General features: G+C 43.3%; 2 protein-coding genes across 4 annotated transcripts; both read right to left on the bottom strand.

The window, feature by feature from the left end:
* Positions 1–40,856: 40,856 nt before the first annotated feature.
* Positions 40,857–48,217, bottom strand: INHBB (inhibin subunit beta B). The gene is made up of 2 exons (XM_065413718.1): positions 47,818–48,217; positions 40,857–41,632 (listed from the first exon to the last, which is right to left on the bottom strand). The coding sequence occupies exons 1-2, from the start codon at positions 48,215–48,217 to the stop codon at positions 40,857–40,859; spliced, it is 1,176 nt and encodes a 391-aa protein (XP_065269790.1).
* Positions 48,218–75,075: 26,858 nt separating this feature from the next.
* Positions 75,076–139,959, bottom strand: RALB (RAS like proto-oncogene B). 3 transcript variants are annotated; one of them, XM_065413171.1, is made up of 6 exons: positions 116,970–117,057; positions 89,096–89,244; positions 87,355–87,563; positions 78,424–78,601; positions 75,769–75,792; positions 75,464–75,545 (listed from the first exon to the last, which is right to left on the bottom strand). In XM_065413171.1, the coding sequence occupies exons 2-5, from the start codon at positions 89,207–89,209 to the stop codon at positions 75,781–75,783; spliced, it is 513 nt and encodes a 170-aa protein (XP_065269243.1). In that variant the 5' UTR covers positions 89,210–89,244; positions 116,970–117,057; the 3' UTR covers positions 75,464–75,545; positions 75,769–75,780. The 3 variants fall into 3 exon arrangements, with proteins under 3 accessions (XP_065269242.1, XP_065269241.1, XP_065269243.1); XM_065413170.1 differs by lacking the exons at positions 75,769–75,792; positions 116,970–117,057 and adding an exon at positions 139,824–139,959 and having other exon boundaries at positions 75,076–75,545; XM_065413169.1 differs by lacking the exon at positions 75,769–75,792 and having other exon boundaries at positions 75,076–75,545.
* Between the last annotated feature and the right edge of the window lie 4,220 nt (positions 139,960–144,179).

Genomic DNA, 144,179 nt, shown 5'->3' with positions numbered 1-144,179 from the left:
AACTTCTGCAGGACTAGATGACCTCCTGAGGTCCCTTCCAACCCTGATATTCTATGATTCTCCAAGCTCATCATCAGATGCAAGCTCCCCACAGATCAGGACACACCAACTCAAAGTGGCACCAGATCTTGTCATAACAACAGATGCAAAACCTACAGACATATCTCCATGGCTACAATGTTCAACACTCCCCACAACACACCTTTCACAGAATCATAGAAGATTAGGGTTGGAAGAGACCTCAGGGGTCATCTAGTCCAACCCCCTGCTCAAAGCAGGACCAACCCCAACTAAATCATCCAAGCCAGCGAAATAGTTTTTCCTAATATCCAACCTAGACCTCCCATACTGCAACTTGAGACCATTGCACCTTGTTCTGTCATCTGCCACCACTGAGAACAGTCTAGCTCCATCCGCTTTGGAACCCCCCTGCAGATAGTTGAAGGCTGCTTTCAAATCCCCCTCACTCTTCTCTTCCGCAGACTAAATAAGCCCAGTTCCCTCAGCCTCTTCTCATAAGTCATGTGCCCCAGCTCCCAAATAATTTTCGTTGCCCTCTGCTGGACTCTCTCCAATTTGTCCATATCCTTTCTGTAGTGGGGGGACCAAAACTGGATGCAGTACTCCAGATGTGGCCTTACCAGTGCCAAATAGAGGGGAATAATCACTTCCCTTGATCTGCTGGCAATGCTCCTATTAATGCAGCCCAATATGCCATTAGCCTTCTTGGTAACAAGAGCACACTGTTGATTCATATCCAGCTTCTCATCCACTGTAATCCCCAAGTCCTTTTCTGCAGAACTGCTGCTTAGCCAGTCGGTCCCCAGCCTGTAGCAGTGCATGGGATTCTTCCGTCCTAAGTGCAGGACTCCGCACTTGTCCTTATTGAACCTCATCAGATTTCTTTTGGTCCAATCCTTCAATTTGTCTAGGTCACTCTGGACCCCATCCCTACCCTCCAGCATATCTACCTTTCCCCCCAGCTTAGAGTCATCCGTGAACTTGCTGAGGGTACAATCCATCCCATCATCCAGATCATTAATAAAGATGTTGAACAGGACCGACCCCTGGGGCACTCCGCTTGATACCGGCTGCCAACTAGACATCAAGCCGTGGATCACTACCTGTTGAGCCCAACAATCTAGCCAGCTTTCTATCCATCTTGTAGTCCATTCATCCAATCCATACTTCTTTAACTTGCTGGCAAGAATACCGTGGGACACCGTATCAAAAGCTTTGCTAAAGTCAAGATATATCACGTCCACCGCTTTCCCAATATCCACAGAACCACTTATCTCATCATAGAAGGCAATCAGGTTGGTCAGGCATGACTTGCCCTTGGTGAATCCATGTTGACTGATCACCTTCCTCTCCTCCAAGTGCTTCAAAATGGGTTCCTTGAGGACCTGCTCCATGATTTTTCCAGGGACTGAGCTGATCCATGGATCCTACCCATGCCTATCACAACATGTTGTGTACCTCATCCAGTGCACTAAATGCCCCAACAACAACAACAACTATGTGGGTGAAACCAAATAATCACTACACTCTTGAATGAATTGACATGGGACAATGATAAAACACCATATCACCTGTGGGTGAACACTGTTCACAAAGTGGTTACTCTATATCTGACCTATCAGCCCTCATCCTCAAAGGCACGGGTGCCCAACCTACAGCCTATGAGCCATACATGGCCCACCACAGCATCTCATAAGACCCACAGCCTGCTTCAACACAATATATTAACAGCCAATTCATTCGCATTTTGTCATCACGTTTACATCATTTTAGTTTACACTAGTGTGTAAATACACACTATTGTACATAGAAACAAGTGAACTTAAAACATAAATCAATATGGGTGACTTAAAATCTTATTAATATATGCAGAATCTGTTTGGCCCACACAAGGTTGCGCTTAGGTTTATGTGGCCCTCCTGTGTAATAAGTTGGGCACCTCAAAGGAATCCTGCACAAAACTTTCAAAAGACAAACCTGTAATTTGTTACTCTGCTCGACACTAAAAGTCATGGACCGAACAGAGACACTGGATTTTGGTTTATTATTATAAAAATCTGTAATCCACTAAGCCCCTCTTTTTGTCTTATGGCTGCAGAGGTGTTAAAGGGCCACTCTACCTTGAATGGTCCCTTAAAATATGTGCTACCTGTTTATGCTAAACAATCTCTTGCACTTTGCTGTGATGCTGGGAGTACCTTCCCCCAACCCGAAGAAGAGCTCTGCGTGGCTCGAAAGCTTCTCTCTCTCACCAATAGAAGTTGGTCCAATAAAAGATATTACCTCACCCATCTTGTCTCTCTAATATCCTGGCACCGACAGGGGCTCCAACTACAATGCATACTAATCGGGCAGTAAGGCAATTAGCATGAAAGATGTGTTTTCAGGGCAAGTGAAACTTTTCTCTAGGATTACCCCTACATCTATCGGAGCACCCAACTGTCTTGTAAACAGTTGGGTTGCCAGCTTAATTAAATCTTGCTTCATGCACAAATTGTGAATGAGAAACTTTCCACTGGTAACTAGCTAAATGATGCACACAGACACAGAGAAGGGAAAATACATATGTTTCCAATAATGACGAATGTGAACCAACATCCCAGATCCAAAAACTCCCAGAACTTTGGCACAGCAGTTCAAAATCTGATCTGAATGTTTCTATTAACATTTTAGATTGAAGACACACACGCACACACACTCTAAGTCCCCATCCTTATCACTGTTTAGTGCAACAGATAAGCTTGAAAAGACAACATTTAGTGTTTTCTCAAGAGAAGAACGTGGTGTTGTGTTAGAGAAGATTATACTGTTATGTCTGCAAACTAGTAACCAGACACTGGCACAGACTTAGTTAGCAACGTCCCCCAGTCTTTTGCCTCGGATTTTGAGGGGCATTTTAACATATTTCTGCAATTGATATCTGATCAGCTGCAGCCTATGTGGATTCTTGGCAGCAACAGTACCAGCTGACCCATGTGGGAGCCTGTCTATTGCCCAGTCAGTAGGAGCCATGCTAAACTTGTCTCAGCTGAAAATCTCTCCCTGTATGTAACATATGCATTTATTATATGCCAATTTCTAAAGTACCCTGATGCTATAGAGAGAGGTGCAGACCGACAGGCAGGTTTAAATGGCATTTGCCATCTATGGATCTCAAAGCACTTTTCAAACATCAAGTCTCACAGCCTCCCTGTGAGGAAAGCCCTAGATTCTACTGTTTGTAGTTACATTTTTCACAGACTTCTTTAATTCCTCAGGGAGTCTTTTACTGGAATAAATGTGAGAACTGGTCTTCTGGAATTTCAGTCTCTGGATGGTGAAAATGCCATACGGCCCAATCTCCTGTTCTCTTTGGCCCCACGCAGGGTTCCCCAAGGCACTAAAAAAGCACCAACCCAAATGTCTACCAAGATTTAGGCTTTATATGGGTTTGCTCTGAATACCCTATTTCAGCTTTATTTAAGTTCCCCCAGGAGCCAATATTGCATTGCCAAGCTAGTTTTACAAATGGGGAAACTTAAGCACAGAGCAGTTAATGGATTTGCCCAAGGTCACAAAGGTGATCTGAGGCAGAGGCTGGTATCAAATCCAGTCCCCCACCATCACTCTGCTCTGTCACTGACACCAGCCTCAGTGCCCCCTTCATTTCTGTATCTCGCAAACATCTCTGTGCCATCTCCCATGATTTCCCTTATTCTTGGAACACCCTTCTAAAATCTAGTGACCAAGCATCACTCGTCACCTCAGACAAACCACTCCCGAGAAATCCCTTCGCCAGCAAATATTGAGGGCCAGATCCTCACATAGTATAAATAGGTGTAGCTCTACCCACTTCATTTGAGCTACACTGATTCACACCAGCTGAGGATCTGGCCCCCCTGCATTTACACAAACACAGACACCATCCAAGATCTACATATATACCTGTGTCTAAACTCAGTGAGTATGTCTACAATGGTGTGGGGGAGGTCTGAATTCCAGCTAGCGGAGACATACCCACACTAGCTCTGATTGAGCTAGCAAGCTAAAAATACAAGTGTAGCCAAGGCAGTGCAAGTAGTGGGAGAGGCTAGCTGCCTTGAGTACATACCTATGGTCTCAGACAGGATCATACTCCAGGCAGCTAGCCCCTCCTAATACTCACACCACCGTGGCTTACACTTCAACTTTTAGCATGCTAGCTTGATCAATGCTTATGTAGGTATGTTGCCTTGAGTTGAATTAACCTTCCAGCCCTCATGTAGACATAACCTAGACACCTCCTTGGCCTTTAACCCATGATCTGGATCCCTCCTTTGCCCTTCCCAACCCTAGTGTCTATTATATCCTCCCTGTCTCAAGTCCATTATTTAGAAAGTAAGCAATCTGGGACAGGGACTCAATCTCTGAGTGTATCCTGTGACATACCAAGAACAAACACAGGCATTATGCAATAACACATCAGTAATCCCAGTGGCCAGCTCAGAAAGCACAGTAACAGTTTCAGACGGAGATTGACTAAAATGCTGCGAAGGCAAGAAAGCAAATGGAAACATTCTGTTTTGAAAATATGATGTCTAGGCATTTTCCCATGGTTGAACTTATTTTTCTAAAGGGTGTTTGTCTCAAAAGAAGTTAAGCTTTCTGAACTTTTCCCAAGACTAAAGAAAGCATATCAGTGCAGAATTCCAGACGCCAGTTGTCCCAGCGAAACTTGTATTTTTTAATTCTATCCCTAGCCTGTCTGACCTCTTCCCTCAACTAAGCCAGTTTGTCCCGAGCTGAATCCTCTCTAGCACTCCAGTCTGTAGAGATCAGAGGTACTCCATGGTCAAAGCTACTGTCATAAACACTGCACTGGATTTTTAAACACACCAAGAAATAAAGGATGGATTCTTCGTACTGGAAAAGTTAATACAAGGAATAATACAAAGTACTCTTCTCAGACTTTTCACTGTCCTTGGAAGAAGCATACAATCACATAATGTAGCAGTTCGCCTTCATTCTCAGCTAACCAGATGGAAGGCCTCAGCACTTCTCTTTGTCTAGCACAAAGAAAACCAGAGAAAATGGGTCAAATTCATCCCAGGTGTAACTTCACTGAAGTGTGCTGCTGGAACAGAAATAATAATGAATGAGTAACTCACTAGAAATACAACAGGCTGACAATAACTCTTTTACCTTCAATTCAAATACTATTTATTTTTTGCATTATTGCCTTGAGTTCCTAACAGAGTTCAGAACCCTATGGTGCTCTGTGCTGTACAAATACAGAGAGGAAGGGACAGTCCTTACTTTGAAGAACTTACAATCTAAAGAAACAAGAGAGACAAAGGGTGGGAGATAGGAAGTATTATTATCCCCTTGCCATATACAGTAGAACCTCAGAATTACGAACACCAGAGTTACAAACTGACCAGTCAACCATACACCTCATTTGGAACTGGAAGTATGCAATCATGCAGTAGTAGAAACCAAAAAAAAAAAAGCAAAGCAAATACAGTACAGTACTGTATTAAACATAAACTACTACAAAAATAAATGGAAAGTTTAAAAAAAAAGATTTGCCAAAGTAAGGAAACCGTTTCTGTGCTTGTTTCATTTACATTAAGATAGTTAAAAGCCGCATTTGCTTCTGCATAGTAAAGTTTCAAAGCTGTATTAAGTCAATGTTCAGTTGTAAACTTTTGAAAGAACAACCATAACATTTTGTTCAGTGTTACAAACAACCTCCATTCACAAGGCGTTCTACTGTATGTGGAAGTGAGGCAAAGAAAGACTACAGGTATGTCTACACAGCCAGTGGCAGCAAGCCTCCAAGTTCAGGTCGACATACTCGGCCTCACACTACAGCCCTAAAAATAGCTGTTTAGTGTTTAGACATAGTGGCTTGCCCAATACACAATGTCTGCGCAGCTATTTTTAGCCCTGTAGCACAAGTCCCATGAGCCTGACTCTGTCAGGCCACAGGCTGTGTAGTAGACAGACCTTAAGTGACTTGCCCCAGGTCACACAGGAAATGTTTGAGGCAAGTATTTGCACCATACGATTGGACCTGAAACTTTATTTCTGTGCTGTGATTGAATGACCTAATGATCCCCCCAAACTAAATTTGGTTTCGTCATGAAATGAATGCAAGTTTGATCAGAAGAAACAGACAGACACATGATTGCAGCATTGCTATTGACAAGAGTTTGAATCTGAGCCTCGAAGAAAAACACATTGTTATGCAGGACCGCATAAACTTCACCAGAGATCTTAGAAACACTGACACTTAGCCAGGACTTGGCTAATCATTTAACCAGCACCTCTCTCAAGATACTAACTTTGGTCTCCAGAATCTCAACTTTCTTTTTTTTTTTTTTAAAGAGTTTATGGAAAAATTCTAAAAACCATGAACGGAGTGTACACAAATGCAGAGATGCCTAAGTGAGTCTGTAGAATCTGGAACCATAGTTCCTAGAGGTGTGATCTATCCCATTTAAGTCAGAGACACGTTAAGTCAGATGCCCAGTAGTAATTAAATTTAAATGTCAACACTGATAATTTCATTACGCATGTAGAAAGGAGTGGTAGGCTTGCAGATCTGCGCAATTGGCAAGTGCATTTGGGTGGTGTTTGGGAGCTACCACCATTTATTTCCCCCCCAATATAAAAGGAGCCACACCCAAGGAGGCTTGAAGAGCCCATAGGCATATTCAATCCAGACAGCCGACCTCAGGTGAGGTCAGAGAGTGCACACAACCAGGCAATGAGAACTTGTATTGAACAAGTACACACTTTTATTTAAAGACCACCACAGAAACCAGAACCTGCAGCTCATTCTCCATCTATGCAGTCCGGGGCCGGCCTTCCAATAAGGAGGGTGACCCTTCTGACCTCCGTAGCCATGTCTCCAGCCTTACACAAAACAGCTACTCCCTTACTAATGTACTGTGAGCTGCAGCTCATTTTTGCAACTCCTGTAGACTGAGCTTATTTTGGAGTTGGAACTAGAGTAAGAGTAACACCACCTTTCTTTCCCCAAGTCTGACCCCTTCATTTAGTAGGTGATACACCATTACAATTCCTATTGCAAATGATGGCTAGTTCAGTAATTTCAGACCCATCCTGCTCTCTGCTGGACAACGGTCTTTGCTTCTGAGATCTAGGCTGGCAAGAGACCCTTGCTGCACTAAACACTATTTGTAAACCAGTTTCCCAACACAGGTCCACGACCATTTCCACAATGATTGATGATCCTCAGGTATTTGCCTTGACCGTGGGCTCCTTGAGGCTATGTATATAAACGACCCAGGGCTGGCCTGGGCCAGCTAACTGAGGCTCATGGGGCTTGGGCTGCAGGGCTATAAACAGATAGACTTTCGGGCCCAGGCTAGAAGCCAGGCTCTGAGACCCTGCGTGGGGGCAGGGTCCAAGAGCCCAGGCTCCCCCCCAAGCAATTTTATAGCCCCTCAGCCCAAGCCCCGCAAGCCTGAGTCAGCTGCCCCAGGCCCACTGTGGCCATGCCCCAGGTCTTTTATCGCAGTGTAGATGTACCCTAAGAATGAGCAACATAAGGCTGATGCTTGCTGACTCCTCCTGAAAGAATGTGCAAATCAAAGCAGAGTACAGCAGCCTGCAGAATGTAGTAGTGGCAGGGCTGCTGCAGCTGAAAGTGGACACCTGGCCTCCCCAAGCACGTGCACCAAAAGGTGGCAGATGGTTTCAGGGAAGGGAGGTAGGTGATCATGCAAGTTGTAAGAGCTAAAACCATAAAATAGCTTCTCTATGAATTAGCATGAAGTGTCCAGTGACCTTGCTAGGGACAGACTTCCAGGGAAGTCAGCAAAGTTTGGATGGTTATATGAGGAGCAAACTTGGTGACCTTTGCAAGTCTTTGTTCTGCTCCTCTAGAGTATGATTTGATTGCTTCCAGAGATGGGCCTGAGTCACAAATTTCAGATCCCGAATCAAGTCTCAATCTGAACATCACTAGTAGTGAGAAGTGTGCTGATTCGGTATTCTGACTCAGTCCATGACAGACAGAGGTCTGAGTCATCATGTTTAGATGTGGATGGGAACCTTCCCCGAAGCTCTAGCAGGAGAGTCAGAACTGGTGTTCCAGACTGAGCCCATTTCTAATTTCCTCAAGAAAAAGTAACAGCTCCAGTACAACCCAGTTAAGCCTGTGCTGCCCGATACGCTGTGCCCAATGCCAGCTTTCTATAGCATGATTTGCAAACAATGCCTAATTCAAATGAACCTAGTTTAGTGCAGGAAGCCATAGCTTGTGCTGACGTGTCAGCATGCCGAGGTGAAGGGCCCTGACTTACAGGATGGAGAAGTAGATACTCATAAATGCTATGAATATTATACCAGCACACCCAGAATGCATCTAAGAATCTGAAGCTCTGTTTAACACATGTCTGGGTGATTCTCCAATATCATCTCTATAAAGCATGTGAGAGCTTCTGACAAAGGAATGTCAAGTCACCCAAAGAACAGTACACACACAAAAACAAAAAAGCCTACAACCATTGCTGATAATCTCTACTAATTCCATCATGTTTTTTCATTTCAAAGGCTCTTACATTTCCATTACATGCAAAAAACCATAAGTTGCAAAGCCAAGCACTCAAAAGCTAGGAAATGCCAAAATTAAGGCTGCCTGTACAACCTTAATTTAGCCCGGTTATGCATGCTGCTTTGTGATACAGTTTTTAATAAATCTCATTATTCATCACTACAGCTGGGTGAAATTTTTCAGCAAATAGTAAATTCACTGAAAAATGCAGTTTCAGTACAATCAAAACTGTTCATGAATTTGGAAGAAATTTGGCGAATAGTTTCAGCCAAATACAAAATTAGGAATTTTTTTTTCAAAAAAATCAGAACGGTTTATTTACAAAGTGATGTTTTGTAGTGAAATTTCATTTAGAAAGTGTTGATTAGCTCGACCCAAACAAAATCTTTCAGGTTTTTGTTTCAGCGAGAAAAAAAGAAAAAATCAGTTTCAGTTCCAACAGAACTGTTGCACCCCCATCCACCTTGGCCACCTAACTGAAAAAACAAATCAATTATTCGCTCAGTTCTATTCATAACTGAGATGCAACTACCTCTGGGTTGGAATGCAAACACTATTTAACAGTGCACAGCAGGACTAAATGAGAGTTTACAGAGGAAGAGAAGAAAACTGTATGCAACTGAAAATATAGAGGGAGTTTATAGCACATAGGCAGTATACAGCTACCTAAACTGCAATATGAATGGAAGCTGGAGATTGAAAATACAGTTTCAGCAGTGTCTGACACACACACACACTTTGTAGGGGGGGAATCTGAAAGATGTAGAGATAAACCAAACTTCTCTGGACTCTCCTAGCAGAGATCTAGTGTCTTTGACTATGATTTTGAATAGTCACAGCTTTGCTAACCCAGAGCAATCAACTATCATAAGTCAGGCACTAAAAAATCATGAGATTGGCTTTAAATCATCATACTTCAAAAATAATTAATAGTGGGATCTTCTTCTTTGCTTTCTGGTATACGAGCCTCTAGGTGAACTCTGGTCACATTTTCAAGCTTCTCTCCACAACTATGAGAGCTAGAAACTTACTTTTTTTAAATGAAAGCTGAGATTCTCATGTAATAACATCATGTCAGGAGCTGACCCTTTGCGGGGAAAAAACCAAAATGTTGTGAGACTAATAATTAATATAATGGGAGTTGACAACACTGTAAAGTAACCTCACCAGAAAAAGTTGTTATATTTTCTGGTATGTTGCCCTATCTGGTTTATATGCCTGCAGAGAAGGGACTTCTCCAACTTCCCTCAAGAGACTCTGTCACAGTTATGTTGATTTCACTTTCAGGAAGTTTTTACTCTGGTTCTGGTTCTTCCCTATAGGACTGGTGCTAAAATTTCTGGAGCTTAAAATCAACACCCTTTTTTGTTTACTTCCTTGTTTGTGCACCAACATCACTGAGGATACCTAGCTGCTGAGAGAGCGGTTCTTAATTAACTTATACTCCCTCTGCTGGCTATTCAGTGGTGTAGCAAAAAACATTTAAATGTGGTCTGTATAAATTGTTGTGGGTTCTTTTAAGTCTCTTGGCAAGTAAGTGGGGGGAGGTGGTTCTGAGTAATAGTTCGGGTGATGGGTTTTTTGTTTTGTTTTGTTCTCCCCCTACCTCTCTAAGCAGAAAATTAGAATCCAGATGAGCTTCCTCATCAGATTTTAACAAGTTCAAGTAAGGTCAAATTTTTAGACTGAAGCAACTGGACAGTGTCACTGATGTACCTCTGTGTTTAATTATGTGTCCTGAACAAACCAAAGATAATTCATGGTTCTTGTAGTATCAGCATAATGTATAACAGCAGACAGCTGCTCATTCTTCCCAGAGACCTTGATATCAGCAGCAGCTATGGATTGCACATATTCCAGCATTGTTATATATACACAGTGTTGCACATTGCCTGATCTGGTATTATACAGATGAGTTCACTCTGTACCTAGGAGATGTTGTGGGGGAGGGGAGTTAAGGCTGTGCCTGAAACATTTGAGAAATTGTGAGGCATGAGGATTTCAGAGCCTTCTAGAACTCAGGTATGGAAAACACCCATTGGGTCACCTGCTCCATACTTCTTTGCATGATTTTTCACTGCAGCACATTTCCTAGTGTGTTTCTAGCTTGGCTTCAACATCCCACTTCTCCTGCGAGGCTATTCCTGAGTCTTAGACTGATTCCACAATTGACAAGCTTTCCCTGATAGTCAGCTTGAATTTCTCTCTATTTCATCACATTTCCCCAAGATACACCTTCTCGTACCACACTGACCAGTTCCTCCCCACTAGATGTTCATGTGGAGAAGTGTTTGTCCCGCACTAGACAATGTTCAGCCACATATTACCTAATTTTGCTCATTTCTATGCCTTCTCCTCTCCCTGTAAGCCTTCTGATTTTATGAATTCTTCTTGGTTCCCTCCTCTTTCTCCATTTAATTATAATCTGATATCCTACCGTGAGATGCTGTGATTCTCTAGAATTCCAATTAACAAATGAGACATGCGTGGCCCATTCCTAGTACAACACACTTGTGATTCAGCTAGTGCTTTCAGGACATTTTGAATGAAACTGAGTGAACTGGGAAGAAAAAGGTTTCTATGGATATTTGTTTGAGTTTGAAGGTGAATTTCTGGTTCATCATGTTCCTGACTTCTCATTCATTTTCTGTGAATATCTGAGCACTCACGCTTCATCCTTGTGAATATTCTTATGTTCGGAGCTTGAATGTACAAATGTTTGCCCAAAGTGAATTCCAGATTGTTTTTAATGTGCAGTGTTGGTTAGTTACATAAATCACATGGTATTGTTTCTGTTCCCTCACTGGATACCACAATTAATTAATACAACATAAATTGCCAACTGCAAAAATTACAAATGTACAATTTGAAATTTATGTTGAAATTTATGTGGGTTAGTTGATTACAATAGTTATGTAACTTATCACAAAGATTGCCTATGGCAATTGATTTACAGATCAAGAAATTATTCACTGAAGAAATTAGTGAATAATTTTAAATGACAAACACTAGAATTTCACAATTTGCCCCTGGACAATTCACAAATAGATAAAAGGCAAAATATTAATTTAGCAAATTAATTATTCATTGTGAATTAGCCACTTTGAGCTGTGGGTCTTCATCACCTCTGAAAATCAAACTGTGTGTGTCTAAAAGAAACACCTCTCCCCCAGGCAAAGTGGGTCTACCTCAAACATCAGATGTTTCTATTAGTTAGAAGGGTTGAGAATATAATTAAAGAAAAGGGAGTAACAGAGCATGCTGGATGGGCTTTAGACAAGCGGTGTCCACAGCTTGGTTTTGGAGGCTCTATTAAGCATGTAAAAATAACACAACTGAAGGCTTGTAGAGCCAAAGAGTTCACATATAGAACCTCTGCACACAGACTAAGTCAATAACAAATGCAACTTCTCATCTTTAACCATAGCATTCTCAGGCCCCAGTCCTGCAAAGACTACTTACACTGGTAAAATGACACACATGCTTAAGTCTTTGCAGGATCCGGGCCAGGACCATGTCTTTGTATAGCACCTAGAACAGTGGGGCCTTGATTCTGTTGGTGCCTCTGGGTGCAACTGTAATCACTATTATTACTAAAGCCATGAGACAAAACAAATAAATGGAACTAACAAGGCTTATGCATATCACTGCCCCAACCACTTCCTTTCCCCCACCCTTCAGCTGTATTTTGATTTAATAGACTGCAAGCTCGTCTGCTCAGAGACCATGTATTCCTTTAGGAATAGCACCTAGCACATTTTGGGTGCTATCTAACACACATAACAGACCACTCACCATAAGAGCCTTGAGGTTTTCTGTACTGCACTACACAATTATGACCACAGCAACGGGTAGCCTTTGAACAGTGTCACATATCTAATGACATGTACCCAGCTATGTGTCACGCAGCTGTATTTTTATCAGGAGGATTTGATGACATTATAAAGCACAAGAGAGTTAATACAGTGGCTTGTTTGCTCATGTCAACAGAGCCCCAAGATAAGAAGCTGCCAGGGCCTGACAATGTACACTTTGGGTGGTGTCCAGAACATGTGGACAAAAAAAGGCTAGCTGCTTCCTCCTACTGAAGTGGCATTCCCTGGTTTCTCACCAGCACTATGATACAAATTGACTGTACAGTAACTACAATTCACTTGATGACAATACTCGTTTTCTAATATTTCCAGATATGCCATTACTATTGGGACAACACAAAGGTTATGAAGTCATCATTCTTCAGGGGATAGGCCAGTTGCTAACTGTCTGGAGTTGGAAATAAACTTCTCTATGCCCATTATCAGATTTCTTGGACTTTCCTCAGAGATGTTTAGTGCTGGGCACTGTTGGAGATAGGATGTTGCACTGAATGGTTTCAGCTAGTTTGGCAGTTCCTGTTTTCTTATGGTCTGTGTTATTCTATTTAGAAAATGGTGAGTAGCTTGTGTGAAAAGGAAGATTAAAGAATTTAAAATAATGTAATTTAGAGATGAAATCAAATCCCAGGAATCCAGCTAGTGCAGGATTGTTACAGCATATCTGAGTAATTCTAACCACATGGTTATTGTCGCCGAATTGCAAAGGTTGGAAATTTAACTAGATAATCAGATGCGTGCCTTCAGGCCAGCCTATTTTCTTATCCTGCATTATCTAAGCCAGGGGTAGGCAACCTATGACACGCGTGCCAAAGGCAGAACGCGAGCTGATTTTCAGTGGCACTCATACTGCACGGGTCCTGGCCACCAGTCTGGGGGGCTCTGCATTTTAATTTAATTTTAAATGAAGCTTCTTAAACATTTTAAAAATCTTATTTACTTTACATACAACAATAGTTTAGTTATATATTATAGACTTATAGAAAGAGACCTTCTAAAAACGTTAATGTATGACTGGCACGCAAAACCTTAACTTAAAGTGAATAAATGAAGACTCGGCACACCACTTCTGAAAGGTTGCTGACCCCTGATCTAAGCAATGGGAGCAGCAATGTACAAGGCAGTGATTTACTTTGGATAGCATCATGTTCCCTTATCTTGTTTCTAGATTAATTTCCTGACCACAGCATGTAAAACCAAGCTGGTTAGACAACATGTGGCAGGAGCCATGTGCCCAGTTCAGACTTGAAAAGGAAAAAAGCCAAACTGACCTGGAGACTAGCTTGTTTTCTTTTGTTTTGTTCCTACTTCTCTGGCTTCCCACCTTCAACAATGCCTGGATTAATGCATAGCCATAATAAACCTGTGCCTAGGGCCCCAGCTCCTGGAGTCATATCACATCAGACTCTCAGTTTTCTTTTTTTTTAAATGCTTCTAGCCCTCATGGATGCAGAGAATGGCTTGAAAATGCAACCCAAGTGTATCTGACACCTATCTGAATGTGCGGATAGCCTGAAACAATAGCTCCAATAGGTGTGAACTTACCTTAACTCTGAAACCTGTTGCCATCCCAAGGAGGGGCAGGGTCAAGGAATGAGGGAAAAGCCATGAGGACACCATGGGGGGGGGGTTGCAAATGGCCCCAGGTTGCCTCCATCTCCAATTCCCTTAGGAATGTTAACACGTTTTGGTGTGTGTGAAGGCAAAGGGAAAAAAGCAAAAATCTATCCCTGAGCCAGTTCTAGAAGGTACATCAAGGAGAGACAAGAATTGAGATCACTGAAGGACTAGAACCAGAAAGAATAGTGTGACATAAACCAAACTAAAATGGCAGTTGAGTATCCAGAAATGTCTCCTAATGGCTTGATAGTCTAGAGAGTAACATCTCATGGTTAAGGCCTGGACTGGGACTCAGGAGATCTGAGTTTTACCGCCATCTCTACCACAGACTTTCTGCATTGATCTCGAGCAAGCCACACGCTCTCTGTGCCTCAATTTACCTCTGTAAAATGGGGCTAATAGTACTTAAGCCTGACTCTCCGCTGCCCTGTACTTTGTGTTGTATTTACACCTGTGCAAAGTGAGGGCAAAGTGTTGCCATATCAGAAGGGTGCTAATGATTTACACAGACTTTGCACAGGAGTAAATGACAACACAAGGCAGCGGAATATCAGGCCCCGTGTTCTCACCCGCAAGCCTGTGCACAGCTCTGTTTCACCTAGATCTCTTTACTACTCCACTCTGCCTACTTCTCCTTCTTTGCAGATCCCTACTTCTCCCGCACCACACAACTCCACTTTTCCCATGTTACTCTCTACATGGGGAGCAGCCTCCTTTTTCTAAGCAGCCAGGGGTAGCCCGACTCCTTCCTTCCAATCCCACCTCAGAACCCACTTTGCTTGGCTAGCTTTCCACTCCTGCTCTGTTCTGCTCTCTCCCAGGGCCTGACTTTCCTAAAGGAAGTCCAATTATACCATTTAATATAATGTTTAAAAGCCTCAGTGCCATGATCTGGAATTCAACAAATAGAACAGCTACAGATCGCTAGACCTTAGCCCCGTGCATTAGGATCTCCCTGTGACATTGTTCTCTGATGTTCTCATTATGTTTAGGTTCTGAACAACTTGGGACAAGGATCATGGGCGAAATCTTGGCCCCATTGAAGCTGATGGGAGGTTTGCCACTGACTTCAGTGAGGCCAGGGTTTCACCCTATATCTTCTTGCTTGCGAATATGGTACCATGCACTCCGATTACTCTTAACCATATATAACAACAATGAGCAGGGGGCTAGCAAGAGAGCAAGCTACAGCAGAGAATCTCTTGGCAATGGCTGAGAAGGTGGACAGACAGTCACTGAGCTGAGCCACATCAGAAGAAATGCAATACATGAACTGCACTAAACACAAAATGGAGAAAACCAATGGCTGGGACAGCCAGTGAAAGGAAAAAGCAAACTGCAAGCCTTTCCCAGGCCTATACAATTACATCTGACCTAGCACAGAGAGCCTTACAGATCCCACAGTAGGACCTTCACCCAGCAATAGACTGATTGAGGCTATGCTTGAAATAAGTTCTATCATGGCCAACACCTGTTTACTGAAGAATATGGTGAGGTGTACTGAACAAAACCCTGGCTCTGTATGGAATCAGAACAGCTCCAATGTGCATCATAAACCTCATACACTTAAAACTCAAATAGCAGAGTTTTGAAACCTGAGGATCTGAGTTCTATCCCTGCTGTGATCATGAATGTTCTGAGCTGCTATGGTGTGTAGCACAATGACAGCAACGGAGCCCTAGGCAGCCATACATTTGTTACAATATTTGCCAGTGTCTAGAGCAGGGGTGGCCAACCTGTGGCTCTGGAGCCACATGCGGCTCTTCAGAAGTTAATATGCAGCTCCTCGTATAGGCACCGACTCCGGGGCTGGAGCTACAGGCGCCAACTTTCCAATGTGCCGGGGGGTGCTCACTGCTCAACCCCTGGCTCTGCCACAGGCTCTGCCCTCACTCCACCCCTTCCTGCCCCCTCCCTTGAGCCTGCAGTGCCCTCGCTCCTCCCCCCTCCCTCCCAAAGCCTCCTGCACGCCACAAAACAGCTGATCGAGAGGTGCGGGGAGGGAGGGGGAGGTGCTGACCGGCGGGGCTGCAGGAGACGCTGGGAGCAGGGTGGAGGAGCTGATGGGGGGCTACTGACATATTACTGTGGCTCTTTGGCAATGTACATTAGTAAATTCTGGCTCCTTCTCAGGCTCAGGTTGGCCACCCCTGGCCTAGAGACATATATAAAGAAACCAATAATGTTTTTGTTCTTCTCAATAGCACCTCTATGTTCAGTACTGAATCAAAAGCCACATGATGGAGGTGCCCCCTGAGAATTAGGAAAAAACATACCATCTAATCTTGCTCCTTGTGAAAATTCCTTTGAATTCTGCACCTATCTAATTTAGTTTGATTGGTGATTTTTTCCTTCCTTTTTTTCCCTCATCTGTGCTGGCCAGAAACAGTTTGCAGGTGTTCCATTTTTTAAAAGTGCTGATTTTTCAACATTTTCAGTGCAGTTCTTTCTCATGTATCGTACTAACTTGTGATCACCTTCACTTGAAGGCTTCTCCAGTTAATATCTTACCAGGCATGCAAGCCCCCACTGTTTTGCGTTTTGCACCTTGAATGCTATAACAATCAGAGCTTAACCTTAAAACAGCATTTGGAAATACTGACAGTCGGAAACCCAGACCCAAGCAGAGCTGTAGCAGAGACATAACAAAGATAATTTTGCTGCTACCATTCTATCTAAGCAGGAATAACACTGGACAAGGGACAAAAACAGAATACCTATGTCTCAATATATCCAGGAGGACTTTTTAACCAACCCCCTATCAGATAGGGCCATTGTTCATGCCATGGAAAACATATCAAGCGAGATAGGCAAGAGCTTTGAATTTCTCCCCCAACATTCTTTATAAAACAGCAGCACCTAAGACTCCAATCAAGATTGAGCTTCCATTGCACTAGGCACCGTACAAACACATAGGCTGAGATTTTTAAAGCCACTAAGAATTTAGGCATATAACGTCCATCATTTTCATGGGAGTTGGGCATCTAAATCCTCTAGTAATCTTTGAAAATTCCAACTATATTAAGGCCTAGTCTACACTTAAAAGTTAGGTCAACATAGCTATGGTGCTCAGGGGTGTGAAAAATCCGCATCCCAGAGCACCGTAACTATGCCAACCTAACCTGCAGTGTCGATGCAGCTGGGTCAACAGAATAATGCTTCTGTCAACCCAGCTACTTGGGGAGGTGGAGTTCCTACAATTATGGATGAACCCCTTCCCATCGCTCTAAGAAGCATCTACACCAGGCGTGACCAAACCGTGGCTCGCGAGCTCTTTTACAGTTAAAGTGCAGCTCACAGAGCTCCCCACTCCCTTACTATTCTCCACTGACCAGACTTGGGGGGGAGCTCTTTGAAATTCCTTAGGCCTGGTCTACACTAGCCCCCCTATTCGAACTAAGGTACGCAACTTCAGCTACGTGAATAACGTAGCTGAAGTCGACGTACCTTAGTTCGAACTTACCGCGGTCCAGACGTGGCAGGCAGGCTCCCCCGTCGACTCCGCGTACTCCTCGCGCCGAGCAGGATTACCGGAGTCGACAGCGAGCACTTCTGGGTTCGATTTATCGCGTCCAGACAAGACGCGATAAATCGAACCCAGAAGTTCGATTGCCTGCCGCCGAACCAGCGCGGTAAGTATAGACAAGCCCTTAGAAAAGTGTCCAATTGGAGAAAATTTATAAAAAGTACTTTTTTGGTTTATTTTATTATAGTTAATTAATTAATTAATGGAGATATCCCATCTCCTAGAACTGGAAGGGACCTTGAAAGGTCATTGAGTCCAGCCCCCTTCACTAGCAGGACCAAGTACTGATTTTGCCCCAGATCCCTAAGTGGCCCCCTCAAGGATTGAACCTCACAACCCTGGTTGCTTTCTGCTCCTTGAACACTCTTTATCCAAACTCTTTGGAGTGTTCTGTGAATGCCACCCTAAATGACAAAGTGGGTGAGGTAATATCTTTAATTGGACCAACTTCTGTTTGGGAGAGAGACAAGTTTTAAAGCTACACAGAGCTCATCTTCAGGTCTGGGAAAGGTACTCTGAGGGCTTGTCTTCACTGTCGGGGTAAGTCAACCTAAGTTACGCTACTCGACATAGTTGACGTAGCTTAGGTTGACTTACCCCAGTGTCTTCACTGCACTGCATCGATGGGAGATGCTTTCCGGTCAACTTACCTTACTCTTCTCGGGGAGCTGGAGTACCGGAGTCGACCGGAGAGCGCTCTGCCGTCAATTTAGTGGGTCTTCACTAGATCCGCTAAATCAACACCTGCTGCATTGATTGCAGCAGCAGCGTCAATCTCCCCAATAGTGAAGACAAGCCCTAAGTGTGAGAGCAAAATACAATATCGGATAGTTTGCTAATTACTTATGCTACATATTCCAAAGGACCATTCAACATGAAGTGGCCCGTTAATACCCCTGTTGTCATAGGTGAAAAATGGGGGTTAGTGGGTTACAGATTGTTGTAATAAGCCATAAATCCAGTGTCTTTTACCTCATCCACCTTGTCTCTCTAATATCCTGGGACCGGCATGGCTACAACAACACCACATACCGTTGATGACATTTAGGGTCTGAAAAGACTCTGGACACACGTATGCTTCCCCTTGCTGTTATACAGAAGAGCTAGTGTGTTAAGGCTATTTGTCTTTCTCCAATTAAATCAGTTAATTAGTTTGGTGTAGTTGCACTTACTAACATGAGCACTAGAGGATGATTCATGTTGCAGTCTCTTTCAGAGGTAGAGAAGAAAAGCACTGTAAAATGTTCACTATGGGCTTGTTCCGCTTATCTCAGACTACACGCAAATGTGGTTACTTAACCTGTGACATAAAACCTTCTGTCTATTTGTATTTTGAGACTTAGGTATCTCCCAGCAGTCAAACTCATGGTTTAGCAATAAGTCTGCCACCAAGTTAAATCTTTCATTGGGACATTGTAGCTAGTAAACCCAGCTGGTAAGCCAGACGATGTTTATTCCTTCTTGAAGTCTTTGTGACAGGCCCAGTCCTGTGAACATGGGGGCTAACCTGATCATTCCGTTAGATTTAAATTTAAGCCGCCTTAGTGAGAGTAGAGGACTGGGAGTCAGGTTCCTGGGTTCTAGTCCCAGTTGGTTAAATGACTCACTGTGCAATCTTCAATGAGTCACATTCTCTCTGCAACCCACTCTCACATAGAATGGTCATAATAAGATACTGACATTTGCTGATGTGAATATCAAGATGTATTCATCCAGGTGATAAATATTGACAGAGAAAAAAATAAACATCAGTATTCACCAGAGCAGGAAGGCAGTAAAGACCATGCTATGTGAGAATTAACTCACCGAAGTTAGAGTGATGGCTCCCAATGAACACAGTACTGCTAAAAGGGAGCATTGGTCTTTCCCCCTTCCAAGCTCCCCAGAACTGAGGATAAAAGTTAAATTAAGCACAAGACAAAGATGGATATTTATCTGCGGGAACAGTACAGCTGTGCCTTTTTATTCTCATCTATGCTGGCCAGCAAGCAAAACCAGTTTTGCTTTCCAGCCCTTAACTCATATTTCCTTCAATCCAGCAGGGACTGACTCCTCATGAAAAATATACCACTGACACCGTTGTAGGCTGCACTGTCTGGGACCATTACTGTACCGCTTAGAATGGACAACATTTTCAGGGATGCAGAGTTTGTGTCTGATTAAACCTTTACAGCACAATTTATTTCCCCCTGCCGGTTTAGGTTTTTCAAACGTTCCCAGCAGTGGAGCAGCTGCTAAAGGAGGGGAAATGGACTCTCCATCTCCTGAAAACTGAGGCAACAACTGGTAAAATCAGCATTCCTGTCTTCCAGCACAGAATGAAGGGCTCCCCCCCTTTATACTAGTGGGTTCTGGGTCTGGGGATGGAAGCGCTAAAAAGCTGATCAAGGAAAAACACAAATGGAGCTAAAAGGGTTCTTTGCTCAGCCTTTTCAAGGCAGGGCCCAACCACTAGAGGCCAGGAATGGGAAGGTGGAGAGGTGGAAATTGTCCTGTTATGGGCAGAGATTTATTCTAGGAGTGAAAACACTTGCAGTGCCCTGAATTTGTGTCATGCACATCACCGAGTACACACTCTGTGGAGGTATGTGACGATATCATTTATATAACCTGAATGAAGTGGATGAGACCGATGGAGATGAGACAGACACATGACCTGGCTTCCACTTTAAAAGTTCGCTTTCCCAAAGCACAAGCTCTATGAGAATTTCAAGGCCTAGTCTATAATGCTGTACCAGCTCTCTGCATCACATTAAGCTGAACTCCTTGTTTCAAGGTTCAGTTTTAGCTCCTGCCTGCCGCTCTATTGTTGTTTCGCCCTCGACCACACGTTCTGCATATTCTATTGTAATGGTCCAAAAGGCAACCTCTTCCTATAGTTATACTATACTGTGTTCTTCTCCCACTGTTGACTCCGCCTTTACTCCCATGTTTCCACTATACAAGAAGGGCTTGTGGTTAAGATGCTGGAGTGGGACTCAGGAGAGCTGGAGCCAGTTCTCACTCATACCTCTGTTTACATGCAAAAGTTGCACTGAGTTAACTTAAATCAGTTTTTAAAACTACTGCAAGAGGCTGTGTGGGGTCTTATTTTGGTTCCAACCAGGCTTATTTTGATGTAGCTTAAACTCTTTTCCAGTTGATGTTAGCAGAACTGAAATAAATCTGATTTAAACTGAAATAAGACTGTTCACACAGTCTTTTGCACTGATTTTTTTAAGTCACACCTTCAGGTGCAACTTTCTCACAATGATAAACCCTGTGATTTTGAGAAAGTCACTTCATTTCTCTGGGCCTCAGTTCCCCATCTTGAAAATGGGGCTAATATGACTTCCTTTCTCTCACTCTTTATCTAGTCAGATTTTAAGCTTTTTCTCTGTGTAGGCGGCTGAACTAAAGGACCTCTTGAGGTCGCTTCTCACCCTACGTTTCTATGATTCTATGTGCAGGGGCCCTGACCTCAGCTGAGTCCTCTGTTGCTTTTGTTAATACAAATAAATAATCACTACCACCGCCACTCTGAACGCTTTCCCTGACTTGATTCTGCTACTTCTTCTCCACCTCCTCCTTCAAACACACTCCTTCAAAAGCACCTATAAGCCCTACCATAGCTCTGCTCTCAAAAGAGTTGACAAAATACACCAGAGGTGAGAGATGATACAATACAAACTCAAAACAAAAACTGTGTAACTAAAACTCCATGCTGGATTTTACTACTCAAATCACTTTGCTTTGGTTACATCCCATTCCCCATACTTCATCTGCATGTTGACTATTTAGACTGTAAGATCTTTGGAAGGGGGCATAGGTGAAAACCTGATTCCACTGAAGCCAGTGGGAGTTTTGCAATTGACTTCTATAGGGCCGGGATTTTCACCCTTTGTCTTTATGCTTGTCAATAAAGCATTTAACACACCTTTGGCACTGTTAATTGACTAATATTGGGATTAGGTCAACATTTTTTCAAATTTCAAAGTTTGACAAAATTTTGTAATTCAGAAAAAGGAAATTGAGAAAAAAATTGATAACATTTTAGTAATTTGATCCCCCCAACCTGCTAAATTTTTGAGTACACCTCTACCCCGATATAACGCTATCCTTGGGAGCCAAAAAATCTTACCGTGTTATAGGTGAAACCGCATTATATCGAACTTGCTTTGATCTACCAGAGCGCGCAGCCCTGCCCCCCCGGAGCACTGCTTTACCGCGTTATATCTGAATTCGTGTTATATCAGGTCGCGTTATATCGGGGTAGAGGTGTATTTAATTGTGCAACCTTAATATTCTGTTAATTCAATTTTTGCCCTATGGAATTACCAGGTTATTTGTAAAAAGGGAAAAAGATGGAATAAAGTAAAAAGTAGTTTCACTCTCCAGGACTGTGACATTGTACAGATTTGCAAAAAAGCATATGTAAATTCCTGAATCTGAAGCAATCTCGCTAGACACCACCCGTCTGATTTCTCCTACACATCATAGGAAATCTGCCAGATAGAATCCCACTCCGCTAACCTTAGGAGCTACACAGCTAAGGAAGGCATTTGGAGGGAAGCAACAGAGGGTCCTGTGGCACCTTTAAGACTAAACAGAAGTATTGGGAGCATAAGCTTTCGTGGGTAAGAACCTCACTTCTTCAGATGCAAGTAATGGAAATCTCCAGAGGCAGGTATGAGATACCTGCCTCTGGAGATTTCCATTACTTGCATCTGAAGAAGTGAGGTTCTTACCCACAAAAGCTTATGCTCCCAATACTTCTGTTAGTCTTAAAGGTGCCACAGGACCCTCTGTTGCTTTTTACAGATTCAGACTAACACGGCTACCCCTCTGATATTTGGAGGGAAGGTATTTGTTATTTGTATTACAACACCACCCAGAAGTCTGAACCAATATTGAGGCCCCATTGTACTATGTGTAGGGTTGCCAACTTTCTCATTGCTGAAAACCGAACACCCTTGCCCTGCCCCCATCCTGCCCATCCACCGAGGCCCCACTCCCCACTCAGTCCTGTCCGGCCTCCCTCTGTTGCTTGCTCTTCACCTGCCCCCTCAGACTCCCCCCTCTTCCAGGACTCACCTGCTGCCTGCAGAGCCAGGATGGGAGGAGCTGACGCGGAGCCTGCCTGCCTGCCCAATCAGGGCACAGCGGGGGTCAGTCCCCAGAGCAGGGGGCTGGGGCAGGGAGGGGTCGGTCCCCATAGTGAGGGGCCAGGGCAATCAGGGCACAGCGGGGAATCAGTACCCAGAGAAAGGGGCCAGGGCGGGGGGGGATTGGTCCCCGTAGCGAGGGACTAGGGCCGGGGCAATCAGGGCACACTGGGGGCCGGTCCACAGAGCAAGGGGCCAGGGTGGGGAGGGGTCGAATTGTTCCAAGGCCCAGAAGCTGCTCCTTGCCCGGGGTATCCCGGACTGAGCCCTGTGAACGGAGCCCATTGACTGCACGGTTTGGTCCTTGTGCCGCACAATAGCTGTCGCCATGGAGACGGGCCTAGCGGCCTAACCCAGAGCACTGGAGGTGCCTGTAGCCACTGGCCTGGCCCTGAGCGCATCTCCGCGGCCTGTCAGTGAGAAGGCAGTTTGCAGACCCCTCACCCCCGGGCTCAGAGTCTTGTCACTTCACCTGGGTGGCCGATATTGAAGTGAAAAACAGAACCCTGCAGAGGGGAGTTCTTAACTCCTAGACTGCTGGCATTCTATCAGCTGCGTAGTGACTACTGGGCTGGGGCTAGCCTTAGGATGGAGAGGGGAAGGAGGGAAGGGCCTGACAGAGAGACAGATCATTCACACACAGAGGCAGAATAGTACATTACACACACGATTTTTGGCGCAGTTGTGTGTGCAAAAAGGCACACTCACAATTATGGCAGTTGTATGTTCAAATAATCAATGTGCATGCTTGATCATGATAATTGCAGTTGAGATCATTGCAGATGCTTTATATATATATATATATATATATATAGCATATGCAGTTCTGCACTTAGCACTTGAAAGAGCAGACCTGTTGTGTGTGAGAGTAGGTGGAGAGTGTGTGTGCGCTCTCTATCCTGCAAGTAGAAAGCCACCATCCTTGCTGTTTAGCTCTGAGCATTGCTAAATCCTTCAGCAGACTGAGCGATGCAAGCTCAGGGCTGACTACTACCTGGAGCTCATAACGGCAGTCAACTGCAACCAGGAACCTTGGGTTCTTGCAGGAGGAATATCTCTGTGGTTTGAGCATTGGCCTCCTAAACCCAGGGTTGTAAATTCAATCCTTGAGGGCGCGATTTGGGGCAAAAATCTATCTGGGGATTGGTCCTGCTTTGAGCAGAGGGTTGGACTAGATGACCTCCTGAGATCCCTTCCAATGGTGATATTCTAATAAATTTCAATTGGTATTCTATTGTTTAACACTGCGATTAATCATGATTAATTTTTTTGAGTTAATCATGTGAGTTAACTGAGATTAATCAACAGCCCTACTCTGAGGTTCTACTGTAGTAGTATCCCCATTTTACTGATGGAGAACCAAGACACACAGAAATTAAGTGTCTTGCCCATCATCACGCAGGAAGTCTATGTAAGAGCAGGTACTTGAACCGAGATCTCCCAGGCCCAGTCCTTCTGAAAGCATGCTCCACACCTCGTCCCTCTCAAATTTTGGAAGGCACTTCAGGTTCTTAAACCTTGGGTTGAGTGTTGTAGCTATCTTTAGAAAGCTAGACCACACAAGACCATCCTTCCCATCAAGATACTAGGCAAGTGTTAATTATTAAGTGCTAAACATTACTGGGAATATTGTAGGGGCACATGTAATATTCCCTCCCCAAATTGAGCTTGAGAGTAACTTTCCATTCTTGTGCAATTTGTAGCCCCCTGTGTGGGCCTTAAGTAAACATTAGCGGATTTCTTTATCATTGCTGTGGTTTCTGTAAGTCTCCAATTCAGGAGCTTTATCAGGCTCTGGTGTTTGCCAGCAGGAACACGGTCAATTCTCTCATCAGTTAAACGAGGTTTGGTGTGAGGGTGTGGGTTTTTTCTTTAAGCAGTCTTCATAACTTCAAACTTTCTTCATTTTGCTCTCCTGTAGCTCCTTCAACCAAAGATCTGAAAGCAAGTGAATGAATTATACCTGCCGACACCCTTGGGAGATAAGTACATCTGATTATTCCCCTTTTAGAGATGGAAAAACTAAGGCACAGTAAGGGTTAAATGCTCAGTGTCCAAGTCCTGTTTCTTAGCCATTTCTACCACCTGATGACAGCTTTTGCAGTGTAACATGTCAGACTGCTATCTTGGAACTACACATGCAACCATCCTCCCTAATCTGTCTTCCCCGAACACCTCAAATTGATGCCAGTTTTCCTCATTCCTTCAGAAACATAAGAACAGCCGTATGCCATCAGAACAACAGACCCTCTAGCTTGGAATCCTATCTTCAACAGTGGCCTGTAGCAGATTCTTTAGAGGAAGGTATAAAACAAAACAGTAATAGCCAATTATGCAATAACATGCCTATGGGGAGAGGCTGCTCAAACACATATTGCCCTAATTTTACAGACAAAAGCTTTCATCCCATCTGAGTATTTCTTTTCCATGATACTTTGGGTTTTCACTATATTGGAAATAATCATCGTGAATTGCACTGCCTTTACCATACTCCTACTACCATCAGATTATCCACTATCAAGATAATCCCTTTCCCTCTTTTTAGACAGTCAAAGCATATAGTTTCTCTTATATGAGGCTTGGTTCTCATTACACCGGTGACAGACAGGAGTAATTCCAGTGGAATCAGAACCAGTGGAAGACAAGTGTAAATGGGATTAGAATCAGGCCCTCTCTCTTTTAGCCCCTGCATAGTCTTTTTTCCTCTGCACAAGCCCCAGTGCTTCAAGTTCATGCGGAATGGGTGTAATATTTCTACGTTATCCTGAGTGATGTAGCAAAACGGAATTACAGAGTCCAGGGAAGCTAAGTAACACTGTTGAAGCAGTGGGTGGTCTAATGGCTTGAACAGCTCCTGCGCACTTGTGTTCTGGTGGGAGTCCACCAGACCTCCACTTCGCACCCTAGGTTATTTAACTGCCCTCTACAACACTGGCCTTTTTGTCTGGGACATCTTGGCACCAGCATTGCATAGATATACCTGATTTCTTTCAGATGGTCTACAAATAAACTTGCTCTTTATGAGTTTGTCATCAGTATCCACCAGGTTTCCTCCACTCTGTTTCAGACTTGAGCTTTATGCAGAAATATATCGAAGTCTGCAGGAGGACTTTATCAAAGGCAGCTACTCCGCCTCTACAGGCTTTTGCCCAATGTAAAACTAACATGGGCTTCTCTCGAAGACCTACTTTTACAGTAAAGGAGCCATTTTCCATGTCTCATGTGGGGAAATACTTTGCCCCAGCACATCTGGTCTAGGCTAATGAGAGAAAAGAAGCACCAGTAAACAACTGTGTGATTTATTTATTTGAAGGCTTCAAGGCAGATTAAATGGGTGAATGAGAAAATTATATATGATAATATATAATACAACCCATTTATTCTTCTAGAAAACTTAGGTCCCTAGAACCATTGTATCTGAACAGCTTTAAGTACAATCTTAACTGTATTTAGAAACACCTGTGCAGGTTAGGGAGTACTACTATACTCATTTTACAGATGGGGAACTGAGGCAGAAAGAAACTAAGTGACTTGACCAAGGTCACACAGGAAATCTGTGGCAAAGCAGGAACTGAACCCAGGTCTCCTAAATCCCAGGTGAGTGCCCTAACCAATGAGCTATCCTTCTGTGTTAGATGCCCATACCCATAAAGATGACTAATATCTCTTGGACTGTCTAGTACTATGTGGATTTTTTTTCTGCTACCCCTTGGCAAACACTAGTAGGGCCCAATTCAGACCCAGTGTAAACAGACATAATTATCTCTGTTGGAGATGACAGAGTTGCATTCATTTACACCAATGCTGAAGTTAGGCCTGGATCTGTTGTCAGAACAGTAGATTTTGTGGCATTATCTACCTATGGTATCTAATCTATAAATGTATAAAGCACCTGGTCACCATGATATCTTGGCGCTAACAATGGTATATCAAAACACTAGCTCCAAGGTCCTAGCTCCAGTTTTTCTTCTTTTACATACACATGAAAAATCCTCAGTGATTCAGCTATTTTCCACAAACCGACCTTTCGTCTGCTATACGCTGGCATCAGTGTGTCAAAGTGAGCCTACAAATACTGAAGACAAGGGGCTGGATTCACTAACTTGCCAGTGGACCAAGGATCACGAACTAGAAGCAGAAAGTCCCTCAGGAACAGAGCCACAGCAGTGCAAGCCACCCACCTAGAGGAACCAGTGGTGACAGGCATAGCTCCTAGAGAAATTCAGCCCCCCTCCCACTGTGACTCTATAGACCTTCAGCCAGAATTTAAAGCTGGCCTCCACTGTCAGACCCCTCATGGGAGCTCAGCAACCACACCATAGGTACAGGCCCCCACCCTTAGGTGTGGGGCTGTATGTACAATTTTGTCAAAATAGAAATGGGAAACCTTTGAAAGGACAGGTCCGTTCTATCATAGGGCTTGATCCTGCTCCCACTGAAGTCAACGTGAGCTACTAAGTACTCAGCACTTTTGAAAATCAGCCCACTTATTTAGGTGGCTAAATATGCACTTGGGGTCCTTATCTTGTGCTGCGTTTTTTAAAATCTTGGCCTGTATGAATAGAGTGATGCAGTAAACAGGGAAGCTTTTAGAATGCTGAGTTTGAGGTTTCCCCTGGTTGATTTTCAAGCTCCAGCTTACACTAACTATATGGGACTCTGCTGAGAAATAGAATTGAGCGTGACTATGGAGTGGGATTTTCTGACCTCATGTCCAGATACCCACAAAACCTTGGCAGCATTTAAAATTGGATGGTGTAAAATCCCCATCACACACCCGTGTCTCACTCAGAAACAAAACCTCAAACATCACATTTGCCTAAAGGTCATTGCCCAGATAAAGAAATTACAAGGGTTTTAATTATTAATCTTTCAAGATCAAAAATTCCCTTCAGCACAGCACAGTGGGTTGCACTGAAGGTGTTCAGGGGGAAATTTATCAGAGGCCAGTGAGCTGAATTTTGTAAGCATAGTAATACAGGCTCATTTCCACTCCCATTGAAATCAATGGCAAAAGTCCCAGCCTCCTTCAAAGATCAGACCTTGCTAAGTTTACTCCGGTGAGTCAGCCACATAACTAAGGAAGGCAGGATTCAGCCCTTAAAGAGCTGCCAATGCCTAACAGTGCTGAAAAGCCTCTGAAATAATTCTGCTCAGACAATGCATTGTATGTTTTCAGGGATGTGAGTGGATTTCTTGATTTAAGACTAGGGATATTTGCATGAAAACTGCATCTGTCTTACTTAAGAGTTCACCTGCTCCTGCACCTGCTCATGATTATTCCTCATCTGAGATCATATTATAGAGAGGAAGGATGATCCAGTGGTTAGAGTGTTAGCCTGGGAACTGGGAGATCTGGATACAATTCCCTGCTCTGCCACAGACTCCCTGTGTGACTTTGGGCAAGTCACTTAGCCTCAGTTCCCCTTCTGTAAAACAGGGATATCCACACTTTTCTACCTCACACGGGTGTTATGAGGATAATTACATTATAGATTGTGTGGTGCTCAGATACCACACTAATGAGAACCACATAAAGCAACAAAAATAGAGCACAACTCCCTGTCTGTGATATGGAACCTAGATATGGAATCTGCCAAATCATCTAATTCCTTTCCCTACCTGTGGAAGATTTTTTGTTCACTACTGCAGTCACTAGCGTTTTGACCTGCCAAGCAATGGGTATCCCTCCACATTCCTTGAAGACAGAGCGGAGCAAATAATTCACAAAATTATTTACCTGAGGATTTCTACCTCCTTTTCTGCTCATGGGCAGATTGCGATTCCTCTTCATTAGTCGTATTTATTTGACAATTTCCTACAATTTGATCAGCAAATGTTTTGCTGCAAGTATTCAAAATGTTGGTTTTGTACATCCCATTGAATGGATTCTGTTGCCTTAACCGGGTGAGCCCATGGGCACTCCCGACATGAGGACCCTCAAATGGAAATTTTAAATTCATTAGATAAACCATTCATTGCAAATTGCTGAGCTTCAACGGAAGATGCGGGTACAGAGATGGCACTCATCAATCACCACCTGATAGGCCAGGTCTAGATTCCCTTCAGTCATAGAAGCAGAGGACATATTCTGACCCAAGGAACTCAGAATCATAGAACTCAGAGATGGAAAAGACCTAGAGGGCCATTTAAGTCCATTCTCCTCACAGGGCAGTGTTGTACACATTCCTGTTTCAGCCAAATACCCCTAGTTAAAATAACAGAGAAAGAGAAATACAGATGATGATCCATCAGCACTGCAGAACACATTTGAGAGAGAGAGAGAGAGTTTCAGCATTGTCTATGAAACGCTGTTGAGTCTTTCCAGAAATGTACTCTCCCTTCCTGCTATGTACCCTACTCTAATTCCAGTTTAAAAGCTTTTTGATTCAGAGGGAAATGGATAACAGGATTTAGAAACAGATACAAATAGTAAAATTAGGGCTTTGTACAGTCCCATAGCTACAGTGGATGGGATTGTCTAAACACAGGCTCTGCTAATCCACCAAGAAAATGCCCTTAAAACCTGTTCAGAGTCAGGCTTAAACTCATAAAATCCAGGAAATTCAGGGATAAGCCTGGATATCTGGACTGATGTTCTATCCTCAGTTCACCTTAGTGGGCAAATGCTGATTAATTCATTCATTAATTCCCTGTTATGCCTGCACTGAAATATCAACAATCAGATTTTATAGGAAGAGGAGAGATTATTTTTCTTTTCTAGTTGGGGTAGGGTCACTCAGTATCATTAGCCCCTTTTCCTGGTAATGGTTTATCACCCTATACAGTAGTTCTTTTCAGATCTCTAAATCTAGCGAGTAGCCGCCTTGTTAGTGTTTGGATAAGAGATCTCTAGGGAAACTCCAAGCTATTACAGGAAGTGAGGTTGGTTATCAATAGGTGGCAGCCTGTCCCCTGCATCAGTATTGAACTAATGTCCCAGTGTAAAACAACCATCATCTTGTGCTTCTAGGACTTCCAGAGCCAAGAGCATGAGACTAAGGGCCATGTTTCTAAAGGTATTTAGACACCGAATTTCCATCAATTTCCATGGAGGTTAGGCATCTAAATACCTTTAAAAATCTGGCCCTAGATCCCCTAGTTAGAAGCTGCAGATCAGGCACACGAAACACATACAGAACCATGAGTTAGACCAGCCTGGTGTTATTAGAGGGCACTGTGCTACTAGAGTTGCCATCTTTTGGACGAAACATTAAACCGCTTCTATCTAATTTAGGTACTTATACAACCCCCGCCCCCCCACCCCCCATTACCATAGTATTTGAGTGGCTCACAACCTGTAATGTATTTATCTTCAACACCGCCCCTGGAGGTTACCATTATTCCTATTTCACAGATGGTACAAAGAGGCACAGAGAAACTATGTGACTTGAGCCATGGTCCCACAGGAAGTCTTTGACAAAACAAGGAATTGAGTCCAGGTCTCCAAAGTCTCAGGCTACTGCCCTAACCACTGGACCATCCTTCTTATCTTCTGGTAATTGAAGTTCCTAGAGTACTTTACAAGCAGCACAGCCTATTAACCCCAGCGTCTTGGCCAAATTCCCGTTTGGGTGAATACATTCCACTCGGCGGCGGTTTCAAATGGGTATAGTGGCTCTTACTTCTAGTTCTAAGCTATTTTGCAGTGCAGCTGTTTCATCCCAGTGGTGACTGCACTTCAGTGAGTGAAGGGACCTGATGGGCAAAATAAATTAGGTCCCAGCAACATTAGAAACCCCATCTCCATCTCTGAACCACCAAGACAACTGCATTCCTCTGAGAGACACAAAGCCCAGATGTGCAGACACACAAAGGCAGATCACAAAGCCCAGGACAAAGCAGACCAGAGCTAAGCACAAAGCATTCTCAATCAAGAGGTTACAAAGTAGCAGCCGTGTTAGTCTGTATCCTCAAAAAGAACAGGAGTACTTGTGGCACTTAGAGACTAACAAATTTATTTCAGCATAAGCTTTCGTGGGCTACAGCTCACTTCTTCAGATGCATAGAGTGGAACACACAGACAGAAGATAATTATACATACAGAGAACATGAAAAGGTGGAAGTACGCATACCAATTGTAAGAGGCCAATCAACTGAGATGAGCTATTAGTAGCAGCAGAAGAAAAAACTTTGAAGTGAGGATCTGCCTGTGGAATGAACTTCCAGCAGAGATGAATCCACAATCTGACCATGCTTAGAAACCTGCAGAACCTTCCTATTTGATAAAGCTTTTCCACCATAACCAAGATGATACTCACAGCATCAACCATTCCCTTCTCTTCACCCCCAGAACAAAACAAAAAAACCCAACAGCAAATGCAGCCCAAGCAGAGCTTTCTATAACCTGAGAAGGGAGAGGAGCCAAAGAGCTTGCTGTTGCCAACCTACAGTGATGAGCAGCAGTTCAAAACCTTAAGAAAGGTAAGACTCATACTACTTATATCCAGATTCATCACCGGTGAAATGGGCACAATTCTACTGAAATCAGTAGAGTTGCACCAGCATACACCAGCTGTGAATTTAGCCCCTGGCTCTTAAACTGCGTAAAGCACTTCAGAAAGAAAGGTGCTATATTTAGGAACCATAGTATTGCTGTGTAGATATTTTCATAACCCCTAATTATGCGGGGGGGGGGGAGGAATTGCAAGCTCTGTAGTATTAACTGGATTGGATACATATATAATTAGAGAATGTTTCAACATGTAGACTCTTGACACTAGAGGCTTTATCAGCTCTTTCTACCTTCATGATCTGTTTTGCTTTGATTTTAAAGCTGTTTCTGTCAATCATGGCAAGATTTACTCAGAGCACCTATGGCCACTGTACACACTAGCGTAAAATGTACAAGTAACACACTTGTGTTCAAATCATCCTTGTACTACCAGAAAGAGAACTTTACGTTGTTGTTATTATTGTTATACAACAATCAACACATTCTAGGTGCTAAACTGATCAGACAAAAGCAACTGATCAGACAAGGTTCCTGCCTAAAATGCTTATAGACTAAAGCCCTCCCCCCACAAGGCCTCCATGGGTTCATGTCTGCAGGTGGGAAGGGGTTCAGATGGGGACTTCCTTCCCCAAACTCCCAGAGCACAGGTTACTGTTCTTGCGTTCTTTCTCTCTCTCTCTGCAGAATGGAAGACCCCTGGACCAAAGGCACCAGCTCCTGCAGAAGTGGGATTAGGCAGAAGTGCTGAGCCATGGGTCCTTTGAATAGATGCCCGTTCTTTCCTGTAGATCACCAAGATGCACAAGTATCTTAGAAGATCTGTGGATTTATGGAAGATGTTCCTTAAGGTGCCAGTGGCTGGATGTATCAGGCCCTAAAACAAACGAGAGTTGGCTAATGACAAACAAAAGTGGAGGGATTGCCTTTGTGAGGGGCAAAGGGAGAATATTTCATTTTTTGTCAAAAATTCCATATATCACCAAAGTTAGAAAAAATATTCAACCAATTTTCTTAACTCATTTTTAAAAACCAGGCAACTCTAGGATTTGCATTTCATTTCTTTGTGTTGCTGAAGTGATTAGTCCGTATTACTATCCATTGCCTGCAAAATAAAGATTTTTTATTCTACTCTTGTGCATTCTTTCCTACTCAGAGATAACCAAATGGATTTAATTGCCAGATTCTGATTTTATAAAGCATTTGTGGACCCAGTCTTCTCATGCCAATTTCTAGCCCCATGAGAATTTTAAAGACTGGAGTATGGGTAGAAGCACCCCAAAACAGGAGTTAAAAATAGAAAGAGACAAGCATGTTGCTATAGTGAAATGATACAACTACCCTAATAGTCTTGTAAACAAACCGCTCACAATGATATTATGGCATCACTCATAATACCCAATGCCATGAAGATATTACAGAATAGACCAACAGCAGCTATCATTGGAGATGTAGATATAAAGGAACATAATACAAGGAATCCTAATGCTGACTGATTTAAAATAGGGTTCTTGCCTTCAAGCCAATGGGATAAATTCACACCTGGTTTAACTGGGTGCCACTCAATTGAGGATAATGGAGCTGCAGCCTCTGAAACTGCCCGAAAACATTATAGGTCTTGTTCTCCAATGTCCTGCACCTTGTGCAGTCATGTACAATTGTACAAAATGGGTGTAAAATGCCTGCATGCCGTGCCAGTCACATCCCCCTCCCAGCCACATGACCTGCACACACCAATAATTACAAGATTGCTGCATGGTGGCCACTGCTTGTGTGCGCAGCTTACAGAGGGAAAGTAGGTGCAGGGAAGAAAAAAAATGGCACATTTTCACCTGCAACTGGCAAAGCACTATAAAATCCAGCCTGAACAGTTAAAAACCAGCCAGGTGGCAACCTTACCAGCATCCCCTGGCATAGGAAACAGGACTGGGTAAGAGGTGGTGAGGCCAGAGCACCACTGTATTCTGGATATTCTCAGTCATTGCAACAGCCTCTTGGGATCATAGGCACCTAGAGAGAATATAGGACAACCTTGAAGTTGCTCTACCCTACCCTAGAGACTAAACCAGACCCTGACTCATCTCAAAATGAGGGATAAGCAAAGTGCTTTGCCTTCCTCTTTGGGTGCTGAGCTGCCTAGAGCTCAGCCACACCTGAAAATTCATCCCATTGCCTTCTCTTTAGCTATTTTATGGACACGTACACATTATATATATGTATATATATATCGTGTTACAGGGGAGTACGCAAGAGTCAAGAAATGCTAAAGAAAGGGTTAGGTGGATAACTTTAACTCTGCCCCCTTGAGCAAAACCTAGTATAATATTGCCTCTGACGAGAAGATCATATGATGGCTACCACAGAATACAATATACTTAGTTCTTATAGAGAACCATATACTCTTCAAAAGCAGCAAAGAGTCCTGTGGCACCTTATAGACTAACAGACATATTGGACCATGAGCTTTCATGGGTGAATACCCACTTCTTCGGATGCATCCCATGAAAGCTCATGCTCCAATACGTCTGTTAGTCTATAAGGTGCCACAGGACTATTTGCTGCTTTTACAGATCCAGACTAACACGGCTACCCCTTTGATACCATATACTCTGCAAGGTACTGTCTCTATAAACATTAGCTAATTTATATACCTGTGTGTGTTTACATACACAAACACGCCATCTAGAACAGCTGAAGTGAAGATCAAGCAAAATACACAAACCCACACCCATCTAAAACACAAACACAGATTCTCATGAGTCATTAATAACCACCTCATAAATTACAGGGTTTTACAAAATACCATTACTGGAGATGATTCACTCCAATGGACCTGAAATGCACATACATAACTCCCATTAGTAAGTGATAAGAGTAGTTTGCTTGCCTTCACATGAGACTGGAATCCCCAGGCCTGGATTTACAGAAATGCTGAGCGCCCATGGCCCCGCCCAACCAGAGTCGTGGGAGCTCTGGGTGCACGGCACCTCTGAAAAAAATCCAATCCAAAGATTAGCTGGGGAGGACTAAAACATGGTTACAGTATGCAGTGAGCACCTGGGGGGTGGGGGAGCCTGCTGAGGAGGTCTTCATGGCATAAGGGGTTCAAGAATCCATTTCTACCTCCATACCACAGGGATGTGAGAACCACCCTCTAGGCTGCAGGGAACACTTATGATTCCTGGGTCACTGCTCCTGGAGGGAATGACTAGTTGAGCTATGCAGTTCAGGCGCCACTGTCCCTTCCACCATTCCTCCCATGTTGCCCCACCAGTCTCAAGACTCCCCCTTCCCCCATACCTGAGCTGGGATATAATGAGCCCCTGAGGCGATCAGTTTCTTGGCACTAAGTGAACCCAGTCTTAACTGCCCTGATTCCGTGCTCAGCGTAAACACCGCTCCCTGAAATGGGGCAGGATTAGCACATGCCCACGGATACCAATGAAACAAAACTCACAGGCAATGAGCTCAAACCTGCACTCTCTTCTTAGGAAAAATGCTCACAGGATGCAGGATTGGACCCATCTGACTGATGTAAGTTCTACACAAGGTGCTGCCTTTCTTAGACATATGTATACGTTTGCTCTTCTGCAGTGTCTTCTTTTCCCTCTAATGAATTAGTCACCTTCATAGCACTTTATATCACATTTTGCTGCAATATGGTATTGGACAATTCTCCTCAAAACCAGAAAATAAAACCTAGGGGCAAACATAACAGGGGCCAGGCCTACTTACCAGCTGGAAGGAAGCAAGGAATGTGCAGCCAGCAGCAGCTAATTACAAAATGGCCATTTTAGGGCTGCAGCTGCCTCATCCTGCCAGATTTAAAAAGCCTATCCCTCAAAAAGGCATGCTGGGAAAAAGAGGGAAGCCCTACAGTAAGAGGCAGTGGGGACCGAACAGTTGCTAAGAAAAGCTTTGCATCAGTGTGTCTTACTGTGGCATTACAGTATTATAAGTATTTATAATGAAGCGTACATGGGTCATAGATGTATTTTTACATTACATTGTTTCAATTGGGGCTGGATTCTGCAAGGTATGAAGCAACCTGAACTTCCGCGAGGTGCTCAGCGCCTTGCAGGAGTGAGCCCTTAATTGGGAGACGCAGCATGCTCCAGGCCACATGGAACGGGACTGAGACTTTGAAGCTCTGGGCTGTTGTCCCAGATCTTCTGCTAGCCCGTGTGAGCCAAAGGAAGTCACATCGCCTCTCTGTGCACCAGTTTCCCATTCTACCTGTCGTCTGTGTTTATGTATTTAGATTGTAAAGATTTCAGGGCAGGGGTGGTCTCTTACCATGTGTATGTGCAGTGCCTAGCACAATGGGGCCCTGATCGCCGTTGGACCCTGTTGGCACTACCATGATACAAATACTTCATAATAACAGCAGTGCCCTAATCCTGCCTGGGTAGACCCCTGTACCCCCACTGAGCTCATTGCAGGATTCAACCCTACAACTACAAAGCACACACTCCTACCACCAGTCACTAGGGCCCAGACCATGAAAAGTATTTAGGTGCCTAACTCCCATTGTACAGTCCACACTGGGGCCCGTGCCACTGCATCCCTACTGCTATTTTTAGCTGTGCCAGCTAGAGTAAAGCTAGCACAGCTATGCTTACCAGAGCTGCTATCACAACTCCAATTCCAGTGAAGATTTAGCCTTAGTCTATGAATCGGATCGATGTTTTGCCTTTAAATTTTGAGTGGTGGAGGAAATATAGACAACAAAACACAGGATTTTGAGGCACTACAGAGTTCTCAGCCACTGCTGCTGCTTGCGTTTGCCCTGACACCGTAAAACTTTAGCTCATCACTTTGCAAAGGGAAGCCCAGTTACAACTGGGTACATTCAAAGAAGGTCCTTGCTGGATAGAAGTGGCGAAACCAGAGTGAAATAAGAAATAAGTAAGACTGAGCCTGCAAGCCCTCTGCACACAGACCTTCTATTGAAGACAACAGGAGTTCTGTGCATGTGATCAGGCTTTAGATTTGATACTGAAAAAAACCAGGCTACAGCTCATGTTTCACAAAGATTTTAAAATATGGCATGTTAGACAGAGAGGTTATGTGAGTCCAAGTAATCACACCAATTATGTAATTTGATATAATTGTGGTAATTACTGACATACACAACAGTTTACTAAAAGTTATTCCAAAAGCTACACCGGAAGACCATGATAGAGCCTAATTCTGTTTTCACCTATGCTGGCACAACTCAGGAATAACTCCACTGAAATCAATGGAGTTACACTGATGTAAAAGTGGTTGCTACAATTGTGAGAGACCAGGGAAATCTATAGTTTGAATAGAGATCCTGACCACTCAAGATAATTAAAGATCCTGTGGTACTTTGCACAAGAGGCGGGTGCTATTTCCTGGCCAAACACCAAGGCATGTAAGTAAATTGCCCCTGTATATTCAACCTTCACTTCTTAGTTCTAAACTGATGTGTAATGTTGTCATACTCTGTTAAGCAGTTACTGATTCCAATCCAAAAGGTGGATGCATTTTAATGGTGAACAGAGTACATGTATATATATAGAGAGAGAGGAGAGACTAGTGAGAATCTGTGCTTACTTGCACTAGAGTGTATCAGTGGAGTTACTCCAAGCTGACACCAACATTAGTGAGAGCAGTAACTGCTCTCAGAGAAAAATCTTTTGCTCTATGAAAGAATCTTGAAATATTTTGTAAAGTGCTTCACAATCTTTTGAGCAGAAAGTCACTGTCCAAATATAAGTTATTATTAAGAATAATAAATTCATTAAGCATAAAGCTAGGCATTTCAAAGGACCATAGGGGAGTTGGGCACCTTACTCCCTTTGGAACAACTGTGCATTTTTTTTTTTTACTAATATTATAGATCTGTAGCCAGTTGTGGCAAAGTATATGAAGTTTAACCCTTGCTTTTCATGATCTGTCTGTACTGATTTTCATCTTCATGTTATTGCTGTGTGAACAGACGATGCAGCAAATACATTGTTAATTTCCATTGCTGACTTCTCCTCTCTCACAAGAAAAGCAGGTGAGTCTTGGATGATTTCTGAGCAATTATCTATTACCAGCGGAAATGCACAGTGTGCAAAGTTGATCCATCGTGTGTTCTGTTGATGCACCACATAGCGACATGCCTTTCACAGAATGCTCATTAACACCAGTGGGAGTTCCATGTAGGGAACTTAGTTTTTACTTCTGTTAGAATATTTTAAATGATGAAGGAGCATGGATTTCCAGCTCCAGAACCTCACTGCACCAGCAGGACTGAATAATAATACTTAGCATTTACAGGGCCTAAGCCAAAGCCCATTGAAGTCAATGTGAAAGGCTCCCATTGATTTCAATGGGCTTTGGATCTGGCCCACTGTGCACTTTTGCAAACATTAACTAATCTTCACAACACCTGCTGTGACCTGCAACCTTTGCAATACCTGCAGATAAGTGCTATTCCCATGTTATAGCGAGGGCAACCTGAAGCAAAAAGATGACAACCAACATTTCCAAAAGTGGCCTCTCATTCTGGGTGCCTCTTTTTCTGGGTGTTCAACTTGAGACACCTGGGGCCTGCTGTTGAGAGGCGCTGAGCCCCTACAACTCCAGCACCTCTGAAAACTAAGCCCATAGTGTCTCAAATTGGCACTCAAAATCAGAGCCCACTTTTGAAAATGTGGGTCTAAATGATCCCTGGGCTGGGTCATTGTCAGAGCCAGGATTAGATCTCATGATTTATTAGGCCCCAGCTTTGTGCGAAGACCAATAACTCATTCCACACCTAAGAGCAAAAGAAAGACATTGGGTAAAATGTTAAAGTGCTTACATGACTTGGTAGCCCAAATCTTATTTTCAAAAGTGACCTAGGCCCAGATCCTCAAAGGTACAGAGGTGCTTAACTCCCACTGATTTCAATTTAGATGCCTAAATAGCTTTGAGGATCTGGGCCCAACTCATTTTTGTATGCCTTAATTATAGAACCTGCTTGCTTAACAACTGACTTTTGAGCATCCCTTAAGTGGTGCTTGAAGACAGATTTCACAGCATTCAATTAAACACATGAACTGAAAATACTTCTCTGACAACTGTTCAGGTGCCTGTAAACAGGGCCGGTGCAAGGAAGTTTCACGCCCTAGGTGAAACTTCCACCTTGCGCCCCCAACCCAGCACTGTGGCAGCGCCTCGCCCCCCCTCCACCCTGAGGCGCCCCCCCGTGGCACCTCCCCCCCCCGGGGAGCCGTGCGGCAGCTCCCCACCCCAGCTCACCTCTGCTCTGCCTCCTCCCCGAGCACACCACCCCCGCTCTAATTCTCCTCCCCTCCCAGGCTTGCGGCGCCAAACAGTTGATTGGCGCTGCAAGCCTGGGAGGCGGGAGAAGTGGAGCGGCGACCGCACGCTTGGGGAGGGGGCGTAGGAATACTGTAAAAAAAAATTGGGGGCACCACTTTTTGGCACCCCCAAATCTTGGCGCCCTAGGCAACCGCCTAGTTTGCCTAAATGGTAGCACCGGCCCTGCCTGTAAAGCTGGAAAAGCATAATATATGATTTTCAGGCCAGGATTGGGGCCTGACACCAGACTTTGCTGCGGTGAGCAATGTTAATACAGTCTAGGGTTGCTAAACCTCCAACATTGTCCTGGAGTCTCCACTAATTAAAGGTTAATCTTTAATTAAAGATTATGTCATGTGAGGAAACCTCCAGGAATACGTCCAACCAAAATTGGCAACCCTTCTACTAGTCTCATGCTCCATCTTACCCACCCTCCTCACCCTTAATCCGGAGTTGTAAATTATATGTAACCAAGCTCCCCAGGAGGGGACATGCATAAAACCTCATCCAGTTTTCAATCTTTTTATTTACTTAATCTGTACACAAATGCAAAATACTTCAACAGCAAATCTAAGTGAAACTTGTTTGGTTTTAAATTACTATGGAACAGAACCTAAAAGGAACTTTATTAAATAAACATAAAAAATGGATTTAAAGGATGTACATATTGTAATGTATTCTACAACAGTTGTTTTTCACTATACGTTCCATGTGCGTACGGTATAGAAAAGACATTGAATAGAACAAACAGAATCCATTTTGTACCCTGAAAGAATCGGTAGGCCTTGTGAGGGATTGCTCAGTACAACTACATGATATATGATGGCTTTGCCATCTCATAAAAATTATAACTAATATGTTGGCCTCTTTGGTTCCAAAATTTATGTATAATACATTTAAATGTATTCATTTTTGCTGCTATAAAAATAACATTTTTTTTTCAAATGGCAGGTTTTTTTGACTAATCATGCAACTAAATCAGTGCAAACATTAAAAGCAATCATTCGCTTTAAAAAAGAAGCAAAAGATTTAATTTCAAGTATAAAAAAATATAAAAAAGTCATATCATAAGTCCAGTTTTGTCTAGTATGGGTCAACACTTTAAATTGCATAGCTCATGCGGCACCTGTTTACCTAGATAGTGAGCAAAGATAAGTGCACTATCAAGTACCACTTTTCAAGGCATTGAAATCTGCAAGTGCTATAATATGTGCATTCAAGCAGTTTGCAAGTGCTATGCTGTATTTTTATTTTCTGATCTTTATGGCCATCCTTGACACTTCCTGGTAAAGAAATTGAAAGCACTCTCCTCCTTTCCAAGACTTGTTAAAATGTTCTTCACCTGTTATTAAATGCACAGCATTTTTCAGAATGTCTCCACCATGTTACTGTAATTCCTTTTAGGGTTCATTGGTTTAGTTGTGGTAGCATTTGTTTTTGTTTGTTTGTTTTTCTCCCACATTACATGTCCTTCCGGAGTCTCCTGCTGAAACACACAGATTGCAACTTTGATTTTTTGTTCTTTTTTTGTTCTTAGAACAGTGAGATGCTAATGGTCAGCACAATCCAGATATGACAGAAAAGCCCCTTTTCAATGGCACAACAGACACAGCCGTCCATGGATTTCTAGCAGTCAGTTAAAGCATCAAATAATGCCAACCAAACGTGATTTAGAAGAATACAGAAACAGTCTCAGAATTACAGTAGCTGCTTATGTGTATCTCTCCCTCTCTCTCTCATGTTACCACTTACTGGAAGTGCTGTTGGAAGATAAGGATATGTGTGGTGTTTATATTAGGAGATTTTTAAAACCTGCATAGGCAGGTGGACTGCGGCTTCCCTTTGGACCTAAGAGGTGATGGTCATTTTTAAGTTTGGTGATTTTGACACCTGCGTGCAAGAATATATTATGTTCTCTCTTTTTTGTGTTCTTTTGTATGAGCACATAGAGCTCATTTCAGTCTGACTTCCCAGGCAGGTGGGGAAACAGCTGCTTAGCCATTCACTTGTACTGGCAGGCATTTTAGTTATGTTGTCACTGGTGATTGACTTCCTGTTACTTGTATCGTGTGTGTGTGTGTGTGTGTGTGTGTGTGTGTGTGTGTGTGTGTGTGTGTGTGTGTGTGTGTGTGTGTGTGTGTAAAGTATTTCATAGCATTAGTTTATAAGTGGTAGAATATTTAAATGTCCAAGATCCACAAATTGCCACTGTCCTGACACCGATGTAAAACTTTTTTTTTTTTGCCAGACTTTCCCACAGTGACTTAACACCGATGCCTGGATACACAGTGAAACTTCCTCCAATACCATCTAGAATGAGAATGTTCTCTTTCTCCCCCCGGAAACACACCTTAAATCAAGCACAACCACATTCTTCCACAATCATATTGGGAACGTCCCTTTTCACAATGTTGTATTCATCATCAAAGTACAGCATTGACATGGTGCTAAGTTTGGTTGGAATGCAACAGGAGTTCACGGTGCCTGGGTTCAGCCCTCGCATGCGGTACTGATTCACTACCGCAGTGTGAAAAGAGGAAGCTGATCCTGGGACTCCAGCCAGGTAGGCTGGGCAGCTCCCTTCACAGTAATTCCCATAGTAACCTGATGGCGCTATGATCCAGTCATTCCACCCAATGAGTCTAAAGTCAATGTAAAACTGTTGCCTGCAACATAGATTGGTCCTGCCATCACACTCCAGGCCTCTTTTCCGGATCCTGTGTTTGTTATCAGCTAATCGGGCTTGCACCACTAAAAAAGGCCGGTGGGATTCCTCCCCGGGGTCCACATAAATTGGCAGCACTGAATACTCTTCACAGCCCTCACATTGAACATCCAGGTTCAGTCTCCTTTCTCCTTTCTCAAACAGAGCCTGGATCGCCTCTGTCATGGGAAAAGTGTGCCAACCACTTCTTTTGAGATCAACTTTCTTTTCAACCACATTCCACTTGTTGCTAGCGTCCAGGTCTTGGAAATAGACTTTGACTCTTACTTTTCGCCTGCTGCCTTTCTCTAAGACATATGGAAGCAGCTTCAAGTAAAGCCACAGGCTGGCTTGAACGACAAACAAGTTCTGGTTCCCTTCATTTGAGATGAAGAAATAGAGGCGGACTCTAGATGAGGCCAGATCATCTGCAAGAGAAGGAGAGATCAGCAACATTAAGTCAAGAACAAAATGTACTATTTGAGCAATTCTGGATTCAGAAACAATGCTAGAACATAACTGATCAAAACTGCTGGGAGAATTTATTAGCCAGGAATAATGCACTGAATTAAAGGTCCAGAATTTGTACGAGAAATACATTAAAAAATGACTTCCCAGAGCAAAAATCTAACCTGGCTATAGCTGAATATGTCAGATCTGCAGAAAGCAACACAAATTCTTTAGAGCCAGAGAGATTCAAGCAGGGTACCAGAGTACCCTGAAAAGTACAGCATTTGTACCTTAATATCTACTAACTAGTTTAGGAAAAGGTTCAGCTTTCAAATACCTTTTGGTTTTTACAGGAAAGGCTTTTTAGCAACCAGTGAAGCTTCAGTGACTAATGAAGGATTTTGTTACAAATTTTCCCATATGCTAATCTTACTTAACAGATAGCATCCAAAACACCAGGGAAAGTGTTCTCAAAAGCATGTCCACTTGTACAAAGGGTTAAACTAATCTAGATCTACTCTTCTGAAGTAGCAGGGCCATCAGATTTTGATCTCTGCCTCCCCCCCCCCCCCCATAAATTCTAAAAAGAGGTCAAATAAAGCAGCCGTGGTCATTGTAATATCCTTCTGGTCTTAATGTATTTCTTAATGTCAGAATTAAATGAGTGAAACCATCACTGATATTCCACCCAATGTCTAGCTTTAATACATTATTTGCAACCAAAAGAGTTCACTGCATGAAAGGTAACAGAACCAGGGCCGGCGCTTCCATTTAGGCGACCTAGGTGGTCACCTAGGGCGCCAGGATTTGGGGGGGCGGCATTTTGCCGCCCTTGGCAGCAATTCGGCGACGGGGGGGTCCTTCCGCGCTCCGGGTCTTCGGCGGCAATTCTGCAGCGGGTCCTTCACTCGCTCCAGGACCTGCCGCCGAAGTGCCCCGAAGACTGGGAGCTTGAAAGGACACCCCCCCCTCCGCCGCAGAATTGCCGCTGACGACCAGGAGCGCGGAAGGTCCCCCGCCTAGGGCGCCGAAAACCCTGGCGCCGCTCCTGACCAGAACTACTTGTATCTGCTGGAATTATGTGCTACAAGCATCACACAGCTATGCTTTAGTTGATAAATGTCCAGTCTAGACTTTTTAGCATGCCTTTAACCCACATGTTCTAATTACATTCTCCTGATTGCTATTTAAAATTATTGGATTAACAGGTATTTCTAATCTGTTACAATCTGATTTCTTTCTGTATATTGCCAAACACCGATTTTTATCCCTTTCGGTTGCCCAGGGACCTTTGTTCTTTTTGTCCACCTATACATCTTTCGAGGGTTTTGTATAGTCAGAGTCTAGTGTGTCACCCCAGATCCCTTCAAAATAGGTCTGTTAGGCCCAGGCAGTGCATATAAGGTTTCTGGTACCTTATCATTTTTGCTGTGTCTATATATGTTTTATATAAAACAGATTTGGAAGGTGTTGCAAAAATAAGTGATTGTCAATTGAGTACTGAATAGAACTGCAACCCCAGCAGTGATGTCATAGCATTAGACTTTTAAGAAAATGGTAAAAAAAATAAACTGCAATAAAAATCAATGCTAAAAAAATCCTATTACATGTCAACACACAACTTTTCTATAAACTGTGATCACAGTGAAAGGAAATCAACAGCATAGTATCATTACATCAATACATATGGCATAAGAGCACCTAAGAGATACATATTCATAAGTAATATATAGACTTATAAATATTTATGTGAATATAAACAGACAAGCACGTATCTATTTCATTTATACACAACAGATACTGTAAATGTATATGCTTTTGATATGTAGTTGGGTAGATGCAGTAGATGGATGGGCAGTACACATACTAATAGATTTTGTAGTTGGGTGGGTAATCAGATACCCCAGACAGATAGAAATAAATTTAGTGATACAGCAGATTGTTGGAGGGATTGAGGGATACAGCAGGAAGACAGGCATGTACCTATGGTAGATTGACAGTGTAGATGGATATGTAAAGGGCATAGATCTAGTGGATGAATGGATGGATGGATGGATACTGCAGGTTAGATAGACAGATACAGCGAATGGATCAGATGGATGAACAGGTGCAATGGCTGGATGAATAGGACTGATATGGTTGATGGACAGGTATTGTGGGTGGGTGGATGGATACAGTGCACATGTGGATGGATGGATGGATGGATGACAGCCAGAGCAGATGGACAAACATAGTACATAAAAGGTGGAACATAGTAGAAGATGGATAGATTAAGTGGAAAGATGGACTGAAAGAGTGAGTGGATAGATCAATAAAGTGTGTGGATGGATGAATGCGCTAGGTGGCTGGCAGATAGAGAACATGAGTGCAGGTGAAGTATGGATAGATGGGGTGGGTAGGCACAGGGGCAGCTCCAGGCACCAGCGCACCAAGCGCGTGCCTGGGGCGGCAAGCTGCGGGGGGCGGCCTGCCGGTCGCCGTGAGGGTGGCAGTCAGGCTGCCTTCGGCGGCATGTCTGCGGGAGGTCCGCCGGTCCCACGGCTTCGGCGGCAATTCGGCGGCGGGTACGCCGAAGGCGTGGAACCGGCGGACCTCCTGCAGGCATGCCGCCGAATCCGCGTTACCAGCGGACCTCCCGCGGGCGTGCCACCAAAGGCTGCCTGACTGCCATGCTTGGGGCGGCAAAATACATAGAGCCGCCTCTGGGTAGGCAGATGGATGTGTGCAGTGAATGTGTACAGTGGATCAATGGGTACACTGGAAGGATGCAACAGAGGAGGCTGAAGGACATACAGAGACGGGATGATGGAACAGACAGGGCTGTAAGGCATGTGAGTGGTGGATGGATGGATGGAGCGAGCAGAGGACATATGGAGGGAGGAGGCGAATGGATATAGCAGTGGGGCTGGAGGTTGTGGGTGGATGGATGAGTATAGCAAAGGGGGTGGATGATATGGTGGTTAGATGGGTAAAGTGGATGTGGTGAATGGATGGTTGGTGTAGCAGAGGAATTAGAGGGTATAGAGAGATGGATGGAGTGGATAAGTGAGGGTTGCAGAGATTGTTGAAGGACAAGTGGAAACGGATGGGTTGATGGATGAATCTGTCAGTCAGGCAGAGGTGATGGATGGGTGGCTGGGTATAGCAGAGGGGGTTGGATGGCATGAGTAGAGGAATGGTTGTAAAAGAGGAGGTGGGGAAATGGAGGTAGCAGAGGGGGTTGAATGGCATGTGAGTAGAGGAAAAGAGGATAGATAGATGGATGGAATAGAACTTGGCAGGGGTGGATGCAATGGTGTGGCAGAGGGGTGGATGGCATGGGGCAGGTGGATGTGATGATGTAGCGGAGAGGTGGATAGCATGGGGCGGGCAGATGGAATATTGTAACAGATGGGTGGATGGCATGGGATGGGCAGATGGTGTGGTGTAGCAGAGGGTGGATGGCATGGGGCAGGTGGATGGCATAAGGTGGGTGGGTGGAATGATGTAGCAGAGGAATGGATGGCATGGGGTGGGCGGATAGATGGATGAAGAGGGATGGGTGGACAGACAGATGTATGGATGGACTGATGGGTGAAGCAGAGGGGTGGCTGTCATGGGATGAATGAATGGGTGAAGAAGAGGGGTGGCAGGCATGGGATGGATGGAGGGATGGGTGAAGCAGAGGTGTGGATGGATGGATGCATGCATGGACGGACAGGGGTGTGTGTGTGGGGGGGTGAAGCAGATGGGTGGCTGCCATGGGGTGGATGCATGGATGGATGTGGGAAGCAGGGGGTGGATGGACAAATGGATGGATGGGTGAAGCCCAGAGTTATCTGCCATAGGATGGATGGATGAAGCAGAGGAGTGTCTGGCATAAGGGAAATGGATGGATGGACAGATGGGTGAAACTGAGGGAGGGATGGGATGGGATGGACAAATGGATGGGTGAAGCAGAGAAGAGGATGCATGGATGGCCAAAGCTTAGGGTGGCTGGCCTTGGATGGGTGGATAGATGGACAGATGGGTGAAGCACAGGAGTGGCTGTCATGGGATGGATAGATGAAGCAGAGGGGTGGATGGACAGATGGGTGAAATAAAGGAGTGGCTGGCCTGAGGTGGATGGACGGGTGAAGCGGAGGGGTGACTGGGATGGATGGACAGATGGATGGGTGAGGCAGAGGGCTGGCTGGCATGGTGTGGATGGACAGATCAGTGAGGCAGAGGAGTGGCTGGGTGCAGATGGACAGATGGGTGGGTGAAGCAGGGATGGCTGGCCTGGGGTGGATGGACGGATGGTTGGGTGAAGTGGAGGGGTGACTGGCATGGAGTGGATGGATCATTGGACAAGTGTGTGAAGCAGAGGGGTGTCTGGAATGGATAGATGGACAAACAGAAGGATGGGTGGCTGGGTGAAGCAGAAGGGTGGTTGGGTGGGATGGATGGGTAGGTGACATGGAGGGGTGGCTGGCATGGGGTGGACAGATGGGTGGGTGAAGCAGAAGGGTGGCTGGGATAGGGTGGATGGATGATTGGATGGGTGAGTGAAGTGGAAGGGGTGGCTGGCATGGGATGGATAGATGAATGGATGGATAAGGCAGAGGAGTGGCTGGGTGGGACGGATGGTAGGTGACACGGAATGGTGACTGGCATGTGGTGGATGGACAGATGGGTGGGTGACGCAGAGGGGTGGCTGGCGTGAGATGGTTGGAGGGATAGGTGGGTAGGTGGGACGGACAAACAGGTGGATGACACATAGGGGTGGCTGGGATGTATGGACAGGTGGGTGGGTGATGCAGAGGGGTGGCTAGCCTGGGGTGGACGGACAGATGGGTGAAGCAGAGGGGTGGCTGGGATGGATCGATAGATGGATGGATGGATGGTTGGACAGGTAGTTGACGCGGAGTGGTGGCTGGCATGGGGTGGATGGCCAGAAGGGGGTGACACTGAGGGGTGGCTGAGATGGATGGCCAGGGGGATGGGGTGGCTGGGTGGACCGATGGATGGATGGTTGATGCAAAGGGGTGGTTGGCATGTTGCGGACAAATGGAAGGGGGTTGACATGGTGGTAGGGCTGAAACGGATGGCTGGGGGATGGACCGACGGACGGGTGGGTGACATAGGGTGAATGGATGGAAGGGGTGACACAGGGGTGGCTGGGATGGAGAAGATGTCTGGAAGGGGGTGAGGCAGAGGGGTGACTTCATGGCATGGGGAAGATGAATGGAAAGGGGGTGGGATGGGGTGACTGGGACAAGGTGGACGGATGGAAGGGGGTTGACATGGAGGGGTGGCTGGGACGGGGAGAGTGAATGGAAGGGGGTGACATGGAGAGGTGGCTGGGACAGATGGCCAGGGGGACGGGGTGGCTGGCACAGGGTGGACAGTTGGAAGGCAGTGATGCAGAGGGGCTGGGACGGATGGCTGGGGGGACGGGGTGGCTGGGACAGATGTCCGGGGGTGGGATGGGGCGGTTGGCATGGGGCGGACGGATGGAAGGGGGTGATGCAGAAAGGTGGCTGGGATGGATGGCCGGGGGTGGGACTGTGTGGCCGGCACGGGGCGGACGAATGGAAGGAGGTGATGCAGAGGAGTGGTTGCGGGGGGTGGGATGAGGTGGCTGGCACAGGGTGGACAGGTGGAAGGGGGTGACACATAGGGGCTGGGACAGATGGCCAGGGGGATGGGGTAGCTGGCACAGGGCAGATTGGTGGAAGGGGTAACACAGAGGAGTGGCTGGGTCGGATGGCTGAGGGGACGTGGTGGCTGGCACAGGGAGGATGGGTGGAAGGGGGTAATGTGGCAGCGTGGCTGGGACGGATGGCTGGGGGGACGGGGTGGCTGAGACGGATGGCCAGGGGGATGGGGTGGCTGGCACAGGGTGGATGGCTGTAAGGGGTAATGCAAGGGGTTGGCTGAGATGGATGGCTGGGGGACGGGGTGGCTGGCACAGGATAGACGGGTGGAAGGGAGTAATGCAGGGGGTTGGCTGAGATGGATGGCCGGAGGGACAGGGTGGCTGGCACAGGGCAGACGGGTGGAAAGGGGTAATGCAGGGGGTTGGCTGAGATGGATGGCTGGGGGACGGGGTGGAAGGGGGTAACTCGGGGGCACGTCTTGCCTGGGACGGACCGACAGCCGGGTGGGTGAGGCGGAGGGGTCGGGGGAACGCGGTGCCCACCTGTCTCGGCGAAGCTGATGATCTCGGACACTTGCTCGTGCAGCGGGGGACCGCCGCTCGCCTGCCCGTCCAGGCTGGGGATCTCCACCCGGCCGTCCTCCCGCACCCTGCCGGCGTGCAGCTTGCGCAGCGCCGTGACCATGGCCGCCTTGGGCACGGCGTGGGTGATGTTGGGCCGGTCCCGCAGCTGCAGCCGGCTCAGGATGTGCCGCTTCACCGCCTCCAGGAAATCCCCGTCCACCTTGCCCGGCTCCTCGGGCCGCCGGAAGCCGCAGGACGTGCAGGTGTCCTGGGGGGCGCCCCCCGCGGGGGGTGGCGGCGTCGGGGAACTCCCGGCGCCCACCGCCAACCAGCAAGCCACCAACGCGGCCAGGACCCCGCTCCAAGCCGCCCCGTCCATGGCGGGCAGCGGGCGCTGTCGCGGGGGGCAGAGCTGGGGGCCGTCCCGATCCGCTGCAGGGAGCCCAGCTCAGTCCCGGCCGCCGGCAGCTCCGCTCAGGTCGCTCCCCGGCAGCAGCGCCCGGGGCAGGGGGGCGGGGGCAGCCAAGCGGGGGGGAGGAAGGGTAGCAGCGCCACTAGGGGGGCGAGAGCCAAATTGGGGGGCAGCGGAGCGTAGAGGCGGGGCACGAAGGTCTAAAGTAGGGGCAGCAGGCTGAGGAGAGGGGATGCAGGGAGAGCCCGGTCTGGGCGGAGCAGGCTGGGGACAGGAGGGGCCAGGGGAGCCCCGCTGGGGACAGGAGGTGCCGGGGGAGCCCGGTTAGGGGTCAGCAGGCTGGGGACAGGAGGTGCCGGGGGAGCCCCGCTGGGGACAGGAGGTGCCGGGGGAGCCCGGTTAGGGGTAGAAGCAGCAGGCAGGTTGCAGGGGGCACCGGCCGAGGAGGAGGGAGGCTGGCTGTAGGGGACAGCAGCCGCCCCCGTGGGGCGGGGGAGCAGACGGAGCTCCAAGCACAGGGCAGGCGGAGCAAGTCCTGCGGCCGGCTCACTCCCCAGCGGACATCCCCAGGGCGAGCCGAGCCGCGCGGCTGCCTGTCCCTTGGCGGAGGCTCTCAGTTCTCCAGGTCCCGCCGAGCCGGGGGCGAGCTCTCAGTCTGGCGTCATCGGGGCTGAGCGGGGAGAGGGACCCGGCCGGGTTACGTGCAATCCAACTGATACCCGGCGGGAAGGAAACCAGGCTGGTGCCCCGCACCCCGCCCGGCAAAGCCACGCCACGGGCGCTGGGTGCAGGGCGGCTCCGCTCGGTCCTCTCGCTGGGCAGCTCCCCTGCAGCCAGCTCACGGGAGTGGGAAACCAGATCCACACATGCAACCCCTTCCCGCCCTGCTGTCGGTCCCGGCTCGGCTCTAGCGTCCTGCCAGGCTGCGCTTCCCTCGGGCCCCCGGGGAACAAAACGAGAGCCGAGCAAATCCACGGGCTCAGAGCAGCGCCTCTGCTCGCCTGTCCGGCCGCCTCTCCCGCGTCTTCATGGTCCGCGCGGCTCCCCCGCAGCGGGGTTACGCTCCGGCTCCGCGTGCGCTCGCGCTCTGCCTGGCCCGGGGGCTGGATGGCTTTTAACGCGCCTGTCGGTCCGGCTCCGAGCCGCAGCCTGCGGGGGGTGGGGGAAAGGCTTGCTGGGGCTGGGGGGAAGCGGCTCGCTCCTCACTTATCTGCCGCTGGTCTCCGCCTGCTCACCCCCCCCCCCCCGAAAAATCACGACATTGTGCCACTTTCTACTGAAACTTTTATACAGGAGTGAAAACCACGTGGGGACTTTTCAACGTACACCAGGGACGCCATAGGCTCCTCGCTCGTGAGCAGATTAAGCCTCCGGCCCCCTAGGCTAGTGCAGCCACTTCCTGATGTGGAAATATTCGCTATGCCGGTTCTTAACACCCCCCCCCTTCCATATGCCTTTAAAGCAATGCCCCCCCCCCCCATGGCCAGTTTGCTGCAATTACCCCCCCCCCACACACACACACACACGGAGAAGAGCCGGACACGCGGGGACCCTGCAGCACTGGGGGGGGTGTCACACAGGCAGCGCTCCAGGGGCTGTGGCCGGCGATAAGGGGGACCCCGTGGCGGGCAAGTGTCAGGCAGGCAGCGCTGCTGAGGCTCCGGCGGGAGCTCGGGGGGGATAACGGCAATCTGGTCCCCCTAACCCTGCTCAGCGCCTCGGAGAGAGCCCTGCGCTGCCTGCTGCAGCCGCCCGCCTCCCCTCGCCCTGCGCTCTAGGGACGCGCTCGTACGGAGCGAGTCTCCTCGGGGAACCCCCTGGCTTAGGTCTCCGGCCGGTGCCCTGGAGGGCAGGACGGGGACCGCTCTCGCTGCAATGCACAGAGACTCCCCGCCAACTCTCAGCACCTGACACAAACTCGGGTCCCACTAGCTGGGGGCGCGGGGGGTGCACCGGGCGGCTGGGAGGAGACTAGACGCAGAGGGTCTCTTCTTTGGCTCAGCAAAGGGGACCCACCAACCAGCATATCACACAGCAACAGGCGCTCCACGGGACCCGGCACCAAGCCGAGCGCACGCACACGACTATTAACCACCTGCCGCGTCCACACAGCGAAACAAACCCAGCCCTCGCTCGCCAGCCCAAAGCGCCCCCACATGCCCAAAGCCCGTGCGAATGACACACCGCACACACTGCCCGCCACCCCCACCGACATAAGCTCCCCCGGCTGCACACACTCACAGACACACAACGCCCCCCCGCGCGCCACACAAACAGGCGCACGGCATGTACTCTCCCACACAACCCCACAGGAAAAACAACACAACATACACCCTGAGTGCACACCACCAGCAGGGCACACCAGAGCTACGCTCCCACCCAGCACCCCGCCCGACAGCACGGCTCCACACCTGGGTAACACACATCCCCAGCAGTCACACACCGCACCCGCGCGCGCCACACCACACTGCTGACCTTGGGCGGTGCGATCCTAGCGCATCCGCCAAGGGCTCACCTGTGGTGGACAGGGCAGGTGCTTTCCCCCCGCTGGCTGCTGCCCGGTGGGTTTCACGCCGTGCCAGGGCGGGGTGAAGGCTGGTGGAGCAGGTAAAAGCAGCGCCGCTGGGCACTGGCACCTCCAGTGTAGGGGTAGGCTGCAGCCTCCGGCGTGGGAACGCTGGGGAAAGGGCGCCGCCTGTCGCTCGCGGCTGGAAACGGGCCAGCTGGCCCAAGGCAGCTTTCTGCTTAGCAGCTTTGTGACGGTGTCTCAGGTTGCATCAAGGGGACAGAGGGTGGTGGTGATGATGATAAATAATAATAGCACACAGTAAGTGTTACATTTCAGTTAATTAGTGTCTTGCTCGTAGCTTATCCTTCACTCGGCCAATTAGCGCTGTTCATCTAAAGGGCTCAAAACAATTATTTTTCTAGATGAAGAAACTGAAATACAGAGGAGGCGAGGGGAGGCTCCCCCTCCCCCCATGTCCAGACGTGGTCTCTCAATGTGGGTGATCAATTTGAGACACCTGGGGGCTGTACAGGAGGGAGCTTCTTGCAAGCCTGTCCCATGGTGGGGAAGAATCCATCTAACATTTAAAGGCTGGGAAGTAGCAGCACACCCCAGAGCAGATTTTTTCTTCGCTAAAGGAGCTTTGTTGTCATTTTGCCAGTGATACAAGAAATGCCAGGTATGTGTCATGAGGTAATTGGGTCAAGTGTAGTTGCCCTCCCTGTTACAATCTGGGCTAATCTCTGCCCAGCACTGAGTTTGCTCAGTTGACACAAACATATTAGATCACATCTGAACACCATACTCATTGCCAGGGGATGGATGTTGGGGCTCTCAGAGTGCTGTTACATATTACTGCATGGACAGCTAACCCCTGCAGCTAGTTAATGACTAGCAAACCATTTGTTTTAATTCTATAGTCTGTTTCTGGGGGATTTGGGAATATTTTGCTCAACATGTTCTTAAGTATTAACAAAATCAATAACTTGATAATCTCCTTTGCTGTTCATATTACAAATACAAATGTTAATGTTTTAGTCCACATTTTTTTTTAATACTTGGACTGGCAAAATACTGACCTACTACAGACTATTAATGTTTTAAGCTATAAGGAGGAAGGGTAGTCTTGTCATTAAAGAAAGAGCTGATCAGGAATTTTTCAAGTCAACTTTTTTCAAAATGCCATTTCATTGAAACTGAAATTTTGAAATCCATTTTGACAGCCAGCATGTCTTTCACATCTACAGTGGAATTTCTGGTCAGAGAGACTCATCCCATCCCAGTGGTTTTGGCACTCACCTGAATTGTGGGAGATCTAGATTCAAGTCCCTGCTCCCTGATTAATTCAGAGCACTTAAGTCTCCCACATTCCAGGCAAATGCCCTAACCACTCGGTCTGAGAGAGTCTCTCTCTCAATCTCTCCTGTTGGAATTGTTCAGCTTTGAATAAATAATTATAGATCAAGTAGGCCAGAGAAAGTCCCAGATTTGGAGCGGGGATTTGAACCCAGGTCTCTAACACGAATGCCTTAACCACTGGGCTACTGCCTAGTCTAGACTCTTGCTTTGTTTGAAAAACATTTGGAAATGTCTGTAGTTCACAAAGTGGAATTCTTGTTTGTCAGCCAGCCCTAGATTCAAGCACAGCACTGGGACACAGGAGAGCTAAGTTCACGACTCTGCCACAGGTTTCTTGTGTGACCTTGGGCAAGTCGCTTAAACTCTTTGTGCCTCAGTTTCCTATTTGTAAAAGGGGAATAACAAAACTTCCTGTGTATGTCTTGAGTATTCCGGGCGGGAACTGTTTACTATGTACAATGCACAATAGTGCCATAACTGGGGCTGGTTGGTGGGTCCATATGCTACTGTACTACAATAACAATTTTTTAGAATTTAGAGGATATTTTTGTTGTAACACATACCATAAATTAAGAGGGTCTTGATTCTATAATTCAGACTCATATTGCAACCTTGACCACTTTGTTCATCATGTATTTAATGTTAATATAGTCTGATTTCACTCAGAGGATTGAAAACTAGGAGTAAATCCATCAACAGAACTGGAATTATACCAGTGTAAAACTGGTTTGAGATCCAAATCAGGTGTCTCCTCCCTACCCCATCAGTTTTTTAATGGAAAACCTAGAATGTAAAAAAAGAAATAATGTTAAAAATCCAATCACTTTAACATTCTGTAAGCTAATAAGAGAACATGAATGCAATAAGCTTAGTCCTTCTCCTGTCAAATTAATTACGGTGGAGCTAAGGAGAAAACAACAGACCCAGCAGTAATGGCTGGTTCACAGAGATCATTTTCAAATGTAAAATGTGTAAACATTTTTAGAAGGCTCCATTTCACATTTGCAATAGTTGAAGGTTGCAATCACAATCCCTCACAGTTTGAAAATTTACTATTGTCATTGGCCTAAGTGGAAATGAAATGCAAAAAAGGAAATAATGGCAGTGGAAATAATGACATTCAAAGGTATTATTTTTAACCCAGTAATCTCTCTCTCACCTTGGTGGTGTGTGATGGTGTTTGTTGTTTGCTTGTTTTATCAGTTGAGGATATTTTGCTTATTTTAATATTGAAAAGATCCATAATATATGGGAATTACTTTCTATATGTTAATAAACAATATAATCATTTAAAATATGTTGAACAATAAATAATCTTGAATACAGGGCCTTGAACAATCCACATCCTCTGGGTTTCCTTCTAGATAAGAATGTAATTGAATCATGGATGCAGTCAGTCACATGAGTGAAGAAAACCCTGCAGGGGAAGCAATCGGGGTTATAGAAAGAAAAGTGTCATTAGACTCCTAATCCCACTCAGAGAGCAATGCCTACTGATTGATTCATAAAGCTCTGTTAATTTCAAGTCTTCTCAGTTTTCAGCACTTTCCCTTGGGCATAAACTTGTTGCATATGCACAGAAGCTGAACTATCAGCAGGATGGTTTCTTCACACTGCTGAGTTTTCTCTCTCTTTCCTTATATGCTATTTGTTCTGAGCTAATCTGAACAAGGATGAATTTTCACACACACCTTCTCCAACTGGCTTGAATCCAGCTCATTCAGAGTCATGCTTTCCCATACATTAAATTCAAATTGAAATGCAAGAAAACATTAACTGAAAAGGATAAGATTTGTTCCTGATGGGGAAATTTGTATCTAATGAGGGAAACCTACCTTGAGAGGGTAAAATGTGTTATCCTATGAAAGGACACTTTTTGTGGGGATTTCAAGATCACAGGTGGATCTTAGTTCCTATATATTGCTGATGATTACGGACTGGCTCCTCAGTGGGTATAAATCAATACTGATGTCAATGGAGCCATGTTGATTTACATCTGCTGAAGATCTGTCTCTATGGCAGTAAGCTACTATTGATGTATTTTGATAGCCTGCATATGAATCAGTTTATGGACATTTTCCTCAGGCGGTGGCAAACATAAAAATCACATTTATAAAGGCTGATTAAGTGCCCAGGTATCAATAATTTCTGGTATGAGGTGGGTTAAAGGAGCAATTTGATACTGGATGCAAATCTGGAGCCCTCCCCCTTAAGTTTCATTCCTGGTTATATTCCTGATAACTGGAAGTTACCTGGTAACAGGGCAGCGTGGTTCCAATGTGCAACTTTAGTCACTTAAAAAATGAATCCTGCAAAAATGGAAAAGTCAATGCCCACCAAACATTGATGGCTGGCTCAGTGCTATGGTTGACCTTGCAGCTAGTGAACACCTGGCATTCCACAGAACGGGAATGCCCAAACAACTGAAAGCAATTTGGGCTGACTTTTTAGAGGTCCATGATTAATGTAGCTCCTTAAGAGAGAGATGTTGCTTCGCCTCCCCACACTTTATCCTAACCTTCTTTACTTCCTTTGTGTAGGATTATGAATCCAGTACTTTGGTCTATTCATTGTATTTGGAAAAAATAAAAATATATATAAATAAAGGCAGATTGAGGGCAATTTTTCACCTTTCTGAATCAGTAGGAGGTTCAGAGAACAGATACCATCACAGGGGAGATCCTCAGGCTGTGTGAAATTGTCATAGCTAAAATTGTGGAGCTGTGACAATTTACAGCAAGTGAGAATCTGCTCCATGTAGTCTTAGCATACCTTTCATGCCAAGGCTCTCAAAGCACTAATATTCATTAATTGACTCTCCTAACTCCCTTTGAAGTAGGTGTTTAGCTCATTGTACAGATGGGTAAACTGAGGCACGGAGGTTAAGAATGGATAATACTTCATATTGCAGGCCTTGTTTACACTGGGAAAGGTTTTCCAATATAGCTATACCCTGGCAAAAAAAAGTGTTCTTGCAGGTATCATTTTTTTCTGAATGAAATAAACTATGTTGACAAAAGCACCTTTTTGCTAGTATAACTGCATCTATGTTAGGGATTTTACAAGTATAGAAATGTCACAAAAAAGAAGTTATGCTCCTAACTGACATTATTATACTGGCAAAAGCTTCTAGTGTAGACCGGCGCTTAAAGCATTTAACCAAGATGGTTATGATGATCTTGCTGTACAGTTTGAGAAACTGAGATGGCGGAGGGGCTGGTGGTGTTACATGGTACCTAGGAGAGGAGGGCAACTTGATTCCTGCCTTTCTCTCTCCTCACGTTAAATTGTATACTTAGCCATCAGCCTTCTGATCCCCAATTACACACAGCCCTTTAAAAAGCAACACTGGTGGGATTTTCTAAACTAAAGCATCTGAATGATTTAGGAGCATGAGCCACGTTGAAAATCATTGAGGCACTTCTGAAAATGCCACCCTCAATGACCTGGGAATTTTCTGATTTGTCAGAGAGAGAGAACTGAATGACAAACAGATAATAAAAGCTCATGTGCCTAAACAGGTGCCTCCTCAGAGTGACAGTGCAGCTCTCAGGGGACTCCTGACAGAACACTGGACAGTATTAACACAGACATTCCTTCCTTCCTTCCAAAAGGAGGCATCACATCCGGAACATCTTACACTTTCTGTTGCTCATCTTTGAAGTAACAGAAACCCAAGAGATAAAAAGGGGGATGTCTTTCCTGCAGCTCAGAACAAGCAGGTGTAATGAGACTGACTGATGTGGAAGAAAAGCCAAGGGGAAACACTTAAATCTGGGCATTACCGAGTTTTGAGAAGGTAAAAATACCATCACTTTACTTTGGCAAGTGCTCCCAATTAGGCTAGAATCACAGCTCCCTGTGTTTGCTATAGACAGCTTGATCCTGCTGTTATTGCTCAGAAAAAAAAACCTCTCAGTAAAGTAAATAGGTGTTTGGACTAAGTAAGCAGGGCAGCAGTGAGCCCTACATTCTGCCTTGACAGGGAGATTGGACTCATTGATCTGTTAGGATCCCTAAATGACTGGGATTGTTACCCTTGGGAATGCCTCTGGACAGCTGCCATTTATGACACTCAAAAAAGCAGCCATTCCCACACCCTTGCCTGGTTTTGTGGATGGGCCACGTATCACATTTGGAATATGGGCCAAAGACACAATCAATTTTCAATCTGATTTTTCCCCCCCCCCAAACTGCAGCACCAGGCCTCAAGTAGGTCAAGGAGGAGAGATGACTCAGATGGCATGAGAAGCTGTGCATGCTGTGTGTTAGAAGAAGAGCTTGCTTGTGCTGGACTTTCTAAATACACTGTCAAAGAACATGGCGGTTGTATTAATTCAGGTTCACGGGAAATGCTTCCAGGGGAAGTGAAGAGGGATAATCTGCATTTAAGAGCTAAGCACACAAGCTAAACTTGCCCTTGTGTAATTTAAACAAGGGGGGATTATTAAAAATGCAACCCCACGATACTTTAGCCATACTGAGGCTATGACACAGCTAACAAGTCAGGAAATTCAACAGTAGGGCTGATGGTTCAGTATTAACATTAATTGTCCTGAATGAAATGGATGATTCTGGGAAGTGGGAGCAGGATACGGCACTTCTCTCCTTTAATTTTAAAGCTAGCCCACCTCAGAAGAAACTAACAATTGCTACCATCTCTGCAAAGGCTTATGTGAAATGTGTTGGTAAGTCCTGATGGACAGCTGTCGAAAACTGGCACCTAGTCTCAGCAGAAAGGACTGAATGAACCATGGAGACTGAACTATCCTCTCTCCTCTAAATTTCTATCTCCAGGCAAAGATTGAGGAAGTGTTTTGGTGGAGGATCCTGCACTGCTGCTGCGTGTATGTATTGTGTGGCCAGACAACCTGTAGCCACTGCTGCATTCCCCCTCTCTGTGCCTCAGTTTCCCCATCCATAGAATGGGGGGTGATACTAAAGTGTGTGACTAGCTGATTTGCCAGTTCGTTGGCTGCTCTACAAAATTGGGAGGAGGGGTCATTTCAGGTCAACCCAAAACACAAGTTTTTCAAATTTTTCATTGCACCAAAAAATATATATATATTTTTGGTTCAGACAACACATGTAGCTGAATCCAAAACAAAATCTTTTGTTTCAGTTCTGAATTTTTTACAGTACTTTTAAAAATTTATTTTTTAAATAAAAGTGAAGTGCATTTTGAAGTACAAAGTCTTTTTGAAGAGATAAATCAAAATGTTTCATTTCAAAAGCGTTTAATTTGTTTTCCAGGTTTTTCTTGACTGAAACAATTGGACAAATGTGTGAAATTTTTGATCAACCTGCATTATTTTTTGATGAAAAAAGTTTCCACTAAAAATTTTCACCCAGCTTTAAATGATATTGACATCCTTGGTAAAGCATTTTGAAATCTACAGATGAAATGCACTACATAAGAGCTAAAGAGTCTTAATTATTGTTCACACACAAATTTTACTCTCTTCTTCCCCAACTAACTAATGTAATGTCATGCATCCCTAACATAGTTCATGCTCTTTTTCACCTTTAAATTTCCCTATTTTGTTCATTTGTTTTACATCAGGTCAAAACTATTCTACACATCAGGTACTTAAACAACATTTTTTAGCAAAGGCTTTTTAGTACCATAAGGCAACAGATCTAACACAATATATTTTAGTAATGTGTTCATTATTGGAGACAGGAGTATATGTAGAGAGAGCCTACCAGATGGCCTTTGGTTAGTTTGGGTTATTTGAATACAGTAGTGCCCAAAACAGTCACTTTAAATGGGTACAAATTACAGAGATATAGGAGCCATATCCTCTGCTAGTACAAAGCAGCATAGCAGTTATGCAGTTAATGCAGTTATGCCAATTTATACTAGCTAAAGATCTGGTACTAATAGACACTTGTCTGACCCTGTTTTGTCATCTTAAATTTCTAGCAAATATGTTTAACCTACCTCACCCTTCCTATTTTCTACAGCCAGATTAGCTACAAGCAAGTTTTTCTACCACCACCCATCACTAACCTTCCCATACCACTAAATCATGTCAAATAGTTTATTAATAGTGTTTTGAAATGCCTTTTGCCCTGTACTATGTATATGATTTATACACCAGAACTATTTGCCCCCTTTTGCTCCAGCCTTATGAGGGATTAACTAGAATACACAATGGGATTAAAGACCAAGTTGCGGACTGTATATGATGAGTGCTGAAATCCGCCATGTGTTCCTTAGTACCAAAAACCTAAGTTATCATACACGCCCCACCCTGGGCTGTCCCTTTAACTGAAAAGGTCCTCAAAAACATGTTGTAAAAATTGTATGAATTTTGCAATCTCCAAGTGACAGCTAGTTCTTCTTGTTCTGTTATTTACCTGGCTTTTATCTACTCAGTACTGGATTGGTTAATTAATCTAGGAAGAACCCAAAAACTCCCTGCAATATTTCAGAGTAATGGTCAAAATCTTAAAATAGCATTCTTGCAGTGGTTTAGATCATTACTATAGTATTTTAAAGGGTAAATTGTAGTATTTAGGACCATTACTATGAAATACTATAGCACTATACTGTTGTATATGAAAACAAACCAAGACCCTGATTGGCCAACACTTACATACATGGCTAACGTTATTTAAGTACTGGCAGGATCAGGGCCGCAAAAAACGTGCATTGCAGTAGTTTGGTTGCCTCTAGGGTGAAGATGAGTGTGATTGCCTTTGGGAGGGGGCCACAGGAGAACTATAAAGGGCAAGTTTGACATTTTTGGGTGACTTCAGATGGGTTTTGCTCCCTTCAAAGGGCTGGAAGACTTTAAATGATTAAAGTAGCCAAGCCATGAGAAAATTATGCTTAAACATACTAGACCTCAGTGTTTGGTTAGGAGGAGGCTGGGCAGCTGGCTGGCTTCCATGTAAGTTGCATTTTCTATTATTAGTGTAAGTTAAATTGTTTGCCCAAAAAGCAAATCAACACAACGCACTTTTTTTTTTTTTTTGGTTTCTTTTCCACAGAAAAGAACATTCCTATATTCTGCAACAATGTCAAAAACATTAATGCGTATTCTTAAAAAAAGCTATAGTGCATCTACTCACATGAGTAAAAAGGTGACAGGAGCAGATCCTATGTTTACATCAGGCAGTGAAGGATTGGGACTGTTTTTAGTTTACTAGCTAGCAATTATTATTTTTTTAATATCCTTATTATTCCTCGGGCTTTCTCAGTTGGATGTGGTATGTTTTTCTTTTCTTTTCTTAAATCATAGCGATTCTTTTTCAGTAACCATCGGGGAGGGAAGAGTGTGTGGACAAGCAGATAAAGATGATTAAAACATACAAGGACTGTGGAGTGGGTCCATGAAGTGATATAATCCCTGACTCCTCTCTGCCTCAATGTGTTAATGCATCAACTTTAGTACAGTGATACTTTCAGCCCTAGGTGGAAATTCACACATGAGAAAGAGGTGGTGGAGGATTTCCAGATGGTCAGACCTCAGGGAGGGAGGAAGAGGGAGGGAAAGCGGACCTGGTCATGTCAGTAATTTCCAGCTGAAAATGAAAATGGCATATAAAAATGATCCCATACTGTAACCAGGTGCATTCAAACTTTTGGACATTATGTATGACAAATCCTCACCATTTCTGGTTGTTAAGAGATCCCAGGGATATAATGATTTGTTTATTTGTAACAATAAAGGTGTGAGCTTTGTTTTCTTGGCCAGATTCCAACATGGGTATCCCATCTCAGATCCAATTAGTTACATGACTCCTCACTTCCCCTCTCTACAATAACTAGTGCAAGTACCCATTCTGCAGTGAGTGCTACACATATTGCACCCCAGCAGAGACTGGATTTGGGTGCTGGGTGAAATAATGCACTCTGCAAAATGCACAGTCCCTCTGGCAGTAGCAAAGGCACTGAGGTGGAGTAAATGCAGGATTGTGGCCACTGGTTCCCCATAATACCGTTAGCCAGGCCTGTATTTCCCCTGTAGGGGAACACAAGGCCAGCAGCTGCTATTACACAGCTGGGCTTCTCCAAATAGGCCTCATTTATGGCAGCCTTGTGCAGGGAACTGGGATATAGTCCATGGTCTAGAGTTCATGGAGGTCTGGTCCTTCAGGATGAGAGGTGCTATGGCTGTGTAAAGAATTAGTCTTAGATGGCACTTTGCATAGCTATAGCACATTCCAGCTGTGACTGTCAGAGGAGCTTTAAAATCATCAATGATGACTTCAGCATCCCAGCACTGTTTCCCAGTGAGGCATGGGTGTATTATCCTCCCCACTTTACGTAGGAGGAAACTAAGGTGAAGAGACGTGCCCACTCTCACAGCACAAAGTAGCAGAGTCCAAGAGCAGACCAAGTCCTGGGCTTTTAACCACTAGACCATGCTGCTTCTCCCTGCTAACTCAGGAGCGACGAGATGCTCTGACAAACCTTTACCAATGCAGAGCCTAATCCTAGTCACATGGACTCACCCATTGACATAAACAGTGTGAATAAGGCAAGCACAAGTTGGTTCATACTATATTTCCAAAGGGCTCCTCTGCATTTAAATTACCTCTCTGCATAGCGCATTTCCCATGGTACTACTGATCTCACCCGATACAGACACTGAAGAGTGCAAGTGGTGAGGCAGACATGGGAGAATATATTGTCCAATAGCTTCTGAAGAAGTGGTGCAATACATGTATTACCTTCATCTTTAGGAAGGTGAGATGCTCCATAGCAGATGAGTGTGACTTGAGGTCACGCCTCCCTCCAGACTAGCCTGGTGGAAGTCTAGGTGATTATGTACTGTTCTCCCTGTCAAATGTGTGTAAGGTGGATCCCCCTGTCACACACACTTTCCAGGATAAACTCTCTTATGGGTACTGATCAGGAATGAACTTGGGGTAACAGGAGTCTCTTTCTTCCCCTTCAAAACTATTTGCACTTCTTAAGCTCCGAATAGTGAGAATCATTGTTTCTAGTTGATGCTGAATGCCCATATGCCAAGAATTAAATATGCTTTAAAAAATCTCTAGCGCCGAAGACTAAGGCTCTTTTTCTGGTTTCAGAACAAGTTCTCTAACAAACTACAGCCACAGTTATTTTGCATAACAGCAGACAGAACTCCTCTGGTGTCTAAATAGCTCAGCATTAAATGTAATCATTTATACCACCATAAGCATTAATTTGTACCTGCCAATGGGTGCCCAAGTATGTGCCAGGGTTGAATAGGTCAAAACTCCCACTAAGAAGTGATGGGGTGTTGGAGGCACTTGGCACCTTGCAGGATTGAACCTTGGGGTAAAATTCAGCCGATGTAACTCCCTTATCTACAGTGTATGCACCAGGGCTGAATTTGTCCCTCACATTCAGTGGCTGTTAAAGGGCACACGAAGGGCAAACATGATTAAATGTATGGTGTATTTACACATGGCATCCGATCACAAATTAGAGTTATTTAGCCTGGCAAGGAAACCAGAGTTAGAGGGGCTTTGACGGAGGCATTTCCCACAATGGAGGAAGAAAAATATTAAAGGGGGTGGGGAAAGCAGGATAATTTCAACCGCTAACAATGACTGTAGCTATCTAACGTAGAATAATGATAAGGAGGAATCCAATTGCATGCTTCAGAGCATAAATTAATTGCCGGCACTGGTCAGGCTGGAATTCTGCCCTTTGCATCAAGAAAAGGCCGTTGCTGGACCGTAATCCAGCAGTGCAGATAATTCTGTTCTCACTATGAACTTTTAACTTCCAGAAACTATAAGTAAAAGGGATCACGGCTCAACATAGTCTACCCTACATGGTCTATAGCTGGGGATATTAATGGCACCAGGGCAACCCCCATTTTGGGATTGCCTTGCTTAGGTAAGTTATGGTCAAGATTTTCAAAAGTGACTACTGATTTTCAGTGCCTAACTTGAGACAGTTAGAAAGGTCTTTAATTTCGAGAAGTGAGAGAGGTCTCAATCTGGGCACCCAAAATCTTCTCCCCCCCAAAATTGATATTACCAGTAGTGCACTAGGCCCTTTACAGGCAAGCATAAACATCAAGATCTCTGCCGAAGGGAGCTTGTGATCTAAATAGAAAACAAAAAGAGTCTAGAGATGAAATAAGGGAGTGAGTGCCTCTCATTAGTTCTACTTCGGTTAGCACTTTGTGCAACGGGGAGGGGCTATAGGAAGGTGTGTGGTTGGAAGTGGGCCTAGACAGGGCGAGAGCCTTCCCCCATTAGTTTTACAAGGGTGAGAAAGCTCCAAGCCCACTCTGATTTTTATATCAAGGCAGGTGGATTGATTCCACAGAGATTCTTGCTACAAAGTCATGCTACGTGTTCAAAGAAAGTATTTCCCCCAGTACTGCTTATTTACTGGTAGTTGGAACACTTCAAACCTAATTTAATACACTTGGCTTTACTATCTTTTGGCCTGATAAAAGCTATTTCCTCTCCCTGCCCCAAAAAAGTCACCATGACAAAGTTCTAACTTAGTGTTGCATCAACATTCACCCCACCCAGCTCTGTGTAACCAACCCCACTTTGAAAGCTCATGTAAAAAACGTGAAATGTAATTTTTACTCAGCTCTTGTTCTGCATAATCCAGAGACAAGGAACAACAAGGCAAGACACGTCTCAGCTACAAGTGTGAACTTGATCTCGAAGCCACAGCCTTTTCCGTGCCTGCTCAGAGGCGGGTTGGCATCATGATAAGTATGAAGGTAGGTTACAGGTGACAAAATGAAGAACATTAAAAAAAAACTTATTAAACCAGGTGTAAAGTCTTTTGAAAGCTCATCATAGCAGTGGAATTTAGCTCTGGACATTAAACCTGCTTCCAGTGATCACTTGGAAGTTAACATATGTTAACTTTAGAATATCCATTTAACTAAAGGTAGAGAAGAGTCAATAGCAGCTAACCCCACCTTCACCTCCCAGGCAACAGCCAGAATTAGGCCCTATATCACTGACTTGTTATAGGTTTTCACTTTATAAGGAAAAGCCAAGACTTTGATTTAATCAGAGGCCAACACAAGGTGCAGCTGAAGGGCTAAACACAATCCCCTGCTACTCTCTTGCTGTAACCACTGGGGGAGAGGAGCGCTGATGAACTGCAGCGTGCAGAAGCTGGTGCACTCAAGCACTGAGCTACTTCTGTTTGCAGCTCCTGGGAGCGATGGGTGCAAACATCAGTGAGGTGCATTTGATTAAAAATGTGCAAATTTGTCGAGAAATAAAGTGCACTCCTTGGGCTCCTGGCAAACTGCTAAGGCAGTCATCAGGACTGCCAATGCAGGCCCTCACTTCAATGTTTTTAACCCTCAGGACTCCAAGGGCAAGGACATCTACCCAGAGAAAATGGGGCCAGAGCATTCTGGGTACCCTGGATTTCCTCCCTCCTCCCCCTCCCATCTCTCCAAACGCAATGTTACCAACTCCCATGATATTTGGTGGTTTTATTTATAAATAAATTTTATGCTGGAATAAAGAGACTGCAAGAGAAGCTCCACTTTCACTTTAAAAAATTTCTAGCCCTCATGGTTGCAGAGAAAAGTTTAGAAACATGAAGCAGATGTACCCAAAAAGCTTAGAAATCAGAAGGAAAAGCAAAAGAACTCTAACATCTTCATGTTTTTAAGCCAATCGCTCTTAGGAACTTGACTCATGCTTTTGAAATCTTGATGTTGGCAATAGTGCAAATGTGACCTGTATCTCTCGCCAGTAGTCCCATCCATGAGTCCTCTCATGCTTTCTTGACCTTTCCTGTTCGAAGAAGTCACACCACAACTTCAGTAGGCAGCCTACCTCACCACCTGCTCGCTGAAGACATCCTCCTCTGTAGAATGGAAACATGGGTGAAGATAGAGCCTAGCAGAAAGATGCAGCTCTCACGGAGGGGCTAGACCGTTCAGACTTCCCCAAGTCACTAATAAGGCATGGCTGGGTAACTTCCTTCCAGCAGTCTGATCAAGTATTCAGCTTTCACTCTCATGCAGCCCAGATGGCTGGAGTTAAGGGTGCCAGCTACATCTTGACAAGTGAATGGTATCCTGTTTGTCTTTCCATGTGATTTTGTCCCTACAGTCTGATTAGAGATTGGCTGTCCAAGTCACAAATCTGACAGAAGTGCCAAAGTCACAAAGGAAAGAGGGGCTAAGTCCTAACAAAGCTATTTGAAACTAAGCAGAATGTGAGAGTATAGCTAGAGTCGCAGAACTAAGACAACATATTACACCATGGCTTAAATGAAATCTGGGATGCAATGGATTTTGAGGGTTCTGAACCCATGTAGTTATCCTTCACACATCACCTGCAAGGGCTTTCAAGCAGTTCACTACCACTCCACAAAAATGCTTGCACCATTTAAACAACTAATATTTTAAATACAAATGTAAGCTGTCCTTCTTGTTCCTTAAGATGCAAATATTATCCCTCCACAAGGATCAGCCAGAAGTCCCTTTCAAGTGTGGAAACTGTTTACAGTATAAGCCTGTCCCTCCATTTCTAGTCCCAGGACCAAACATGCCTTCCTTACTCACTAGAGTAGTCCCACTGATTCCAGTGGCATGCAACTCATGTGGAGTAAGGAGACCAGGAATCTTCATCCTCAGCTGCTTCTTTGGGACAAACCACGAAATTCCCAAAGTGCTTTTGCGACTGCTGACACCAGGGATTGAAACAGAGACGTCCAGAGCTGAAAGAATGAGTTGCTTCAGCTGAAGCGGCAGGCTTTGTAGGAAGGGCCATATCCTAACATCCTCTATGGATGGAGCACAAATGGAAACAACAGTGAGCAGTGGCTTACACACTTCCCCTGGACAGAGGGAGCTTGTCCCAAATGTTTGAGGTCCACAGTAGTTTGGATTGTTCCTCTAAACTCTAGATAGCCTCTTAACAGAATGAGAAGTCAAACTGAGATTTAATATTTTACATCCCACCCCCACCTCTTTGGCCTCAGCACTCTACAAGGTGACATGTGGTATTGATTAATGAATAGATCCTCACTGCTTGAGGACCTTCCATGCATTGACTTGAGGGAAACTTCCCCTTTAATCTGTGTAAGAAATAAAAATAAGTAAAAGTCTAACTTTTGGTTTGGATACCAAAGAGCTCTGAACCACATTCCAGGAACTGAACTAGCATCACCTTTAGTTGCCAGGTTTCAGAGTAGCCACTGTGTTAGTCTGTATCCGCAAAAAGAACAGGAGTACTTATTGCCCCATGTTAAGTATCCTCTCACCTTCTTGTCAACTGTCTGAAATGGGCCATCTTGATTATCACTACAAAAGTTTTTTTTTCTCCTGCTGATAATAGCTAATCTTAATTAATTAGCCTCTTAGAATTGGTATGGCAACTTCCACCTTTTCATGTTCTCTGTATGTATATATATCTTCTTACTATATGTTCCATTCTATGCATCCGATGAAGTGGACTGTAGCCCACGAAAGCTTATGCTCAAATAAATTTGTTAGTCTCTAAGGTGCCACAAGTACTCCTGTTCTTTTTAATTGTCAGTGAGTTATGTTACTAAGGCAAAGACCATCAGGGTCTTTTTGTGTGTGCGTAAATAAATCTGGGTCCTATCCTAAGAGAGATCTAGTCTATCACACCATCTTCCACTGTGTTGAGGGTACACGCAAATACATGCAAGTTTCTGGTGCATCCAGAATTTATAGGCCAATAAACACCAGTATTTACACTGATTTGTTAAATAAACAGCCTTCAGTAGTGAGTGCTTTTATGAGCTATTAAAAGCAACCCATGAATGAAAATTGCCTACACAAGAACAGAACTCTCAACCCCCAAAGAACAGTCCATTCACTGAAGGAGCTATATAGTGGATTCTTAAAGCCAAACTAGCTTTAGCAGAACAAAAGCAAATCCCAGAGCAGATGGCCCCAATTTCACCCCAACATTCTGCCTCCAGTCCTCTAGAGTTAAAAGTCTCAGGGCCATTAGCTGCCATTTCCTTGCTGTTCTTTGCTACAAGAATGGTACCTGATAGTTTTTAAATGGAAGATACCATCATCCCCACCATTTAGGTTTTTATATGGTGAATTAAAATTAGCACCTTGAATTACCCCTAGAAACAAATGTTTGTGAAATATTGCAGGGTCCTAGTGAACAGACTTCCCTCTTCACTGCCATGCAAATCCATCGGTGCTCAGTAAGCAGCACCAGTCTCCACTTTGCCCCACAAACTAGTTTAATGCCTTAGAAATCTTACTAAAGCCACTATCCTCATGAGAATCTGGAGATTCTGATGCACACTGAAATACTTCAGCAGGAATTCAGTTTAGTGTTTGTATGAAAAAGGAAACTGAAATTAGAACAAGGACTTTTACTGCATAAGAGTAATCATAAAGCAGAACAACCAGAATAAAAAGAATCCCATGTGTATGGCTCTTTATGGATGATTCAGGTAACATATTATATACACATGCTCACAAAAGCAATTTCAAATAGTCTCTCTCCATGGTATTTTCACATCCAAGTTCACCTTTGAGGCCACAAGGTGGAGCCAGCTCTTTTCAGGAACTGTAGACAGTGTTTCCTACAGTACCACAGAAATAGACAGCACTTTGCATGCAGGAAAAATAATCACACAACAGAATACAATGTTAAAGTTGGGAGAGAATACAGTACAAATAGGAAGGCTGGGGCCAGGATAAGATATGCACAATGTGCTGATAGTGGAAGATACAACAGGGCATATGAAGTGCTCAGGGGGAGGGATAGCTCAGTAGTTTGAGCATTGGCCTGCTAAACCCAGGGTTGTGAGTTCAATCCTTGAGGGGGCCACTTAGGGATCTAGGGCAAAAATATGTCTGGGGATTGGCCCTGCTTTGAGCAGGGGGTTGGACTAGATGATTTCTTGAGGTCCCTTCCAACCCTGATATTCTCTGATTCTATAAGGTTTTGCTCTGCTGTGCCTAGCTTACAGAAGACATGCCTAAAGATGAAGGGAGGAAGATGTATAGTAGAAATTTCTGCTATCTACTTTGTGTACAGATTAGAACTTTAAATGCCTCAGACCCATATACCATATACACAGCTGGTCTATGTAGCTAAGTGTTCCTGTTCCCACTTTCCATCCTCCTTCATTACCTCCAATTGTTTGACACTCACTTAATCAGAGCTGGAAGGGACCTTGAGAAGTCATCAAGTTCATCCCCCTGTGCTGTGGCAGGACCAAGAAAACCTAGAGCATCCCTGACAGGTGTCTGTCCAACCTATTCTTAAAAACTTTCAATGACAAGGATTCCACAACCTCCCTTGGAAGCCTATTCCAGAGCTCAACTGTCCTTACAGTTACAAACATCTAACACAAGTCTCCCTTGCTGCCGATTCAGTATATTACTTCTTGTCCTACCTTCAGTGGACATAGAGAACAATTGATCACCATCCTCTTTATAATAGCCTTAGCATATCTGAAGACTTATCAGGTCCTCAGCCTTCTTTTATCAAGACTAAACGTGTCCAGTTTCTTTTAACCTATCATCATCTGTCAGGTTTTCTAAACCTTTTATATTTTTGCTGTTGTCCTCTGGACTGTTCAATTTGTCCACATATTTCCTAACATGTGCATCCAAAATTGGACCTAGTCACATCTTGTCTTAGCTTGTAAACTCTTGAATTACACCACGTGTCTGGACAGTACCTAGGGCAACAGGGCCTTGATCCTGAACGAGGCTCTGGAAACCACTGCAGTACTAATAGCAGGTTCCCCTCTCACTCCCTCCCCCCAAGGCCTCTCATATTCTGATTGTCACATCTATATTGCTAGGTCAATAGATGTTTTTCTTCAATTAAGGAAGACGTTTGTTTAATCCACGAGGAAAAAGCCACTTTGCAGACCAGACGGGACTCTGAGCAAAGCTCAAATAAATAGGCTGTGTGCTAGTGAAATCCACAGGGGCTAGAATCCAACTGTAGCGGGGCAGTTACCCCGCTCCTGAGAGAAAAGGCTAGGCTGATTGGGGAAGCAGCCACAGCTGGGGCCACGCCCCAATCAGGCCACAGCTGGCCCTATGAAAGGGCTGTGAGCCAGAGTTAAGTCAGTCTCTCTCTAGTGGTGGAGAGAGAAGGACCTAGCTGCCTGGGAACAAGGTACCAGAGATAGAGAAGTGCTGGGGAAAGGCAAGAGGAGCTGGGGAGCTCCAGCCTGGCAACTCCCCAGGCTGCAGGCCCTGCTTACGGCCTAAAGAGAAGTACTGGGCAGCCGGTCCAACCCCCCCTTGCCAATGATGAGTGGTTTACAGACTGCAGTCTGCCCCAGTGAGCAGGGGCTGGATCATGACTGGCAGTAGTCACTGAGGCAAGGTGGGAATAGAGCGTTGGGGTTCCCCTGGGAGGGGAGACCCAGAGCATGGGGACTGCCTGGGGTCCAGGTGGGACACTGGCCTGCTGAGGGTGCTCTGAAGCTGGTGAAGAGCTAATTCCCAGGATGACCAGCAAGAGGTGCTGCACCGGTGAGTCTCACCTCAGTACACCAACCCCTGAAGAAAGCAGAGCTGCTCTATGGCCACTACTGCAGTGTCACAACTGTGGTAGCCTCTGTGGTTAGAGTGCTGCCCTGCCTCTCCCCAGGGAATCTGCGATCCAATCCCACCTTCAGGGACCCCTCCAGTACCCTGCTCTAGTATCCAGGAAGTCCTCATCCCCAGCATTAAAAAAAGCCCAAACAGGAGACTAACTTAAATTTCTCTGCAAGGGGCAGAGTTTGGAATGAATCCTGATCACCACCTGACTCTCCAACCCTATGTTGTCTTCATGTGACAGAAAAATCAATTGCTTTTTAAAACTGTTCAGTTTGTCTTTGCAGTACTTTGGCCCAAGACCTGCATTACAGCCCTTCTGTCAACAAATGGCACCCACAGTTTTTGAGGCCCCGTACTTTAGGATAGACTCAAGAGGATTCTTGCATGTCTGGAAGACCAGAGAGGAACGTCTCCACAAGTTCCTATTGTGCCACGTTTACTTAATCAACAGTTGCTTTTAGCCAGGTTACTATGGGGGAAAAAATGGTCTTGAAAGACTCTAGCCTAGGGCAAGCAACCAAATTGATAACTGTGGGATACGTGTTTGCCAAGATAACCGTAAACAGTTACATAGTTCTGTGACCTTATAGTCCAATAAGGATGAGTGAAGGCGCTACACCAGGGGTCGGCAACCTTTCAGAAGTGGTGGGCCAAGTCTTCATTTATTCACTCTGATTTAAGCATTCGTGTGCCAGTCATACATTAACATTTTTAGAAGATCTTTCTAAAAGTTTATAATATATAACTAAACTATTGTTGTATGTAAAGTAAATAAGGTTTTAAAAATGTTTAAGAAGCTTCATTTAAAATTAAATTAAAATGCAGAGCCCCCCGGACCGGTGGCCAGGACCTGGGCAGTGTGAGTGACACTGAAAATCAGCTTGTGTGCCACCTTTGGCACACGTGCCATAGGTTGCCTACCCCTGTGCTACACTAATACAAATAACCATCAAAACAAGCCCAAGATACAGAGTATTGTACCTATTTCTCTTTTTTATTAACAATAGTAATACAAATCAGTTGGATTAGCATGATAATGAATACAAAATGACAAATACATTTTTATGAACATTTAAAGAAATGTTTGTGCAACATTTGAGAGCAAAGCTTTTCTTGATCTACAGAAGAAAAGTAGAACTTACACGGTGTAGCACAACATACATAATTTAAAAAGGCAATTTCTTTTTAATCCTTCCTGTCATTTGTATCACTTCATTATGGTAAACATAGCTCTTGGGGCTCCAATAAAAAGGAGACGCTTTCCTTTTTCACCCCAAAGTTAACTCCTGCTATTCCTGTGCAGTCTGACGTTTTCAGTGGAAGTGCTCTTAGAATGAACCATAGGGCTGAACCTTGATTTAAAAGCCCAAACAAACTATGTAACAGAATCAAGTCCCATAAATCAATTGCTATTATAAAAAACCAAACAAACCCACTTTCCTCACGGCTTTAATGTGTTGGATAGCCATTCATTGGGGGTGGGGGGAGAACATTAGGTAGTGTAACGTAATTCTATTGGCTCTTGTCAAAACCACTAACTCATAATTTTGTTAAACTTTCTTTTCACAATGGATTTGACATGGTGTGTTGTGTAGTTTGGTATGACGAGGAATTACCCTCTTTATTACATTTGAAAAAAAGATTCATGTTTTGTAATTTTAATATCCAAGGTTATTTTAATTTGATTCTATTCTAAAATGCATAGCAAACAGCTTTACAGGCTAGAATTGGAACTTTAATTGGCTGCCATTGAAGTCATTCCAACATATAATGCCCAGTAAATACATAGATGTGCTTCTTCGCACAGACTCAAACAAACCCCATGTGAATTTATCCAGGGCTCTGTCATATGTTGGATTAACATATCTGATATACATCCATCCACAGAACAAGTATGTAATGGATAGCAACAGTGAAAGCTTCTCTCCACACTGTCTTATCAATGTATCTCAACCTGACCTGGAGAGACTCCTTCCAAGGATGAGGGGTCAGGTCAGTTTCCATACACATTTAATTCTTGGCACCTTTCAGAGACAGGATCCAAGGATGCTGGTGGGTTGCCTCGTGGATAACTGTCTACACAGACTAGAAATGAAACCTCTGACATGGTAGACAGCCTTCAGAGTGTAACCACGTTCTCTATTGAAGTGGACTGTATTGGGACTGCCAGCAAAGGAAAGATTGTGTATTTCCCATTCACATGCCATTGAGTTACGCGCCCTTCCCCCCCCCCCCCATTTTAATATTTAAATCACATTTTCCAATAGTAATATACTCAAGTTCTTCTGGCATTCTAGTCCTGCTTGACTATCAGGCTCCTATCGATTTCATAAATACTTGTTCTATGCATCCATATTTTAAGGAGAGCAGATAATCACTGGAAAGCTCTGCCATTCTAATCTGATGGGAGTTTTTTCTGTGATCCCAACCCTGCTTAAACCTGACCTTCAAAACCTGCAGGTGTATAACCTTCAATTGCTTTAATTCACACAGGTAGGAGGATACACTTGTTTGCTAGCCTACCAAGTTCGCTTCACTTTCCCCACTTGAATTATGATTGCCCATCTAGACTAGGAACAGTTCAGAAATTAGTTTCCTTCAGCCTCTTCTTAAAGCCCCATGACAAGAAGCCATATTTCTTTCCTCCACCCCTAAATTACTACTGCAGTCTCAACAATCCCCTGTTGAGTCAATGTACCTCCAGCCAAACAGAAAAGGAAAAAAGTTGAGGCCACTCTGGTACTCCCTCTGCTTGCAGAGAACAGCTGAAGTGTAAGGCACTTCCCAAGACAAGGGGTTGAATGCATCACCTCCACGCAACTTCCAGGCCAGGGGTACAGTTTATTGCCTGGCTGGTATATTAAAATCAGACTAGTAGTTCTTCACACAAGTATTTCTGAAGAGAAATGTTGCTCACTTATGAAATTTTGTTTGAACCAAGGTAGCTACCTTGTTCACAGCCACTGAACTGAGAAAAGACTTCCACGAAAGTTCTCTTTTCTGCATTTGTCATAACTGAAAGGTAAAACGGAAAAGCTGCCGTGTCAAGTTCTTAAGTTACTTTTTGGTTTTGGAAAAGAGAGAACACATTGAAAGCTCTAACCGAATGTGCTCTCAAGCCTTCTGCCCCACTGATGCAAATGCTGTGATGTTTAGAAAAAAGCGTTAATGAGTAGTGAGTAAAGAACATAAAACTGCTAAGCATCTTCCTCACAAGCAAGTCTAACTCAAAAGGACAATAATTTCTTACTACTGTTGAAAGTCACCTGGAGTGCACTGTCCTCATTCTACGTTAAGAATAAGTGCTGCTACTCTCCCCAGTGAGTCTGATGGGGGATTACAACACACACAGGTATGACTTGTGCAATAACAATTCATCTTTTTTGTTTTTAAAAGTCTCTCCTATCAAATACTGCAAAATTTCTAAAAAGATTAATGGGATCTTTGGGTATTAGCTCAACATACATACTCGTTTCTACATCAGTTCTAAGTGAGCTTCCTGTTTCAGACCCTTGCCCAGTGCACTCTGTTTTGTGAACAACTTAAATCACTTTTTAATTAAATCTTACACTCCAGTAAACCTTGATTAGGCATATTTTATGCGCTTGTTTTACTCTCAATGCTATTCAAGAAAACCAGAGGTCAGCATGATACATTCTTATAAGTCTAAGTACAGCTAAGATTTTAAAGTGAGGTTAGGAAGAGAGATTTGGACCAAAAATACATAAGTTACTTAAACAGCTTACCAATACCAGTGTTCGCATCAATCTTTCTAAAACTCCAGTGAGAACAGTTTATTCCAAGAATGAAGATTTACCTGCTATATTTTCAGTACAAACACAGAAGCATTGTGCTTACCCATGAAAACTGGAAAGGGACTTGTATGGAGAGACTATAAACAGAAGTAAAACTGGACTAGCCTATATCCATTTTTCAGATCAAGAAATGCAAAGAGTGGATAGTCAATGAAAAAGTCAGACTATTAAAAATGAAAAGTTTAAGCATTAACGCACTGAGTGACACTATAAAGAAATGTTATAAACATCTCACCCAACTGCATCCCTTTAGTTATGTAATATCTAACTGCACCCAGTGCTCTTGCACAGGGTTTAGATAAAATATCGGTAAACAAGGTGGTTGTTTTTTAAGAGCCAAATGGCTCCTACATTTTCATGTTTCTATGCTCTATAATCAAGCTCGCTTTGTAATGCCATTCTACCCTTACTGTCCCATTCTAAAGGCTAACATTTTCAAACTTTTATGGCTAGAAAAAATGGTCAGCCTAAAAAATATATATGAATTTAACCTGACAATAAAACGGATTACAGCAACCTTGATTTAATACATGATTCTCCCACTCCGATATGTCGTTTGACAAGAAGTAAAATCAAGATGTGGAAGACAATGAATTAATGGGATAGGAAACTCAGAAGTCCATGCAGGACCTCAGCCTCCTAAGATCCACTGCATACTGAACTTTGTTTTCCTTTTCAAATCTCTAAGTGGAATGCAGTAGAGCAGCAATCTAGCACATTTGATAACTAATATCTAGGATTACCGAAACATTCTTATGTTCAGGCTTGGAAGAATTCGATTTTTATTAGTAAATGTTGATGTCCCGACACAAGCACAAACAAATGAAAAAATATTTCCATTGATGATCATCAACATTTACAGAGAGGCAGACAAAGAAAAATGCTGCTTCAGAACTTATTAGAATGTGACATAAGGATTTATTTTGTAAATTTTAACGTGATGTTGACAATTTGTGTCGTCTGGTTAAAAAAACTAACTTTTTTTGAATCAGTGTCACTAAACTGCTAGTGCCTGACCCCCTCCCCATAAACTGCAAAAATTTAAAATCGATAAAAATAAAAAACAATGCTTAAGAATAATTGATTTGTCAAAATTATAAAAAAATTCTGCCAAGCCTAGATACTTGATTAAATTTTGAATTAAGCCCTTCCTGCCTCTGCACTGCTCCCACCCATTTAAAGATTGAGCTAACAATACTAGTTTGTTTAGCGCTTAAACACCCTTCACTACACTGCTCCTTTCTACATCTTATTCCTTTCTCATTGTAGCTGTATTTGAAGTCACAAATCAGATGACAAGTTGAAAAATGATTAGTTTTCAGATAATATATTTGTCTACTTTTTTAAAATTCAAAAGGGAGTTTTTCTATGATTCATTGGGAAACTATACAAAATGTATTCCAGAAGCAGGATAATTATAAAGGTTGACAATCTCTGCTACAGCAACAAGATGGAAATACATATTTTTGGCAACGGTACTTGATTGACACCATTAAGTTGAAAAAGGTATTTAAGTGAAATACATCTGACACAGAGACAAGAACTGCTAAATACTGATGTTTCCCATATATTTTCCCCATTTCTATTTGAATGTAGCTGATCGTTCAGGACTGTAAGTTCAACTGCAGCTTTGACAGCAAAACTCAGCAAAAAAAGTCTCCTATTTTAAATAAATGTGCAGAAGAATAGTACAGTAAAAATTAACAGCAAATAGCCATAATGACAGTTGCCTAACTTCAGTTCAGCTTTGTTTCTGACATTTAGCAACTTACTTACTAGCCAAGTAACTGTGTCAAGTTGCGAGGTAGCACAAAAGCCTCACACTGGTTCCACTCGCATAGTTTTGCGATCAGTGGCCTATGTCCTTTCTCAAAAAGAAAAAAAAGTTTATCTTAAACAAAATGGAAAGCAGAGATGCAGTTTTCACATCTCCATGGCATGAATACATGTATTACAAAATAGACAATCTGCACTTTAAACAGTTAAGATAATGATTTTGAGGAAGGGGAGTGAAGAGCAGATGAAATAGAAGCAGCTGTATGAGTCTAGACTCAATACAGAATAATACAAATTTTGTGGTTTTTTTTTTTAATCAGTGCCAATTTGTTTCCTTTCTAAAAAAAATAAACAGTATTGTTGTAGGTCAGTTCCCCACCCAAAAAATAATTGTTTTTTGCTTTTAAAAAAAAGAAAAAAAAAGAAGAGGAAACAAGCCAATTGGGAATACAACTAACCAGTATTTAAATACTAAATATTGCATTACCAAACAAAGTCCGATTTCAGTCAGTAGGCTTGATTCATGAATACTGCGTTGACTAATAATAGAACAGACACAGCTAATTTGCTTTTGAGTAACAACTCCAAAATCTTCAAATGTTGGCATCTAAGTAGACTTCTAACAGTCTGAGAAAATATCAACAGTCACTTAAAGACTATGAAAACCTCAAAGTTTTTGCCAGATATTGGTTTGTCTAGAATTATTATTAATACAAAAATGACTTAAAGTCAGTGAGTGCACAGACACTGAAAAATGTGGTTGAACTTAAAAGACAACCGAGATGTTTGGTGAGGCCAATACAGGTGTGTGTGTGTGTTTTGTTTGTGTGTTTTTTTGGGGTTTTTTTGGGTGGGTGGGGGAGATCAGATTTGAGAAGACAGCAAGAAGCCACTACTTTGAAATTGACATGAGATTATTTCCTGCAATCAGACAGAAATAAAATGCCCAAAGAACCATATTTGCTGGTAAAATTCTAGCTTTGAAAGTTGCTGGCAAGGTGAGTCCATTTCAGTGTACATGGGCTCATATTTCGGTTGACTAATGGTTCACAAATTACATTTTTTCATTTTAAAAAGGCGATAAGTGAATACAAATATCATAAGGGAATCAATACAAATTTCCTTTCATGAATCCAGCCCTATATCCTTAGTAGTAAGTCTTATTCATTCCATCTGTAGATATTTACAGGTCCTAAGGATCACAGTAAACAACATCTTTCTTTAAAACTTTTCTTGTTCTTGCCACTTTTCTTCCCATTCTTGTCTTTGTTTTCTGACATTTTCTTTGCTCTGATTTCCCTCATTAGATCAAAGAATACCTGGAAAGTTAAACATATGGGAGATTAAAACAACAGTTCTGCCAGCAGAAAATAAATTGGTATATTGATGTATAAACTAGAGTATTTGGCAAACAAAAATGTAACACAAGAACAAAGCACCTAACAAAATAAAAATGAGTCGTCTAAACATAGATCCCAATGCTACAAATTCAACACCTGTGTTTATGCAGTAAATGAATCAGGGGAAGGGAGAAGGACTTACCTAGCTACTAAGTCATTCGGCAGCCTGTTTCAAAATGATAAAAGCCTTTTTTAATGAGTATCACTATTAATTGTAGCAAAGCAATATGCAGTGGCATGCAGGGTTTTTATAGGGATCTATGAGATTTATACTAATCATAGGAGAACATTTACAATTAACTCATGAAAAATGAAACCAGGAGACAATAAAAGCCTTGGTATAGCACCTTCAACACATTAATGAATTAATACAACATCACCAGGAAATATTAACCTTATTTTATGGAATGAAGAACTTAGGTGCAGAGAATTTAAGTGAATAAACAAAGGTCACATGTCAAGTAGAATCCACTTCTCCCAACCCCTAAGGCTAAGCCCATATGGTATCTGGAAAAAAACATCCTTCCTCAACTATAATCAGAACACAGAAGGGAAAAAACAACATTTTAAAAGATTGCCAGAGTCAAACTTGGGTTTTTATCTCCACTGTGTACAAAAAATTCTAGACACACAAGAATATGCTTTTTAACAAAGTGTAATTTTACTCAATTTCAATGTTTAGATGGACAAAATTACCAGCTGAACTGTTAAAAGCTGGTCTATGACTAGTCTACCACTTATGGCTAGGAAAATGGAATTCTCAGGATTATAGAAGTCTACTGGAATAATCCTTAAGAGTTAAGATTTGTGTGACAGGTAGGTCTTGTACTTCCAAGAAGTAGATATTTTATTGGATTTAATAGACAAGGAACAAAGTAATTGAGACATAGCAAAAACGAGGCCTTCAGATACTGCATCTGGAAAGCACAAGTACAAGGTCTTCCCTAAAAGAAGAAGAAAATGCTTCACACTGCTCCAGACGAGGAGATGTAAAATAAGACCTAGCGATTCCTAACCTGCACATGTGTTGCCAAGGACACATTTCAAAGATGTTCTTTATGTGGCAAATATAAAACTGTTTAGATTTAAGCCACTGCTGCTGCAGGAGTGCCCCTAATTTGAATGGATTTGGGAGGGATTAGATTTGGGTTGTCTGCACAGATGTCATTTTCCGTCTAGACAGAGTGTAGTAACAAGTAACATGGCCAACACATGCCTATTTTCAGACTATACAGATGCCGAAAGATATCAATAACATGTTTGGAGAAAGTTAAGACTTAAAAATTAAGATCCAGGGTGAATTTACAAGGCAAGTACAGTGTGCTAGGCACTTTCCAAACACAGACGAGTGTCTGACCCAAACCGCTTAAAATCTGCGATATTAACTCTCATTTTCCAGATTAGAAAACTGAAACACACAAGTCATGCTGCAAGTCAGAGCTGGTCTTAGAATCCAGATTTCTTGGCTTGCCTTCTCATAACCCTTGCTCTAACTCTAACTGTGCTGCCTAACTGTGCTGCCACCTTGATAACTAGACCATTGTTAAGCCAAACTAGGAAGATATGGATTATTTTAGCTTGCTCATCAAGAAATCTGAAAACATTACCTAGCGAGTGTATATGTATTTGGATGGGAATGTTAATTTAGTCTAAAAAGCTATAGTACAGATGCTGCCACAGTGAATATGCCTCATGATTTATATGGACTTTCTAACAGACTGAACAGGAAGCAGTTTACTGAACATAAAAGTCAAAACCAGCCCTCAGGTACAGTTAAGCTTCAAAACGTTCACCCCTAGAAGAAGAGCCATAGAAGATTTGTTTTCAGACTGTAGATTGTAAGCAATTCAACTAAAATTCAAACACTATGGATCCACTAAGGGTCCTTTATTATATTTGTTCAAACTTCTCCCAACATTGCAAGTCATCTTCTGTGGATGTGTAAGGGGATGCGCATTTTCATATTCCCCACAGAAAAAGGAAGAGAATCCCGATATCCAAGACACTTCAGGAAGCACATATGTATGTTCACTTGCTAGAAGGGTTATGAGAATCCATCTGTTCAGAAATTAAAAAGCAATTTCAATCCAAAAACACTACAAGTGACATCAAGCTGGAGAATACTGAGTTTTCGGAAAGGCAGGTATGGAGGGTGTGGGGAATCACGTTACAGGATAGGTATGAAGTAAAAAATGTATATCCGTTTTTCAGAAACTGAAGATAATCTCAATAATCAGAAAGCAAAGAACAGAGTTAGTCAGTGTTTTGGCAGATATTTAACAAAATATCAGCTGCACCACATGTGAATTGAGGAGACAAAAGAGGGAAGAACCAAAATTCAGAAGTGCTGAAATTATCCTCATTTTAATTATCCTCATTTTATGATGGGCTGAACTACAGTTAATATATATCACTACTAAGCATTTCAAGCTATAATTTAAATCAAACCCTGCACTTCAGTGAATTCTCAGAGCTAATAAATCTACTATACTTCAAACCATCATCTGAAAGTTTGCCATTGTACAAGGACTCACCACACTTGTATCTATAATAAAGTAAATTAATGGGATTTTCTTGACATGTTACATAGACGGCAACAAAAACCAAATGTTCGCTTTAATTTGCAAGATATTCATTAACTGAAACATTCAAACGTTACAAGTGTAGACTATTGTAAGAGGAACAAAAACCCAACCATGAATTGTGCCTGTCCCAGAAAGTAGTAAGAATTAGTCAGTCATTCTCAGTACTGAATGACAGATTCTACTGCAGTAAAAATTTAAGCTAGTTGCCTTACCTTATCTACATTTGCTCTAGTTTTGGCAGAAGTTTCTACATACTGCACACCCCACTCCTCTGCTTTACTTCTGGCCTCCTCTACAGGCACCTGCCTCCGCTCCTCCAGATCAGATTTATTTCCCACCACAAGCAAAGGGATTTTGTCCTCTTCAGCCTTCACACGCAGGATCTGTTCCCTAATTCATCAGATATTAAAAACAGAACAGCTGAGTTAGCTTCCTGAGAGCATCAAAAATAAAACACTTGACACCAGGAATAAGCAAGCAGCCTTCTTCACACTGTGCCAAGGAGTATCGTATTGTACTTCTAAAAAGCCATTTCAGGATGGCCTCATGCCATCACTAATGGGTAAAGGATTCCAAATTTAGAGTGGTAACATTGCAAGCTCAGAGCCAATATTGCCCAAGGAATATAGGAACCCAAATTGTAAGTTACAGAAAATGGAGGTTACTTATTTGTAACTGGAATTTCTTTCAGATGTGTGATCCCAATGTGTATTTCATAGGCGGGATATGCATGTGGACTACGTGACTGAGACTGGAAATTCTTGCAAGTATTGTCTGTTTGTCCGTGCCTGTGCCCTGGATCTCCTTGTGCTCAGTACCGAGAATGTAAGGGGAGATGCAGACTGACCACTTCTCTACCGCAAATCCAGTCATGAGGAAAACCAGAGGGGAAGGTGGTTGGGTAGTAGAATTCAGATTCAGACCACACATCTCAAAGAATCTCCAGTTGCAGCTAAATAACCTCCATTCCTACTCTGAGTTCTAATCCTGGTGTGCATTCACATATGGGTGAATGTCAAGCAGTGATCAAATGGAGGGGGGGGGAGGAAGGATGCAGGTGGTACAGATCTAACACTGCAATTCCAAAGGCTGTGCTGACAGAAGAGACTTGGACTAAAGCATAGGGCTTCATGAAAGTACAGATAGTGCTCCAGGTTGCTATCTTACAAGTGTCCAGCACAGGTACTTCCTGAAGAGATGCTACTGAGGTTGCCAGTGCTCTAGCAGAATGAGCCCTCACCCCATCCGGGGGAGGGAAATACACTAACGGATAGCAAAGGAGGATATAGCTAGGAATCCACTTAGAGAGCCTGAGCACATATCGTTTGTCCCCATGCTTGCTCTACTATAGCGACAAATAGTCTAGGAGATTTTCTAAATGGTTTCATCCTTTGCAGGTAGAATGGCAATGCTCATCTGACATCGACAGAGTGAAGTTTCCTCTTCTTGCTGGATGGAGGCAGGAGGCTCTGAAAAGAACCTGGAGTGAATAAGTGCACAGTAAGTGAACTGATTGGCTTATGTGGAACTTGGAAGATACCTTTGCGATGAACTTTGGGTGGAGTGAAGGGGTACCGTCTCTTTATGAAATGTAGCATATGGTGAGTCTGCCACAAAGGCTTTTCCTTCACCCACCTTCCTGGCAAACATAATGGCAACCAGGAAGACGGCCTTCATGGATAAATGAGACATTGAGCACATGGCGAATGGTTCAAAAGGTGGCCAGTATGAGGATTAAGGTCTCACTGGGGCGTTGGCTTCGCTACTAGTGGGAAGGTCCTAGTCAGACCACTTACAAAACTGGTTATTACTGGGTGAACAACAGAATAGCTACCCACCAGAAGGTGGAACACTGATTGCTGCTAGGTGGACCTGTAGAGAGCTACTAGAAAGACCCGAGTGAGAGTGAGGAGGTAAGTCTAAGGCAGCAGGAATACCTGTTGGTCCTGATAACTGAGGCGCCCTGGTAGAGAAATGCCTCAATTTGACTAGTTAACATTTTCTGGTAGAATCTTTCCTGCTGTGATTAAGAATAGTTTGAATGGCCTCTGAACATGAACGCTCTAGGTCTGACACCCATCCAAATACCAAAGCATGAGGTGAAGTGAATCCAGGTTGGGATGTCTGATCCTGCCAGTCTCCTGAATTAGCAGGTCTGGGAAGGACTGAATGCTGACAGGTTGCTGGGTTGAAATTTGTAGCAGGGTCCAGAAACCAGAATTGTCTGGGCTAATTGGGTCAGATGAGAATGACTTGTGTTTTGTTGTGACAAATCTTCTAGAGAATCTGGGGTAATAGTGGGATTGGAGGGAAGGTGTATCTCATGTAGCCTGTCCAGGACAGGAGAAGGGCATCGCGCCTGGAGTCCAGACCTTGAACTGCTCTGGTACAATGTACATTGAGCTTCTTGTTTTTCTGTGAGGTGAATAGCTCCCAAGATGGTGTTCCCCACTGAGGGGAAAATGCTGCCCGGCACTGCATGGTGTAAATCCCACTCATGATTGGTGAAAAAGTGTCTGAGCACCAGGTAGGTACGTTACAGTGATTTTGGATACACCAATTCCATAAGTTGACCACCTCTATGCACAGTGGGAGGAGCCTTGCCCCCGCCTTGTTTATTTATATAGAAGACAGTCAGGTTATGTACATTATCCGAACATTAGAGAGAGAAGGGTGGGTGAGATAACATCCTCCTCCTTCCAGTAGTATCCTCTTCTGGGGTTAGAACGTTCCTCAGAAGAACTGGGTCTGAAAGTGAAGGAGATTGTGGGTCTGGGAAGAAGATGATATCCCCTTGGGGTAGTATATGTCTCAGCCTGTCCCAGATTATGAGGGGTCCCGGTTACTGGTTATGCCAGATTCTGTGCCACAATAACTTAGTAGTTGGCAGATCCTTATGGGGCCTGGCCGGTATCATTAGAGAGAGTCCTTCCTGGAACTTTTGGCTGTCAATGGTGGATGCTGATCCTTCGCTTTGGCAGAAATCCCGGTTGGCACTGGTGTCAGTATGGGGGCTGGAACTGTTGGAGCTTTGCTCCTACATGCTCCCTGCTTTCTTTTTGTGGTTGGTAGGCTTAGGTAGACCTAAGTCCTTGGGGCCTGTATGTGAAGACTCACCCAACTTGGATGGCGTTAGAGAGGGAAACCTTCTCTTGGAAGCAGACTTAAAGGGGAATCAGTTTGTGTGTCTAAGAGTGTTCCTTACTCTCAAGAGAAGCTAGAGGTAATGGGTCTTTGTCTCCTCTAGCCTCTGCTGCAGAGCTTGTGCTCACAGACACGCTGCTAGAGGTTTGCTGCCAGTATACAGGAGGATCTCCCGGCTTTCTCCATGAGGTATTCTCTCAGTCAGAACCCTCATCCCTCTTGGGTCTGGGGTGAGGAGGAGTGACAAATCCTGCACTTGGCAGGGATATGCGCCTCCCCAAGGCAGTAAAGGCAGCACTGGTGTCATTGCTGACTGAGAAGGAGTGAGGACAGGAGATGCAGTGTTTAAATCCTGAGATTCTAGGAAAAGTCCTTTTCCTGAAAGTGGGGACAGAGATGATCCCTGGGGAGGAGAAACTAAGCTAACTCTGCAGATGCTATAAAAACACTATGAAAAACTAAAACTATATACAATTATATTTACAGAGATGAAGACAATGCAGGGATAACTCCGGACACAGAGGATTCCGACTCAGCACATGCAGTGGCAAGAAGCAATTGGAGAGGCAGTCAGCCCGCACCTCCTTATATACGCTCGGTAGTGAGCACAAGGAGATCCAGAGCACAGGAGTGGACCAATGGACACTAGTTGCAAGGATTTCCAGGCTCAGTTGCATGCGGGATACGCATAGGAAGCAGCACTTGGAAAAGGTTACATTTTGCTGTGTGTAGCTGACCACCATATCTGTCACTTCCTCCGACTCCAATAAAGGAGAGCTTCTATAGTGGAGTACAAATGGCTTTTGAAACAAAAAAAGTCTTGTACAATATATTTATACTCATTTGGTTGATAAATCTAAGGGCTCGTCCACACAGCAACTCAATGCACAGCAGACTAGAGCGCTCTAGATTTACACCCCGGCTTGCCATGCACTGTCTTTGTATAGACAAGTGCTAAACAGAAAAATTGTGCTAGGATTAGTAAGATCTGTCAGACATCTAATGTATATTTTTATTTTTCCATCCTACACAAATAGAAGAATAAACTAAACTTTATATAAAAAAAATACCATTTTACATTTCTATAGCACCTTCCACTGGTGAATCTCAGAAGGCTTTATAAATAAGTAAGTCTCCCTCTGAATTGGGTAGTATCCCCATTTTACAGAAGGGAAAACAGAGGGGGTGGGGGAGTTCACGGATTTGTGGAAGGTCACATTGTGACAAAGCAAAACCCTGCTCCCTGGCTCAAGGACCTGGGACCTAACCACACAGCTATCCCTTCCGTCACAAGGAAGTATGTTTGCTTCTACTAAAAGACTGACTAGAGCACTTTAAGGCCCAATGAAATATGTATGGGAGGTTACAGTTCGATATCTGAAGGCATCTTTTGTTACCACTTCAAGCTGATTTACTTTAAGAAAAATCTAACCTTTTTAATTAATAAAAAGAAGAGCTTAAGACAATAGCAAGCTGCATAATTTTCAAAGATATTGTGTAAACATCCAGGAAACTAGTTTGTTACGAATTCCTGCCAAAACTAGGAAATCTTGTGTTAGAAGCATATGCTGGCGTCAACTTGCAGTCTCTTTATTCTTCTAAGAAATGAAGTGTATAGTTCTTTTTAGCTCATTTTTCATATCATTTCCTTATGTGATGAAACAATATATAATAAACACACACAAACGTGTTTTTTCATGCAATCAAATTAATACAATATCCAATCTATCAAGATTAGGCAGAGAAGCTAGTACAAGTAGCTGCTTGCAGTTTATTTCCCATTAATAGCTGATTGTATTTAACAGATGCTTCAATTAGGGTCACTTCAAGTGCACAATGTTATACAAAACTGAAAAATTATGCACTTGAACACAACCAGCTATTAGAATCACAAGATACTAACTGTTAAGCTTTTGAGAGTCACACAGGCAGGTAAAATGACAAAACAGCAAATATACAAATTAACTATCAAAATCTGAATATCAGCAGGATTTCTAGCCTGACTTGAAATAGCTGTGATAAAGAATCTGATTACAGAAAATCTAATAATCATTTACATGAATTTTGTCATGTCAGGGCTTTTCTATACAATTTGCAAAAACTCAAAAGATTAAAGAAGTTAAGTGGTTGTTAGCATAAGATTTAAATTTGTTCTGTGTTTTGGCCAATGAGATGGGTAGGTAATCCTTCTTTCCAATGGTGAAAGGGGAAAACTCCCTCAATTTGAAAATATGGGGGTTATCAGAATCTTTCAGTTACCAGCCCAATTAAACACTACCATTAGCTAAGTTCATAATTTGCCTGATCCGACTCCTATTGAAGTCAATGGGTCTCCCGATAACATTTGATAGAATGTCTTGTCTGTCATCTCCAGCCCTGTTTTTACCCTTAATTCTATCCCCAAGCCTCCTTCTGGCCCATCATTTTGTGATGAAAAACAAATTCTGTAATAAAAAAAATGCAACATAATCCTTTCCCTAGGCTCAGCTGGAAGGGGCGCAAGAGAATTAAACACCAAGATCAAAGTCCCAAGCAGGAACAAGGGCAGAAGACGGTGTTGCCTTCATGGGCTCAGATTTCCATGGCTTTCAGAAACCTCAGTATCCTATTAGGTTTTGAATTTACCTTTTCTCTGAATTCTGTGACTTTGGTTTAGTTGGTACAGTTAGCCCAGCCTGAAAAAATTCCAGGATACCAGGACCACAGGGTCTACCTTTACCTTATCACACCAGAGAGAGAAGGCTCTTCAAGTACTCCTGTGAAACTAATTATTGCCTAGACTATAATATAGCTGGTATCTTTGTCTGCCAGACCTCGTCTTCAGGCTCATGCACACAACTGTCAGGCTGTAAGGGTAAATCCTACCGTGTTGTCATTAATACTGTTGATAACAGCTGAACTAGACTGTCCATGGACATGTTCAATAATCATGGCCTCCTCTTTAATGTGATCTTCTGGGCTTGCACAGCACATCCCAGGGTGGGAACACAAGCAAGTTCACAGATCTATGGTATGGTATGGGTGCCCTCATCTCAACTCTGCACTCCAGGGGTGGAGTGTTACTTTGGCTGGATGCTTGGATCATGAGTGATTCAGGGATGATGGACACTAGCTGAAACAAAATGGCCTATAAACAGGTCTTTAGATCAAGGCAGTGAGACTTTTCAGAGGAAAATGAGGTGTCAGAATGAAGATTAACAGTGCCATTACTGTAGCATATACACTGTCAATGAAGAGTATCTGTTACTAGGATAGGCAGATGTAGTAGAAAGAGGGCCTACACACACCCAGCTGGAATGCTCTCTAAGTCATACATGAATTATATACAGGGAGAATCTAGCTAATTCCCCCCAGCCTGTTTGCCAGAAGCTGGAAATGGGCAACAGAGAATGGATCACTTGATGATTACCTGTTCTGTTCATTCCCGCCGGGGCACCTGGCATTGGCCACTATCAGAAGACAGGATACTGGGCTAGATGGACCTTTGGTCTGACCCAGTATGGCTGTTCTATGTTCTTGCACTATAGTAATGTACCATCCTGCACTGCTCAAGACATTCTCTTGAACAATGCAAGCTCATTAATTATCGTATATACTCATTCATAAGCCGAATATTTTTGGTGACGCATCAAACAGCGGGGGCTGGCTTATAAACGGGTCTACACCAAAATTTGATGATTTTAAACTCTATGGAATCATTGAATTGAATATCTAATACATTGTCATTTTGTTTACCTGGAGCGTCTGCAGGCATAGAGCCCCTCAGCTATCAGTGTCCGCGGTTCGCCGTTCCCAGCCAATGGGAGCTGCAGGAAGTGGCACGCCACTTCCCACAGCTCCCATTGGCTGGGAATGGCAAACCGTGGACACTGGGAGCTGAGGGGCTCCAGGCCTGTGAACGCTCCAGGTAAACAAAACGTCCAGGCCCGCTAGCGGCTTACCCTAACAGGCCAGGAGCCAAAGTTTGCCAACCCCTGAAATATAGGGTCGGCTTATGAAAGGGTCATACAGTTTTTTGCTATTTTTACCTAACCATCTTGGGGGGGTCAGCTTATAAATGAACGGGCTAATGAACGAGTATATACGGCAGTTTGCCACTTTGTCAAAGAATAGTGAACATGCACCCAGCCTATGTAATCTGAGCAGATTCCCCAAGCACTTTAGACAAATTCACTGGTAAGGATAAAGCATTAAAATAAGTTTATTAACTACAGAAAGAGATTTTAAGAGATTAGGCACAGAGGTCAAAGTTGGTTACATAAGAAATAAAAATAAAATTGCAATCTAAATCCTCAATTTATCAGACTGAGTAAGATTTCAATCAATCAGTTTCTCTCAACCCACTGAATGTTCCAGGCAGTTTACAGTTAATACACAGGCTGAATGTTCTTCTCAGCCTGGGACCAATCTCCCTAGTTCAAAGTTTTTGTCTTCCAATTGATCTTCCAGGTGTTGAGATGGGGAGGAGAGAGGACAAGTGGTGAGGTCACTGTCCTCTTTTATACTTTCTTCCAGCTGCTAGAAAGACCCTTGCTGTGTCACAGGGCTTAGTCTGCCTCCATTCTGTATGTGCCCTCTGAGGAGTCTCAGAGGGCTACTGGGAGAGTTGGATTCTCCTTAATGGGCCATCAACACCTGTCTAGCCAATCTTGATGTAAATCTGTTTTGTCAGTGTTAGTTGCTCCTTTGTTGCCACTAAATGGCTGGCTGTGGGCATTTCCCACTTATCACATATTTCAGTAACAAATATATAGTAATACTTCATTACTTCACATACAATTCAACAGGAATTAATGTTCAATAGACCAAGACTTTTTAAATACCACCTCTCAAGGCATACATTGTTCAAAACATATCACAATCATATCACAGTGGTGAATATATTTTGAGGTACAGAGTATCAATGTGTATGTACATTTTGCAGGTCCATGGATCAGAGGAACTTGCTTGAATTCACTGTTTGTTAATGGACTTGCAAGCAAGCGAGGGCAAGAAAACAGGCAGATAGACTAAGAGGGATGCATAGGATGTCAGTGACTTGAACACTGAAGGATAAGAGTAGCTGATTGTTCGAAAAGGGAGAGCCAGGTACCAAAAACCAGAGACAGTGGATAGGGAAGAGTTAGGAGGGCTACCATGGGTGCATGTAGGTGAGAGAGTTACAGTCTGAAGGAGTGTTGTTGAAAGGAGGAATGGAAAAAAATGCTTGAAAGTGGCATGAGGAGTCCTTCCTGGGAATGATGCTATGGGTGACCTCTTGCCTTGGATGGACTCCTCAAGAGAAGCCCCTTCTTCAGAATCTACAGCACTACAGTTTGTGGAAAAAGTGCCAGGCCCCACTGCATCTGAACGTGCCTACCCCAGCATGGGACCCAGGTCTGCACCTCTTGACAAGGCCACTGGCACTTCATGCAAGCTGTTACAATGTCTGCATGCACAGACATGTGCAAAGACTACTAGGCCTGTTTTGCTTTCCTTTGGGCAGCATGCCTTTGGGATACAACTGACATCAGAGATGGTTATACCTCTTTTGTAGTGTGTGTATGTGGGGAATGGGGAAGAGAGTGGCAAATAGAGACTGAACACTAAGCCATCTGCTGGCTGTGAAAAACTTGCCCAAGTAACTGAACTAGTACCGAAGACAAAAGAAAAACATTTTCAAGCTACTTGGCAGGGGAAAATGGAGAATTACACAAACCAAAATTAAAGAATTGTGAAGAGTTGCTTACTGTCCTAATATAGAAACTGAAGTTAAATAGGGAAAATGGGTTGGCTCAGATACAAGATTTCTGATGTCTTACACTCAACGTTCTGTTTTGTTTATGCAAATCATGAGCCGTAAGTTTACCTTTCATTCCTTTACCCATTACTGAGCTTCAAACAAACATTCCATATTCATGTTATCAAACCTACTCAGATCTATGTAAATACACGCAAAATATCAAAAAGCAGCTTGAGGAATTGAATTCTCCCCCCCCCCATCCAACTACTGTGCTTACCTTAACTCTGCTGTTGCTGTAAAGGATTCATATTCGGTTATTGAGAAGACAAGGAGAAACCCCTCCCCACTGCGGAAGTAGTTGTCTCGAATAGCTGCATAATCCTCCTGTCCCGCTGTATCCAGAATGTCTATCTGGAATTCATCCCCATCCAGAACTACTTTCTTTCTATAACTGTCAGCCTTCGTAGGTTCATAGTCTTCTACAAACTGAGGAACATAAGAAGGGGGGGGGGGGGAGAATAAAATCTACAGTACCCCTGACTCTTTCCGATGTGGCACTCCTCCCTTTGGATATTTGCTTCAGCGCATTCCTCTCCACTTTTAATGGCCATCGTAAGCTGTATATATACTCCCGAAGGGCCTTTTTATTTTAATCATTGTCAACTATTTAATGACAGTTTTATGGCTTTAGTATTTTTAACTATGAGAGAGAGTCTGCATACCAACAGAATGTAGCCAACAGAAGAAGCCATTGCTACATGGTAACTGGTAAACTATGAGTTTATTCCAGAATAAGCTAAGGGCTAGATGCTCAGCCAGTGTAAACTGATATAGCTCAAGAAGTTCTGACCTTCTCTCTCAGATGTAGACCTTGGTACGGTTATAGTCTTTGTCACCTCACAGTTAGAATGCTGAAGTGCCCTCTGCATGGAGATGCACCTTAAATCAATTCAGAAGCTGAAGCAGGTGCAGAACACAGCAGCTCAACTATTAAGTGATGCATATTGTTATGAGTACGTACATCAGTGCTCTGTAATCTGCACTAAATGGTGAATGAATTCTAGGTGGGGTTTATGGTATTGGTTCCGATCTACAAAAACATAAGCGACTCAGATACGCAGTGCCAGGCAACCATACTGTTCCAGGCACATCTTTGTACCAACTGTGGTCTGAGGTGCTCCAGCCGGGGTCACTACACATAGAGAAAGAGAAAGAGTTGCCACCAGAATGTTTACTATGAGAGCAGCTTGATTCTGGAACTTACTCCCCTAACTTGGTACAAAATAGTCCACATCTGTTGATCTTTAGGACAGACTCCCAAGACCATCCATCGATATACCTCTTGGGGTTTTTTAGTGGGGTGTATTTTAGTGTGTGTTTTTTTCTTGTAATGACTGTTATCACAAAGAGTTGTCAGAGTGCCTAGAGTAGGGGCATAGGCTATTTAAAACAGAACTATAGATTGCATTTTTCACATATTCACTGGAGTTGTGATCCTGCCTTTTAACAGATGCACATGACTTCCCTGAGTACACCTTGCAAAATTAGCTACAGAACAAACTGATTTACAAGACATCCATCTGCAACCTGAAAGCAGGCTTGAGCTCAGTATATTAGTACTAAAGAACTAGCACAAAGGGAGCCTGCAATCTTCTTTGTATTGTTTCTTCATCAACATCTGCCTCAAAAATAGGTAAGAAGAAGAACGCTTACTTCTACTTGAATCCTAACTTGTCTCAAAAAACCTCACAGTTTAACTGCACCATCACCACTTGAGACAGTGTGGTGGACTGAAATAGCTGCTTAAAATAGCCTGCATTCCCTATTCAACGCACTCTTTGCACTTTGTCTTTAAAACTTACGAAAACTGCATTTAATCCCTGGATAGACAGCATCAGACTTTCTTGATGTGCCAAACATCTTTAGAAGAATTTTACTCATTGCACAAGGAAAATCCAGCAGAATGACTGTCAATTATTCATGGAGCTTAACAAGCAATTTGTGCTAACTCTTCTTACCTCATCATACATGAACTGAAGTGTAAGTGCTGATTTGCCCACACCTCCACTGCCAACCATGATTACTTTGTGCAGGGCCATAGAACTCTGGTTCTTGTTCTTGCTGGCAGCCATCGTCTTGGTTATCTACAGTTGTCAAGTGCCAACAGCTGCAGGAAAAAAAGATAGAAGTAGTCACATAAATGAAGTATACAATATTTTGTAAGTCTGTACATGGAATATAACAGCATCCTTGGTGTTACAGAGACAAAAACACTGCTAAACACCTCTAGCAATCAAAAAAAAAAAGTTATCACATTGGAAGAGTCTGCACATGGTATGGCTGAACCATTTTGCATGTTTTCTTGCCACACTACATTTCATTTAGGATAACCCATTGCCATTTATTGTAAGCATACTTTTTAACTGTTCGTGTTGTCAGAAATAGGAACCAGTATTATAGGCCTGTTGAAAAATAGACTCAAAGTCTGAAAAGAACAACTTTCAAGAGGTGGTGATTAAAGTCTCAATTCAAAAGAGTTTAATCAAAAAAACGTATCTTCTGGACAGGGACTACACAGGAGACATTTTCTGTGGAGAGGAGACTTCTGCCTCTTCCCCTTCCACCTAAAAGGTAGAAGAATGGTCAAGATCATGCTTATAATAAACTATAAAGATATTATGATGACATTATTAACACCTTCCTAAAGTATTTCTCTCTCAATGTTTTGCTCTTTAAAACCTATAATCGGACAGTAGTGCTATGCCTTAGATCTCCCTAAAAATAATGGGATTACTTTTGCTGTTATTGTCTACAGACAAATTAAAAGCAGCCAACGATCAATAGCAAATCTTGGCAGACAAGACAGAAAAATACATTTAACTGAACATCTCTATTAGTTATGACATAACACTATTGGTTTTATGTAGTTCTGCCGTCTCTTTTTGATAATCTCTTTGCTTGTTTGATGTTGCAAGTCTAGTTCTTCATTCCCAGGTCTCTCTTGTAAACAAGAAGGAGGAAATGCTAATCACAATTTGCATTCCTTTTCTAAAGTGACTGGCTAAAATAAACCCGTAACAAACCTCCATACTTGAACATGGAAAAAGTTACCCCCAGACACAAAACTACAAGCAAAGTAAGTACTGTGTGTAGGGCAAACTGAATGTTTAAGACTTTCACTTGTGACAGATGTTCTTTCAATTAATCCTATTCTATCACAGACTAGCCGGAGGAAGGGAAGAAACTAAGCCCCACTATCTCCTGACTCAGATGTCGCCAGGTTACCATGGGGCAAAGGTGGGGGCAGGGGGGAGAGAAGAGATAAGGTTTAGTGGCTCCATTTTCTTAAACAGGATGTAACCAACATCATCAGCTTCATGAAAATGCAGGGATCTGATGGCCCAATGATAGTGTGCAGATACAACTCAGAGAAAATCCTAGATATTTTTAGCATTGGCTGTCAGCCTGTGGAGGTAAGCATCTCGTAAGTCGGCTGACAGAATCACAGTTCTGATAGACTCCACTTTGAACCATTTGGGAGACAGGGACATGCTGATTTAGAGTCCAGGATGAATAAGTTGCTCACAAACTAGGAACCACCAGGTTAATGGAATAAATATTTATATGGTCCAAAAGACATATACAGCGCAATACAGATATACAAGGACAACAGGGTCCTTATCATGAGGACTTTAAAATTAAGGGCTTGATCCTTAAAGTCAACGAAATCACTCACTTGAGTAGTGGCTGCAGGGCCAGGCCCTAAGTGAAAAGACATAAGCAATGGCATACAATGGAAGAAGGGAAGGAGAAAAAGAATATTGACAGAGAAGGGAGATTTCAATGGAAAGTAGCTCCACCAAAATGAGGCTGGTGTAGCCAACTTCATTCCAAGAAGTTTGGAAACACCGCTTTTGCAAGAAATAGGACCAATCTCCAACCAGATAAAAGTCACTGATCAAACAATTTCAGAATGGCATATCCAAGACTGTAGAAAAATGAGTTCCAAGAAGACCAGCATGCAGCAAAATAGCATGTAACGGGACAGACTATCAAACTTTATGTTAATGCAATAGGAAATCGGGGTGCTCAGGACTTAGTCTCACCTTTTTTCCCCCTTGCCTCCAACGAAAGGAAGATCTGCTTGTGTTCCACTTGATGTCAGCTCCCTGACACCACCAGTCTGTTTGCTACCCAAACAATCTCCTCTGTGCTCTGCCAGCCCTTACTTTGCCTTGCAGGACAACAATAGGTGTACCCCAATCCCCGAGCTGCCTTGAAGCATTCCCCTGCAGTGTCAAGACTCTCAGAAATTACAAGGAAACAGTGCATACACCAGCTTGTTTGAGTCAACTGACGATTAGCGCCAATATAACATCACAGCACTGAGATATATCTACAGTGAAAACAATCATAAGATTATCATCAAAAGCTAAGATTTAAGAGATCATGAATAAGGATGATGATAGGAACAAATTCTTACATGTAAAACAAAAAAGTACAAAGTGCTTCCCAGAATCTAAACTTTAACATGCTAAAACCTTTGTCTAAAGTAGTTTCTCACCTAAAGCAGTCACCCAGAGTCTCCAACCAACAAAGCTGGGATTCCTCTTACTGCATTCATGAAAGTGCTGTCCCTTTTGCTTCCTCGATGAAGCACAGAGAGGAGTTCTTTTGCCTCACTGTATCCCCAGAGTTAGTTATTTTGTCCCTAGGGTCAAGATGACCCCTGTGGTTTATTCCTGGGGTGCTGACCAGTGTTCCCTCTAATTTCCCCCCTACACGAATTAATTTTGTTATGTGCACCAATATGGAGGTGATGTGTGACACATCACCTTCATATTGGGGCACATACTAAAATTCGTCTGGTGGGGGTGAGGCTGAGGGGTTCGGAGTGTCGGGGGGGCCTCAGGGCTGGGGCAGAGGGTTGGGGTGCAGGGGGTGAGGGCTCCGGCTGGGGGTGCAGGCTCTGGGGTGGGGCCGGGACTGAGGGGCTCAGGGCTGGGGCAGAGGGTTGGGGTGAGGGCTCAGAGCTGGGGCTGGGGCAGAGGGGCTCTGGGCTGGGGCAGAGGGTTGGGGTGCAGGGGGTGAGGGCTCGGGGGTGGGGCAAGGGATGAGGGGTTTGGGGTGCAGGAGGGTGCTTAGGTGGGGAGAGAGGACTCCTCCCACCTCTCTCTCCCTGCAGCAGCACCTGGGCTGACGGGGGGGGGGGGGGCGCGGAGGGGGAAGGAGGTGCCCCAGCACCACCGCAGCAGCTTTGGGGCTGGGGCCCCGGGAGAGGTGCCCCTTCCCCTGGCCAGTCCGGGCCGGGGGAGGGGCGCCCTGGCCCTGACAGGCCCAGGCCGTGGCTGGGTTCAGGCTGCCCCTTCCCCGGCAGGTCCTGGCCGGGCGGGTTCCCTGAGTGTCTGCGTGGTGCTAAACAGGGTGCTGCACGGCCGCACAGCTTACAGGGAAATTAGGTGCTGACTTCATGCTGACTTCATATCCTCATGCTGACGTCATATGCAAATAGGCTTACAATCCTTATTTTACATGTGAACCAAGGCAGACAGGTGAATATGCATCCTTTATCTGGTCAAAACCTCCTTGTCAACTCTGCTTTGATTCAGACTTTAAAATCTCTCTCTCTCTCTCTCTATATATATACACACACACACACACAGCGCTCCTTAAATGTTATCAGTACATACATCTCACAATGATTATGAGCATCAGTATGACAAGCTTTTATTAGAGCTCTCACTTGGCCCTCTTTGGATAACTACTATGAAAGAAATTTATTGGGTGTAGTGAGTTTGTCACCTGTCAGGAGTCACTGTTACAGAACAGTGAACCCTTTGCCAGTTGGCACTGAGGAGTTCTTAGAAATGTGAAGAAAATCTCTTGCACACCACATTTGTTTGGCTTGTGTAGGGGAAAGGATTTATCTTATGCAGTATACAGTGGCTTGTTTAGATGTTTTTACATATGCCTATATTAGATATGAGGAAGAAAGAAGCTAGCTGTACAATGTGTGAGAGAAAACAGGAAAGAGTGGGCAGTAAACAATGGCCCTTATTTGAAAGTGTTTCAACAGAAGTAGTCTTAAAGAATTCCCTTTTGCCCAATTACAGGAGTTAATTAGGCTTTCGATAAATACTGGATACTAGAAAGGAAGGTGGCTTTTATAAAAAAGCCTTATTTTTAATCAGAGTTTTAACATACAATCACTAACGTGAGAGACTGCGAAATGCCAGTGTGCCTCTGCTATTTCTGCAGTAAGGTACCACACATTATGTCCTTATAGAGATATAAATGTTTTTAAGTTGCTCAGCACTAGAGAAGAGTCCTCCTCTGCACAAAACTAAAAATACAACCCTGCTTAAGTATTAAATGACAATTTAATACTCACTCATGTGAGAGAAGGGTTCATTAAAATGTTTGCTCAATTAACTTGGCAATTTATGCTAAGAAAAGTGTCAAATAAGGTTTTGGATTTCATACAGTCTCTCAACATATCTGCTGCACACTCCAAAATCCAGTACATGCAGCTCCAAGTCAGGGCAGCGTGAGCCAAGAAGACGCATCATATTAAAGCTTCATAGAGATCTACAACTAAATCCCTCCTGTTCCTGGCTGCCCATCTCAAGCAAGTCACACAAGCTTTTAAGAACTGGATTCCTGCTCTGTGCATGGAATTTCTACAACTGTGCAGCTACAGCCAGGGCCGGCGCAACCCATCAGGTGACCTAGGCGGACGCCTAGGACGCTAACATTTGGGGGGCAGCGACCGGATCTTCGGCCGCCCCGGTCGTCGTCGGTATTTCGGGGGCGGGACCTTCCGCCGCCTCTGTCAGTGGTGGTATTTCAGGGGCGGGACCTTCCGCCGCCTAGGGCGGCAAAAAAGCTGGCGGCGCTCCCGGCTACAGCTGGGCGATTACAAGTGGCCAGTAAGATGAGTAACTGGTTATTTACAATCAAAATCAATGTATTTATTGCCACAGACATTTGCACACTGCATACAGCTGCCCACACAATTATGTGCATGTTACTTAAGAAAGCCAATTATTGGGAGCCAGTGTATGTATGGCTCTTTATACCCAAATATGAATACTGGGCCCTTGCCCACAGGGCTTAGACCACCAAAAAAATACACAAAAGTGGGAATACTGCTCTTTCTGCAGAAAACTACTCCCAAAGAAGGCAGCAAACGTCATTTGCTTTGCAGTTTCCTCTTTTTTAATGCAATACATCATTTTGTTCCACCCTCAATAACTCTCCATCCCAAACAGCAGATTAATGTTGAAAGGCTTAGCAGAATTCGAAATGCCACAGACACAGTGACAGCACATGTGCAGTGTCAGTTAAAACAAGACTGCATAACACACTGCAAGTTGTGCAACAGGGAGCCATCCTTTAGTGGATAGGAGACAGAATGGTTTTCTCCTCACCCCTCTTTAATTTGTCTGGGGCAATTTGTTTTGTTTCAAAATCTCTACCCACTTTATCATTTGGTTGAAGTGTAGGGGAATGTCAGCAGCCTCCATCATGAGAAACATTTGTACTTACAGACAAGATCTTCGGATTGTTGTCTTTAAAACTTGTTTGACTCTAGGTTAAGGCCATAAGAATTAGAAAAAGCAGATTTTGAATTCCTTTCAAAAAGAAAATTAAACCTCCAATTCTCTGTTTTAATAGGAAACATTTGCTATGGAATTAGGTTCACTAATCTTGTTTTTGTAGCACCTAGAGTAGACAGCTTAAAGAGACCTTTGCCTGAAGCAGTCTAACACATCGTCCACTCTGCACGGTTACCACAAAGTCTAGCATTAACCTCTTGTGCTATTAGTGCAATTTCTCCCCAATACTGTTAAGTTTCTAATCTAATAGCATATAAACAGGTTTTGCTTTGATAAAGAGTAAAAACAAACATACTAAAAGCATTTATTACAGTAACAGGGTTTCTGAGTTACTTACACTCCAAGATGACAACACCTTAGAAAAAAGATAAATGAAGTCATAGGAACTAAATCAGATACAGGGTACAAATGCAAGAGCCATTTCACAAAACAATATACAAATGAGTGAAAAGCAGTGTTCTCTAAAACAGACACATTATTCTGAAATGCAATTAAATCAACCTCCCCTGGAAGAGGGGGAAATCAACACAGCATCCTCAGGAAGCACTTGCGTTGGTCCTGAACCTTGCAGTTTAAGTCATCTGCCAAGAAATTTGCCTTGCTAACAGGGTGAAGAATGGTATTAAGGGCACTGTTCTGAATGAATATTCCCACAAACCATCTCCTAGTGAGAACAAATCCCGCCACCCCTTGCTGGGCTGGATAGTACCTACCAGCCATGTTTTCCCATAAGCAAATGATGGTTCCGTTACTGACAGGTGAGTAGAGGACTAGTCTTATGGGTATATCTGTCCTTTGATTTGGGGACAGCTAACTAAGTATATTGTGAAGTTTGGACCACTAAATAAGTGAGTCTCTGATAGACCCAAAGGTACTTAAGAGAAACTTAAGTTCACTGCAAGTACATTTCAGGTTGATCTCAGTTTACCTTTAACCCAATGCTCTGAAACACAGCAAATGACATGTAGAGCTTAAATTGCACACAAAGAGGAAACCTCTTTGAATAACCAATTGTTAGGTAGGGAAAGACTAACCATCTGTGAGCGGAAGCGAATAGGCAGGTAGAATTTTTTTCTGTGATGATCTGAAGCTTTTCATTTGAAAACTCTGATTAAATTACAGTAGGTGGCACAAACAAGACTTTGCCCAGGAAAAGGACCCTAAGGGGCCTCTCCCACTTGCTTCCCTGCTCTGAAAATAAAAGAGCTGTTCAAACAAAAGACCATCAAAGGGGGTGCTAGTCCATAGGGGACATTATAGTCTCACATGAAACTTCTCACAGCTATACTTCTGGCTAAATTGGCACTGCTGCGATGAATGCAGCGGTGTCGATTTAGCGAGTCTGGTGAAGACAAGCTAAATCGATGGCAGAACACTCTCCCATCAAAGTCTGTACTCCACCTCCCTGAGAGGTGGAAGGTAAGTTGGCGGGAAAGCATCTCCCGTCGACATAGCACAGTGTAGACACCACTGTAAATCAACATAAGTTACATTGAACTCAGTTACGTAACTTTCGTAACTGAACTGGCGTAACTTAGGTCAACTTACAGCGTTAGTGTAGAGCAGCCCATAGTGCTTGCTGCACAAGATCTACTGGATTCCATTACTGGTCTTCCAAAAATTCTTGCCAGATCACTTTTTTAAAAAGTAAGTTAAACCAACTGGGCAATCAATGGGAGGTTAATATTCCAAGACTGCTTGCAGAGTTTCCTAACTAAACCCAACCCTAAGAAGTAAAACAAAAAAAGAAACTACAAATCACAGAACAACTGTGACATTTGCAAACCATCCCTCTGCTCATAAATTACACCCCTTTCTGCTACCCCTTGTCTTGTCTATTTGGATTGTAAACTCTTTGGGATAAGGACTGTCTATTACACATCTTTGTACAGAGCCTAGCACAACAGGGCTCCATTCTAAGATGCCCCCTAAGAACTACTGTAATATAAACAGCAGAAAGAAAAAACGAGGGCAGTTATGGGAGTAAGGCCTTTTTCAACAGTTGTTGGAACACCAGATCCGCAGACTAGAGAACAAGTCTCGCCACCCTTTCTCCAAAATGATTAAATGGCTTCAGAGTGGCTCTTAGATTGTGAGGCACAGCATTCAGTTCAGCTCCTACTGTATAGATCTGTAGAGACCATTTTGTGAGAGCCTACATTTTGAGCCAGATTTTAACATGCAGCATCCCTTTTAGTTTATCTTTACTGAAAGATTCACGTACTGTTCCATAAACATTAACAACCTTCCAGAAATACAAAAGCAATACAACTGCAAAATATTTTCTTCCCAAATACTTAGCAGAAAATAAGATGAGTACAAAAAAAGGATACTGCAAGCATCACCAACTGTTACAGTAACTGCCCTATGTTTTACTGGATAAGGAATTTACACCACAGACCATTTCAAACACTTTTATAGCCTCACTAAACAAAATCTTAGCTTTTGTTCATTTTAACTTTTCTTTTGTGACTCATAAGTCCATACATTCATATAAATACACCCAAATAGTTTGAACAGACAAGAAAAAAAAAAAAACTTAGAATTTTGCAAGTAGAACAAAAACTTGGGTACCGCTCTAAAATTCTACTTTTAGCCTCTGAATGCAGTGGCAGAAACTGTCAAGATTAATCTTGTTCTTGTATTCTTGCTGTGCAACTGATACCCTTGAATGTTTCTTTTTGTTGCTACCCCGCCACTGAAAGCAGCTATTCTATGGTTGTTGTTTTTTTTTTTAAATGGGAATCTGGAATTGCATGGCTAATGACGGAAGGATTTAACAAAGCACTTCTGTTCAAATACCTGCATCTCCTATTTGAAGATACGTTTAACCCATTAGCTCCAAGAATAAAGATTTCATGACATCAAAAGCAAGTTCAGCAAGAAATCCTCACTTTCCACTACTGCAATGTTTCAGTGATCAGACCTCTGCAGCAATTATAATACTTAGGTCCTGTCTACACAGGCAAGTTTCTGTGCAGTAAAGCAGCTTTCTGTGCTGTAACTCCCGAGGTGTACACACTGCCAAGCCACTTAGTGCGCAGAAACTGTGCAGTTGTAGTGCTTAAAAAAAAATAAAATCCCACCCCAACGAGAGGCATACAGCTTTCTGCGCCGGAGTTACACTGCCGCGGTGCCAGTGTAGACACCGTGGTTGATTACAACGCTGTGACTGGCCTCCGGGAGGTGCCCCATAATGCCTGTTCTCGCCTCTCTGGTCATTGGTGTGAACTCTACTGCCCTGCCCTCAGGTGACCAACCGTCATCCCCACCCCGTAAATTCCTTTGGAATTTTGAAAGTCCCCTTCCTGTTTGTGCGGTGATGCGCGCAGTGATCTCAGCGCATCTTTCCAGGTGGCCATGCCTGCTCCATGCACCAGGCGATCCCCCGCTTGGAGCAATGCTCAGTTGCTAGACCTCATCAGCATTTGGGGAGAGGAGGCTGTCCAGTCCCAGCTGCGCTCCAGCTGTAGGAATGATGATACCTACGGACAGATTTCACGATGCATGACAGAAAGGGGCCATGACCTGGACACATTGCAGTGCAGGGTCAAAATGAAGGAGCTGCGGAACACCTACCACAAGGTGCAGGAGGCAAACCGCCGTTCTGGTGCTGCGCCCACGAGCTGTCGGTTCTACAAGGAGCTGGACGTGATACTCGGTGGCGACCCCACCTCCACTGCGAAGACCACTGTGGATATTTTGGTGGCTCGCCTGCCAGTCGAAAGTGGACCGCGCCAGGAGGAGGAAAGCTTGGATGAGGATGTGGAGGGGAGAGGGACCCAGAGGCAGAGGATGACTCGGAGATCAGAGATGCATGCAGCCAGGAGCTCTTTTCTACCCCAGAGGAGGCTAGCCAGTCACAGCTATCGAATGTTGGCAAAGCGCAAACAGGAGAGAAGGCCTCTGGTAAGTGGATTTGATTTTGGGAATTGCTGAAGCGAGTTGCTGGGGGAAGGAGGGTTGCAGAAAGCAGGCTTGTCTCCCACCGCATGCCTCGTCTGAGTGGTGGAACAGGCTGTTGATTGACTCCCTCACTTCAAGGGAATCTCCCTCAGAGATCTCCAGGAAACTCTCGTGTAGATACTGGGTAATCTGCTGCCGCAGGTTCTTCGGCAGAGCTGCTTTGTTTCTTGCCCCATTAATGGTAACTTTCCCATGCCACTGTGCCGTCCCGGGGTGTGTGTGAAACCATTGCTGCACACAGGCGAGCCGCATGGGGGAAGGGCGGAAGCCGCAGTCTTGGAGAAGACTCTCCCTTGATTCCTTGCTCACCCTCAGCAGCAAGATATCTTCCAAAATGATCATATCTTGTGGAAAGTGTGGGAACAGGAATGATTATCAGGCCCCCCCATAGTGCTGGTTCTCCCCAAGAGCCATGTGCCCAGTGTACAGCAGGGTCCGGGAAGAGTGATTTACCCTGCCCCTGTGGCTACTCACCATTTTGGGGGTCTTGTGGCTCATGTGTGCTTGCCTGGGGTCAGCCAGTTAGTGACAGGTGTGGGAGTACTGGCTGTGTTTTAAAATCACTGAATCAGTGTTCTCTGTGTTGCAAATAATACTGCTTCTGTAAAATGTCGTGTTTAAACTTCACAGAGATGACCTTGGGAGCCCAGCCTCCCTCTTTGTTATCGGTGGCTGAACGGCTGCGCAGAATTAGAAAGCGGCCAAGAAGAACTAAGGAGGACTTTCTGTGTGATGTTATGATGCACTCCGCCACCAAGAAACCGGAATGGAAGGAGTGGCGGGACAGTGAGAAGAGGGACTGAAAGGAGAATGCGGCATGCCAGAATGAAGCCATGGAGCGGCTCTTAAAGGTTATGGAGTGCCAAGCAGACATGCTCGAGGCAATACTAGCTCTTCAAACCGAGCAGCTACCAACACGCTCTTATCAACCTCCTGACTCCAGTCTATATGCGCGGCATTCCACTCCTCCCCCCTCACAGTCCAGCACTGCGGACTCCCACTACCCACTGCACTCAACACCCATCCCTCTCCAGTTTGGCTCTGCTGAAGTATAGTACCCGCTGCATTGTATTCCAAAGGAGAAGGTTGGATATGATCCCTGGACATACACAAATCTTGAGCCACCCCAGGACCCCACCTCCTCCTGGGACCTTCCCTTCTACCATCCTGCTCAGTGCTTATGGGGTTTTTTTTGTTTGACTCTCTCCTCTGGTGGTTGTTTTTTTAAATAAAAGAATTGTGTTGCTTTGAAAGCAATCTTTATTCTATTAATTGAAAGCAAACAGAGCCCTGCAAAGCAACAGACAGTTCTGTTAAGCCTTCATATTGCATCATCTGCGCCAATCACAATCACCTCCTAGCATTACAAGCACTGCACTCCTGAGCAGAGCAACAAATATTAGTGGCTTTCAGCTTCATAAGCCATGTCATTAAGGGGTATGTGGGGTCTCCCAGAATCACAATGGGCATTTCAACTTCCCCTATGGTGGTCTTCTGGTCTGGGAAGAAAGTCCCTGCTTGCAGCTTCCTGAACAGGCCAGTGTTCCGAAAGATGTATGCGTCATGCACCTTTCTGGACCAACCTGCGTTAATGTCTGTGAAACGCCCACAGTGATCCACAAGTGCCTGGAGAACCATTGAGAAATACCCCTTGCGATTAATGAACTCGGTGGCGAGGTGGTCTGGTGTCAGAATTGGAATATGTATGCCATCTATCGCCCCTCCGCAGTTAGGGAAGCCCATTTGTGCAAAGCCATCTACAATGTCACGCACGTTGCCCAGAGCCACGGTCTTTCGGAGCAGGATGCGATTAATGGCCCTGCCGACTTCCATCAACATGAGTCCAATGGTAGACTTTCCCACTCCGAACTGGTTAGTGACCGATTGATAGCAGTCTGGAGTAGCCAGCTTCCACAGTGCATTCGCTACGCACTTCTCCAGTGACAGGGCAGCTCTCATTCTTGTGTCCTTTCGCCGCAGGGCTGGGACGAGCTCACCACACAGTCCTATGAATGTGGCTTTCCTCATCTGAAAGTTCTGCAGCCACTACTTGTCATCCCAGACGTGCATCACGATGTGATCCCACCACTCAGTGCTTGTTTCTCAAGTCCAAAAGTGGCATTCCACTGTGGTCAGCACCTCCATGAATGCCCCAAGCAATCTCATGTCGTAGCTACTACGCGTGGCGACATCAATGTCACACTCCTCTTGCCTTTGTAGTTTAAGGAATAACTCCACTGCCACTCGTGACGTGTTGGTCAGAGCAAGCAGCATACTGGTCAACAGTTCGGGATCCATTCCTGCAGCCCAAAGAGGCAGGGTGCGCAGTACACAAACCATTGAAAGATCACACCAAATGCGGACGGAAGCACAGGGATTGCTGGGATGTGAAGCAATGCATCACGGGGCACTGGGACCGGACCCAGGATGCCCCGCGACCCCCTCCGCCTTCCCACAACTCTTAGTGGCAGAAGAGAAAGAGGTGCTCTGTGGGATAGCTGCCCAGAGTGCACCGCTCCGAATACTGCAAGTGCCCCAAGTGTGAACACGCTATTGCGCAGGCAGCTGACAGCGTGAACACACAACAGCGGTTTCCCTTCAACACTCTCCGAGCGGCGCTGTAACTCTGCCAGTGTAGACATGCCCTTAGTTACATTAGAGTAATCAGACTGTGTAGTACCTCCAGTTGGTGGGTCATTCACAGGTTAAGTATGCCAAAAGCTGTAACTCAATACACACTCTTAATGAGAGACACGCAAGTCTTGACTTTGCATGAAGCACAAGGCCAAAGCTGAAATGCCTCTACCATACAAGAATTATCTATATGCCCTGCAATCACAATGTACAGTGCATTCTAAAGCAGTTTTAGAACATGCTTGAAGAAGTTATCTTTACATGTTGGGCAGATATCTTTTGTACCGTGAGACATTGTTTATAGCAGAAGGATAGAACATACAAACTGTCAGAAAGCTATAGTTTAGGATTTATGCGTTAATCAACTTAGTTCATTTAAGCAGGTGCTGGTTCAGGAGGAAGAATGATTTTAAAAAGGCCACCATTAAAGGAAAGTATCAGCACAGCCCAAGTTAAAGTATTCAATCTCTCTGTTTTCTTTTCTTTTTTTAAAAAAAGAGAAAACAAAAGCTAGAGTACATTAATACTTTAAAAATATTTTATATAAATTTATGATCTTATCACTATTGTGGTCTCACTACGATCACATGGGATTATCTCTGTTCTATCTTGCTGTCCTGCAGACTGCATTTTATAGATATCTATTTTTTTAATTTATCCACATACACCTCTACCCCGATATAACGCGACCCGATATAACACGAATTCGGATGTAACGCGGTAAAGCAGTGCTCCGGGGGGACGGGGCTGCACACTCCGGTGGATCAAAGCAAGTTCGATATAACACGGTTTCACCTATAACGCAGTAAGATTTTTTTGGCTCCCGAGGACAGCGTTATTTCGAGGTAGAGGTGTATATTCCATCAGTGATTTGGAATCTTATGCAATATACAGAAATTCAGTACACCTTTAAGGGTGAACTCAATCTCCTGTGTCGGACCCTAGAACTAACATCTTTGTAAGACAGTCAACAAAATGAATTCTGTTGTCTAACAGTTGGATGGCATCCAGTTTCTCTTTCCGTAATATTACTGATACTAAATCAGCTGGGAATCCTTCAGAGACAGCCTCTGTCAAAAGACTCCCCACTAACACCAATATATGTCCTGCTCAATGGCAAATATGCAAGTTAAGCCAATTATCCTGAGGGCTCTTGTCCCCACACCTATATTTTAATAACAGTATATAGTAGGAGATAGTAAGTTCCATTGCTTTTTATAGCCATGTAACAACTGTGACAGTCCCAGATGACTCATGGACTCCAAGAAGCTGCTTTCCTTATATCTTATTCTATATCAGATTGTTATATTGGCATATTGACTTATGAAGATGCAGTCATCTAGTCTTTCCAGAAAGAGCTTCATTACATGGATACAACAGATAATCTTAGTTAGCCAACATGGATCCCCAAGTTTGGGTCATGAAAGAAAACCTCCTGTAAGTACAGGCATTAAAATGCTGGGATATGTAGGTAACATCTACCCTTGACAGACTGAAAGTAAATTTTCTTTATCTAGGCAAGAAATTTACAACACAGTTAATGAATTGACTACACTGTTTTACTTTTTACCCAGCAGTACTCTTGAATTTTACTGGAACTATTTAAATCCAGTTGCTTAACATTCCATGATTGCACCCAAAAATAGATCAGTTAATTATTTTACACTTTCTGCATTAAACTGGAGCATTAAAAAGCACACAATATATATTCAATCAGTGCATTTCCCCACCCTGAATGCAAGCCAGATTTCTTTAGAAATCATGTGCTGAAATACAGATGACTGAATCTTTCTCTAAGCAGGAGTGCCATTAAAATTCAGCAAAATATAGAACTGATAACAGCAGGCATTTACTTACGGAAACAGATTCATAAGAAATCAAAACATTAGAAAATCTCCCATTCCCGCTGTTATAATAGTTAATCATCTAAGACATCAAAAAATAGATGTGACTTTAAGTTATGAGCAGCAGTTTCAGAGTATAATCTTGAAAGTAAATTACAACAACAGCCTATGAAAACTACAGTCATACAAAGTATCCAAAAGAGATTTGATACAGGTCTGAAGGAGGGTTCCATATCAATTGAGACTTTGTTAGCATAGTCACCAGAGGTATTTTTAGGATCTGTTTGTCATCTCACATGGTCTTTAATATGAGCAATTCTAAGTCACTGTTCTTTGATCTGTTTTCTTGAATCTGGAAGTGAATCTTTATGTTGTATGAATTATATAACAGATGCACATACATCCTTTTGTAATCTTCAAGATTCACATCTGAGGAATGTTTGAATTCAATACTACTAAACTTTCATTTAGCTTCTCACCCACAGACGTCAAAGTAATTTACAAAAGGAGGGCAAGTACAATTAGCCCTATTTTACAGATGGAGAAACTTGGTCTCCTGACCACCTCCCATAAGTTCTTCCTGCTGAAGTACTCCCTCTCCAGACTCATCCTTCAGTGGAGGTGATAGAATTGATGTTGCACACTTCCCTTTTGGAACAGCAATGAAGCCAGATTTCCAGCACCAGGTATTCCAGGTGATCTGCATAGGACCATGTGCTTGGAGGCTCTGTGCCTTGACATCAATTCCTGAACCCCCTTCCTCCTTACAGCTCTCTAGCAACATAGCCGTAATGGAGCCTTGTTACCACCGACTCCCCAAATTACAGATGTACATAGACTGGTGCTATGAGAAATTAATGTGTACTTCAAAGATGTGGTTTTAATCAAACACAAGCTTTTATAAACTCTCTTGGAATTTCACTTTAATAACCCTACACCTGTATGTGCACATCATTAGAGTAATTTGTTTTCATTAGCTTAAAAAGCCCTAAGAGCTGCGTGTTGGTGAGTTCTAGATTTTCTATATGTATTCATATTATAACATACATTGAGTTGAGAATATAGTTGCAAATATTTCAGTGGATTGTATACGTCTGTAAGAAGCACTAGGACATTGTCATTAACATTTCGACTAACCACAATTTACCAGGTTACTCCAAATTCAGTTACATTTTCCCCCACCCACACAGAAGTTACAAAACAAATTTTAATGACTGATATACTGCAATTACTCTTCCAAGTACAGTTAATTTATCACTGTCTCATTAAACAGAGCTGCCATTAATTTACAAGTCAAGAATTGGTGATTAGTAGCCTTATCACCACTTGATGATTACCTGTTCTGGGGCACCTGGCATTGGCCACTGTCGGAAGACAGGGTACTAGGCTAGATGAACCTTTGGTATGACCCAGCATGGCTGCTCTTATCACTTAAATAAAAATGAGAGACACCCTAGTTCTTGAAGTGTAACATTTCTGATTTGATATGTTGTATTGTGATTATTCAACATACATACATACATACATATAGTGAAAGCTACTAAAATTACTATAGGCCTTTTCCTTCTTCCATGGGGGGTCTTGATGCCCCCATTGTTTTTGCATGCAAGGGTGCCTGATATTGATCCCGATTTATTTAAATCTTATTTTAGTGAATGGATATTTAGAGAAGTTCAATGGCTATTAGCCAAGATGGTTAGGGACACAACCCCATGCTCTGGGAACCCCTAAACCTCCAACTGCCAGATGCTGCAACTGGACAACAGGAGATGGATCACTCCATAATTGCCCTGCTCTGTTCATTCCCTCTGAAGCATTTGGCTGCCAGAAGACATGATACTGAGCTAGATTGACAATCAGTCTGACCCAGTATCACCATTTTTATGTTCTTAGACATACTCAGATAGACAAAAAATACTTAGACAAGTTAGATGTCTTCAAGTCACCAGGGCCTGATGAAATACATCCTAGAATACTCAAGGAGCTGACTGATGAGGTATCTGAGCCATTAGCGATTATCTTCGAAAAGTCACATACGGTGGGAGAGATTCCAGAGGCCTGGGAAAGGGCAAATATAGTGCCCATCTATAAAAAGGGAAATAATGACAACCTGGGAAACTACAGACCAGTCAGCTTAACTTCAGTACCAGGGAAGATAATGGAGCGAATACTTAAGCAATCAATTTGCAAACACCTAAAAGATAAAGTGATAAGTAACAGTCAGCATGGATTTGTCAAGAGCAAATCACGTCAAACCAACAAACCTTGTGAATAAGGGGAGGAAGCAGTAGATGTGGTATATCTTGACTTTAGTAAGGCTTTTGATGCTGTCTCGCATAACCCTCTCATAAACAAACTAGGGAAATACAACCTAGATGGAGATACTATAGGGTGGATGTATACCTGATTGGAAAACCGTTCCCAGAAAATAGTTTTCAGTGGTTCACAGTCAAGTTGGAAAGGCATATCGAGTGCAGTCCCATAGGGATCAGTTCTGGGTCTGGTTCTGTTCAATGTCTTTCTCAATTATTTAGATAATAGGATAGAGAGTACACTTATAAAGTTTGCGGACAATACCAAGCTATGCTTGGAGGATAGGGTAAAATTCAAAATGATCTGGACAAACTGGAGAAATGGTCTGAAAAAAACAGGATGAAATTCAATAAGGACAAATTCAAAGTACTCCACTTAGGAATGAACAATTAATTGCACACATACAAAATGGGAAATGACTGCCTAGGAAGGAGTACTGCAGGACGGGATCTAGGGGTCATAGCGTATCACCAACTAAATATGAGGCAACAGTGTAACACTGTCAAAAAAACCCATCATTCCAGGATGTATTAGCAGGAGTGTTGTAAGCAAGACACAAGAAGTAATTCTTCTACTCTACTCTGCGCTGATTCGGACTCAACTGGAGTATTGTGTCCATTTCTGGGCACCACATTTCAGGAAAGATGTGGACAAATTGCAGAAAGTCTAGAGCAGTGGTATCCAAACTTTTTTGATCGCGCACCCCATCAGTAAAAAATTGCCGAGGGAGGGGAAAAAAAAAAAAGCGGCGCTGCTCCGGCGGCGCTCCTCCCGCCGCGCACCCCGAAGGATCCTCTTGCGCACCCCACTTTAGAGACCACTGGTCTAGAGAAGAGCAACAAACATGATTCAAGGTCGAGAAAACATGACCTATGAGGGAAGATTGAAAAAATTGGCTTTGTTTAGTCTGGAGAAGAAGAGACTGAGGGGGGACAGGATAACAGTTTTCAAGTTACAAGGAGGAGGGAGAAAAATTATTCTCCTTAACCTCTGAGGATAGGACAAGAAGCAATGGGCTTAAATTGCAGCAAGGGCAGTTTAGGTTGGACATTAGGAAAAAACCTTCCTAACTGTCAGGGTGGATAAGCACTAGAATAAAATACTCAGGGAGGTTGTGGAATCTCTATCATTGGACATTTTTAAGAGCAGGTTAGACAAACGCCTCTCAGGGATGGTCTAGATAATACTTAGTCCTGCCATGAGTGCAGGGAACTGGACTAGATAACCTTTTGAGGTCCCTTCCAGTCTTGCAATTCTATGATTCTAATGATAGTTTTGCAATTGGACTTATTCTTGATGTATTAGGTTCATTCACATAACTTCTCTCTCAATTCCATGATATTTATCAACATTAAATGACTTGAGCATGATTCACTCACTCTACTACTGATTGTGGGACTTGAGACAAATCACCGTCTCTACCTGAGTCACCCTATCTGTGAAACGGGGATAACAGAGGTGAAGCAAGAATAGTTAGTGATTATTTTAAAGGGCTTGAACCACAAATAGCACTGGTATTATGGGGCAAGATTCTCTAGTTCATTCTAGAAGTAAAAAGGGGCCAGAAAGCAGGCATATATAGCCTGCTAAGGATTCCTCTGGCATGGAGGAGAATTCTGCTGATGGTGCCAGCACACCAGGTTTCTACATCACCCTCCGCCTCACCCCCCCAGACCTGGGTGCAGCACAAGGGACATTTTGGGGTGGCAGGAGCACACTACTGTCTGGGTATCCTCAACTGGCACAGTCCCCTGGGGACCACTGCCAGCTGGCACAGTTTACATCCACAAGTCTGCCCTAAGAATCACAGACTGGGACCAAGCTCCCTGATGGGCCTACCTCACACTCCACTGCATCAAGCAGAAACTCAGTGCAGCATCAAATGCTGGCTATCATCTTACTCTGCAGACATACTTGGATTTATTTTTCTTCCAACCAATGCAAAGGAAACACTTTCATGTAAATGTTCTAAACAAAAAAACGGAAACATTAATGTTCAGTATTAACCAATATCTATGTTCACTCTGTCACTTTATTTGGCTACAATGTTTTTAAAGTTCTCCGTTCAGAATCATATTAAATGGAACACTGGGAACTGCTTTTAAACAGTTCAGGAACACTGTTAAACACCTACTCAGACCTACCTATTGCATGGAACTTGCATTATTTTAGTCCCACCATCCAGTGGCAATATCTATTCATGCTGTGTATTTCCAAGCTATTGCTTCCATATTACTTTCCAGGAGAACATGATCATGGAAAACTGAATGTTAACACTTTTTAAAATGCAGATGTTTGGAGCTAGGGTTTTTGCCTATTACACCTGTCACTTGTGATATACATCATCTTTAAATAATTTACTAAATTTACACTTCTTGATTATCTGAAGCTAAATTGAACAAATGCATTTGAAATCTCATTTTTCTACCTTGGAAGTTGCCCAACTTAATTGACTCCTATTTGTTTTATGGGAAGTAAAGTATTAAGATTTCTAGTTTGAATATTGCTACAAAAGTATCAAGATTACTTAAGAGATAGTATCAGTGAAATATAAAATCATCACTGGATAATAGTCTCCTGCTGCTAAATAAAACCAAGAGTGATTTATTTGGAGTTATTTTAGTTTCACAGTATATGCACATCATGTATTTAGGTGAGCACTAGCATTAGTTAAATACATATTTTGGGGTATGCACTCTTTTGGAAATGCTGCTGTTTTAAACCTTAAAGGCTCTGATACGTTCCATATGAGAAAAAAAAAATCAATTTTTAACAGAGCTAAAGATCACTGGATTAATGTTTATGCACTAAAAATAATAAATTCATACATGCTTTATTTGTATTAAATGCATTTTTGGAAGTGGGCTGGTGGTATACTTGGGGTGCATGGAAAGTGGGAGGGAGGGGGGGGTCTTTAAAAAAATAGCTGCAGGTAGTCTTCAAAGCTTTTATCTAAGTTTCTACGCAGAGCAATATTTTACATCAGTGTTACTTTTTTGAAATCTAACATTCCTGGTTATAATATTAAGAACCCCAAACTAATGCATCATGACCAACATTATTCTAATAAAAACACTTAGAACATAGGTGGTACTTCGGAGGTAAAAAAGTTTGGAACTGATGTTCCTACAAAGTTTCACAGATTGTAACTCCATGCATACTCCTACCTGCACAGTACAATGGCTTTGTGACAGTAATCCAATGAGATACAATATTAAACATCAAGGAAGACTAGATACCTCAAGTAGAGATTTTACAATAAAAGCAACCAGTGCATGACGACAATATCTTAATAGAAGTTACTGCATGATTTCTCTATCCTTCCAAGTTAAATTATAAGGCACATACCACTGTGGTTTCCTTACACTAGATTTCTCATGTAACTACGGTCAAAAAGTGGGACAACCAACTGAAGCGGCTTTTAATGAACAGTATTTTTTCTACTAGATTTCAGAGTTGATTAAGCATTTGATCTCTACCTAAAAAGCCATAAGAGGAAAGGTTCCCAAGATGCTATGAGAAGAGCACAAAGATGAAGGGCAAAACTCTGCTCACTTTACTCACATGATTGTCCAAAGGTGATAGATGGGACTACTCATGCAAGTAAAGTGAGCAGTATTAGGCCTAAATTGTGCTCCCATAAGCACGAGCCTTCTAGCTCCATGCTACTTAGTCCCCTAAAGCTTCCCACCTATTCGTACAAGCTTGAAAGTTGTATATTTTGTTAGAAAATCTAGTCTGGTCAAAAGGCAGTCTGAAACGAATAGGAGAAATCAGATGGAGCATAGTGCCTTAGAGTGGAAGAGAAAAACAAAGCAATGTCCCATCAATATTATGCTTTTGGAAGACACATTTCTGGTAATCCCATAAGGATACATACTCAGCAAAAGCATTTGACTATGTAATAAACAAGAGAGTGAAGCTGCTGGGAGAGTCAACTAACCACCAAAAAGTCCTGTTGTCAGGGGTAACTGGATAAGTGTGGAATTCTCATTAACTTACAGTGGGCTCTTGCAGTAAGCTAAAAGCTTAATAGCAGCAAAACAGGACAGTGAGGAAGAGTCTCTTGCTGTAGCAGAAATACCCATAGGAAGCCAGTTTTAAAAGAGATGGGGGGATGGACATATTTCCAAAGGGTTTCATTATAAAAACATTTGTTAAGAGGTAACCAGAAAGCCTCTTACCTATGTCCATCATCACAATGAAGTGACATTATTGAAAACTTGATTTCTTGTTAGCATAAATGGTCACGTCAGACCACATTGTACACCGACATCCCAAGTAATACCACTGCAGCCTGCGCTTTACAGAGTTTTCCCTTAGGGTGGCAGATTCCACCTGCTTATACTTTCTAATCCCATCCCTGAAAGTTTATCCCACCTTTCAATTTGGTCTGAAATAGCAGCAGATAAATAAATAAATAAAATAAAAAAACAAAACGGTCATTTTTATGATTCTTCACCAAATCCTCATATTTGGGGAGCACTGAAACCAATTCCTGCTTGGTCTCTATCCTTCCTTAAAATCTTGGGGAGGAAGCTCCTTCTTCAGATCACTGGAAGTGAGAGTTTAAAGTCACAGAAGTACACTGAATTACACTGTATTTTGATGAATAATCTGTTTTCTGACTGACAGGCTTACTCTGATTTACATCAGAGAGGCATTTAGCTCCATGTTTTTCAACTTATCACCACCTGAGGGTCAATCATGTAGTAATTTCATCAGTGGAGACTGATATAATACTATGTACTGTACATATATGCATTTCAGAAGGTTACTGAAAGCCCAGCCTGGGACCTAACATCTGTAATAAATAATCAATGCATTTTTTGTTTCTCCCCAACCGCCAAAGTATCTCATAACCCACTAATCTGAATCCTGAAAACTGTATTGGGGCTGTGACCTCCATTATACAATATAAATTCCTGGTTTACTGCACTCGTGTGCAGACACACGAGTGTGGAGTTTAAAGCAAGATTAAGATTAAGTTGGTGTGGTTATATTGGATTGCTGCTATTCTCTAGTTATGTTTGGAAATCAGTTGTATTTTTAGTTAATATCAAAGGCACTTAAAGATTGCCTATCCATGCGCTCTTGACATTTAAATCCAAATAAAAAATACTCAACACTCATTTAATACCAGCATTATTTCTGTCACTTATGTACTGTACTTCTATATAGTTTTGATTTTTGAGTTACTAGCTTTTATGGATCAAGGTTCAGATACAATGTTCTCAACCACACACTAGAAAGGATTTTTTGGGTTTGTTTTGGTAATATTCCCTAGCATAGACATTTCCCTTAGAGAGGGAGGAACTTTCCTGTGTTTAACATCAGTAGTTTTCAATGTAGTGCGGTTTACAAGCATTTCATTCACTGCCACTCCATCCTCCCAAAAGCCCCTGTATTCCATTTCTTTAACCTTGCAAAATCCAAAGGCGTGTAAGAGAACAGATATTTGAGGAGGATCACAAGTTTGACACAGAAACTGGTTTGATGAAAACTAGTTATTAGGCAATCATTTATTAGTTTTAAAAGCACATCTATCTGGCCTTTGTTAGTACAAGTCTAGCTCTGCCCTAGGCAGATAGGACACAGAATCAGGGAAACCACAATGTGTTTCATCAAAACAAGCAATTTGAGAATCACTGGAGAAATCTGAGTAACTCAGTAATGCTGTTATATTTAAGGATCCAAAAAAAGTTTTTATTGAAACCCTAATATTTAGGAGATTACTATTCTGCAACACTTGGTCCAAAATTCAGTAGAGTCAGCACAAGAAGTGTCTGAAATGCTTTGACTCTATTATATTATGTTTTGAGCTACCATTCTGAATTTCCTTTAATTCAGAGATGTGGTGGACTGGTTTTAGCACACTTACCAGTGGACAGGTGTTCCCATTCAAAAGCCATCTCAACTGCCCCCCTTGTTCGCAGATTCATATATGCCAAGATCTGAATCGACATGGAACTTGAACTATGCTCTCACCCCGGAAGCTGTTCTTACTGGTCAAGATTGAGGCACAATAACAACATTATAGTATTTAGCATTTAGTGCTCAAAAATGTTTACAAGCCTTCTCTAGTTTAGCTCACAACACCCATATGAAATAGATGTTGTTATTCCCATTTAATGGTAGTGTAAGATCACATGCTTCACCAAATGCCACAGAGGATATTAGAACCAGGATTAGAATTTTATTCCCAGTCTGTTTTTTTCAATTATTAGGCCACTCTGTGCCCTGTTTGCACAGCATCTCCTCTGCACTGCCTGGCTAGAGTGTAAGTCTCACAAGGAAGGGACAATTTTTATGCAGCATTTCACATAGCAACGAGCCCACAGACTCTCAAACAAATGATTGCAGCATATTGCTTTCATTTGAAAGACTGGTCTCTTCACAAAGCTAAAGTACAATGTAGATAGCAGAATCAACATTTCAGCCATGAAATGCCACTTAGATGTACATATAAGTAGTCATCCCTTGAGATATACCAGTTCATTACTGCCTTGCACAGAACTGAAGTGCCTGTAGCTGACTGTTCTTTTAAGCAGACACCCAGTACTGTACACCTGAACTGATGTTAAAAATCTGACATATCAATTAGCAAATGAAATACTCAAAAAAGGGTACTGTCCGGTCAAATTATGCTCCAAACTGGGGTTTTGTAAAAATAATCTTTTACAAAACCAAGACTAGTAGAAATGCAAATTTTTTATTCCCACAGAAAATATTTTAAAAAATTCCCCTGCTGTATGCATGAAACAAACATGCTATTGTATGAGAAATTTAAGTTGATAAGATAATACTTAGAGGAAAAAATGTGAAACTGACCTATTTTCATTGTATAAGAGAAATGTAGAAAGTATTAAAAACTAATAAAAAAGGGTAAATTATATTTAATTAGTTTAAATAATCCAAGGTATTATTTGTAATACAGGTAAGTAAATATTCAATCAACTCTCATTAAATATTTAAAACAAGAAGAGGCAAGCAACTGTCTTACAGGAATTTATGTCATAAATGCCTTGTTTGTGCTAACGATTCCCTTTATGATCGTGATAGATGATCATGATTCAGGATTACAAGTTGTTTACATCAACACTGTCCTTGACCAATCCAGCACAAATGAATAAAGTGGAAAGTAAATATTGTCTTCTATATGGTATTAGCATAAAGAAAACAGATTTGGAATCGTTGCACTTCAGTCTTCTAACACCATTATTCAGGGCTGGTCCACACTAACACTGTAAATCGATCTAAGTTACGCTAGTTTCAGGGTGGATAAAAATCAATGATTTTTAAAAAAAATAAATAAAAAAAAGGAAAAAAAACAGATTTTTATTTAAACTGGATTTTTTTGATAAAAGGTTTTTTCCTCAAAAAGCATCTCTAAAGATAGTTTTAATTAAGATACATTATAGCTCAAAGATATCTCATCATAGAATAGGGATTGTAAATTCTAATTCTAGAGTATGAGACAATATATTCATGTAATGTTTAAGAAAAGTTTTGTAAATGAGTTCCAATAGTTCATGGATTAGGAACCCAATTTTATGCGGTTCCAGGGGCTTCTGTATAGAAAGATTAACCTAAATAATCTATCTACCCAATGGGACTCAGTGCTCGGTCTAGAAGATACCATCGGAGATGCTTAGTTTTGCAGTTCTCAAACTGTGGATTTGTGTCTCCAGAGATAACATGCTTGTTAACAGCAAAAATGTTTTTAAATAAAGAAATAAATAATATATAGAGGTGAGAAATAACAGACCTCTACCCTACTGTCCCTCTGCAAATTTGTGTACACAGAGTCAATCCCTTACCCCTCTCTAAAAGTGCAAAGTTTCAAAAAGTTCAATGAATAGAAGATTGTTGGGGACGGAATAGATCTCGACAAGGAGAAGTCTGGACATAAATGTGAGAAGGAAGGGACAGGAGTAGAAACCAAAGTTAAACTGTTTGAGCAGCATATTCTAGAAGTCTTGAGGTTTTTCTGAGTGTAGCCTTCATTGATTTGAGATCTACCATACCAATCTCTCACTGGAAGGGAAACCCTATAATGGCAGCAAGCCATAAAAGAGAGCTAGTTTGGGAATAAGAACCATTCAACAAATATGTTTGCTGATGATGTTTTAAAAAAAGTCACACCAGTGAACTGGTGGAAGTCACTTAAGCACTTGAGACTGTTGAAGTAATAATCTCACTTTAACAGCAGTAGCTTCTTCTCCCAGTGTAGAAAGAATATTTTCTTCCTTTGAACAAATTCATTCCAAATTGAGAAATTGTTTGGGACCTGAAAAGGCAGGAAAGCTTGTTTTTCTCTTCCAGATTATGAACAAACAGGAAAATGAATGTGAAGACGACTGAGTTAGCTGCAGAATCCAAAATTTTAAGTTTCTCGTGTTGATGTGGCTGACAGTCGATTTTTAAAAAATATTTCATTTAACTATTTTAGTTAAAAACAATTTAACAAAAGCAAACCTGATTTTAAAAACTTGAATGTTTAACTAAATTCAAAAATTCATATGCTTGTTTTGTTAAAATATTATAGGTTTGCTGTTGAAGGAAAAAATCCAGAATACATAATGCTGTTGTTTTAGTTAAATAAAACAATTAAAATGTCTGTCTGGTGATGCTCTCCTCCAAATACAGCATGGGAAGAAAATCCTCCAAATATTAATGATTAACCTGTTGAATTGGAGATCGTTCACCTCCCAATGACTTCATAAATATCTGCTTCAACTACTAAACAATCATTCATTTTCTGATATAGCTGTAAAAGTAATCTGAAAAGTTTTCAAAATAAATCACTTAAATATATAGTGTATACCTTCTAAAAATGAAACCATCTATCTCTGAGTTGTGAAGAATATGTATTAAGGTTATAACAACCAACAAGAATGCACTTTTATGTAGAAATCCATGATTAAATCGAGTCTTCCTGACTAATGATTTAAATCAAATCCACCCTGGCTAGTTCAGTTACATAAATTACGTAACTGAAGTCCATGTAACTTACTGCAGTGTAGACACCACTGTAAGTCAACCTATATTGACGGGAGACCCTCTCCTGTCAACATAGCTTCCGCCTCTCAGGGAAGCGGAGTATAGACATCAACAGGAGAGCGCTCTCCCATCAACTTAGCATGTCTTCAGCAGACCCACTAAATCGACACCGCTGCATTGATCCCAGCAATGCCGATTTAGCCGGTAATGTAGACATAGCCTCATTTATCAGCCAAGCAAGGTAGTCAATCCATTTACAGAAATATCTACAATTACAATCCAGTCTGCACCTCTTAGTTCCTCCTACAGCTTTAACTACCGATATGGGAAAATTTAAGAGAACATCAGACAGTGTGCTTTCTGAATACAGTCAATCTCCAAAATTTCAGAATACTAGTCACAACTTCCCAATCTTCTGGTGAAGGGGGAAAAAAATAGGCCTTTCTCACAGTAGCAGATGCTTAAGGAGCAGGACATATTAAATATTTCCAAGGTTTTATTAAACAAAAACCCCACATGCGACGTTTATGCATATTTGCAGGAAGGATCTAAAATCTGGGCTTTAAATTAGAAAGAACAGGGATGGTCCTAAACACTTGTTGAATCTGTATGCCTCTCTTCCACCACCCAAACATACATGACCCAAAAAGGAAGCAGGGCACAGATGCTGACTTTCCAAAGTTCCAGGGGGTGCTCGACCCCTGGCTCTGCCCCAGACCCTGCCCCGCCCCCACCCCGTCCTCCAAGGCCCCACCTTCACCCCACCTTTTACTGCCCCCAGTCCACCCAGCTCCGCCTCTTCGTGCCCAGTTCTGCCCCCTCCCCCAAGTGCACTGCATCCTCACTCCTCCCCCAGCCTCCTGCATGCCGCCAAACAGCGAATTGCAGTGGGGGGGGAGGTGCTGATCTGCGGGGCCTGCTGGTAGGTGGGAAGTGCTGGGGGGGTGGGGGAGGTGATAGGAGGGCTGCTGGTGGTTGCTTAGCACCCACCATTTTTTCCCCATGGGTGCTCCAGCCCCAGAGCACCCACAGAGTCGGTGCCTAGGAAGCAGGGCTTGACTATATCTATTTTAATTCTTGCAAGTGGCCCCACAGGACCTCAGGTCCCACCCCTTGGAAAAATGGTAAAATCTAGCCTAGCCTCCCCCCTTAAATTGCATAATTTGGCTGGTTAGTTTGCCCCACATCTCACCCTCCCCTTTATAGTAACACTACATTTGGGCACTGCCGTTTCCTCTTTCAACATCTATACCAGTAAGGTTCAGGGAGAAAGAAAGCATATTTAGAAATCTGCAACAGGTAAAGAGAACTCAGCCATATAAGACAAGGTACTTCAGGGGATGTCCAACTCAGGTAAGGACGATACCCTCTCAAACTCCCACATCATCTTGCCCAGTTTTCTGAAGTGTTTTCTCTTGCCTACCCACAGTAGTTTGGGAAAAATAAAGATCTCTGCACACATCAGGGTGGGAGTGGCAGCCTAAAACACAATCCACAATTCCCAGGGGACTCAAAAGAAGCAGCATCAGCCATTAAAGCAAGTGTCGTATTCATAAACATATGGCAGAAATTCTGAATTTCATACAGGCGCAAGGGACACAGGTTCTCTGAATTAAACTGAGGGAGCAACCTCCTATACATGGACAAAGGTCATCCCCACCTGGATTCCAGACAGGGTATGGCAGTACTTCTTAAACTTTTGTACTGGTGACCCCTTTCACATAGCAAGCCTCTGAGTACGACCCCGCTCTTATAAATTAAAAAACACTTTTTTTATATGTTTAACACCATTATAAATGCTGAAGACAAAGCGGGGTTTGCGGTGGAGGCTGACCACTCGCGACCCCCCATGTAATAACCTCACGACCCCCTCAGGGGTCCCAACCCCCAGTTTGAGAACCCCTGGGGTATGGTCTCAAAGGGCCCCATTCCAAAGCGCAGGGACAGCCCCAAACACACATGCCAGGGCAGGGATTTCCAGCCAATGACTTCTCCAAAGGTGGCCTGTGTTATACAGGAGATCAGACTAATTGATCACAATGGTCCCTTCTGGCGCGGGACTCTAGGACGCTATGAATCTTCTGAAGCACACCCTTACTTACAGCCCCGCCTTCAACTCCACCTGGCTGGGCAGGGCGCACCACCTCGCTCCCACACACAAGGCTGCCCCAATACTCTCTCCAGCCAGGGATTCCCCCATGGTGAGCACAGCTGGGGCCCCCTCCCCCAGGGCACTCTGAGGAGAAGGGGGGACCCGGGAGACCCCTTCTTGCGGGCAGCCAATGAGAGGCGGTGGCGGGCTCAGGAACTCTGTACGAGAGGGAGCGGGAGCAAGAGACACCCCCCCACTGGAGAGGGGGCCTGGGCCAGACCCGGCAAGGGGGGTCCCCCTAACCCCGCGGGGACAATCCGCTGGGTCCGGAGCTCCCAGTCCCTGAGGAGTGACAGGGTCCCGGACCCCAGGGAAGCCCCGGCTCCCATGGGCGAGGGGACAGTCCTGGCCCGCCCCTTACCTGGGGCTGACACCCGGATCCTTCCTGCCTGCCCCCGCTCCGCCGCGGCTCTGAGCGCAGCGCCTCCCCTCTCCGATGCGCTCCCTTGCATTGGGGTTCCGCTGCGCGCTCCCGCCGCGGGGCACTTCCGGCCGCGCGCGCGGCCCCCTCCCTTCTCAGTCACTCCGCACAACCGCCCACGGCGTGGAGGCGGGCCCGCTTCCGGGTCACGTGGCGCCCTCTGGTCAATCGCAACGCAGCCGCTGGAAAGGGCGGGGCCTGGCGGGGGCTCGGGAGAACCGCGGAGGCCAGCGGTAGGTGAGGTCGGGGTGGGAGTGGAGGGTTGGTGAGGCGCGGCGGCTCCAGGCACCAGCGCAGCAAGCGCAGGCCTGGGGCGGCAAGCCGCGGGGGCGGCAGTCAGGCGGCCTTCGGCGGGGCGCCTGCGGGAGGTCCCGCGGGTTCGGTGGCCGAAGCCGGGGGACCAGCAGATCACCCGCAGAAACGCGTCCGAAGGCCGCCTGACTGCCGTGCTTGGGGCGGCAAAAACAGAGCCGCCCGCTGGAGGGGGAGGGGTGATGGGCGGTATTGATATGGGTGGGGGAGGGATGGTGCTGGGATAGGTGAGGGAAAGGTGGTGTTGGGATGACAGGGGCGGGTTGGTGTTGGGAGGGGGGGATGGCAATGGGAGGAGTGGGGGAGGCTGGTGTTGGGATAGGTGGGGGAGGGGGAGGGATGGTGCTGGGATAGGTGAGGGAGGGGTGGTGAGGGGTGGTGTTGGGATGGCGTGGAGGGGTGGTGGGATGATAGGGGCAGGGCTGGTGTTGGGAGGGGGTGGGTAAGGGTTGGTATTGGTATGGGAGGATTGTATAGGGAGGTGGCTGAGGGAGGGCTGGTGTTGGGAAGGGAAGGAGTTGGCAAGAAGAAGGAGGGGAAGGGAATTTTTGGATCCAGCATGCTAGAGATTGAAACCCAGAGATACTTTTTACTTCACCATCTGAGATATCAAGGAGTGCGACATGAACTCTCCCTCAGACTGTCCCAGTTTAAAGACACACTACAAATGAGGAAGAAAAATGTGCTGGGGTTGGGGGGCGGGCAGGGAAAGATGGCAGCAATACCACTGCTCAGCACAGCAGCCAGCTGCCCATCAGGAATGGCGAGGGGGATCAAACAATAAGCTGTGAGGCCTTGTCTTGGGCGAATGCTGCTGACACACACCCAGAGTCTGTGTTTGTCTCTCTCTCTCATACATCGTAAGATGCCAATAAAATATATTTTATTTGAATTGGGGTAGTAAGAGGATAGGGATGGATGGGTGATGACATGGGAGGAGATAGTTTTGTTGTGAGGGGACAGAGTTGCTCAAGGCCCAAAGTTCTCTCTCTTTTTAGGAGTCCCATCCTCACCTAATGAATCAGATAAGCAACCAAATAGCAGCTTGCAAAGTTTTTCAGTGCAGTCTACAGCTGCCTACATATTTAATCTAAAGAAGTAGCCTATGGAGACAGTTTGCAGTATGTCACACTGGCTTAACCCGAGCATCGCCTGCCTTGTGGAGACTTCGGATGTGTCTGCACTCCAGCTGGGATCAAGTCTTCCAGCCTGGGTATAGTCGGGCTAGCTGCTAAAAATAGTAATGTGGATGTTGCAGCTTGGGCGGCAGCTTAGGCTCTCAAGCCCACCCGTAGTGCTGGTGACTAGCCCCACTCTCCATCAGAGTTGCAACATCCACACTGCTATTTTTACATGCTAGTGTGACCTTTAACCACATCTATATCTATCCTCTATTTATTGGACACAGGTGAAGGGGAAATGTAGACTTGTAAAGTAATCCTGGCATATCAAAGCATATTGTTTGCTATAATGATTTGAATCAGTATGCGTTGTGACCAGTATTATGTGCATGGTTACCATAGTCATTATAGGGTGTATTTTTGCCTCAATACTTTGGGAAAGAATTTTACACATCAATTTAGAGGAGAATAAGTTCCTTTGTATTATTATTTGCATTGCACCAACTGTATCCCAAATGCTTTACAGACAGTAAGATGACAAATTCCCTGCCTCAGAGGGGTTAAAATCATAGATAACATTCAAACAGATGGAGGTTTATTTATCTCCAACTGTTCTCTCTCATCATATGTTTAGATTGCGAGTTCCTTGGGGCAGGGACTGTATTTCTTATAGGTGCATACCCAGTCAGGTTCCCATTATGCTAGATAGTTTGCTTTTTGTGCTACAGCAATAATAATTAACAACAATAGCCTGTGTGAGTGAGCAGTAAATGTTTTTGTTTGTTTGTTTTTTTTACAAAGGAAGAATAAGATATATATAGACATCTTGGAACAACAGCTACATTTTATAAGTGTAAAACTAAAATCTGGGGAGAATGTCAACTGGCATGAAGGAACTTAGAAATCATGGTGATGAACATGATAGGTAAGTTAGATTTGCTAGTAGTGAAATGAGTTGACCAAAAGAAGTGGGTTTTAAGTAGGGATTTGAAGGAGAGATTGGGTAGCACATGGGTTCAGGGAGGACGTTCCAGGTAGAGGAGGCAGAATGAGAAGACACACAATATATTGAGCCTGATTCTCCATTGCCTTACTCTCCCCACCCAGTGTTGTCATTTACACTTGCAGAAAATGGGCATGAAATTTCAGCACCTATGTGAGTGGAGAATTCTGATTTGGCAATGTTTTACACCCCTTTGGCCCTCACTTTGGACAAGTGCAAATGACTACACAAGGAGACCGTAAGTGGAGAATCAAGTCCATTGGCTTCAGTGGGCATGCCAGCCACTCATACCAATTCTCAATTTGGACCATTGTGTTTAATACAGAACTCCTTACATGCAGAGTTTAATGATAATGTTCCATAGTGTTGAGAATGAATGCCCTTCTGTCTCATTCCAGTTTCTCTTCACTAGCTGGGATCATCTGGAATTATCCCTTATAGTGGATTACTGGCAATATTGGTTGGGTGGATCAGTGCTGCAAGGTCCCTCAGAAAACTTCCTTCCATATTTCCGTTTATTGCTGACATCTTAAAAGCCATTATTAGTTTTTGGTTTGTGGAACCTGGGATTTTGTAAGAATAGATCGGTTGTGAAAGGAACAGTTCATATGACATTTTCATACCAAGGGCTTCCACCTAGAAAGTTCAGAAACAACTGTCCTTCCAGGAGTTAAATTCTTGAGTGCCACATAGAGGTATTGGAGTTTTCCTGACGTTCTTGGCTTGGATCTAAACTTCATTCTGAAGCTCCAGCTCAGGCAAAAATCCCATTGATGGCTGTAGGAGTTTGCCAACATAAGGGCTTCAGGATTCATCCCGGTTTGACTTTGAGTCATAGATACTTGTTTTACTGATATGAACAAATTTTTGCCACTGTTTCCACTGAAGATTGTACAAGTTAGGAAGAATCAGTTTGTAATCGTCCTTGCCTTGAGTATTATCAGTGTAGCTGTCAGCTAAGCAGGAACAGCAAAACCTTTATAATTGAGGAAGTTTGATTTGCAGAGCCCAGTTGTAGTTTGTGGCACCGGAAGTTAGAAAAACAGGGCAAGATTCTTTCCTCTGCTGAGATCTGCTCAGTGCAAGGGACAGCAGGTTGTGGGAGTCAGTTACAACTCCCTGATTCTCTGCCTTGCACAACTCCAGCCCCAACTCTGGCATAGGGTAGAATGACCTAGGGGCTGCTCTGACCTATGCTAGCTGGCAACAATTCCTAAGGGACTACAGGACATCTGAGAAGTGAAGGAACACACTAGCTGTGATCCGTCTACATTCCCAGGATGTCCTCTACACTGGAGTTGGGGTGTGGGTGAAGGGGTGTTGGCTACATCTGCACAGAGTTTCCTTCCACTCACTGAGGGTATTCACAATTGGCTATGTGTGTATCTGAGTGGATCAGGGGAGAGAATCAGGCCCATCACTTTTTATTTATTAATTAGCAAAAGTCATAGCTTGATTCTGATCCCACATACAGGATAATTTAATTAATGCGGCTGTAAGTCAAGGAAGTTACACTAGTATAGAACTGGTGAGATCAGAATGAGGCGGATTGATAAAGAATACATTTGGAATGCCATTTATTTTTTAGCAGAATCACTTTTCAGAATAGAACTGTGCTGCATGTCGCTATGAAACTTTGATGCTCTTTGTTTTCAGAGTATTAGACCTTACATTTAAAAGCACACCTCCCATGTGCAGATTTTGTCATCCAGTTTATTCTTTCTTACTTTGTTGTTCTCTCAATGAAAAACAACACAAAGATCTGTTTGGTCTTTGTGCATGGAGAAGCATAACACCAACCATACTGTAAAGATGATTTTGGACCTTTAAAAGGTTGGGTCTGGCTCTGTCATGCTCTACGAACTTCAGGATTCAAAAAACCCAGGTGGAGTAAACTGAAATAGTGGCTACATGTGGGAAACAACTCATAGTATATGAAATATAACTGTTTTTGGCCTCCGAGGAGTTAATGGCAGTTTGTTTTCCTCAGCCATTTCCTCTTTGCCACAGACAGCAGAAGTCATCGCAGTGAAACAGACTTTCAATGGAAAATCATCTTGCAGCTTCAGCTAAAGCGGAGATTTGTGACAGGATAAAACCCCAAGGTAATTTGTAAGAGGAAGATTCTTAATGACCTCTCCTAGCTTGTGAGGCAAGGGATTTCACATTCCAAGTGGTTTGAGAGTCCTGCACCTGCTGGTCAGCATAGTAATCAGTAACATGACAAATTTAGGGCTGGATCTAGCAACCTCACATGAGCTGTCTTTACTCAAACTTGCAGTTCCACTGAGCCTGATCCTAATCCCCTTAATCAGGGCCTGATCCTGATCCCATTGAAGCCAAATAGCATTTAGCTATCAATTTCCATGAAAGTGGGGCTTGCTTAGGAAAAACTCCTATAGAAGGCAGGGAGAATTTTTCCTCAGTAACAGTGGAGCAGACAATATTGAGAATGTGGCTTACTGAGTTAATTGGTACGACTCAGTTGAGTAAGGGATGTAGGATAGGGATTTGAACCAGTATGGAAAATGTTGCATGCTGGGAGAGGATCAAATCTCAATTGTCACTTATTCATAAGTCTCTATAATAAGGAACTAAAATTAAATTGTCCAGATCACATTATTGATATATGTATCAGTTAATAACATGAGTAACTGGATGTGATAGCAACCAGACATCGAATATGAGGTGATCAATATTTCAAAATGAAGCCTTGTCAATACAAAATACATTAAGAAATCTCAAAATATCTGTTTCTGTATATATAGTTTTTAATTAAACTGATTTATTCTCTTACAAAGAGACCAGGTCAATATCCTCTTCTAGAAATAAAAACCATTATTATTGTTATCCATTAAAGAGAGACCTGCATATTTGGCTCTAATGTCATTATTTATGTTTAATGCAGGTTTCTCTTTTTAATTTTATAAACAGGTATTGCAAATATTGTGAGGCCTGGAGGCCTTTTATCCAATTAAACCGAGTAGGACTTTTTTCCAAGCACTGTATTTTACACAAGATAGATTTTTGGATCTAAATTTAGTTACGGTAGTTAGTTTCTCTCATTGTATTATTCATGTCTCATTATAATACCTTCACAGAGTTACTCTGACAGTGCCTGAAAGCATATGTGATGTTTACAACTCTTTCTAAAAGTCAAAAGGAAGCAGGGGGATCAGGTGGACGAGGCTTTCTTCAGGCAACTAACAAAAGTTACTAGATCACAGGCCCTGGTTCTCATGGGGGACTTCAGTCACCCCGATATCTGCTGGGAGAGCAATACAGGAGTGCACAGACAATCCAGGAAGTTTTTGGAAAGTGTAGGGGACAATTTCCTGATGCAAATGCTGGAGGAACCAACTAAGGGCAGAACTCTTCTTGACCTGCTGCTCACAAACAGGGAAGAATTAGTAGGGGAAGCAAAAGCGGATGGGAACCTGGGAGGCAGTGACCATGAGATGGTCGAGTTAAGGATCCTGACACAAGGAAGAAGTGAGAGCAGCAGAATACGGACCCTGGACTTCAGAAAAGCAGACTTCGACTCCCTCAGGGAACTGATGGGCAGGATCCCCTGGGAGAATAACATGAGGGGGAAAGGAGTCCAGAAGAGCTGGCTATATTTTAAAGAATCCTTTGCAGGAACAAACCATCCCAATGTGTAGAAAGAATGGTAAATATGGCAGGCGACCAGCTTGGCTTAACAGTGAAATCCTTGCTGATCTTAAACACAAAAAAGAAGCTTACAAGAAGTGGAAGCTTGGACAAATGACCAGCGAGGAGTATTAAAATATTGCTCAGGCATGCAGGAGTGAAACTGGGATTGTTTAGTCTGCAGAAGAGAAGAATGAGGGGGGATTTGATAGCGGCTTTCAACTACCTGAAAGGGGGTTCCAAAGAGGATGGATCAGTGGTAGCAGATGACAGAACAAAGAGTAATGATCTCAAGTTGCAGTGGGGGAGGTTTAGGTTGGATATTAGGAAAAACTTTTTCACTAGGAGGGTGGTGAAGCACTGGAATGGGTTATCTAGGGAGGTGGTGGAATCTCCTTCCGTAGAGGTTTTTAAGGTCAGGCTTGACAAAGCCCTGGCTGGGATGATTTAGTTGGGGATTGGTCCTGCTTTGAGCAGGGGGTTGGACTAGATGACCTCCTGAGGTCCCTTCCAACCCTGATATTCTATAGCTTTCACTGCACTTGCAACAATACCACTCTGCACTATATTACACCTCTACCCCAATATAACGCGACCCGATATAACACAAATTCGGATATAACGTGGTAAAGCAGTGCTCCGGAGGGGCGGGGCTGCGCACTCCGGCGGATCAAAGCAAGTTCGATATAATGCGGTTTCACCTATAATGCAGTAAGATTTTTTGGCTCCCGAGGACAGCGTTATATTGGGGTAGAGGTGTATTAAATCTCCCAGTCTAAGGGTTGGTCAATACTTGACTGAGGGAGCTCCCCTGAAAATCCAGATGCTGCAGGAAGTGATTCTGGTGATTAAGTAAATGATGTGCTTTTCTCTAAGTCATTTCTGAATCATCATCCCAACAAGGTTTCAAGAAAGCACCATACTCCCAACTATGCAGCCTTTTGCATGAGCTGTGAATCCAAGTACCAGTAAGCTGTAGTCCTTAACTTTTACCAAGGGGAAAGTGTTAACCCAGGTGTACTGAGCACATTCCAGTTTGTATAGTTATATTTTGCATACTTAATTTCCTCCTGTAAATTTGCTTTGGTATAGATTCTTCCCCTGATAAGCTTGTGTAATGTGTTGTGCACTGTTAATCAGCTGTTGCATTTCACCCCAGAGGTGACAGCCCTTCAGCAGTGGGTAAAGTGGTTCCTTTCTATAGTTTGTCCAATTAGTAAAGTTGATAAGGAGATCCAAGTAGCTGAAAGGTGCTACATAAATGTAGTATCATTGTGACATAATTTCTAATCATCTTACATCATTCAGTTGTTCAAAGTAGTACTGGAGAAACAACCTGCATGATAATCTTCTGGGCTTCAGAACATTTTTACTACAGAGGGGACCAATGTTCCCTCTAATTTTTGACAGGCCATGTGCGCAAAAAATTTCTTCTGTGCACGGTGTTTTGCCGTGTGTGTGGGGTTTAAGATCTGTGTGCACGTGCAGAGCTTAGAGGGAACAGTGGAGGGGACATTTACCAGTAATGCTGTTCAGTATTCATATGTTCATTTACACAGTATTCTTCTATAGAAACAACATGTTTCTTGTGGTGGGGAAGCCAATATACCTACAAACAGCTTCTCATTTCCCTTTGACTAAAGTGATTAAAAAGTATGATTACTTTAGGTTTGATGATTAAGGAAAGTGATTTAAAAATGAATGTACCTTGTACCACAACAGTATTGTATAACAGCTCCTCCAGCATCCCTATCTTCTCAATCAACTATAGCCTACAGTTATGGGCCTGACAAAAGGGGTTGAAATTAACTTTTCATTACAACCCTAACTGCTAGAAGCTAATTATGTTAGTATAAATTACTAGTGCTCCTCCTACTTATACAGGCCTTACTCATCCTATTAATTAGCTCAGATAATGAATGAATACTTAAGTGCCTATGGTCACAAAATATATATCTTCTAAGTGACATCCCTTATTTCTGTTTCATTCCTCTGATGTATGTCCTGCTGCTATATTGAGATACTATTAAAACTCAGGGATGATATTCCTTTAAAAAAAAGTATGGAATGGATTATTGAACTTCTGTGTAACAGTCCTCAGCCTCCATGTGGTATGGAAATAAAAAATAATTTGAGTACAGCAGGACATTCTCTCTCTCTCCAGTCCTGAAATTTAATGCTTTCCGGATTTCCATGATGGATTTCTTTTTTTGCATAAACATAAAAATGTAAAGCACAAACGCATAAAATTCTACATTAAAATACTATTGAAGGAGGAACAATTAACAAGAGCCAGGAAATTCTCAGTAAGAACTTATTAAACCATAAATGATTCTTAGCCCAGGGCTAGCGCATAATGTTACACACAACATACAATGTGAGTCTTAGGCACCAAAGAAGAAGTCAAGAACCTTCACTCTAGATAATATGTCTATTTTGCATTGAATAGGGTTCTATATTTGATTTAGTGAGGGTGGTAAGTTTTATTAGGAAACAAATTAATACCCAAGTTAACTAGAAGAGAAATATGCTGACAAGTTATTTCAAACGACACTTTAAATTGAAGTAGAGGTGCCCAAATTTTGCAAACCTGAGGACTGCTGATGGGATTCACCGAACTTGTATACACTGTACCGTGTAGGGCCAGTTCTTTAGCTGGTGTAATTCAGCATAGCACCATTGACTTCAGTGGAGCTACATTGATTTACAGCAGCTGAGGATCTGGCTTTATATGTTAACAATTTTTTTTCAAAAATAAATGCCAGTAATCCTAAATTTGTCTGATTTGTAGTATAACACATCTGGCCTTGCAGATCTTGTCCTGTCCCTGGGATTAACATTTTAGGACTGCCCAGCATCCCTTGGCCTCTTTGGCCATTCCTTGATCAAACCAAGTTTAAAGTCTTGATGGTAACCCTAGGCCAGAATCCAATCTCAGTTTTAGCCCATTGACATTACTCTAGATTTACACTAGTGTAACTGAGGCCAGAATCTGGCCCCATGTATCTGTACTGAAGACTGCCAACAAATACCTTTCAGGAGGTGCTGTCTGTACACCTAAATGGAAAAAAATGTGCCCAAGACATGTCTGTACCTATTAAGAGGCTTGAGAACTATGATTTTACTTTAATCATACAATCACCTTTGGGATCATGTTTATTAGGTAGCTTTACACAAGCTTTTAGGGGACAATTAATCAAAATTTGACATTTCTGATTGTAAATTGCTCAAATCTATTCAGACCTGCAATTCATCCTCAAGCCAGATTTTGTGAAGGACAACTCTAGAAACTTTGGCTTCATTTGTCTGATCAGACTATTAATACCAGAACACTAATGCATCTGAACTGTCACATATAGCTACATTCCTTTCATAACCCAAACCAGGGCTTTACCCTTTATATATGCGCCTCTAATAGTTTTAGTAAGATTAAAGCCAAGCATCTGAACACATAAGACCTGTCTTTCTGCTGCCTTGCATCTTTTGTAGTCTTTTATATCTGTAGAAAGTGGATGTAAAATGCTACCAGATCAAAATGACACCTTGTACTGGTGAAAATGACATAGAAAGTGCAAGACAGTGGGGAATTGGGGCCATAATGTATGCATTAAGCTCTACAGACTGATCCAAAGTTCATTAAAGTCAGGCCAGAAAATGCAAATGTAGCCCAGAAGTGGTTAATTAATGTGCAGCATCCAAACACTTCCATATTAGTGAGTGCTAGATTTTCAGTCAGTTTTACTTGCTGTAATCTATATTTACACCTCATTCTCATGTGCTGGTATCTTCTGACAATCAAATTGGCATTACTTTTCTGATCAAAAATGAGTGAAAGGGTACCTCTCTTCAAAAGTGGAATGATGGCTCAGGAAGGAGAATCTAGAGGTCTTCAACACTAGCTGATAATGCTGAACCCAGCACAGTAGTGATCAAAAATCATTACCAATAGATGTTTGGTGGCACATAGCAAATGTTGGTTTCGGGCTGCTTCCCATGGGAAGCTTAGTGGGGATATGAATAGGGGCAGATATTCCAGGCATACTGGATGGCTCCGAAGCATGTACAGAGTTGGGAATGGGCAAGAGAGGCAGATAGGTAGACCCATATTTTAAAAGATGGATTTTTTCTTATATAAGTGTATTAACTCATCAGGTTACTCCCTTGTAAATTCAGAAAGGGTCTTTAAATAAAACAAGCCTGAGAGCTTATTGCAGAGTGGAGGCAGCTGTCACTTCCTTCCCCACAAAGTGCGTCCTCACATGCACTTTGGAAACCAAATTTTTGCCAATGTGGCATGAGACATGCAGGCAGATGCCAAATGGAGTAACCATGTCACATCCCTGCAAACCCACCTTTTTCACTTTTCTTTGCAGAGCCTAACCATGTACATCTCCCCAACTTGATGCAATCCCACCCTTTTAACTTTCTCTTTGCAAAGCCTAAGCAATGTGACCACCTGCTGCTGCAGCTCTCTTTTGAGTAGCTTGTGAAGTCTCAGCAGAGGCAAAGGATTGAGTGGGCTCTGGAAACTGAACAACGCTCTCTGCTCTCAGGTCAGAATTAAAGCATATTGGCATGGCATAGTGGGGGAAGTTTACACTGCTACTGCCTGTTCTGTGGATAAATATAGGCTTTCAGTTTCCAAGCACTGCCACCTATGACCAAAACTCAATATACTTCAAATGATCTAACAAAATGCAGCAGCTGTTTAACAGTGGGCAAAAACACTCTACTATACCTCTCTAGAAAAGGAAGTAAGGACTACTTCAGTTGAAGCATTTTGTGGAGGCAGGACAATAATTATGCAAGTTGGAATTTGCCCAGGACACCATGGCTAACAACCCTGTACCTGCAAAAAGTACTATGGGATCTCTGATGAACATAAGTGGTCAAAACCTCAGTTTTGCATTTCCTCTGAATAGTTAATTCCCAGTGAATTAGTGCGAAGCATTGCACATCTTTTTATAACAGAGCACTGCTTCCATTTTCTGGCAGGTACTGCCCACGCGCCTACATCAATGAGGAAGGTACATGCACTTTTTCCACAACTAATGCTAGCCTCGCCTTGCTGATTGATTAGCATGAGTGGGCAGGATGCCCCCTCTTTCCTCTGGGGTAGCTATGAAGCAACAGGATGCACTCTCTTCCTTCCACGGTCTCAGCTTGCTGCCTCCACAACAGCCCCTGCCTTTGCTGGCAAGATATCCCAACCAAATTCCAGTGCAAGTAATTACATTTTGCCTTCCTGAAAATTTCCCTGCAGTTTCAGATGGATAGCGTCGTCTTACTACTTCCCTCTCACAAGCTGTTGTGTAGTGCTGTTAAACAACTGCCATGTTTCATCCCAGCAGTGGATGCATTTCAATTGTGGGAGAAGTGATCACCATATAATTGTATTATGTTGATGATGATTATGGCACCTAAGCATGCTGGGCACCTATATTAGTTTGTAAAGTGCTTTGGCACTTTTTGGCTTGGAAGGAGCTATGTTAATGTAAGATATTTTCTTAATTTTCATTACTAACACGGTATGTGCTTACAATCTGTGGGGTTTTTTTTATCCCAATTGTGACACTTGTACATGTCTGGCCCCTTTAGCTATGGACATTTTCCCCTATTGACTAAGAGAAAATGGAGTCTTCACCCACCCTTTTACAAACTCTAAACATTGCTATTAGGTGAGAAACATGCATGCTCCTTACGCATGACAATTCTTAGCACCATACTGCAGCAGGCAGTATAGGGGCAGCGTAGTCTAATGGATTGAACACCAGACTAGGAGCCTGCAGTATTCATCCTGGTTCTGACAATGACTCACTCTGTGGCCTCACTTAGCATTCAATAACTCAGCTTCCCAATCTGTAAAATGAGGATAGCGTTTACCTTTCTATTTCACAGGGTGTTGTCCTGATTATTTAATATTTGTACAGCACTTCTAAGATATAAAATGCTAAGTATTATTACAGTAGGCACATACATGTGGCAGAGAGGGCATTACTGTGCTCGCCATTAGCATCTTCTCTATATCGAGACTCACGGTCACGTTCTGCTCTGGATTTTCACCTGTATAACCGGAATTTGCCAGCTGTTCCTGTAAGGCTCATTTGCATTAAGATAAGACTGGCCCTACTGGGTCAGACCAAAGGTCCATCTAGCCCAGTATTCTGTCTTCCAACAGTGGCCAGTGCCAGGTGCTCCAGAGGGAATGAACAGGACAGGTAATCATCAAGTGATCCATTCGCTCATTCCCAGCTTCTGGCAAACAGAGGCTAGGGTAACCATTCCTGCCCATCCTGGCTAATAGCCACTGATGGACCTGTCCTCCATTGTAAGGGAGCCTTTTTGTTTCCTGGTTCATTTTTATTGATTTACATCAAATCATAGACATGCATGGTGCCTAGAGGTGCAGAAAAACACACGGCCCTTCCCTGTGAAGATTGCAATAAAAAATGAATAAATGCACAGTAAAAAGAACAGCGGCTGCCAATGAGCAAGGGAATCCAGCCCAGGGAGTGTGCTTTTCCAAAGACCTGACTGAACATGCATTAGTAACTCATCATCTGTAACCAGACAGAGTTAGGTTTTTTTTGTTAAGAAGTAGATAGCAACGCCTGGTGGATACGCACAGAAATGCTTTATAGCAGAAATGCATTTTAAGAAGGGATTTGAATGAAGACAGAAAGGTGTATTTGTTCAGAAAGACTTCTCCGTAAAGATTTACACCAGATAAAATAACTTACACTCTTTTACACCAAAAGTTACTTCCTGAGGAATGAGAGTATAAGAAATAAAGCAGCTTTTCCTATAGTATATTTTTATTATTATCAAAGAGTGCTCTTAGACACAGCACCTGGAGTGACATTAGCAAACTCTGGCTGCAGTTTCATTACAGGATTACCTTCAGAAAATCCCCTGCCATTATCAGACACGCTGACAAAACCAGAAACGCGTTCTTTGTCCAAAGAGCAAAAATGTAATTAGCTCCCATCCATCTAAGTAAGGAGATGAACTTCATAACTGAGAGTTTTTGTAGTTTTCCACTGTGTGTTAACTGGCTGCCTGCATTGAAACTGAGCCAGGGATGAATCCAGTATCAATTGTGCTTAAGCAGGAGTTTCAGCTGAAACTCCATCCATCTCAATCAATTAACAAAAGAGTTTCCCTGAAGATAAAGTAATTGTTTCAACTTGTATTTCTGTGACTATGTTCAGTTTGGTAATTTATACCTAAATCGTAATAAGATTTACACTGCTAGTTCAAGTAATATTCTTCTCAACAACTCTTAATTTTTGGACTAGCTCAGGATGTGCAGTAATTTATACCTGATCCTGGTCCAAGTGGCATCAATTAGAGCTTTGCCATAAATTTCAATGGGAACAAGCTCTAGCCTTGCTCACCTTCTCTCCTCACTGCTCAGCCTCTATTATCAACAATACACATGGCCCAAACTACCAAACCCATTGAAACTGATGAGATTATTCATACAAGTAAAAGGTTTGCAGAATCAATCCATAATCTGATCCTGCAGACCATGCATATGCAAGATTTCCATTTATTTTCATGGGAGTTATGCACTCATAATTACTGCAGTTGTGTGTGGAAAGCAGGTACATGCAAATGGCTAAAGAAAGGGAAGGAACATCTGTTGTCCTGAAAGTATGCTGCAGATTTTGTTTTCTCACTGAGTGATACTGAATGGAACAGTAATTTTATTCACTAAAAGTCTAGGGTGGGATTTTCAAAAGCAGTCAGCATGGCCTAATTACTGCAGATTTAGGCCAATATTTGAAAATCCCACCCTAAATCACTACATAAGGGTTTTATTCCAACCTCAATCTTTATGCAATCCTTCCGTCATCAGTGGGAAATCCACTGTTGGTAGAGGAGCCTACATGAGCCTAGCTTTGTAATGTTGACCAATGGGCAGTAATAAAAATGTTATTGGCTCTTGCCCAGAATGGGTTAACACCCATGGTCTGCATGATGCTGGAGCTATTGGCCTCCAGTAAAAACCAACGGAGATGAGTCAGAACCATCTGAAGATTTGTAATGCAAACTCTTAATCCGGCAATTAAGTTTAATCAGTTATCTTATTCCTCAGTTATCAGAAGAAATCAAATTTGTTATTATGACTCTTTATCTGCTAAAACATAGGTCAAGCAGCCAGAGTACAGAACTAGAAGCCAAGAACTGAATTCCAATCTTAGCACTGCTGATTATTTACACTGTGGACATGTCTACAATTAAAAAGCTGCAGCTGTAGCGCTTCAGTATAGACACTCCCTATGCTGATGGGAGGGGTTCAAGTAGGTAAACCACCTCCCCGAGAAGTTCTTCCGTCGACTTAGCACGGTCTACACCAGGGGTTAGCTCGGCTTAACTACGTCATTCAAGAGTGTAGATTTTTCATGCCCCCGAGAGATGTGGATAGGTTGACCTAACTTTTTAGAGTATACCTGGCCTGTCACTTAACCTCTCAGTTTATCCATCTGTAGAAAGGGGATAATTTTTTTTTTACCTAATCCTCAGGGATCTTGTGAGGATTCACAAATTAATGGTTGTAGAGCGCTATGGAGATATAACTACTTAGTATTATTACTAATAGTAGGCTTGCCACCCTTCTAATTGCTGGTAACCGGACCCCTGAGGCCTGCCCTGACCATGCCTCTTTCCCCAAGGCCCTGCCCCTGCTCCACCTCTTCCCTCAAGGCCCCGCCCCCTTCTCTACCTCTTCCTTCGAGACCCCACCCCCATTGCATGCACTCCTCCCCTTGTCGATTGCTGGATCATCTCAAGGAGCCTGCCTGCAGGTAAGAGGTGGTCTCGGCTGAGCAGGAGCTGGCACAGCTTAATAAACCGGCACCTCATATTACCCTGCAGTAACCTGACTTTTGGTTCGAGTGCCATTTAGGGTTGCCAGGTCCCCTTTTCGACCAGACTTTCCAGTTGAAAACCAGGCACCTGGCAACCCTAAATGGCACCCGGACACAGAAGCCAAAACCCAGACTGTCTCGGTAAAACCCAGATGGGTGGCAACCCTAACTAATAGGCATATCTCCAGGGAACTGCCATGGCTAAACATAAACAAATATATTAACAGTACTAATAGTGTTATTGGATGTATAGAATGTGTCTAGGTTTATTGCTATGACGACTGTCTTCCCTTAAACATTCCTTGATACTGCCAGAATGTCTGCTACTTCAGAGATAAAGGTTAATTAAACACATCCGCCCATTAAAGCAAGGTGCAAACACTGCTCTGTGGCCCAAAGCTAGTCTTCTAAACTGTCATTGTTGAAACCCAGCCATAGTTGGAAACAGAAGCTAGTCCTCAAGCAAAATAGTTTCCGTTGAAACTCATTTCTGCAACAAACACAAAAGGCTTTCCCCCAAGATTAATAGTTTCATCTTGTATTTGTCTAACTGAACCCAGTTTCTGCAAGAAACATTCCTATTGGTATTTGTATGTTGAAAGAGCCAAGATATTTTAAAATCTTTCCTTATGGTGCTATGATTAGCACATGATGATGGAATGCTGGGGGAAAATTGTACCTTGCCTACCTTGCAAACACCACGTTAGATAAGTAATATAATTTAAGATAATGAGGTAATTCATTTTTCAACATCTATGCTGTTTGTTTACTTTGTGCCTTTCACTCAACTTGCACAATGAAAACAGACCAGTCAATTCACTTTCATTTATTCTCGGTTTCTTCTCAATTTCACTTTCTGTTTCTGATGCACTGGCAACACAGTGTTGCATTTGCATTCTTAATTCTGCAGGGAGAGTTCAAGGACCCTTTCTGCAAGCCTTGCATGATGAATACTTTGGCGTACTTCTCTGAGCAAAGATGTGGCTGTACCTCAGTTTCTTGCTCACTCTCCAACAGGGGAAAAGGGATCTCTTTTATATCCTTTTCCAAGCACGCACTGCTGCCATGTCTACAACTCCCATCACTTCTAGGAACTACTGTCCCCTGAATGCTTCCCTTCTGTGCTGAAACACTATCACAAGACGGTTCAGGACCTATTTAAAAACATCAACTAGTAATGGGACGAGCTACATGAGTAAAGATTACTCGAGTTTTCACTGTACGTTTTTAAAATAAATTTGAGGATTAAAGTGAAGTGACATGATGTCTTAGTCATAGAAGCTTGTAGGTTATCTACTCCCTAACTCTGTTCCCCAAAAGATGAGAATATCCATAAGTTCCACTGCTTCCAGGACAAAAATATGAGCCCCAGAGCTTTCTCCACCTAATAATAATAATAAATTAAACACCCTTCTTCTCATTCAGACTGTCCATGGGCAATTTTCTCAAAGTCATTCATTATTCAAAGATATTTGCTGAATAGTTTCTGCGAATATATTTCTTAGTCTATAGACTCTTCATGCATAGCTCTTTGTGAATATTCAGTTGGCAACATTCTCGCTGTTCTCATTAGTTTTTATCAGACATATCGGCCACATAGTGTTTCCATTTCTGGATTAGATGAGTAACTCAGACCTGGGTTTCTGTCAGAATACTCACATTTATGATTCCCAAGTTTGCTTTGCGCAAATATTCTCAAGTGTTTGATTAAAATTTACAGTTTCCACAAACGTTCCTGCTGGTAAACTTGTTTGCTAGATTGCTGATAGAAACTGTACACAAAGGGAGCATAGTGAATATTCATGGCATTTTTTTTTAGTTATTTACTCAGCTTTATTTGTATCTGATCCAAAATCCACTAAAGTCAAAAGGAATCTTTCCATTGACTTCAATGGGCTTTGGATCAGGCCATTAAATACCATCTGCCCAGTAATGAGCATTAGACAATAGAGCCCATCATCTCCAAAAGACAGAACCTCCAACCACTGTTAGATGCACATCTCTGTAGTACTGCCTTGCGTACTGTCATCATTTGGCATCAGACCATTTTCTAGATTCTGATTCAACACTGAAGTCTGTGAAAAGACTCCCCTGGACTTTAATGGTAGCTCCATCAGACCCCTGGTGCAGTACTTGAACCAATGATTTTCTCACCCAAAGGTGAGTGCTGTTGACTGAGCCATAATGATGCATGCAGAATATGCTCATTATTAAAATTTGAAAATCATTCAGAAGAAAAAAAAAAAAGACGGTGGGTTAGATATGTTAACTCAAAGGAGGAGACAGAATGGCATTAGCTTTCTGATATAACTTCCCCTCACCAGAACTGAATGAACCACTTGAATGCTGCTTGGCTTTACCTAACCTCCTATACATGGGATAAAATACACCTCCGCTTCTGCATTATATTCATAATATGGTGAGTTCCTTTTGAATTGTCTACATACCATGGAATGCCAACCCTTAAAAGAACATTTCTGAATGCCTCCACCCACCACACAGGATCTGAATTGCATTCAGTGGTGAAGCAGCTAAACTTTTAGTTTATTTTTCTGATTTACTTACAATTAGTTTAGCAGGTTGTTTGCAAAGCCTTGCTCTGTATGTGTGATGTTATATACACCTTTGGCGGAGGGGGGGGAGAGTCAAGAGGTAGTTTGGCTTGTATTGGTGTCCTGTAGGTCAACACCGCTGTTGTTGATAACACCCTTGGTGCCATCTGCCTTGCACTGAATTCCACATCACAGGCATGCCTCATGATACTCAATACTATGCAGGTCTCGGGGTAGCCGTGTTAGTCTGTATCTACAAAAACAACAAGGAGTCCGGTGGCACCTTAAAGACTAACAGATTTATTTGGGCATAAGCTTTCGTGGGTAAAAACTATGCAGGGCCATTGATTTACACTTGACTAGTGTAACTGAAAGCAGAATCCTATACCTAGTAAGACGTGCTTGGCACTTAATATTAATTGAGCAACCAAAGGATTCAAATTAGTTCTGATTCAGGCATGCATGTTCAGTCTAACAGCTTCCACAGTCTCCGGGGCTTGGGAACATGCCAAGGTGACACTATTCCCTCCCCGTACCCCAACCTAAACATGTTTTTGGCCCATTTATTCTTCCTGCTATTAGACAACAAAGTGAAGTATGCAATCCCTTGTTAGCAGTGCAATAGGAAAGTCTATGGATCACATGAACCCAGACAAATATGCAGAGTATGCTCAGTACATCTATAAAGCTTGTTGTGACTTGCTATAAGCCTGTACCTAGGCAGTATTAATTTAAACCTGTTTTCAAAGATTGTATCTCTTTGTGCACTGTTTTATTCAGAGATGACACAACACATAATACAATACACATAATACACAGTATCTGCATATCCAAGCAGATACTTCTTAAAGATGCAATTATTCTCACATGCCTAAGGCTACATTTTCATTTAGAGAGCAGAACATAGCCAGCAGCAAGATCTTTTAGGCACCAGGGGGCAATAACATTGTTATGCTCTATTTGTTAAAGTTATGTGCGTTATTATGTGTAACTGCTGCAGAGCATGAAAAAGGGCATTGCCATGTTGTCAGTAAAGAGACCAACATGTGTTTTAAGTGTGTCTCTTGTTTTTCAGCAGAGATCTCTTTGAGAATAGTTATCTGGGGACAGTCAGTGCTACTATGAGCAAAATATGGCAAACTGATAAGTAAAAATGACTTCTTAACTGAGCAAACAAAACACCAACCAACCATGTTGCTAAAATTTCTCCTTACTTAGGAGAAATTAAAATATAATAATCAAGCATGCAATTTCAAAACAATGGTTTTCATCATCTTAGAGATCTATCTTAAGCTATATAGGGGATAAGTGTGGTCTGTTGAGTAGAGCACAGGACAGGGAGATGAGACTGGATTCCAATTGCAGCTCTGGCACTGACTCAGTGTGTGATGTTGGGCAAATCTTAATTGTGCCTCAGTTTCCCCATTCCACTCTGTAAAATGGGGGATGGGGAAATGATACTGACCTACCTCGCAAGTTCTCTGTGAGACTTAATTAATTAATTAATGTTTGTGACACACTTATAGGTTCTTGGATGGAAGGCACTGCAGAAATTATTAAACACAGAGATGAACATGATATTATAGGGTCACACCAGCATGGCATCTATAAAGGAAAGTCAGGTCTCTCCAATCTATTAGACAATAAAATAGTGCACAACAGGAGAACCAGTCAACAAAGGCTCTCAGAAAAGGCTATTTAAAGAAACTTGGCAGTCATGGCTAGGCTATAGCAAATGGAGTAAGGATGAATGGTATATTATAAGAAGGTAAAATGAGTTGTCCTCTCTAGTTATTCAGAAACAAGGTGATATCCAATGCAATTGAAAGGCATCAAGTTTAAATCTGGTAATGTGAAATTGTTTTTATCAAAATCATAATCTTTGGAACTCATAGTCACAAGGTTACTGGCCTAGTGGACAGGGGAGAAGCAGTAGATATAGTATATCTCAATTTAGTAAGGCTTTTGACAGTCTCCACATGACATTTTCATGAACAAACTACGGAAATGCATTCTACATGAATTTACTATAAGGTGGACGCACAGCCGGTTCAAAGACCATACTTAGACAGTTATCAATGGTTTGCTGTCAAAATGAGAGGGTGGATCTAGAGGTGTCCCGCAGGCGTCAGTCCTGGGTCCGATACTAGTCAATATTTTCATTAATGCCTTGGATAATGGAGTGGAGAGTATGCTTATAAAGTTTACAGATGACACCAAACTGGGAGGGGTTATAAGCACTTCGGAGGACAGAATTAGACTTCACAAGGACCATGACAAATTAGACAATTGATCTGAATCAGTAAGATGAAATTCAATAAAGATAAGAGCCAAATACTTAACTTAGGAAGGAAAAATCAAATCTACAACTAAAAAATGGGGAATAACTGGCTAGGTAGTAGTGCTGTTGAAAAGCATCTGCGGGTTATAGTGAATCACAAAAATGTGATGCAGTTGCGAAAAAGGCTAAATATTCTGGGGTGTATTATCAGGAGTGTTATATGTAAGACACGGGAGGAAACTGTCCTGCTCTGCTCAGCACTGGTGAGGCCTCAGCTGGAGTAGTGTGTCCAATTCTGGGTGCCACACTTTAGGAAAGATATGGACAAACTGGAGAGTGTCCAAAGAACAGCAACAAAAATTATAAAGGGTTTAGAAAACCTGACCTATGAGGAAAGGCCAAAAAAACTGGGCATGGTTACTCTTGAGAAAAGAAGATTGAGGGGGGACTTAAATATGTTAAGGGCTGCTAGAAAGACAACTGTGATCAATTGTTCTCCACGTCCACTGAAGGTAGGACAGGAAGTAATGGGCTTAATCTGCAGCAAGGCAGATTTAGGTTAGCTATTAGGAAAAACTTTCTAACTATAGGATAGTTAAATACCGGAATAGATTACCAACGAGGTTATGGAATCCCCATCATTGGAGGGTTTGAAGAACAGGTTGGACAAACACCTGTCAGGGATGGTCTAAGTTTACTTGATCCTGCCTCAGTTTAGGGGGCTGGAGATGATGATTTCTCAAGGTCCCTTCCACTTCTACATTTCTATGATTCTATGATAAGATATCACTGAGACTAAGAGCTTAGTAGGATTCAAAAAAGGGATTGAACATTTATATGGTAATGAGAATATCCACAGTTACATCAGATGAGATAAAAGGGATATAAATCCTCATGCTTCAGGACATGTCAGCCATTAACACATGGATATTAGAGAGAAGATTCCTCTATGAACAATTTATTCCATACATTTTCCACTACAGGATTTCTTGCATTTTCCTCTGAAGCATCCGATACAGGATTCTGCACTAGGTGGACCACTGAGTTGATCTGGTACAACTACGCCTATATTCCTAAGTCTAGATCCAGCAGCACATAGGAGGACATTAGACAGACATCATGGAACTGGATGCACCGTGCTCCCACATCTTTACCAGCATGCTTTGTTTCATGCAGAGAAGTCTTTATTTTTTCTCCTGGGTTTCTTTCCACTGGTATCCTAGCTGCACTGGAGAAGCAGACCTTTTTGAGTGAAGAACAAGCATGTAAGAGGTATCCCTCACCTTCTAGATCTGAGTGGAACTATCAAAATGGAGGAGGAGCCAGAGAAATAACTGTTTGCAATGGATGAGTGTCCAGTAGTCAGCTGCCTTAACTTCCAAGACAATTCTAAACCCTTTACCTTCTGAGTCTTCACTGGAAAACTCACAAGACAGAGGAGATGACAGTAGACAAAGATGATCCTCTCTACTGTTCTCCTGCTCAGGCGGCCCTATAAAACTGCTGATAGAACTGCAGTAAGCAGAGAAAAGGTGGATAAGAAGCACAACAGGAAGGTATTGGAGGATGCACTCAGGCACCACATAATGAAAGATGTGCAGCTCCTGCTAAACTCTGATAGGCTAAACTATGCCTATATTGTTAGCAAGTCAAGCCACAATTATTGGTCCCTCCCTTTCATTCACAAAAATATCACCATGCTATCTGTAGGTCCGACTCAAAATGAAGTGCATGCATGTAAACCACAGTCGGAGCACGTTACTAGCTTGTGTGTATCTTATACAAAGTGTAGCAATTCTTTTTTGTTTTGAAAGGAACACTTTGGAATCAGACTGGCATTTGCTACTATAACAGCACATCTTTTGCAAGCAGCTAGGAAGGGGGTTGCTTCATGAACTAGATATGGGGATTGATTTGAGTGTTTTATATGGCAGTTATAAATGTTATACTGAATGTTGATATTTTAAATTTTATGAAGTGTATGAGTGACATAAAATCTAAGGGTCGGATTCTGCCACTCTTATCAAGTAGTGCCTTATTCTGCGAGCAGTCCCATTAAAGTCAGAATAAGGTAATACTCAATGTGAGTAAAGAGTGGCAGAATCTGGCGTTATGTTTAAGAGGCTGTTAAAGTAAGTGAAATGTGAAATTGAACAGTATCCTTTTAAAATAAATCCGCTTTCTGTGTTAATGAATAACTTAGCTTGTATCTACAGAACCACATTGCAGAAGGCAAGCTGAAGATTTGTCTTCACTATAAAACTCCTTATACTGGAAGTGGCTGCACATTGTACTTCTAAGATATTCTAGCATTACATAGCCAACGAATACAAGAAGGTCCAGTCCTTGCACCACCAAGAATAGTAGAACTCTTTACATTTAGATCTTCCTTTGCTCTAAATGTCAGAGCTAGAAACAGATATAGATTAATGCAGAAGGAGCAATAACATTTGGTAGTTATGCTAAGGAGCGTCAATGACTCACTCTTGATAAGTTTGCTCAGTCTGTGAGCTTTAGGGATGAACCGAGATTAGCAGAGGAAAATGGCCTTTTGATTCCCTTTATATTAAGTTTACTGCCATCTAATACTCTGAAGCTCATTTAAGTCAAAGGAGATGCAACAAAAGTAAGAGGTGCTTGTCATACAACATTATGGCAATGTCAAGTTTTCGTTCAGTCACATGTAAACAAAGTAGTAGTTTTTTTCCCGTATCTCCATAGCGAGTGCTACATTGCCTCATACAATGAGTATGCCTCGTTCCTCCCCTGCCACTGGCACCCACCAGTGGTCTAATTTCTGTACTCTAGACAGCCCATCCGCTGCCCCTTTCACTCCAGCTCTATCAGGAAACTCAGCTGTTCCTTGTTTGCTTCACTGATGGAAAGTGAAAGTGGGGTGTTGTCCTTTGGGTTTTATTAACTATCCCAGGGTGCACGCACAGTTTTCTTGATACTGCTTTCTGATTTAGAGAAATTGTTAGCTTAATTAGCTGATACTCACTGTGCTCAGAAGGGCTGTTAGTCTTCTAGCTGCTATTTCTTAGAGAGCACGCATGAAGCAGGCAGGCAGTGGCAAAAGCAGCCCCACACAATCAGCTACAGCGTTCCAGGCCAGTTCACAGTGACTGCGGCTGGACTCCTCCTAGTGCTTCACAGGGCAAGGAGAAAGGGGAAGGGCTCAGGATGTGATATCATACACTCGTTCTAAACACCAGGAAACAGAGAGAACTGAAATGTCAACTTTTCCGAGCCATGGGATGGACAATATCTCTGGCCCTCCTCCCCCTCTCAATAAAAGTTACAATAAACAGAGATGACTACTTATAAAACAGTATTTAAGATATCAACAGCCCAGCAACATCATGGACTTGCTGCTAAGCTCTTTGTCCTCCTTTCCTGCTTCCTTTGTTTGTTGCCCTCATTCATCATTTTATGAGGAGTAGGCCCTGATCTTGTGATCTGATCCATGCAGGGAGATCCTTGTACCTGCTCAGGGCTCCATTGACTCCGGCAGAGCTCATGCAGGCACAAGAGTCCACTTGCATAGATCTAATAGCAGGACCAGGACCTTATCTTTTAAATTCTTCAGTGAAGAAACCATGGGTACAATTTTCAAAAGCACCTCAGTAACTGGGGAGCCTAAACCCCATTTTCAGAAGTGACTTAGGCACTTGGGTTCCTAAATTTCATTGAAAGTCAATGTGCAAGTTCAGATCCACACTTTGTGCAGGTTTGGATCCAGCTCCAGACTTTGTGTCTCAAGACAATCTCTAATTGTAATCCCTTGTAAAAATAATCCAGGCCATGTCACTATAGTCTGTTTCTCAGATTACCATTTATATTCTTTAAAATAGGAATGAGTAAGTCTTTGGAGCAAAGCAGATGTTCTAAATTAACTGTCACCCATTTCCCCCCCTCACATTGTCTGGATACCCCTTGTTTATACAATGACCTCAAATAGCAGTCAAGAAAAGGCAATATAATTTCATTACACAATCTTTGAGCACATAAAAATGTTTTCCATGCTGTTTGCTGTGGCCAACTATTGCGTCACTGCACTGCACACGCCTTCCAAATCTCCTTCCCAAGTTTACAATTCCCCATTTGCTGGACTTCCTCTCTAGTTGATCTCCTGGCTTCAGCTCAATTCAGGATTCACCATCGAGGCTACTCACCGGGACTGGGCCTCCACAGCAAACGATACAGTAACTCCTATTTCCGTACTCTTGCATCGGCCTTCGGTCGCAATCTGTGTTGATTTTTAGAACCTGGCTTATGACTTTCAAGGCATTTCAGTAGCTGGGTCCTTGGGATATTTCAGATGTGTTAGAAAAACCCTCCACTCTGATCCACGCAGCAGTGTTGCTTTTTCAGTTCCAGTGTTTAAACAAGTCCTTAGGTGCCAGTGTTCTTATTCTGCTTGTGCTCTTTGCCAGTGGAGGTCACAGCCTTTCACTTTCAGGAACTAGGCTCTGTTATTTAAGAAGAGAATAAAGAATAATAGTTTACCGCCTAATATCAGCAGCTGGTAAAATGCTTATTTATCCAACGTTAAGGTTCCCAAAGAAACCTCCCAAAAGAGCAAACCACCAACAGAATAAATTGAAACACACAAACATTTTGGTTGTAAAGCTTTTATGGTCACATTTTGGGGCTTTTCTAATTGATTCCACTTCAGAATGGATGGTTAAACATCTCTAATTACTATGGGGGCTTTGAGCAGTGGAGGCTGGTGGCATCTGAAATTGGGCAGACAAATCTGATGAAGTCAGGCCCTCCGATACTAGGGTGGTGAGTATGGTGTAGGACTCTAGATCAATAGACACACGCATCCCCTCTTGGAGACTATGAAGTTTGCCCCCACAAAAAACACGCACAAATTTTTGTTTCTCTTTCCTCCACCTTGAAACCTCTACAAGAGATCACCCTTATTAAGCAACCTCCTATCTTAAGAAGCTGCCCCAGAGTAGCTCCAAACACATTGGACCCAATTCTGTTCTCAGTTACACACTGATTTTTCACCTGTGTGTGACCTGATTGACCCCAGTGTAAACATGATTAGAATAAGGCCTATGATGTAAAATTCTGCTCCACTTTTATTATGCTACCAATTTCTGCTTGTCCCTTGCATGCATTCCTTGGGGGCTCTCATGCTCTTTTCTCTGTCAGAAGGGCCTCCTTCTCCTAAATGTTTGCCATTTTCTTTGATTCTCAAAGGCTCAGTCCATTGAGCTCTGCCTATCCAGGGCCTTGATCTTCAGAGCTGGACCTTGCCTTAATTTAGGAGCTGAGTTTCATTTAACCTTCTGACTCCTTCATTGTAAAGCACTGAGGCACCGCATGGATTTGACATATCGTGGTGTTATTTATATGGCGCTACAGGTACTTGAGAAGGTGCTTCCTATATAGTGATTCAAGAGTGTTTGAGGCCAGTTCATACAAAAAGAGCCTCCCTTCTCTGGATTCAGGGTGTCTTCTCTCATTATCAGACAGTGAACATTGATCTGGATACTCTGGGAAGTGATGGGTCTTAGGTGCTGGAGAAGGCCATGAGAGGGAACCGCAGCTGGTGAGAATGGAAGAAAGGAGACTTTAGTGTTGTGGAGGGCAGCAGGAGAGAGCAATGGTGAGTAGGAGGTAGAGGGAAATGATCATGGGAGGGAGGAAGCCTCCATAGAGGCGAGAAGGAAGGAGATTCTCAGGAGTTGGGGACAGACAGCGAGTGGCATCAGGAAATCACCTTGAGGCAGCAGGACTATAATTAAAATGGCCACCATGTAAAAATTAGTTATTGCTTAGGTACCTGTCACATTCCTAAATGAAATCTCTACAGTTTCTTGACGGTGGCTGGCATATAAATCGATTTATAAAAGTCTGAAGTTCATTCTACTTCCTTAGGTTTCTAGATAAATTCAAGTGTATACTGCATTCTTTGCTCTTAAATTACTGCAAAGAGTTGCTGTGAACTATTGAACAGCTGCTGTGTTCCACCCCAGAAGTAGCTGCATTTCAGTACTCGGTGATGTGATTCCTACAACACACATACACACAGAGGATCTGATTCTCCTTTCATTCCTCTGCAAATCAGGAATAACTCTATTGAAGTCCTTCTAGTTGAAGCATGCTTTTCAAATGTATACTGAGATTGTTATTTTATGACATCATGAGTTACTGCAGTAATTAAAAATTCTAAATATTTAGTAGTGAGCAATGGGAGGTAGTGTTAATTTCCCAACACTGAAACCAACAAACAAAAAAGCATAAATTGGAAAAGGAATCCTCTGCCTTTACTTGCTATTTCTGCACTCAGGAGAATTCAGTGCGACTGTGTTACAATTACTTCCAGGCACCCAGAGGCAACAGAGTCAGCAGAAAAAGTTAAGTGTGATGCAGATGCCGGAAAATAGCACAGAGGACTTAGCCTTACGTCCTGCAGCGAGCATATGGTCTCTCGGAGCTAAATCCCAAGAGGTTTAGAGCAGGAGGGGGAAATGCTATGGTTACGGATATTTGAATAATAAATCATACTTAGTGCTATAAACACATTAACTAATTAATCCTTACAATACCCTTGTGAAGTAGGAAAGGACTGTGTCTATTTGACAGATGGAGAAACACAGCTAGAAAGGGCTACATTCATATCACACTCCATGCCAACTTTCCCAGAGTAGTTTCTGATGGAAGAAAGCCTGAAGCTGGAGAGAACACCGAACCTTTCCCTCTACTACCATGGGGAGGGAAAGAAGGTCAGATCTGTTGCAGAACTGGGCCATGCTAGCATTACCTCTGTGAAGCCTCCAGCGGATTTTAAAGATGTCCCCACCCAGTGGAGGGCAGGCAGCAGCAACCCAACCTGTCCCCCTCTTTGGGATGAATCTCCTGCCCCACCCTCCAGAACAAGAACATAAGAACAGCCATACTGGGTCAGACCAAAGGTCCATCTAGCCCAGTATCCTGTCTACCGACAGTGGCCAATGCCAGGTGCCCCAGAGGGAGTGAACCTAACAGGTAATGATCAAGTGATCTCTCTCCTGCCATCCATCTCCACCCTCTGATAAACAGAGGCTAGGCACACCATTCCTTACCCATCATGGCTAATAGCCATTAATGGATTTAACCTCCATGAATTTATCCAGTTCTCTTTTAAACGCTGTTATAGTCCTAGCCTTCACAACCTCCTCAGGTAAGGAGTTCCACAAGCTGACTGTGCGCTGTGTGAAGAAGAACTTCCTTTTATTTGTTTTAAACCTGCTGCCTATTAATTTCATTTGGTGACCCCTAGTTCTTGTATTATGGGAATAAGTAAATAACTTTTCCTTATCCACATCACTCATAATTTTATATACCTCTATCATAT

Source organism: Emys orbicularis, chromosome 11 (assembly GCF_028017835.1).
Source record: "Emys orbicularis isolate rEmyOrb1 chromosome 11, rEmyOrb1.hap1, whole genome shotgun sequence".
Taxonomy (NCBI): Eukaryota; Metazoa; Chordata; order Testudines; family Emydidae; genus Emys; species Emys orbicularis.
The sequence above is the reverse complement of the archived record's forward strand: the minus strand, read 5'-3'. Positions and strand labels throughout refer to the sequence as shown.

Excerpts from the sequence above, each read along its gene's own strand:
- INHBB (XM_065413718.1), bottom strand. The coding sequence starts at position 48,217 with ATGGACGGGGCGGCTTGGAGCGGGGTCCTGGCCGCGTTGGTGGCTTGC. Across the intron at positions 41,633-47,817 it reads CATCAGCTTCGCCGAGACAG|ATGATCTGGCCTCATCTAGA; the intron begins GTGGGCACCGCG and ends CTTCTCTTGCAG.
- RALB (XM_065413170.1), bottom strand. The coding sequence starts at position 89,209 with ATGGCTGCCAGCAAGAACAAGAACCAGAGTTCTATGGCCCTGCACAAA. Across the intron at positions 87,564-89,095 it reads TTCAGTTCATGTATGATGAG|TTTGTAGAAGACTATGAACC; the intron begins GTAAGAAGAGTT and ends TATGTTCCTCAG. Across the intron at positions 78,602-87,354 it reads ACAGCAACAGCAGAGTTAAG|GGAACAGATCCTGCGTGTGA; the intron begins GTAAGCACAGTA and ends CTGATGAATTAG.